The 122,060-nt window shown below is 39.1% G+C and overlaps 4 protein-coding genes across 8 annotated transcripts in view; 3 read left to right on the top strand and 1 right to left on the bottom strand.

Moving 5' to 3' along the window:
* Positions 1–5,459: 5,459 nt before the first annotated feature.
* On the top strand, positions 5,460–41,243 carry RUNDC3B (RUN domain containing 3B). Its single transcript, XM_042817142.1, has 10 exons — positions 5,460–5,575; positions 12,498–12,631; positions 13,657–13,742; positions 17,291–17,380; positions 19,427–19,507; positions 20,422–20,587; positions 23,583–23,740; positions 36,022–36,168; positions 36,534–36,649; positions 38,668–41,243. Exons 2-10 carry the CDS (start codon positions 12,602–12,604, stop codon positions 38,811–38,813), a joined length of 1,020 nt encoding a protein of 339 aa, XP_042673076.1. The 5' UTR covers positions 5,460–5,575; positions 12,498–12,601; the 3' UTR covers positions 38,814–41,243.
* A 1,163-nt stretch (positions 41,244–42,406) lies between these two features.
* SLC25A40 (solute carrier family 25 member 40) lies at positions 42,407–56,506 on the bottom strand. The gene is made up of 11 exons (XM_042816897.1): positions 56,502–56,506; positions 55,296–55,414; positions 53,177–53,236; positions 51,879–51,985; positions 50,400–50,467; positions 49,841–49,965; positions 48,714–48,887; positions 45,814–45,923; positions 45,458–45,539; positions 43,170–43,250; positions 42,407–42,556 (listed from the first exon to the last, which is right to left on the bottom strand). Exons 1-11 carry the CDS (start codon positions 56,504–56,506, stop codon positions 42,441–42,443), a joined length of 1,047 nt encoding a protein of 348 aa, XP_042672831.1. The 3' UTR covers positions 42,407–42,440.
* Positions 56,507–57,338: 832 nt separating this feature from the next.
* DBF4 (DBF4 zinc finger) lies at positions 57,339–72,031 on the top strand. Of its 3 annotated transcripts, none has more exons than XM_042817384.1 (12): positions 57,339–57,462; positions 59,922–60,097; positions 62,136–62,330; positions 63,165–63,215; positions 63,803–63,872; positions 64,020–64,096; positions 64,493–64,523; positions 64,756–64,798; positions 66,209–66,340; positions 68,740–68,854; positions 70,023–70,147; positions 70,878–72,031. In XM_042817384.1, exons 1-12 carry the CDS (start codon positions 57,417–57,419, stop codon positions 71,974–71,976), a joined length of 2,160 nt encoding a protein of 719 aa, XP_042673318.1. In that variant the 5' UTR covers positions 57,339–57,416; the 3' UTR covers positions 71,977–72,031. The 3 variants fall into 3 exon arrangements, with proteins under 3 accessions (XP_042673318.1, XP_042673319.1, XP_042673317.1); XM_042817385.1 differs by having other exon boundaries at positions 59,919–60,097; positions 70,914–72,031; XM_042817383.1 differs by having other exon boundaries at positions 59,919–60,097.
* Positions 72,032–94,689: 22,658 nt separating this feature from the next.
* The window catches only part of ADAM22 (ADAM metallopeptidase domain 22), a 115,247-nt gene continuing 87,876 nt past the window's right edge, over positions 94,690–122,060 (top strand). For 2 of the 3 annotated variants that reach the window (XR_006168538.1, XM_042817167.1), the window contains exon 1: positions 94,690–94,762. Coding sequence is in view for 1 of the 3 variants with exons in the window: in XM_042817167.1 (XP_042673101.1) it covers position 94,762 (1 nt within the window). In the remaining 2 variants the exon portion in view is untranslated. The remainder of the gene's footprint in view (positions 94,763–122,060) is intronic. The other variant, XM_042817168.1, reaches the window with a different exon arrangement.

Here is a 122,060-nt window from a genome sequence, read left to right as displayed (position 1 = left end):
CGCGGCGTCGGGGCCGCCTTCGGATGGGCGTCTGCGCCAGGGCGGCTGTCGCCGGCTCGGAATCTCCGTTCTGACTCAGGGCCTCCAGCGGCTGTCGCCGGGGCCGGGGGCTGCAGGCTCCCGGCGGGGCCGCACCTGCCGCGCAGGACCGAGCCGAGCCGTGCCGTGCCTCGGGGAGGGAGGCTGGGCTGGGCCGTCCGGTGAGGTGAAGGCTGGGCGTCTCGCTGTCCGCCCCCACCTGCCGGCCGGGCTCCGAACCCTCGGAATGGGAGCGGGGATTCCCGCCTCGGGGCGAGCGGCCGTCGCGCGGCGCCGTAGCGCAGAGGGGTTTTGTCCCCCGAAATCTGCCTCGGGAGATCCGCGGGACGCGCGAGACCGACTGCGCTAAAGAGTTTCTTTTAACCTAATAGCGCTGAGCTCATCCGCGCTTAGCGGCGCATCCTGCGGCTCCCCTGTAAGCGCTCTGCTTCTGGCGGGGCTGAAACACGGCGTTTCCAAGCGCGCGGTGCTGCCCCGTTACATCACGGCAAACTGAAACGCACAAACGCGCTGATAGCGATGATGCCGTCCCATCTGTTTCAGTTGGTAGATTTTTAAGGCATCGAGCAAGCCTGAGTATTTTCTGGGGAAAGTTTTCTGTAGTCTTACGTGAGCTATAGTGAAAGTTCTCACAATTTTTAAGCGTACCCAAGAAGCCGACTTTTTAGTGTGGGCAGATAGTGACGGGACAGGGGAGAGCAGCTTTGAATTAAAAGAGAGGAGATGCAGGTTAGTTGTTAAGGAGGAATTTTTCACTCAGAGGGCGGTGAGGCACTGGCACTGCTGCCCAGAGCTGTGGGTGCTCCATCCCTGGAGCGCTCAGGCTTGGATGGGCTCTGGGCCGCTGAGCTGATGCAAGGCAGCTCTGCCCGTGGCACTAAGTGAGGTTTGAGGTCCCTCTCAGTCCAAGCCATTCTGTGGTTCTGTGATCCAGCAGATCGTTGTATGTCTTCACAACTGAATACTGCAACGTTGTCTGTTGCTATACAGGCATTGTCAACCCACAGGCTTGGGAAAGCAAGTTTAGTCGAGTAATAGTGCAGTTGTGCAGGATGTACTCAATTGTTTTTAAGGGAGTATTCTGTATTCTGCAGATCTTGCCACTTTGTGCTCCCTCCTTGTTTAAGAGAGACTCTCAGGCTGTGCTGTTACATTTCATTATTCAGTTCATTTCTTCCATGTATTTGTCATGGTGTGACATACTTAAAGAAGTTTAGTGAACAGAGTTTGCTCAAGCACATGAAGTGGTGAAGTACTGCAGAAAACACAATTGACATAGTTATTATTTTCAGTAAAACAGTGAAATTTTGCTATATCTTCTCAAATCCTGAAGATGATCATTTGTCAGGACAGCTTAAGATTTGAATAAGATGATGAGAAGGAAGCATTTTTTATTATGAAATGCATGCATTTGTTTCTATTCTTCCGTCAGTTTAAATGAAAATGTTTCCAATATTTCTTGTCTTGTCTTCCTGTAGTTATTACACATTTGCTATTATTGGAAAGTGCTATTTTTTTAATAGGAATGTTCAAATCAATATTTAAAGTGCCAATAGTCCTTTCCAATCCAAAACTTCTGGCAATAAGATAGTCCTGGTAAAAATTGCTCTGATGAATTGGTTCAATTATGTTTGGATGATACTGCTTGCTACCTGGTGAAAGTGAAAGATTACAAGGAAGGCGTTCATTTGAATTACTGTCTGGTAACAGTCTCTAACAATTTAATGAGCTCTTTTGTCAGAGCCACAATTTAGCAGATTTCTATTTAATTTATTAAATATTCAATTATTTATTAATTTATTAAAGCAGGTTTTAAGGCTTTTAGTCTTTTCTTACAGCAATGATATCTGAGTATTCATGCCATTGTGGGTAGTTTCTTACATTTACAGTTTTGGAAGGAACAGATGGTTTTTAGTAAAGTGTTGGGTGGTAGTATAGCCCCGGGAAGTAATGATAGCTTCTCCAAACTAATGTTTGAGAAACTAATTGTATGAGAAAATAGGGGGTTGTGCTTTTGTAACTGCGCAGTGGTGATTTAAATTGCAATGATTTCTGGTTTTTTTGTTTGTTTGTTGGAGTAAGTAATATACAGTTCTAAAATCCGTCCCTCTCCCTATGTTTTGTCTCTGAACTTCTATGCCTTACATATTCCAAAGTAGAGCTGGGATTTGGAGGTCATTCATTTTTGTTTTCGTCTGTTCCTCCTTCAGATTCACAAATCAAAGATTCATATGAAAACAGAACCACCAGAAAATGGAAGACTTTTAGCATAAATACAGAGTTCTGATGCAGAATTGAACAACTGGCAGGAAAAAGGTTTCTGAAATGATGATTCTGCTGATACGTGAAAGAGCTGTTGCATTTCACTGACATTGACCCTTAAATGAACTGTCAGATTTTACATACAATCAGTATTCTACAAGATAAGGGATGTTCATTTATCATCCTGGGGACTTTCCTACTTTAGTAGTCTATGTTCTTATAATATTTTACGCTGACATATTTTACACTGATTCCAGATTACAAACAAATTAAATTTGAAGAGATCCATCCATTCATCTGAAAACTGAAAGGATCAGAATCCTCCGAATAAAAAGTAACATTCATGCAGCAGTTAAATTTTTACCCTCCTTCCTTTTCTTACCAGAAGCTTCTTGCTGCTTCATATGTCTTTAACAGTGCTTTTTATGTTTGAATATAGTCAGAAAAGGTTCGGTGTTGGTTTGGAGTTGTCCAAGGAATTTGATACGTGGTGGAGGAACCTACTCCCCAAACATTTCTGTAAATTGTTTGTAATCAAGAGTGCTTCAGAAGCTCTGCTTAAGGCTGGAGAATGCTGCTGTTTCTGTGTGTTTCTTTGGCTCAAACAGGACTGCCTTTGTGACAGAAATGAATAGGGAGGGATCTGAAAACATTATAGAGATCACTTAGAAGTAATGGCATTGGAATCTCTCTAATAGTAATTACTGAATGGAATGAGAGGGAAGGGAGAGATAATACAAAATTAAATGAAAACCAATAGGAGTCAAAACCCTGTTGTTGCAGGGAAGCAATAGTTTTGGGGAATAAATCATTCCTCTACCACTGCAGCTCTCCAAAGTAGTTCATCGTAGAGCACTGTAAGTTTGTTTTCAAGTCGCTTTAGCTTTTCATACATGTTTGGAACAGGTTCTGTTACTCTCTGCAGTGTGTGTAGCCTGTTGTTCCAGAGTGCAGTGCCATTGTAGTAGCCCAGTAGAAGGGAGCATGGAGTAGGGAGCAACAAAGGAAAACAAGAACAGTGCTTATCCTGAACCTTTGATTCTGTTGAGTTTACGTGCACGTTGTTTCTTAATAGCTCACGTGTACCTCGTATTTGACCTTTTCTTTCTTGCCCATTAGTCCCCTAGTAGTTCTAGATAACAGAGCAAAAAAGCGTGGGCTTTCTTTTGAGGAACTGCACACTGGAAATAACATGTGAGACGTTAATGACTGAGTTAAATTACCCCTAGAACGTTTCCAATTGCTCAATTTTTGCCTACTTGCACTGTTGCTGCCCTGATCTGTAGAAATGAGGTGTCCACACTTACACTCCCTGGCAGCTCTCTCAAAAGCCAATTTCAGCCAAACTTGCTCCAGCTGTAAAGCTTGTTTAAGGTTTTAATGAAAGTGTAGAACAGAGAGATGAAAATTAATACTTCTAAAGAGAGGTGGTGGCAGTAATACAAGCATTTAAAAAGATAGCCGTTGATGATCAGCTGTTGGACCCTTGTTTCTAATCAGTCCCTAGTTGTGGTACAGCTTTGAGAAAACAATCATTACTGCCCTTTGAGTAATGAATAGCAGTGGCACTTACTAGATATAGATTTACTCATGGGAGTGCTTGTCTCTCACCTACTTAAAACTGGTTGAAGAAGTGGAGGAGTTCAAAACTGAGTCATAACTTGGCACAGCAGGAACTTCCTCCCCCATGCTCTTCCCTCCTGATTCCTGCCCTGCCAAAGCCACTGCAGCTACAGCAGAAGCCTGCAGGAAGGATAGGATGAAGAGTCTTTATTCACAAGTTTATGTATTATAGGGTAACTGAAACAAAACTCTTGGATTATGTATATGCAAATTCAGTTTGAGCAAAATTAGGGACTGTGTCATATTGAAAATAGGCATCAAGAAGCTGTGCTCTCTGCACTGGGGTTACAGGGAAGTTGCTTTTACAGTAGAAAGCATTTGAAGACAGTACAACTGGCTGAGGGAGCCTCATTCCTGCCCTATATGCTGCTTCTGTGCCTGTGCCATAGTCAGTACTGAGGTGCTGTGAACCATGTCCGTGGTGAGTGTATCCATATTTTAGAGTTACTCCACTGCTCTCAAGTATTAAAAGTGCAGTCCAGAGTAGCTGTGCCAAGCTGTAGGTGTGGTACAGCTATCAGGTGTGCTCAGGCACAGGACTGGGGATGAGCAGAGCGAGAATTTCCTGAGCTGGAACCATCAAAATCCAGGTGTGGTGAAATGAAGTCCTCAGGCTCCAGTATGGCTCCATTAGTACAGACACGTGTTGTTGCAGAAAGCAACGATAGACACCTCAACAATGCATTACTTTCAAAGTCGAGGACATGTGAAACTTGCCTTGAAGCTGAAAACTGAAGAACAAGGAGCAGAAAGATAAAGCCAATTATAATAAAATGGAGATGGCGAGAGAAAAGCATGTTGTTGTCATGTTTCTAGTGGTTTAAATTGTCCTCTTTTGAATAGGAATTAAGATGTGTAAGTGTGGATGTAACTATTAGTGAATGTTAGCTGTATTTAGTTGCTTTTTTTTTTTTTTTTTGACAATGGCTTGGTACAGCCTTTCCAATTTCTAATATTACATCATTTAAATTGATAGCTTTTGTGACTTAACAATGGATTAATGTGATGCTGAGAAGAAATTACCAGCTTTCACAGGGAAATCAACCTGTGCAAGTTAATGTACAGAGACAGCTGCAGAACAATGCACTGTTTTATAATATGTTTGGATTATTCTTGCTTAGGATAAAATTCAAGTGTTCTCAGAATAAAGCTTATGATTCTTGTGCATGGATTTTAGGAATGAAAGGGCTATTGAGGGAAGTGTCAAGTAAATTGGTGTTGAATGCCTTTAATTGCTGCTTTTTCTCCAGCTTCTCTAAAATATTTCAGCTAGTTATTTTCTTGTCCTCTCACATTTACCTACAAAGTATTTTATGTTTTCTTTTCTTTTCTTGTCATTTTTAAGGCTTTATGCCAAAGACAAGTGGTGATGATTGTATTTCCATGCTATTTCTTGGTGGGTTGCTTTAACTGAACTTCGAAACCAAGGTAGTTTTCTGGGTTTTTGTTCATTTGTTTTGTACAAACTACAGTCCCAGTACTGAGGACCAGCAATTATGGACATTGTTTCTGACTGTACTTTGCTTTTGCTCTAGGTTTTCAGTCAAGACCTTGATTGACCGTTCCTGCTTTGAGACGATAGATGACTCTTCTCCTGAATTTAATAATTTTGCAGCCATTCTGGAACAGATTCTAAGTCATCGACTGAAAGGTAGGTTAATAAAGTATTACTTTGGTGATGTTGGTGTGAGAGTTCATTTGTCAGTCATAGAAGCTCCTCAGTGCTGAATGGAATTGCTGGCTTTGTGTGCCTGTCCCATTGCTGTTGTCTTTCTAATGGTCTACATTGCTGCAGAGAAGTCAAGAAACAGTTTTTATCATGTGTTTCTGTTGTTTGTGTTGAAAGCCTTCTCGGCTGGTAATTAAGAAACTGGATGTTGCCATGGTACTGAGCTCTGCTTTCCTGCTTTATGATAAGGCTGTGTTCTGGGACTCACAGACAACTGTAGTGTTTTTTGCTTTTAGGTATAGCAGGCTGTTCTGTGGTGCTGCTTCCTTGTCTTTCTCCCTTCCTTCCTTTTGTTCTCTGCTTTTCCATACACTGTGTTTAGGTCATTTCCCCTTCCCCCTGCAGCAAAGCTGTTTTTTTTACTGCTGACATGTAAATGTAATGGATCTGGATTAAATTGCATTTGAGAAAGGTCAGTTGTCGATTCTCCTCTGGTATTGGAGTCAGATGTTCCAATTCAAGAAAGTGTCTGTTTGCATTTTCTGAGTGTTCTAGAGGAAGCTGCTTCACAGAAAGGACAGAGTGTTCCTTAGTAATAGCAGCCACTAGGAAGAGACTTCAGAAGCTTCTCCACATTTCTCAGTTCTGTATACAGTTCCTGAAATTATTTCAGGATTATAAAGGACATTATCTAAATATAGATGTGTAATATGACAATCCACTCCTTTTCATTCTTCTGGGTTTTTTTGATATTCATAAGTTTTGTGAACAATGTTATGTGTAGGCTGACATTTGAGTAGCACAATTACTGCCTGCTGTCATTCTGTCAGAGGAGGGAAGAAATCACACCGTGGGGTAGGAACATAGTGTTTGTCACACAGTGACAAAGATTATTGGAGTGATTATGGATATTTAACAACTTGACACTTGACTGCCCCCTCCCAACCTAACCTCAGTGGTATTTGAGTGAAAACTATTACAAAATTTGTTTATATATTTATTTATCCCAATACTTGTTTGCTTCACAGCTTATTATATATGTACGTACAGGCAGTACAGAGAAGCCTTGACAACTGGCACATGGGTTACAGGCAAATGGAATTTGTAAATAAAATAATATTTCAAATGAAGAAAATAAAAAACAGCATTGTTTCAGTTTCAGTCTTCCCCTTGTGATTGCAAGGGAAATTTACGGAGTTAAATTTAGGAAAAGAGGCAGCAACTGGTGTATCATGTTGCAAGTGGGGAATATTTTGTTATTAAGCTAGATACTGCCAGTAATTATTTTCCTCTTTAAAAACTTGAAGGGGAAATTGACATAAAAGTACCATGACATTTCAAGTGTTAAGAGTGTTTAATATTACACAACACAGGGCTTGAAAGAAATTGCACATTATTGATGGAAATGACTAATATGATTTGCACGCATGCTTTGTGTCAGTGGAAGCACACTAAAAGCAGGCTGATGATTGCAGTGGGTTGCATAAAATGTTTTAAGGCAGGCAGAACATACATGATATATTTGTCTATGGTAGCATAAATGGCTCCATTCTGTCAGGGTTGTTAGGGTAATCCAGTGGCAGTATCATTAAATAAATGGTCCAGATTTGAGAGTTTGTAGACATTAACTTCCATAAAGCCTTGGTAAATAACAATTCTTATCTTCCATCAGAAGTAGTGGGTGAGGGAGTACATCTAGGGAGCACCAGGTACACCACACATACAGCATTACACAGCACAGGGACAATTACATCTCCACTTTAAAGAGCAGAAGGCAGTCTATGGCTTTCAATTCCTACAAGACAATTAATGCTTACCCAAACACCTTCTTCTGTTCCTTGGGATAATTAAAAACAGGTTGAGAGCTTAGACTGCTTTTTCTAACAGCTGCCTATTCCTGACTGCTGCTTTCATCCTTTGCGCACACATAACTGCAAGGTAGAACAGAGGTGGCCAACTTTTTGAGCATTACTCACTATGTTACCTTGTATGAAATTTTTTTGGTGTCATATGCCCTAAGTCCTTTATACCTCATGAACAGATAGCTGCATTCAGTCAGCATTCACCTCTCTGCTGGGCGAGCTGCTGTAGTTATGCCAGTCTCGTTTAATTACTAAATAAACACCCACGTCTAAGTCACTTAGGTTAAAAAAGAGTGTTTATGGGGGAAATTCATTGCTTTTCTGCCTGTTTGAATATGTTGCTCATGTTGCTACAGTTGGCACTTTTAGCAGAAGAGCCAGGAGGCTGAGGGTTTGGAAATGATTTAGCAGAGGGCTGTTAGAGTTAGGGCAGTATGGTCAGGTTGCAGTTGGTCTTGATGATCTTGAAGGTCTTTTCCAACCTGAGCAATTCTGTGATTACTATTTCATTAATTACTATGAATGCAGAGCAGATCCAACATCTGAATTGTAAAGCTTATGTATTTCCTGTCTTTGAAATAAGCTTTGTTGAATGTCTTCTGGCAAGGTATGATGCTAATTACTGGGCAGAGCAATTGGAGATCTTCAAGGGGCAGGAGAGAAGGATTAACAGAAAGAGGACAAGCGACTAATTACTCTTCTATTCCTTCTCAGGATTAAGAATTCACATGGTTTCATAATACAGCAGAGTAGTAGGTGGATGCACAGCATGTTCCAATGTCTGTGATCTGAACAAGAGCTATAGTTCTGAATGGAGATCTCACAAATTTGTATGCAAATGTGTGTGTATCTGATCATCACTAAAGCAAGGCGGGTGATTTCAGGAATTGCTTTCTTCCTAGGAGTTGTTCAGAAATTTTTCTTTCCTAATCTTCTGGTATTGTGGAGATTTAGCCATATCTTTCAGCTGTCTTGGTGGCTTCTTCTATTCACTGCTCTCATAGATTGAATTTTCAGGTGTTTGTGTTCGTGTCCTTTTTGTCAGGTCAGTTGAGTAAATATAGTTAGTGCAGATGTGGTAGGAGCATAAAAAAATGGTGCAGTAGCCCTACCTGGGATTTGATCACAGATATATCCTAGCTGATTGAAAACCTGAATCCAATTCAAGGTGATATGTTGGCTTTGCTAAATCAAAATGCTGTATGTTTTTCTGTGTTTTTCTACCACTTTAGTTTTCAACTGAGTTAGCAAGGAACTACCAACACAATTGCAGGTTTTTACAGCCATCCTCTCTGACATATTTTTGAAAACTGTTGTCACAGGTATATATTTGTTGACTCCCTGTTTCTATTTAAATATCCTTTCAACAAATGTGTTTGTGTCCTAACTTCTAACCAGAATGCATGCCTAGAAGTAATTTCAGTATATAACCAAGGTTCTGTTGCTGACATGAAATACAGTGCATCTTGCTTGTGTGCTTGTAATTTTTTGTGTGTCGTAGCTACTGTGAGCTTGTCATCTGTACACTTATGTTGCAGTCAATACCATAATGTCACAAAAAGGTAGGTTCTACTGTGCTGTTTTGACACTTGCACAACTCCATGTCTTTTATCCTGTAATACATTGAGAAGATAAATACATCACAATTTTCTGCCAGAATTATCCATAGCTCTTATTTCTGTCTCTTTGTTCTATGCTGTTCCTAGCATGTAGTGACTGGATTTTATTGTGTTTTTTTTTTTCCTTGTAGAAAACTCCCAGTGACTGGTAAGCCCCTAGGGTGGTCAGTGCTGATTGAGTGGAAAGAAAGATGTATTAGTTCTTTCTTTTCTCATTATACAAAACATTTGACAAAATATGTTGTCTGCAGTCTGATGCCAGTAATGGTAACCAGCCATGCAAAGTGATGTCGTTGGTCAATGTTATTTAGTTTTGACATTATCTTCTTCACAGTAAGGTGTGAACTGTTGAAAAAAATATTTCTGAAACAGTGGCAGACTTTTCTAAGTCTTCAGTGCACACTTTATCCCTTCCTATATGTTTTTGTTGGGTTTTTTTTTGTTTTTTTTTTTTTAGTTTTAGGTCAAAAAAGTCACTAATTGCCAACTGCTATTTCACAGGGTTTCTTTTTTAAGCAATGAATATCAATATAATTTGTATTAAAATTCAATGAATTCTAGTAATATCTTAAAAGCATAAGCAAAAAGTTAAAATGGGAGGGGTATGAATTATGTCTGTAGAAGAGAACTTGTGCTTGTAGGCACAGGTCTCAGGAGAGGAAGCATGATTCTATAAGATGCATCTTGCTGTGCCTCTCATCCTGGGAGAGACGGGTCTCTACATAGAAGAGGTAAGGAGGTGGTTATATAACAGGGGTGAAAAGGTTACGTTAAGGAAGTAGTGAAGTCACTGCTGTCATTAAAAAGATGAATTCCAGGCTGAGATGGCCCTTTATTTGATAATGTTATGCTGACATGTTCTAAGAATAATAGCTTTTGTTACTAGGTTTAACATTTACATGCACATGGTGACCCTGTTACTGCTTTTGGCTATAAAGAAATAGAAAGTTCTTTGGGCATTTTGTGGTTCAGCTAATTCTACTTTCTTCTGCATAGAGAAGAATCTGAAGTGATGTGTATTTGTCTTGGTGGACTTGGTTTGTAAACTACTGTAAATTCTTAATGATTCATTCTGGAGGCCTAAAATAAAAGTACGTACCATGAAAATTCTTCAAAGGAGCAACAAGTCATTTGCAAACTAAACTAAACTAAAGTTTGGAGAAAATCTACTTGTAGCTTAGAGCATCCTAATCATTACTGCTTTGCAACTGCGGAACTTTGTTTTCCAGGTCTGAAGTTGGACTGTGAGTGAGTAGAAACGGCTTTGGGCTCTGCAGGAAACTTACTCTTTCCTTACAAACTTCAGCAGAAATCAAATTGTACACTAAAAACTTGCTTTTCTTTAAAATAGTGTTGATTGCTAGAGTGTAGGCAAGTTGTGAGCTAACAGGGGTAAACTAGAAGTCCCTGGTTAATGAAAGGTCCTGCTCCTGCTGTGAGTTTCAAGTGAAGGCTGTTCCTTCTGAAGTCAAAAAGTTACACTCTTGGTAAAGCTGCTTGTGAGACCACAGCTCTCTGTTATGCCAAAATATATTGTAATTGTGACCAGCTTGCTTTGCTGATCAGTGTAAGCTGAATAAATGCTGGTAGGTATTTCTGTTGTAGAGTAGTATGGTTTTTTGACCTCGGAAAACTATAGGGCAAAGCTGGTTTTTTTTGCAGAATATATTCTGTGCAGTGTGGAAAAGATCGTAGAAGTTATTGTGTGATATGCTTGCCTTTGTTAGCTGGGACTGGAACTACTGTCATGAAGACACCTTTACACTTAAGTTGCATTCAGTTTTGCAGGTACTATCCTCAGGGCAGAAATGTTTCTAATGTGATAAAGAATATAAAAAATATGAGTAGCTTTTGGTGATGTTAAAATGATGTTGAATTCCTGTTTCTGTCCACGGCACATGATGTTTCAGCAAAAACAGTAAGTTCATAGAAGCAGTTACCTTGTGAATACTGTCTTATTTTAGTCCTTAGAGCTGATAAAATCTGAATATGCTGTAGCTGGAGCACATTGGGATTTTGTTTTTCTTTTAGCACGTTGAGTTTCTTTATACTAGTTTATTCTTGGTATGTTTGTGGTTGTTTTTTTATGTGCTTTAACAAGCCTTGTACTTAGTAAGTGTGGCAAAGTGAGCAGATGGGTCACACAGTTAAGTTGTATGTGTCCTCTAGTGAGGAAAAAAAGCAAAACCTTGAATTTCTTAGAATTGCTGAGGTCAATCTTTGACACTTCTCTGGCTGTGCTTGGAGCTGAACTACGTTGTACTGGGTTCAATGTTCTGTACTATCTGTACTAGGTACAGATGTTCTTGGCACTGTATTTTGGCATTTTATTTTTAGTATGTATGATTTGCAGTGTCAGTTAGGTACTGTGCAAAAAAGTGTACTATTCTTTCTTGAAGTCTGAGCTTTGTAACCTGCAAAAGAATTAGCAGTCTTTCTGAGAAATTAGTAAAGCTTCAGGAAAATACAACTCAAGATGTGAAATATAATTAGCCTAAAAATAAGAGCTTATTTTATACAAATAAGTTTTTGCATGTATCACAGATTGGCCTGGGTTGAAAAGGACCGCGATGATCATGTAGTTTCAACCTCCCTGCTATGTGCAGGGTCACCAACCACCAGACCAAGCTGCCCAGAACCACTTCCACATGCCAATGTGCAATAATGCCAGTCACTGGAGGGCATTTTTGTTTGCAGTTGTGTGCTGTTAAGTTTCAGTGTTACCTCTGAAATGTATTTTGCATGCAGCAGATTTCAAATGGTAACACTTTCCAAGCAGTAAATAATAATGGCAATAATAATAATAAAGAGCTTTGGTTACCACTCCAGAAGAGATATTGACTTGCTCAGTTCATTTTTGTCAGCCTCCCAAGGTGTACTGTGTGTGTCCTCTAAGCAAAGGAAATTGTGACTGCTAAACTTTTTTGATTGTTCATCTTTTCTCCTGCACTGAAAGCACGTTATGAAACAATTCCAAATTGACTCCTAAGATAAGGGTAACAGTACCACAGCAAAGGCTGCTCTTTTTGCATGCATATCTATGCATGCGTATGAAGAACAAAACTCAGTTTTCTTTTTCATCATGGTTTTAAGTCACAAAGGTGTGTGCTTTGCTGTGAGTAAACTGTCCCGTGTATTACCATAGAGTCCTGATGAGAAAGAAAAGGACCAAATACAGGCACATAGGCAAAAGCCTCACGCTTACATCTCACACTGGTTTTCATTGAGAGTAAGCTGCATGGTGCAAGTTCCTTTTGTCACCTGTACAGCCAGCTTTCAGGAATTAGTGGGCTTGCAAGCATAAAATGCTGTCTTTGCAGGGTGTGCATAGGAAACACAGGGAAGTATCTGAATTATGCTCCTCTCAAGCAAGCGGGGAAGAAGGTTCATAAATCTTCACATGTTTTTGTATTTTGATTTAAGGTCAGATCACCTGGTTTGGTTATGAAAGTACTCGTAGTTTTTGGGACTACATTCGGGTGGCTTGCCGAAAAGTCTCTCACAATTCCATCTGCAGTATTGAGAACATGGAGAATGTCGGTTCTTCTAGAGCTAAGGTAGGGAAGAAAAAAGTCAGTTTGACTGCAGTATTTCTCTTCCTTCTGTATAAAATGTAGCTCACACTTCTATACCAAGGAAAAAACACAGCAACATACGATTAAACTTGCCCTGTGATATTTCTCTGTATTTGAAATAATTCATTTTTTGACATACAGTACCTAGTAAATATTTATTTTGCTTTTAAAGCAAAAACAATTTAAAAAAATTACCCCAAAAACTTAGATCTGAATGCTTCTTTTTAAATTTGTGTTATTCATTAGGATAAGTCTCAAATCCTCTATTTGTTAGGTATGCTGCATCATAAAGTGATTGCCTTCGTGTTTTCTAGCTTGTTTAATTTTTGGAAAATGCATTAGGATGAGAGAAATTAAATTCACCACAGATAGGTTAAAATTGTAGAAATGTCATTTTTTCTAACCTTATTATCTTTTCTTTTTGTTTATAGTTCATGCACTCGTTTCTAGATACTTTCTAGACATCCTAAAATATAGCAGTTGTATTGCTTGCATTTACGACTTATTTTAAAGATATTTCTGAATTCCAAAATCTTCAGAGCGTGGAGTACTTTAAGTACTATATTTAAGTTCTATAAGCAATAAGATGCAAAGCTACTTTTTCAATTATGCTTATGCATTAATTTAACTTTCATTTGTTCTCTGGAAAACTCCATGACACATAGTAATAAGAAGCCAATTAGTGCAACTAGTACAGATAGGAGTGTTACATTTTTAAAGATGCACATGGGAAGAATTTTGGATGTCCATACTGAAAAAGCTGGAGATGTGTTGACACAAATTTTAAGTCCAAATTTTGGAAGACTTTGTTTCACAAAGTTTACTTACAAGAATTTATGTTTTGTTTTCATTATTACAGTAATGAAGTACAAGAAATTTTCTTTAGTGGTAATTTTGATAATCAGGATCAAGTCATCCATGTAATTCAATTTTATTCAGTTTCAGATGTAAAGTTAAGTGTTTCAGTCTGCAATGTTTAAATATTTGATATCTGCTTTTTCTTGCAGGGTCGAGCCTGGATCAGAGTAGCACTTATGGAAAAACACTTGTCTGAATATATTTCCACTGCACTGAGAGACTTCAAAACAACCAGGTCTGTAAGACTTTTATTTCTATAATATTTTAGTGATTGTTGCTGAGGTGTGAGACTCAAATTTGGAAGTGAATGCTGCACTTAATTTGTATTGGTTGAAGAGATGTAACCTAGTGAAAGACATCTGGAGTTAGTATCAATTTCTAAGATTTTTAGCATGGCTAAAACTGCAAAATTGCTATTGCAAAAATCCCTTAGTGACTGTAAAAGGTGGAAATTTGTTGTAATTCTTGAAAGGTTAAAGAGAAGAAAACCTCTCAAAAGAAGGAACTCGTTTTGAAATTGTAGCCTGATAGCAATAGATCATCCAACCCCCCCTTCCATGGGCTGGATCACAACGCACTAGATCAGGGTGCTCAGAAGTCACATCCAGCCTGGCCTTGAGCACCTTCAGGGATGGGGAAGCCACAGCTTCTGCAGGCAACCTGTACAGTACTAACCACCTTTGTAGTAAAGAATTTCTTTCTTATCTATCCTCTTTAAGTTTAAAACCATTACCATTTTTCTTACCACCCACTGTCTGTATACTGTGGTAGAGTCCCTATACATCTTTCCTTGGCCCCCCTGTATGCATTGGAAGGCATTAGTATGATCTCCACAGGGCCTTCTTTCATCTAGGCTAAGCAACCCCAACCCTTAGCCTGTCTTCACAGCAGCATTCATGCACATGGGTGTATTTCTGAACCCACTCTAACAGGTTTCTCTTGTGCTGGAGGCCTCTCTGCTGGGTGCTGTACTGAGTGCCAGGTGGGGTCTCACAGGAGTGAAAGAGAGGGGAGAGATCACCTCTCTCACCCTGCTAGTCACTCTTCTTTTGATGCAGCCCAGGGTATGGTTGGATTTCTGGACTTCAGGTGCGTGTGCTCATGTTAAGTTTTTCATCCATTCATCTCTCTCGATCCACTTCTCCCAGTCTGTACTGATGTTTGGGATTGCCCTGACCCAGGTGCAGATCCTTGCACTTGAAGGTATATAAAATGAATGTAATTCATTTCAAAAATAAGTATTGATGTCAGAAAGACTCAATATATTAAAAATACATTTTTTAGACTTCTGGGAACTTGGAGAAAGAAGGAAGGGAATTCCAGGAAGCTTTTGAGAAGTACAGAACAGAAATAATAGTCAGACATGGCTAGAATTCTTGATGTAATATGAAAACAGGTTTTTGTTGTACCACTTGATAATAAAAGCTGTTACAGATAAGAATATGCTTTGTGACGGAAATTATTTTCACCATTCTGGACTGGTTCTAGGTAGTGTGTCAACTTACTATCCTGTAACAGCGACATCTTATTGATTCGTGATAAGAACATCTAAGTATGAGTCTGCGTGAGTTGTGAAACCTTATGTTGAACTCAAAAAGTTCTAGACATAGTGAAAAGAATACGTACTCTGTAAGAACTTCTGTTCATTTGGAATATTATTTCTGTTTAAAATATTTTTCCACGGATCTCAGTTTATTTTCCCAATATTAAGATGACCTTGAAACACAGTTTGGTAAACATACTGTTTTACTGAAATTTCCAGTCCTATCATCTTTATTTTATCCATGTTTGCTTGTGTTTGCAGTAGACAAGAAGCTGATAAAGCAAAAATTTCTGGTAAAGAAATTAACTTACAGTGCATCAAACAGAAGAGTCACTTGGGTTTTTGAGAGGTAGATGAGAAGGAAGAGGAGGGTCAGAACATATATAGTTAAGTAGTATGTTTGTACCTGCTTGATAATGCAGTTTGTTTGCTAGGAGATAACAGCAGTCTTATTTTATTAGCTGTTGTATTAGTTTCAAATTGCTGTATTTGATGTTTTATAATTGGATTTTCTTTTAGTGCTATAGAGTTAGGAATCAATTTCTTGTGCTGCAAACGTAATATATGCAGTTTTTGTTTTGAAATAGTATTTAAAATATGTTTATTAGAATTAATAGTTACACTTTGAAATCTTGGTGCTGTGGACATTAGATTCACCAACAGTAATGGGTGCATTCTCTTTCCCATGTGGTAATTTGGATAACTGTTAAGTGGCTTGATTATTTTTTTTTTGATGGTGCTTTGCCAACTTATTTACATTTTTAAATGATGCATTGTGCTTGTGCTGTGTATTCAGTGTATATGTATATGTGTGTATATATATGTTCATATATATGAACTCTGGGTGTATTTCACATATGTATGTGGAATACTGCATCTGTCATCTTGCCAGCTCTTAGATCTTGCTGTTTTGTTTAGGTGGATGACTTTAGGCCTAGTGCTTTAATGAAACAGTTCATTATTAATGCTGGGTCTGTATGTTACACTTGGTAGGGGCTTGGATTAAGCACGAGCTCGCAATTATTCTAAAAAATTGGCCAATGCAGTCTTATGTTAAAGCACACAGTCTTTCTTGTTGTATTCTGTCAGTTACAGCACTGAGCAAAGATCAGGGAATTTTCTGAGGAGACTTTAGCTTTGGCTAGATAACTGTAGCTGATTTCAGAAATGAAAAAGTGAACATCTTACTATTTTAATTATGCTATGCATCTTTTTTGCTTGAATGCTTCCCAGGCACCATTTTACAAGCTGCTGTTCACAGTACAGATTGTTACCTGGCAGTGATTTTGGAAGTAACAGTTAAAAGGTTTACTTGTACTAGGAGTGTTGTTTCTTGTTTGCAAATAAACTTATTTTGAAGTCCGTCTAGCTCAGTATTCTGCCTCGATAGGCTGCTGCTTTAGCCTTCTGTTATCTTGCCTGAAGTCAAGGGTTAGGGAGCAGAATCTACATCATAGGGGTGCTGGTTCCAAGACTAAGGTTATCATCCCAGAGGATGTCTCTCAGATTTCTTGCTTCCACTGTGGAGCATGCAGAGTCTTGCACATCTCCTTTCCGTACTACAAAGGAATGTTAGAAGTGCATACTTATTGCAGTGTTCATTTAGTATGGAGTCCAAACAGACTTCGGTGCTGAGATCCAAAATGTCTTTTCTGGTTGTCTGGTTTGTCAAGTTGCCATACAGCCAACTTGAGATCTCTCTGAATCATCTGGATGCTTCTGCTTTGCTCAACAGACTGCATTTAGTCTTTTTAGCGTTTACAAATTCTTATCACAAAGCCATTCATGGCAACAGTGGGCCCTATTTAGCTGTCCTGTGGAACATTTCAGTCTGGAAGTAGCTTCTTTGGTAGCTGGGAGAAGAAAGATAGTGTAACTAGAACTTCTATTTTCTTGTTACCATGGAATAATTTGTTTTTTGAATGTACACAAAGCAATTTCATCCTTTCAACAGAAAAATACACGGTATTGTCATTTTCTTTGCATTTTGTCCATCCTCTTCTACTGCTTTTTAGGGTTAATGTTATAAATTCATCTTCTGTCTGAAGTTTTAGACTACGGTGTTCTGCATTGTGCAGTCTGCTGGTTTGCTTTATTTGAAATGAAGTACGAGTGCCCCTGGGGTTCACATGGATTGTTTTTATTTAAACTGGATTTCTCAATTTTCTGTTAACTGTGAAAACAATCATTATTTGAAAAAAAGTAGTGTTAATGGAGGTAATTTTTTTCTTTTCTTGAAGGAGATTTTATGAGGATGGAGCAATAGTTCTTGGTGAAGAAGCAAATATGCTTGCTGGTATGCTGCTGGGACTCAATGCAATTGATTTCAGGTATTGTATTTGCATGCTGCTTACTACAGTGCTCCCAGAAAGTGATTACACGTTATGGAAAACGTTTAAGTTCAGCTGATAAGTATGAGAGACAAAGCTGAGGAGGAGGATCATGAATGGCTCTTCTGGATAACAACAAAATTATGCCATAGTTAATACAGAATGATTATGTGGTATCTCTTTCAAAATCCTGAAAGCAATCAGAAGTGTAATTGCAGAAGATAGAAGTGGCCATAAAGCTTGATGTAGAGAATGAGAAAAAAAAAGTGGCTTTTTTATAGAAAAATAAGGGCTTTCTTTTCTTGTGGCAGTGAGCTTTTACTTCAGTTGTCTGCAGACTAGAAAGTGGATGCAAGGCATGAGGGACAAGGAGGGAAAGTAAAGATCTTACTGGCTGAACTAACTCATACTGGAATCAGATAAGTGGCAATACCACTGAGGATGGGGAAAGGATGTCTGGTTGGGGTTTAAAAAAAAAAAACAGCAGCAAAAACCCACAAAACAAAACTAAAATGGGGTGTGCGTTTTAAAAAGCAGGATAGTTTCTCTTGCCAGCATTTAGTCATTGGTTTGGATTAACTGTGTGATCACCATATGTTGTGGGGGAACGGAAGTATGCTGCAGTATGATAAGGGAGCTAGCTTTGCATACAGCAAATTGAAATCTTACCAGATTTCATTCATTCAGTTTTACACTATGTAAAATAAAAATGCTTCTATATTCTACGCTTGGAAGGAGGATAGCGATATATGAATAAGCAGTGTAGCAAGAGGGGATCAACAGTATGTAAATCTTGCCATAAATTATAATGAATTGACTTTGTTTGGCTCCCATGACCCTCAGTGGCTTGTAGTATCTCTATGTGATCTAGGTTGTATGAATGCATGCACTCTTCCTTTATCCTCTGATTTCTAGTATGAACAGATTTTGCATGTATCTCTTAATATCATTCAGAGTAATGACTTATTCCCATTGGAGGCATTAAATTTTGTCACTGCAGCTCTTAAGGACCAAGAAATCTTCTGGGAAAAATAGGAACGTGGACCTCCAGGAGCGTTTACTATACCACATTATTCATAATATTGTGACTTAAATGGCTGAGAGTCTGTAGCCATTCTTTGCTTGTTGTATTTGGATTACTTTTTTCAGTTCAAACACTCTTAAAAATGTTAACTGACTTATCTCTGTGGAACTGGGTTGAGAGACGTAAGAGGTTGCCTGGAGAAGATGTAGTTGTAGCCAGTTTGAATGGGGCAGCCATTTGAATTTTGGGCAGCCTCATCCAGTGAAACCACCTACCTACCCATGGCAGAGGGGTTGGAACTAGCTGAGAGCTTAATTCCCTTCCAAACTAAGCCATTCTGTGGTTCTGTGAGCGATAAAAAATGCTTTGGAAGTAGAGCTGGGGAAACCCAGATGATAACAACTATTTTGTGATAATAAAATCCGATTCCAGTACTGTCTTTTAAATCCAGTGTGAAAAGAATATGTAAGATTCATATGTATATAAGATCTTTATAAAGCTACAGCTGCTCGAGAACATTTTGTGAATGTTAGTTTCATTAGTGTTCATCATCTTAGAGCAGCCCAACACCACAAAGTAATCAAAAGGAGATGGTCTGAACTATTTTTGAGAACTGATTTTTTACTTAAAAGTAGCAGGGTGATTATGTAAGCATTCTGCAGAGACTTTGAGTTTAAATACGGGCAATTTCAAACTCATCGACAGCTCTTCTGATGTTGTAGTTTCGGCTAACTTTCCTTACATTGTTATTCCCTCGCAATCCACCTGTATTTTTAGAATAAAAGTAAAGACTTAAAAATCAGTGTCTGTACTGCTTGCCCTGATCTGTGTCCTAATTCTGAGAGGTTTTTTTGTCTTTTTTTTTGTTATCCTATAGTATTAAACAATCTATTTTGGCTGGGTAGGTTGAATGCTATAGGCCTTAAGAAGAAAAAAATCAGATTACGCATAGGTAAGATTCATCTTTCATTGTCATACAATTTTCTTGATATAATCTTACCATTGTTTCTCTGTTTTATCAGTTTTTGTCTGAAGGGTAAGGGATTGGATGGCACCTTTCCAGCTGTCATAGATTACACGCCCTACCTGAAGTTCATCGAAAGGTACTCTTGATCTCTACATTGTTTTTTCAATTAACAAAGTGAAAGTTTTATGCCATACTGGTCTTCGTGATTTTCATTTTGCATTCAGAATCCTATTCCTATCTAAATATAAGCTTGTATCCTCGTTTACTTTCGGAAAAAAAAAAATCCAAAATGCATGTAAACAGTGAATGACTTCTATGTTTTTATAGGATAAATAATTTGATAAAATACTGTAATCCTATGAAGTCTTAAGATTTTTGAGTAGAAGGAATTAGACTACTAAAAAAACCTAGTAAATATCTGTTAATGTACTGAAAAGCATAGTTATGAAGGAAGGTTTCAGATGGGTATTGGGATAAATTAAAATGTTCATCTTTGAGACAGATGTCTGAATTCTGTGGCACGTGTTGATTCTGGATGATGGGGAGATTTTAACACTGAAGCTGCATGCTATTGAGGGATATTCTTACGTTCTGTGAAATAACTGGCGCATGGTTTTCACAGTAACCACAACTCATTTAAATTTATCATTTTAAACATAACCACTTACGTATTTTCTGCATTTTTACTTTTAGTACAGTTTGTGTTCAGATACTACTCTTTGCCCTGAAATCATGGGCAAAGGTTAAGTCATCGCTTCCTTAGGTAGCATATTGTATTACATTAATCCTTTATATTCCAGGAGAGTATCCTGCATACATTTGTCTGACTTACCTAAGACACCAGTCTGAGACTCAACTAATAAGTAAATTTTGTAAAGCATTCAGTTGACTTTACAAATAAAGGTTAAAACAGAAGTTGTGCTTGGTTTTTCCCCATTGTTAGTGGTTTACAGAGCTTCAGATATCTTTAGCAACTATGGTGTTTTAATTTCAAGTTGAATTTGCATTTTAACATAGGTTTTCACTTGGCTAATAAGTATGATTCTTTAGTTCTGACAGCATCAGCAGTGATGAAGAAGAGCTGAGAACACTGGGCAGTAGTGGCAGTGAAGGCAGTACTCCAGAGAACATTGGTTCTGTCATCGTGGATGAACACAGTTGGTACAACAAATGCAAAAGGGTAGAACAGAAGTACCGCCTCGCGTTGGAACAGAAGGTTAGAGATTCGTTTTCTGTGGGGGAAATGGAGCCAAATCTGATCACCAAACAACTGGTAACATAGCCATTTAAGCAAAGGCTGAAAAATAATGTTAAATATTATTTAGCTCCTTGTAGGTGGTCTTAAGTGTATTATCATTGCTCAGCAGTTTGAGGGAAGGGAGGTCTGGGGAGAGGGAAGAAAAGAGTAACAATTCAGGGACCAGCTTCTAACGTAGAGGCTTTGGCGGCTTCTTTCTCCAGTCTTACAGGTAATGTATCTCAGTAAGTGTTGTGAGTTTGAAGTGAACTTGATTGCTCGCGGGGTTTCCCTCTTCTTTAGAAGTTCACCATATATGTTTATTAATGCTCATCATATCCTAGCTGAAGACTTTTATTATGGTAATAACCTTAAACAGTTAGTTCAATGGTAAACAAAATGGTTGGCAAAGTAATCTGTCCCAGAATGAAATGCATAATTATCTTCTCAGTAATACTGAGATAAATTTTCAAATGTTTGTAGTTTTAAGACCTGCTTCAAGCTGCAATGAGAAAGGAAAGAAAGTGTTCTGTATTTGATTTGAGTAGCTTATGTGACATACTGAGTGTTGCTACAGAAAGCAAAGGTAGGTTCTCCCTCCATCCCTCAGAAAACTCATAAGTTATAGGTGAAGTGGAATTGCAGTTATGGACACACTTTCTCAGTATGGTTAGCATTTCAGTACATTTAAAAAGCAAAATGTCTGTTGGTGGATTATAGTAGCATATTGAAATTATAGATACAAATGGTGTATTAGCTAACAGCATAAAGGAGAATAATTCATCGTCAACAAAGAAATAGTAGAAAGGAAAAGAAAGAGAAAAGTAAAATAAAAATTGAAAGAGAAGACAATGTTAAACAGATGGTTAATGTTTTTAAATAACTTTGTGGTTTTAGTATATTTTTTTCTTAGTGTCACAATTTGGTTTTCTTCAAACACTCAACACAGTAAATATATGAAATCTGAAACTATATAGGGATGCCTGGAGGTGTAATTATTTCCATTAGTTTAGGGAATTACAAAATTGCTTCTCTGCCTTTCTAGTTTCTATTGTTCTGGAGAGGAAAAAAAAGAAAAGGAAAGAAGAGGATCAGAAGATATCTAGAATGAATCTTTTAGCAAATGAGAACTCAGTATGTTAACTGTGGTAATCTCTGATCAAAGTCAGGGAATATGCATGGCTAATGTGCTTAATAAAGTAACTATTTCAAAGGCCAGATCCCAGCTCCAATTCAGTCACATACGTATTTAAATTATGTTTGGCCATGGTCTTGGCCTGGGGCAGCTAGCATTCTCACACATAAATTCGGGTCACCACTTGTGAACTGGTGTTTGCCAGTGATCATTCCCAACAAACAGTCTGACTTCAGACATGGTCATTTGGAACTTGAGTTTTAGTATAGCTGTAGCCATACTGACACAGTGTGCCTGAGAAGGAATGCTGCATATGTTCAGATTATTAGGATAAATGTAGCTATGGATTGCTTAAGGTCAGTGCTAATACAAAATGGGCAGAATTAGAGTTGGGTTACTATAATGCATGTGAGAGAACCTAGTTAAAGTTTTTCTGAGTAAAAGTGAGTAAGTCAGAGTTAGTGTGAGATGGTAGATGTGGGCTGTACATCTACCAGGCTGTACAGGCAGAACAAAAACAAATTAAAACGCTGGTGCACTTACACTCTGTAATACTCTCTTGGCCAACCTGTATCAGCTGAAGAACTTTCTGAAGCTGGTATGGTTTGTTTAATAACCTGGGATGTATCGAGTATCCCCTTGATCCCACACAAGCTTTTAGCATTAAAACTTCTTTTCTTTTGGCAGGGTGCTCTGCATGTCTACCATCTGTTGTGTGAAAAGCCACCTCCTTTTCCATCTATTGATTTTGGCTTAGTAGCTTCATTTGATGGTGTGTAGCTCTTGTATTTCAAAAAAATGAACAGTCAGTTCCTTCCTGCCCTCTCCATGCCAACCTGGAAATAGGATGAGTTTGTCTTTTCCAAGTTGTCTTTTGTCCAGATTAATGAGTCATAGCTAACACATTCGTTAATTATGTGGAAAGTCTCCCTTCCTTATTTTGGAATGGTATTAGCTGTTCCCATTTGTGTAGTAAGCTCATAAATTCTTCATAAATTCTTTGTGTGCTGTGTACTGGACTTTTATATACTTTCACTGGTGGGGTGACACATCTCAGGTCATTATTGATGCAGGTATTTACTGTTAATGTTATTGTGTTACTGATGCTTCACATCTAAAATCTTCATTAAATGTTTGTTTGACATTTCTGCAAGGCAGGGAACTTAAGTATGTCCTAGTGTACTTGTAAATACATTCAAAGCACTACTTACTTGGAGTATGACTAGAACTGCCCCAAATCTTTCCTATTACCAGCTGGAAAACTGATATAAATGCATGTTGCACCTATACATATCCAATATTCCTAGAAGTGACCTTTGCCAGTTTTCCTACCTTATGCTTTCATGCAGATGAGTCTTCACTTTGATTACTTTCTTCTCTGTTATTTTAACATACAGTCTGACATTGCAGCTTTCCCAAGAATGAGGCTTTCAGAGCAACTGGATTTTCTATAATAATTTGGGATCCCTTTCATTAAAAGTACAGCTTTACGGATAAAGTGTAGATATTCTTTTTTCTCTTCTTTTTTTTTTTTTTGTTGAGTCCTGATTTTTTTCTTGTGCTAGTGATGGCTCTATGCATTTTTCATGCATATGCAAGTTTCATGTTTGTGGCATTACTGTCTTACTGATTCACCCACCATTCTTGAAACATGGGTAAGAACTTGATTCTCTCAGTATTGAGTAAGAAATGTCCTACGAATCTTAGGTCAATTTACTGATCAGAGTAAAATTTATACAGTTCTGTTTATTTATTTTAAACCAGAAAAACATGAACATACATAAGGAAAACTTCTCTGCTTGAATGTTCTTTAAAGCTTTCTAACACTTTTATTTCCAGGGTTATCTTGAGGAGCTGGTACGACTCAGAGAAAACCAGCTATCTGAATCTGTCTCACAGAATAAACTGCTCCTACAAAGAATTGAAGATATGGATCTAGCCCATAAAATGGAGAAGGAACAGCTGGAATATATCATTATGGAACTGCAAGACCAGTTGTAAGTTAGTATAATGGGAAAACATTGTGAAAGCAGAATTAGTAAATGTATTTAATTCAAATTTAAGTATACAGTAGGAAGAACTTCTGATCCTGTGGAAATGAGTCAAACTTAAAGAAATTAATGTATCTCAGCTTTTATTTTTCTTTTGACAATTCTTATACTCAGAAATGCCTCCCTTGAAAAAATGTGTTTGTGTAAGTCTGAATAACTGTGAACTTTTTTCTGCAAATCTAAAATTGATTAGACTAAACTTTCTTACATTTTTGACACATTTTTCTGAAATGTTCTTCATATTTCATTAATTCCAGCTTTTTGGCTACTCTTCGAAAAAAATGACATTATTAGAAATAACTTCCTTTTGAGTATTGGTTTTAAAAAGTTAAGCAGGGAACAGGGAGGCAGGAGAGGGCAAAGAACTACTTATTTTCTTTCTTTATATGGGTTCTATTTTATCTGAGTAGGTCTTGCACACGGTAGAAGTTCATCTGGTAATCCTAAAAATATTCTTAATTGATGAGTTACTCGCATTTAATGCAATGCAAAAGACTCAAATAACAAAACAAGTCTTAAAACGTTTTAATAGTAAAGGTAACTCTTAATATGTTAAGTGTTCAAGTGTCTTGCACCCCTTAGGTAGTACATCCTGACAGCCCTGTCTTGTTTCTGATAGTTGACAACTCACAGTACACTTCTTTGACCTGCCTGAGTACGTCTGAGCGTCAGGCAGAAGTGTTACTGGGAGGGAGAAGTGAGCTCACTTCAACCCACTTTATTTGGAAGTTTTGAATGCTTCTTTTTAGCTGGGCTGTGTGCAATTGGACTGTTGTATAGACATCAATCTTTGGGCTTTAATTTTGGTTGCTGGCTTTTGTATGTAAAGGCTTAAATTGTGGAGCAGCTTCTGTTGTATCTTGACAGTGTGTTGTTGTATAGCTGTTTTGAGATGCTGTAGTCAGGAGCCTGGACTACACTGGATATCTGGGGGGCAGCTTTTTTGCATTGTTATCACCGTGAGTGTTGAGTGCCTGTCAGATGAACCCTTCTTAAAGTGTGTTAGGAACTGATGGCTCCTTATGTGGGAGAGGAAAGGGGGAAGGAACAGTAGCTGGTTTCTAATGGTGAAAAACAGTCCTAATTAACATCTTGTAATTGTTCTTCTATACTTGTGTTTTGTTTGCTTTATGTTTTATTTTATTCTATTCTTGACCAAGGATGAAGTGCTGACCTTGCAGCAAAGTATCTTCTTTCGCTAATGTATCTGGACTAATGCATGAGTTTTAGCCAGTTGTTTTTTATGGTCAGGCTGTTTTAGAACAGCACTGATGGAATTTCATTCCTAGTCTTTTGCTCTCCTACCATTTGTAGCCTTTTGAAGTCATGAATGTATTCTGTAGTCTCTGGATTCTTTACCAGCAGCCTAGAGCAAGTTTGGGATTGTGATTCTGTCGGAGGCACATAACATTAATGTTTGTAAAACGTTGGGGATCTGATTTAGGATTGTTTTCTGTGTAATTGAATTTATTGTAAATAAACATTCTATATTTTCTTTTTAATGTCGCTATTCTATTCCACTGGCTGTTGTTAAAGTAGAAAATTCTACTATGGATTTTTTCTTGAGCATTTATTGATATTTCCAAACTGCTGTTTTAAAGGCATGCAAGTCAGAATGTTTTACATATATTTTCAACAAACTAATGGATTTGGGCAGCCTCTGAGGTTCTGTTTATGTCTGCTTCTGAAAAATAAAAGGAAGGGGGAACTTTCTTGGCAGCGTGGGTTCTTATTGTTGCTGACCTGGAAATGAGATGATGCTGGTGGTCAGCAAGGCCTCGGCTTATAAATTAAATTACCTACAGAAAAGCTTTTCCATATTTATGCTTAATAAGGGAAAGTGGAATATATATGGGAAGGGGAGACTGAAACAGCTTAGAAATCATTTCTGTCTCAACAGCCACTATGAGAAAATTAAGAATACTGAAAACTGTAGAACATTGACATTGACTCAGAAGTTTGAGGATTCAAACTACAAAAAACAAATTTTAATCTAATTAAAAGCTACTTTATGATGATTTTTGGAAAACAGTGAATCTGAAAATTTCTCTTGTTATTCATGGGAGGAAACAAAAAAAGTATCTCACTTAACCAGATTTCTTAACAATATGCCCAGCCATCCAGGGATTGACTATCTCCCTTGGCTGGCAGTTGTTTGATGGCAAATCAGGTTAGAACAGTGGAGCTGCATTAGGCCACCTGATTGTCAGTCAGACCTGTTTAAATAAATCTATACCTGATCAAGAACAGCTTCATCTTTTACCACGCTCTCTGCAGATTAAGAGATTGCCAAGTGATTGTCAACTGGAATAAGGGCAGTGAGGTATATATATATTCTGGCTTTCATTTGCTTTCTTGAGAAATGTTTGCTGTTGCTGTTGCAGTAAGGGGGATTAATTTTATGATACTGTCACTTCTAAAAGTTTCCAAAGCATGGGACAAATGTGATTTTGAAGATATCAACTGTCAAATGTAAATACGCATTTCTAGCTGTGGTTTGGGATTCATTAGAGCTTAATTTGGTTGTACCTGTGACCCAGCTGCCTCTTAGTGCCGAAGTTGCAATCTGTACTTCTGCATCACACTGTTGGGTTGGTTTGCTGTTCATTTAATGGCCCAGTAAACAGTACTCTGTTTGCACATGGTGATTGCTTATATCGATTTGAAACAACCCCATTCTGCCATTACCTGGCACTTCTTGCAGTTCATCATTAGAAAACAGTGCTTTTGGCTCTGGTCTTCTATAAAAATAGTGTCTTTTTTTACAATTGAGGTGGAGCAGTTCTTAAAGCCAGTGCTTAAAAGTAACAACTCACAGGAGGACAGCCAAGAGAAGCCTCTGAGCAATGGAATGTGTAACTGAAGAAAACATTTTTATTTTCCTAACATTCAAAATGCAGTGGCAGAGAGATTGATTCATCAGGAAATTGGATTCTGGAATAATCAAAATTGCAAAGGAGACCATTTCTTCATCCTCTGATATCCTGTGAAGAAGTCTTGGATGCATCTTGGAGCAGTGATCTCCAGACTTGTTTGGATTGCACACCCCATCAGTCACAGGACTGACTGGGCAATTCTGGAACTGTTTGCACACAGCAACCTTTCTTCTAGCTTACACTCTACCTTTATCTGCAGCAAGATTTCCCAGCTGATCTGTGCTACTTTATAGGTTTAAGTTGATTCTGTATCTGAAGTTGATATTTATACGTCAAGCATTGATGTGTAATTACAAAAGGGATTTCATCAATTTACTGAACAGTGACTCATCTCCTGGATAGTGACTCATCAGTGTTATAAAAGCTAATCACTTTAACAAAGAAAATCTTTTAAAATAGAATCCTAAGAAAAACAGAAAGCATTATATATGAAGGCAAAAACCTCAACTTAAAGGATGTATTTCTTTTTCTTCTACGGTGATTTTTGTTCAAATGATGAGAGATTTGTGTAATGTTTACTAACATGGATTTTCTCATAATAGATTTATCAGGTGTTCAGGCTGCTGTGCCTGGTGTAAGACCCCTTTTCAGTATTTGTTAATTTACACATACTGAAAACGTATTCCTCAGTTTGCACTGAGTTACTCTTTTTTTTTTTTTTTATTTGGCTTTGTTTCTTCCAGTACCACTGTCTTGTTCAAGTGCTTTGTAGAGAGAACAACACTGAAGGAAACTCTTTTGTGGTGATTGTTGTTCTGTCTTTGATTATGGCACAAATAAGAAATTAAATTGTAGGGTCACTCACATTTTATATTATGCAATTACACAGACAAACTTAATATGTTTTAGCAGATCTTAAAGTTAGTTGTCCTTAATTTTTCTAGCTGTTACTTAGGAATTATTCAGTCTTTCAAGGCCCAGATAATGTCTGTACTCCATTTGTAATATTTTAATATACTAGACTATAATATAGATCCAGCAATGCAGGTCTTACCTGGATGATAATATATGTATCTATGTAAGATAGTAAACCACAGTTTAGTTGCAATCCTGAAAGGCTATTTGTAACAGTGAAAGCCTTTAATTACAGTGAATACTCTGTACCCTTCTGTGGTACACAGCCTACCACACTGCTGTTTTCCAAGCATTAACTTGTAGAGTACTCTTAACCATTTCCAAAGACAATTAATGCCCCGTATAGTTGAAAACTTGCTTATGATGGTTGTGTCTGTGCTTTTCATCAGTTGGTCAACATTGTTTGTGTTGGAGAGCATCAGGAAAGCTGCCACAAGTATTTGGCCCAGGGCAGGGATGGGAGGGTCACGTGTGAAGGCACGAGGCTGTAGAGATGTGGGCTCTACCTCTGCTGTCAAGACCAAAGCAGATGGAAGCTTGTCCAAGGAAATAGAAGCAGAAGAGTCTGAGCAAAGGTTTGGAAATTTAACCTGTGGCTTGCGTCCCCTTGTGAGTAGAACTTAAAACATGCTGTGCCTGGCTCTGTAATCCTCCCTGAAAAGCTAAATCTTCTTGAGAAATAGGAAAGCCTGACTCTTCTTTAGGACTCTTACCTTCATTTTTAGATAGTCCTCTTGTAAAGCTTTTTTGCTTTATGAGAAACTGATTTCCTCAACTTTGTAAGTACAGTAAATCCAATTTGTTACAGCTCCTTTCTCACTGAAAGGAACTGGGAGATCAGAATTTAATGTTTGATCTCCTTGCTGACTTTCTTTCCTAGAATATCAAAGTTGAGTGCTAATCCTTTGCTTTTAACCTTCCACGAGTCCTTACCATCAGACCATAGTTCCTGTTACCCGCTTCCATGTGTAGTGCATCCCGTATGTTGTCTGTCTCCCGCAGGTTTGCAGCATCACTTCTCAAACCTCAGTATTGCAGTCTGCTGTTTTCAGATCCTCGTTTACTCAGCTCGTACTCTTTTTTAAAATAACTTCTTTGAAACATAGCTTACAAAAAAAATATTTCGTATTTCAACAGATGATGCAACTCTTATTTTTGCAGCGTGTTTTGGTTTGGTTTTGTAGAATTCTTTGTTTTAAAGTTTGGTGCGTTATTGTACGCCTGCTCCACTTCACAAAGGTGCGGGTAGGGAGCAGGCAGGTCCTGTTTGGAGTGAGGTGGGAACCAGAAGACAGGGAGTTTCCTTTTGGCTTGAAAGTGTAGGTAGGAAAAGGTCAGCTGGGTGTGGTGCACGGGCAGACTCCTGCAATTCACAGCATAGAGAGGAGACAAAGCAAAGAACAGAGTCACAGCCAAGCCTCGGAGGACAGAGGATGTGCTATTCTTAGTGCCCAGAGGGATTGCGTGGGGCTCTTGCGCAGCAGGAAGCCAGAAGTTTCTGGGTTGATAGCAACTCTGCAAGATACAGAAGATAGAGTGGGCTTTATTTTCAAATCTCCATATTTTAACATCTGATTCTGAACTTCTGGGTTTGAAAAAGATTTATATTAAAATACTTAAAAAAATTGAAGGCTTTTTATATTATTGGTATCGTTAAGCTTTGTTGGTTTATTTGTAGCAAATGCTGAGTGATTCCAAAGTGAAAAATATCCATTTTAGTAAGGATAGCCTCCTATGGCTGCACTTCTGTGGGTAAAGGCATTGTAATTAAAGTGGCGTGGCAGGAAAGCTGTAAGTTAGCAAGGCATTTGCACTTCACACATTCCAAATTCCTGAATTTTTACCCAGTGTAGAATTCTAAGTTTGTGAGCAGGGGGAAGTAAGGCCTTCCAAATTATTAATGAATAGTGTTGAACCTTTCAGGGTCACAGGGCAATTCTTTTGCTACAGATCCATATTCCTGGTAGGAGAGCATATTGTGCAGATTGTGGATTTTTTTTTTCTTTGTTAATGTTACCTGAACTGTAGCCGGTAATGCTGCAGAAGAACCTGTACAAGAAATATCAATCTTTTCATCTTTTAATTCCCTTCCAAATACAACTCCAAAGAATTATCCAAACTAGGGGTCTAGAGTACATGAATGTGAGACTTTGATTTTATAAAAGGCTTCAAATAATTTGATACTCGCAGTGTGCACAAACAGCATAGGTAGCATCAGCTAAAAACAGGCTAAACCAATTTAATGTGTAACCATTAGTCCTTAAGTATGATAACAGGGACTGAATTTGATCTCTGTGTGCTTTACCCATTTATATAAATAATCTTGCATTACTGTTTGCTTCTGAGATTCCAATTTTTCTTGCTTCATTTCTTAGCCCTCATTCATTTCCTAGAGGTTTGCTTCTAAAAACTGATAGGAAAAGTTAGTATTTTATAGTGCTTGTGCATTGCTGTGTAATTGCTGTGGACTTTGAAACTCCATCATGCTGTTGTTTTGGTTGTGGGTTTGTTTGTAGCTTGGTAGCCATTCGAGTACCTACCAGGAAGATCATGCTGGATTTGTTGTTAATATTATTTAGTTTTATTTTGTTTAAAAATTACATACATTGAAAGCAAGTCAATATCCATATATTTGCTTGTTTCCTTTTCACAGATGAAAGGAATTCATCTGTGGATAGGTAGTTTGTCTTTATGTAACTGATGTGGAAAAATATATCCCTACAGTTCACTGAACAGCAAATTCCATTTGAGAGGTTATTTACAAAAGGCAAATTTTATGATCTGTCGAAAAAATAGCTGTTTTCTAGGAGTCCTCCATTTCACAACACAGAAACGAGCTGGTAGTTGAAGAATGGAATTAAAAGCTCTCCTGAACTTTTTCAATAGTTTGGTTGCAATTCAAGTTCAGTACTTTTTTTTTTTTTTGCTTTCTGTCAGACAGTTGCTTGGGTTGTGCCTGTCCTCCTCCTCCAAAGGAGTCAGGCTGGGTTATTTGTGCCAGGACAGCTGTGGTGTTTCTACGAGCACACTCAAACTGAGGCACTGTTGTGTGTTTCGATCCATTCCAGATGATGTCTGGACTCTGAAATAACATTTCTGCTGTAATTAGAGTAGAGGTCAAGAGCCAAGCTCAGGTAGTTCTCAATGTAAGTTTGTCAGAGGAGGCACTCCGAGGGTCAAGGAGATCAAAAGCTCTATGAAATCGCTGACAGTAATTTTATTACTGGAGGATATATTTCAAGATCACAAGGAGATGAGAAAGGACTAAAAAGATTGGTGAAGAAGCATCGAGGGGATCTCTGCTGCGGCACAACTAGTACTGTTGCTGTTAACACACAAAGATCTGTTGGCCAGTCAGAAGCAGGAAGAGAACTGGTGTGGTAGGACATGCCTGCTTTTTTTTCCACTGCAGCGGCTGCCATTAGAAAGTCTGCTGGGAACTAGCTGCTCTGGAGGCAGATTTGGGGAGTACTGTGTTCTGTGCACAGGGCACACACCTAGGAGAGTTGATATTTTGCAGCATCAAAATCCACTGGTAAGTAACTCATTTTCATACCTGCTGATCTAATTTCTCAAAGTCCAACGACATACCAGTCCAGACATCTCGCTGTCATGCTGCAGTACTGACAGTTTGAGAGTTCCCTTTTATTTTAGAGTTGCTCTTACAGATTTTGGTTATGTTCATGTATGCTATCAATTTGAGTTTGCATTCCATGTTTCCTGTCCTAAATAGAAGTTTTAAAGCTTGTTCTTTCTTATTCAAATGCTTTTATTTTTTAAGCTTTTATTTTCACTTTTACTTTTCACTACTCAGGTAGTTCTTGAACTGGAGCATTCATCTGATATAATTCCCTTTCTTAGGGAATTAGTCTGTTTCGTTTATTTCCTGTCTTCATCTGCTGGTAGGAGGGCAAATTGCCAACTGGACTGGCATTTTCTGGATTTGGAGAAATTAAACTTGCAGGTAAGAAATTACTGGTTTTTCTTAGGTATAACTGAAAACAGAACTGAGTTGTTTATTAAACAAAAAAAAATCTATTTAATAAATAAATCTATTTAATAAATTTACAGTGAGGTGAATCCAAATTTGATGATCCAGGGAAAATCTTGCTGAAATGAGTCAGAAATTCTAGTTGGTGACCACGATGAGTCTTTTCTATATTACCTTGATTTACACTTGAGATTATTTCTTATTTGTGTTTAAATTACCAGGGGTAATACTGGTACAGATAGAAAGAAATCAAAGGTAAACACCTTTCTGTATCATTTCCATTTTGCACGTAGTCCTCTTCTCCCCCCTATGAATAGACAAATCAGGTTTTGTTTTAAGCTGCAGAGGTGTTAGATGTGTTAAGTGAGGGGGGTCATTTCGTATCTTCTGGAGGAGCTGCCAAAAGCAATGTTAGTGCAGGCAGAACCTTTGTGGCTTTAGCTGATGAATTAAATGCATTTTAAATGTTTCTTTCAAAAAGAAACCCAAAAAGCTCTACCAACAGAAACAAACCTGACCATAGTGAGTGATCCATTCTCTCAGCTCCTGCGTGTTCTGATTTTATCAGAACAGCAGAACAGGTGGCATACAGTGGAGCATGGGTGTAGATGAACTGTAATTTGTTGACTGCATTTTATTATTGCATGCGTACCACAGATAATGATATTCTGCACATCCTTAGGAAATCATTTCAGAACTGTAAGTTATGAAATAAACATTTCAAGATAATCAAAGTTGAGTAAATCAGTGAGTAAATATTCTGGAGAGCACCTTACTAAGGCACAACGTGTGAATGCTGTTGGAGGAGATGTTCATCAGGAGATTTCACTGATACCTTTTCCCTACTCCTTAAACAAATAAAAAGTCAAAAGCACATAGGGGTGTTCGCTTCTCTAAGTAGAGAAGATGCCAGTCAGTGGATGGAGGAAAATAAGTTCACAAGCATTCACAGACGATAATTTTTTCATGGCCAAACTAGCTGATGTACCATAAATCAGTTTAAGCCCTCTGCTCTCTTAATAAATTCTCACGCATTCCCTCCCTACTGTACACCAAACTTTCTGCACTCCGTGGTCTCATCATGTCCATCCTCTGTTCAGCCATATCTCCCGTGCTGCCTTTCATTCGTTCAGACAGTCGTGCGATCTGTTACTGATATGCACTGGAACAACTTCGTGGCTGAGCTGATTGTATTTAGAAGCCATTGTTCATCACTTCTTTTTGACTTTCAATTTTTCAATTTCCGGTCTGACGAAAAGGGGCTTAACAGCTTGTTATAGATGCTTGTTTGCTTGTTTGCTTGCTTACTCTAAAAATTAGTCCTATTTCCGTCTCTTTTAATGTCTTTAAAACCCTTCTGTTTCCTTGTTCTTTTCCTCTTCCCTTTTTTGAACTTACCTACTTGTACTTCTCTGTTTAAATATCTTATCCAAACCATATCTTAAGTCATCACAGCTACAAAGTCACTAACAATAGAAGAGTATTTTATTGAATTTTAAGATTGAATTTTGTTTAAAATCAGATCTGTATATTCAATCTTCACTATTATTCTTATAATATTTTATGGATTTTGTTCCATGTAAGTGATGCTTATGAGTTATGATAAAATATTTCTTACAAAACCTCTGCTTGGAAACTTGCTTTCTTAGTCTACAGGCATTCAAGCCACTCTGGTTTTCAGCTGGTGTGGGAGGTTAGCAACAGCTGGTGCTCCTTACCAGTGGCTCATTCTGTGCAGCAGAGGTGGCAGGGTAAAAGTTGCTGTACATACACAGTCCCAGTTCAGTGTCTTTTACTGCATTTACCTGCTTTCACTAGCATTCTATATAGAATATCAATCAGCATCATTGTGTTTGTGAACTTTTGTTGCCTGTTTGCCACAGATTTGAAGTATTTCCCTGTCAAGATCCAAGGAGTTCCTTTGTGTGTGTGTGCAAATAACAGAAAATACTAAGTCTGCACTTTATTCTTGAATGTTTTGTGAAATATATAAATTTCACTGATATTCCTATGAAATGTTTATTCTGATTTTTCCTCAGAAGGCTTTTATACACCAAACTTATGTTGCTATACTGTCAGATGTACAAGTTTCAATAACAATATCCTTTTTACTGCCCAGCTGTTCAGTCAGCACGCAGAGGAAAGCTCCCAGTCTTCATTGCAGTCATGGTGATTATTAAGAAAAGCTCTACTTCAGCCACTGAAGTATTGCAGCCCAGAGCTGATCAGCACTAGTTATAGTGCTTGCTTTTGGAGAAACAGTGCTGCTGTAGACATTCAGTCTGCATTGCATAAATTGTCTTTTGAGGCCTTTTCCAGAATGGCTCATTTTACCCATACGTAGGGTAGGGCAGTGCTCAGTGCTGTTGTGTCATTTTTCACTTTGAGCATTTTGGCATTTGCATGCTTGTTTCCACTAAAACTTGATCGGATTTCCTTCCTTTTTAACTTGTGTGGTAAACACTTTTGTGTCCATTTCTTCTCCTTTTTGAAAGCCTGTGTGATATCTCGTGATGGCTAAGCTTTAAGATAATGTAAGCTGTGCATTTTAATGCTTTGACTCTTACAAGTCTGGTTAATATGTGTGAATTGTAGGTGCCTTTCTTTATCTTTGGAGAACAACTGTTTGCAGGCTATTAACAAGGCTTTGCTGCAGCTAAATCTTACTGTGCTTTAAAAACGACTGTGAGAAGACAGACATCTAAATAACTTACAAGGTTGAAAGAATGGATGGGCTCTACTGGCACCTGCTATGAATTATTTCTCTTACTACTTATTGCCTTATTGCTTTTTTGTGAAAGCTAAATACTGTGGTGAGGCTGATTTTGTATATTCAAAATTATTTTTACATGTAAAATAATGTAACAAGAGAAGAGAGAGTTCTGTATCCAACTCGCTGCCTATTTCCCTGCCATGCAGAAAGGGTGAAATTACTGTAGCATGAAGGTTTGTGGGACAAGCCCCAGTATAGAAGCCCATGTAAAATACAGAAGCTCCGCTATTACCAACTTGCCTGCACATGTGTGCTTTGTTCTCCTTGCTCAGCATGTTCATTTATTCAGAACTTAACGCTGCTGCTGAGTTGTGTGGTAATAACACAGAGGAGTTGCCCGGATGGGAATTCACAAGTACATGTTGCATGTGTATGAGTTCTGTTAGTTACTGTGTGTGTAGTTGTTAATATAAACAGGGTGTCTTCCACTGAAAAGTCAGCAAGTGCTTCTGGGTGAGGAGGTCGTATAGACAGACCAGCTAGCAAACCTCGTCATCACTTGATTTGCTTTCCTCAAATCTTGTTTTTAGGGGTATTTTGGCTCTTTGTGTAGGATGATGTCTCCTTACCGAATGATGTTCATGTCTATAAACAGTTCAAATACCACAAGAGTAAAAGCTCCATTGTAAAAATAAATATACTGATAGTAATACTCATGAATCCATTCAGTGTACACGTATGATCAACAGATCTTCAACTTGCTGTGCAGCTTGGTATTTCAGATACAACATCATATTTGGCTTTCAACTGAGTGCACTCAGTATGGAGATACTGTTACACAGGTTGTGTACTTTAGGGCACGGATACTCAAAGGTTGTTAAGCAGCTTTGTACTGTTGCCTGGTAATTTCCCAGTTTGGAGATTTGTGGGTAAATAAGCAATATTACTTGTGTTTCTGAAGTTATGCTACTACACAAGCATAGCTTGGAGGTTGCCTTATGCTACTGGAAAAAGGCTGGCATTGTCTTGAAGCCTGAAGAACTGTGTACTTTCCTTATTTCTGCATGATTTTTAGCGGGTGATTTCTGATGTTAGTGTACTGGCTGCCTCATTTCCAAAACTTCAGGAAACTAATCTGCTTCATTTGAATAAGAGGCAAAACTAATTTGAATTGTAAGGTACTTCTGTTAATGCCTTTTCAGTAATTTAGAAACAAAGTTCACTAAAAGCTGTAAGGTGGCACAAAGCAGAAATATTACATGTTGTATTTTACCTGGAAGCTTGTAACAAAGTCAGTATGTCTGGTGTTCTCTTCATTCTGCAGAAATATTTATTTGGGAGTGGGGAGAAGGCAGGTTGCATTTCAAATGCCCTAAAAATTGGAGTAAAGAACACAAAGTTCTGATCGTTGGGCTGCAAAGTAGAGTCATAGAACGGGAAGGAATGGAGGGACCCTATAAATCATCTATTCCAGTCATCCTGCCGTGGGCGGAAAAAGTTGGTCTGTTAATTATCATCTTCCCGGCAGAAAGCATTTTTAAAATGCTACTGCTTTCTTTTAACACTATTTAATACTTTTATTTAATACTGTTTTAATATTATTTAATCTTTTTCTGTTACTAAGTTGCTTCTGAAAACTGCAATCTGTCATTTTATTTTTTATTTTTTAAGTAGAACCTTGACTTGGGCATTTAGTAGGTATGCTGAGATTTACTGTTTTCTATGTTTGCAGGACTGTGCTAAAGAATAATGACTTGAGATCAAGACAAGAATTGACTACTCACCTCACCAATCAGTGGCCTTCCCCAGGAGCTCTGGATGTCAATGCTGTTGCCTTGGACACTCTACTCTATAGGAAGCACAGTCAGCAATGGGATGAGTAAGCTGAATGGTTTGACTTACCTTCAAAGAAACAGAGAAACTGAAAATGATACGTTTCCCTTAGCATACTTTTAAGCATATCCTACAGGAATAGCAAGTTACGATGCACAAGGATCAGCTAGCATAAAAATTGTTTCTCTCACAATAAAAATTTCCTTCCTTTGAATTAATTATAAAAAAAAAAAAAAAAAACACAAAGAAAAAACCCCTTGCTTTAGAGAATAAAGTGTTTTAGAAAACACAGAAGAGTTATTAAGAAAAGAATGATTTTTTTTTTTGTTATTTACTAAAAAACTTCTAAAGAAATATTTCTGTTGAGATCATTAGGTGTGTTGATATTAAAAATTATTATTTATTTTACAGGAAAAGTTTTCAAAGTTTGGACCAACTTTCAGCAGACGTCAGCCTTTCTCAAACCTCTCTGGATCCAGGTCACTCACAGGACGGAAAGCAGGATGGAATAAACTTGTTAAACGAAGGTATGAGATGCATCTTCGGTCTGGGACATTGGACTGCATATTTTCTCCATTATTATGCAATTTTTTTCAGTTTCTCTAAGGGCCATTGTTAACTTCCAAATAAGTTTGCATTTATCAAGTCTGTTCCTTGACTCCCAATAATTATAGGACTTTGTGCTGTATTGAAGGCCAAGCTTCAAATGTGTTTCTTCTCCATCACAGAACCTGAGAAAGGCGTCTTCCTCCTATAGCTAAATGAAATATTTAAAGTTACTTTTTCCCTTTTCTGGATTATCCCAGTGGTGATCCCATTCTGCTCCTCTTTCGAAAGAGAAAACTTAACGTGCTGTGGGCAGTGCTAATATAGAAATGCAATACACTGTCCCCTTCAAAATCTGTGTGTATACAAAGTTTACCTGCTCCATCTAGTGGGCAATTGTGAAAAGCGGAGAAATGCTTGGAGAAGTTGTGGAACAGCAGTATTTCGGGCACAGAAGTGAAATTGATGTAAGAAATTTCCTGTATCTCACAAGATACCAAATTCATGCAGACGTTTACTTGTTCATAACTTCAAAATTCTTGACTTTAAAAATACTAAGAATGCAAACTTTAGAACTTTTTAAAAACAGTGAGCAGAATTAAAGTCTAAATGTGCCAAGTAGTGTAGAAAAATAGAAGCAGCATGTCTGTTATGAAGAGCGTTCTTCTGCTGATTCACTTCCAACAGCTGAGTGTGGGGTTTTTGTTTTGTTTTCAGTGTTAATCTTTTGAAGTTTATACTTTCTTTTCCATCAATTAAGATGTAGTGACAACACAAGTATTGTCTTAAGTTTTGATTGCAGGACTCTGTCTTCAAAGGAGGCATGACGACCTACTTCTAAATGAGTGAGGTCCATCAGCACCAAAGCTTTAATATGGTTCTGTAAGACATGATATCTTACCAGCAGGATTGCATGCCCCCTGTGTACATCTCAGAGTGGCAATCTTTCATGTTACTGTTGAACAAATTGTGTAGTCAGGTTTTATTTTCACATGAAGAGTTCAAGAACCATACCTAGAAAGTGTGAAGCTGTTCTTGGTTTATGTCCTCAAATAAATTAGAATTCTTAAAATGTAATTTTAATGAGGATTTTTCTAAAAATGAAGACTTCCTAAGGAGTTATCTGGTTCATTCTTTAGGAAGGCTCTTTGGTCAATTGAGAAAAGCTCAGTAGAAGAGGGATCTAAAATCCGTTGGAAACTGCTAGTGAGAGCTGTATGCGATGCAAGTGAACCATGTCTGTTTGTTTGTTTTCCAAAATTGCTTGAGGCAAGGTATCCTTTGTTATTTTTCTTGCATCCTTCTTTACAAAAATGAAGTGTTTCTGTCAGGAAAAAGTCGCAGAGTTTTAATAAGTGCTGCTTTTTAGACGTGATTTAGAAAAATTGGTCAGGTGAAGTCTTATGCCTCTGACCCTTTTAAGCTGCTTTTAAACTTAGTTTAGGGTGATCTATTTTATTCTGCAGGTGATCCAGAAAGATGAAACAGGGAGATATATTGGTAATCAGTTTCTTTATAACATTATTTATTAGCTGAATTGGCACAAAATAACATGCCTCAAGTTACCAAGAGTTTAAATAAATAAATAAAACCAAACGTTTACTTTCAAAGCAATGCGTTCTGATTCCAGTTAGTTCTAATCCTATTCAATTCTATTCAGAATTAGCACTGGGTATTGATGATGCATTAGTGAAATCATTTCCATTTAGTGTACTCAACTAAAGGCAGTGCTTGAATCAGTGTCTTCTGAGCCTCTCTTTGTGGGAGGCTGACTACAGCCCAGTCAGTGATGCAGAGGTAGGAATCTCTATTCCACATCAGTGGGGAAGGTTGGAATTAATGATGTCTGAGTGCATTTGTGAGGTATGTATGTGCTGAAGCAGTAACATATAATTCATACTAACTTAAACGAAACTTTTTTTTTTTATTCCTTCATTTTTTCGTGTTCAGATCATCTTTAGTTGTGATGATTGGCTTAATTCTTGTTTTTTTTTAACAGGAAAGGAGGACACTCCGTCACTGCTTGGTCTTTGTGGTTCTCTTACTTCAGTGGCAAGCTATAAATCTCTCACAAGTCTGAAATCAAGTGAATATCTTGCAAGTCCCACAACAGAGATGACAAGTCCAGGCTTAACACCATCTTGAGATGCACGCAAGCAGGAAGGACTTTATGTTGTATGCATTTGGTTTATGTTCCACAATATGACTTCCAATGAAGACTGCTAGTTCAAAGGCAAAAATAAGCTGCTTTATTTTTTCTTCTCGTGGTTACCTGTTTAATTCTCCAAGTTTTCATTCCAGCTTTTCTTCCCCCCGAGGGCTTTTTCAAATTTCCTGCTTTAGTCCTGAATTGTTTAACTCTTGGTCAGGTACAGGACACGCATTCTGACGCTTCTGACTGATTTTTGAAATGAAGCACTTGGAAATCAGTCTCCTACTTAACTGCCACAACCTTTGTTTCTCCTTGCAGTGGTTATCAGCCTGGCTCTACTATAGCCTGGTGCTTCTCTTCAGTGCTCTAAATATCAACTTTTGCAGAAGAGACAGGAAAACTTAAAGCCAGTCTTTGTAGGCAAATAAATATTTTACTTAAAAATCCATATTTTCATCTGTGTGTGTTACATAGGACCTCAAATAGCGTATTTAACCTGTCAAGAGCTCTTCTCAAGTTGATTCAGTGTTAGATTTTGCATTCCTATTAGCATCATGGCAGTAATGAGACAGCTGAATCACACTGAAGAACCACACTGAAGCACTCTTAGTAATTCTTGAAGTTGCATGACAGTAACAAATGTAAGTTGATCATCTAAGTCAAGCATACTTAGCAAATTGTAAATATTGAGGAAGCTTGCCAAATTTCAAGCTTTTGAGTGACCTGGCTTACAGATAATTTAATATTATATGAGAAATTTCTTGGCTTATTGGTCTTACTGGAAAAAGAGGGACTGAGGAAGATGGGGTTAGCTCCTTGCAAAGTTTGGCTCGTATTTATTGGCAAGATTACAGTTACAGTTGGTTTGCCTCTTGTAATGGTACCTTGGCACTACTACAACAGTCTGGTCATTGTAAGGTGGGCTGGAAAGAAAGAGCATTCACTCTCACCTTTACAAAAATCACTGAAAACATTCAGCTAAGCAGAGTGAAAAAGGGGAAACAAAGGCAATGTAATGACAGTATTCTCATGCTAAGGGTTGTTCTCATTTCTGTAGTAGTGCAGTAGGTATTTTCCTTGATTAGGTAATACAGCAGAACTTACTTAGGTCAGTTTTCTCAAATTATTTGCCATTGATTTAAATTACTGATACAAACAGCCTGTAACATTTTTTTAAATGAAACTAACTTTCCAGATTAGTCTACAGTTTCAAAGTTTGCAAACTAATTTTTTGAATTGCAAACTATATTCTTAATTCTTTGTAAGATATAATGGATCCTTTATCTAAGAATTTTGCTAATCAAGGTAATGCTTCTCAATATGATTAGTAACTTTTTAAACAAATCTTAAGTGCATGTAAGTATGTTGTATTTATAAGTGCTAGGGAAAATGCTTTTTTTGTGCCAAAGAAGTTTCATAAATTGTTTACATGATAGTTGCAATACAAGACGGATTTTCAATTGCTTACTCTCAGATGTTTACAGTACGTCACTACACTGTGTGGTTTTAGTTGGTTTGCCTCTTGTAATGGTACCTTGGCACTACCACAATAATCTTCTCGTTGTAGGGTGGGCTTGAAAGAAAAAGAATTCACTCTCACCTTTACTAAAACCACTGACAGCATGAGCCTCACTCTTAGAGAGGCTGAAGTCTCTGTAACTTGAGGCACTGCTGGATTTTGCTGCGTGTGGTTCAAGATGTATCTGCTGAGCTCTAGCCCATGGTGCAGGAGGTTACTGTGTCCATGGAGAAAACAAGGGTGGAGGCCATTCCTACAGGAAATTTTACAGCGGCTTAGCAAAATCCTACAGGCCTTATTTTTTTTTAATCCCTCATGAAACCATTCAATTAATTTCTCTGTAACGAACTCAGAATATCACATCCTTTCACACACTGTCAGAATGTCCATTCCTTCTTGTAACTGTTTTTGGTTGTTACACTTAAGTACCTGTTCTCTCCTGGTAGTTGAGTAACATTAAATACTGATTTATAAGTTAAAGAGTGCATGTCTGCTGTGAATACTATACAAGGGAATCCAGATTCCAAAGTTAACATCCTCCATCGAGGTGTAGTGATTTAATCAGTCTTGTTTGCTGTTAAATGCTTCTCCCACTTCATCAGTGTTTTGGAGGGGACTATGATCATGATCTTCAGTCATGTTAGCTGATGGCTCTTTTCTTGGAGCTACTGGTGTGAAATTCACGTGTCATTTAACTGAAGTCTTTTATGTAGTCTGACACTGCTGTGAGTTTCTGGGTGTCATTTTGTGCATGGGAAATCGCTGTGTGTCTTTCTCAGTTTTAAACATTAATCATTTTTCAGAAAAAAAAAAACCACACTGAAAAAAATGCCCAAACTGTATGTTTTGTTGCCTTGACGTTCCATGAATGTTGCATGTAAATTAAACATTTTGTATCATCGTTCATCACTAGTTTTTGTCTCTGTTTTAATCGAACAAAAGGTAAAATAACAGCATTTGGCAAATCACAGTATTAGTGAATTTGCAGCAAATTCTTTCTCAGACAACAGAGAGATGTTGTTACTGTATCCCATGTGCGGCACAAAATCTGCTGTTACGGCTTTTTGTCTTTTGGCTCTCTTGGCTCTTTTGACTATAGAAGCTCAAAATAAGGTGTAAACTTACTTTTATAATCACAACAGGGGGAACAGTGTCAAATGTCTACCATGGCAAGAGGTTCTGCCTGCACCATACGCTGTAAACTTCTTGCCTAATGTCTCTCCCCACAACTAAGGCGTTTTCAGAGTGTGTGCTGAGTTTTTACCAAGGTGAAACACACACTGGGACGCCTTCAGAGTAGAATAAGACTTTGCTGTCTATGCAAACTATGCATGGGAAATGCTCCCTGGAAGGGAGCCTGCCTCTGTCTTGGAGCTTTTCTGGGATCTACAAGGTGTTATGGGGGGGTCACAAACGTGTGAATGCTCTGGAATGTTCCTCCAGCACACTAGCACAGCTGGTTTCAGTGCCTAGGTGTGCTTCCCAGTAAGAGCATGCACTAAAAATACTATCTTGAACTAAAAAGCCACTGCAGCACTTGGCAGTGGATTCGTGATGTTCTCTGGGATTCTAACAGCCGCTATGTTTTTTCCAGCTTGACCTGAAACACTTCTTGTTATAAATAAACCTGAAAATCAAAAGTATCCATTTGCACAAATTATGGAGCTGCAAATAAACATTCATGCAATTGAAAAGGTATTAAGCAAGCTTAAGCAAATCCTTATTGAATTTACTCTCTGTCAGCTTCCTTATGGAGATGTCTCTTCCTTTGGGCTACCTACAGTATTGTCTAAACATTACTTTAAACATCCAACAAAATATTTAGTCAGACTGAAGATTAAGAGTGGCAATGGTTATTCTTTGTCATTTTGGCCAGGCTTATTTTTTTCCTTTTTAATCATCACTGAGGAACAGTCTAAGTGCCTTTTTTTTTTTTTCCCCTTTGTAGCAGCAAGAGAGAACTCTCAAAATTTTCAGTAACCATTTCAAGGCCGTGTATTTTTCTTAAGGGGGAAAAAATAGCCAATTTCTCCTTTGTGAAATAGTGAAAAAATGAAGTTTCTCCATGTGTTTCGACTTCATGCAATTGGATGAAGGAGTCTTAAGGATGCTGGTTTGTCTTTTCATTTAAATGTCTGAAGAAAGCCTTCCCATATTCATATGTGCTGATCATTATGGCACAAGAAGGAGCAACTTTAAACAGCCGTGGAGTAATACCTGCCCAGAAAAGAAAGGAAAGCATTCATTCTCATCTGTTTTCACATTGAATCACTCTAGAGCCATTAAATGGTCATATTATATTGATTCCAGACTATAACACTGTAGCATTGGGATGTTCTTTGTGTCCACGTTTCTCAAAAATAGCAGTGTTACTGATGAGAGACGTTACCACTGTAAGGACATTATGCCCTCACATCTGTCATCTGTGCAGGCTGCCTGACTGAAGCACCTCCTGTTTCTGCCTGCTTGTCTTCCCACAGAGGTGGAGCAGCCCGACCTGCAGGCTGCTGTGCTCCAGGCCAGCAGAGGTGGCTATGGGGGCAGGCTGGGCCCTCCCTGCAGCATCAGTGCAGAGCTGCTGGCATAGGAGGAGCAGAGACTAGTGGCCTCTCAGCTGGGATGAGACATTCAAGAAGACAGGGACACGATTCCCTCTGCATGTGTGCACGTCTGTTACTTTGTCTGTTTCTTTACAATCTGTTCTGTGACAGTGACTGTGTGTGTTCACAAAGATGGAAATACATAATTTGTGCATGCTAATATCTAACAATGGCTTGTTAATAATCAAAAACTTTAGTGTGATTTTTTAGAAAGATGTCAAAAGATTTACCAGCAAATAATCCAGCAATCCCTTTTTGAGCAACAATTTTCCTCATAACTGCCCAGGTAGACGCACAGTCCCTCTGTGGATCTCAACACAGTACAACAGAACAGTGAATTAAACAGTACAGACAATGCCACAGGAAAAAAAAAAATATTAAAGATCAAATGTTGCTTTGGATGCAATGATAAGCTTCAATTTATCTTAACTTATAATTTAGGTATGTATATATGAAGTTATTTATATAGAATGTTAAATTCATGCAGTATGTAAATTAATATTGAAATTAAAATAGCATGACATAGAAAAAGATCACAGTAATGCCTGGAGTAAATTCTACAGAGACAATATTTGCTACTGGAGTAACTGACATAACTGAAAATATTGCATAGCTTTCACATGAGCTTATCTCACTGCAGGTCACTTTATACATGCAGCTAAAAGATCGTTTTCAAAAGTGAACTTGTGTTTTATGGTAAGGTGGATCTAAAGGTAAGTTTTGAGAACTGATATAATGAGTCATAAGAATGAGTGTAATAATTAAGGTAGGACACTTTGCAGATGTTACAAAAGCTTGAAAAGTCTAAGTTGATGAAAACCATCTCACACCCCCAAACCATATATGTTTGAGAAATGGTGGATCTATGAGATGTAGGCTGCAGGCCCTGGTAGAGATGATTCAGATACCGCGAGCAACTGCACCAAGAAGCCATCTGCATTGCAGACATGTGCAACTGCTTCAAACAGGAGTTTTTTGTGGTACTTCACTCTGCACGTGCTGTTTTCCTTGATCTGTAATATGGAAGAAGCCAAGATCTTATTTTTTAGATAAAATTTCATAACATGCATTTATGAGGAACATCCTACAGCATCTGGAAGCTGTGAAGTATTTTGGCAATAGTAGAGAAACTGTAGATGCGTTGTCAGGATCCAGCTCTGACAACAGCTGCATTTGGAAAGAATGCAACCAATACCAGTTAGAGATTAGCATACTGAAATTTAAAACATGTATCTAATTCGTATCAGCCAAATAAATATTAGGCAGCTAGCTGTGATTCAAAGAGGTGTTCAAAGAGCAACGAATTCCTACATTCATCAGTGCAAGGGAAGAATCGAAACACAGTAACAATTTGTATTTGACTTTATAAATCTCAAGCAGTTCCGCAGAAGAAACATAAATGTCTTTTAAGAATTACACCAGAAAAAAGATATTTTACCTAAGAGAATGAAACCTTATGCCAAAATGCAATCAGTGTGTTTTCATGATATCTTTCTGGACAAGTGCCTTTAAATGAGCTTCTAAACAGAACCTCATTTCTGGTTACTCCATCTTTCTACTCTTATTTCATCTTAAAGCCATGATCTAACTTGTGTTCAGGTTAATAGAAGTCCCTCACTGATTCCCAGGTAATGGAAAGCTACATTTTCACATACAACTTGAATTGCTCTAAAAACGTAGTGGCGCTCTACTGAACAGAAAACAAAAAGAAGAAATCCCTTTGTCCTTTAAAATTGATGGGGTAATTACGGACATGCCCTCAAAAATCATTTCTTTGAAATCACACACCAAAAAAAATGGTTAAAAATACATAATCTGAGCAAAGAAAGCACTTTTTCTGTAGCTTAAACTCTAGCAAAAAACCAATATTGTTATTAAATAAAATGTGTTAAGAGTTACATGGCTGTTTTTATTTTCTAGTATCAACTGCTAGTGAATGTGCAAACATTTTTTCACGTGATTTTCATCAACTGAAAAGACTTTTTCAATAGAACCCAGTTCACATGCATGTTTTAAAAGAGCTGAAATATTTCCCCATTCACATAGGAACGTCTGTAAGTTGGCAGTCAGTCTGCCTTACTGTAATAGTTCTGGATTTTCTGTTGGTAATTTACATCACATATTACTATGAGTTGTACTTTCCTCACACCTTTTCCCTCTGTGTCATTTATGAGATACTGCTTTATCCTAGGAGATAAGTATTATTGTACAAAGTGTTTCAATGTGGAAAAGACAAAAATGCTTAGTGATATCATAGAGAAACTGAAGAGATGAATATTTGAAGTGCCTATCAAAAATCCATGTACCTAAGCATTATGTCTTTTGGGTTCTGTTTTTTAAATTGCGGCTAGAAGAATCAGCTTCACTGCATTTATTAAACATGTGGATTATTATTAAACAGTTCTGCAGGAATTGCTGAGCAAACCAATCTTAAGGGAATTCTGAGTGTTCAACAGCGGACGTGGTTAGCAGACAGGCTAAAAACAGCTGTTTAACAATGTCGTGACCTGCAACTTACTTTGTAAAGTCTCACTCTCCCACATTTCAGTCTGCATCTGTGTTTTCACTACGTCAAATGGCAGAGTCACGACAGCTGCAATCTATTAGGAAAAATCAAGCCACAGTTCTACTGTTAGATTACCAACAAGTAAAAAGTCATTTTTTTACATTAAGCTGCACACAACTTAAAATTAGTTTAGTTATTCCAAGCACGTGATCATCTTGTAGGTCCTTTCCAACCCTGAGATGCTATGGTTCTATCATTCTATGATCATTTCTGAGAGAATCATGTAAAGCCACTTCACTTGTAAGTAGATAAATAGTTGGTTAGTGACGATAATAAGAGTAGCAGTAGAAACAAAAATGTGTACTTACACAGCCCGATGCTGCTCCTGCAGTAAAAGCAATCAAAAAGGTTGGTTCATGTGCACCTGCACTCTTGCACATCATCTTCTTGAAACGTTCATAATTATACCAGTACACTGCTGTGGTCATAAAAAGCAAATCCAAAAGAAACAAACCTTGTACTACAACACATTTGTATTTCGGTTCAACTTTTTTATCAGTGACAGATGTTAAGAACTCTACAGCAGTAATAGAATCACAGACAAACCAAATTTGAAAGGAAACCAGAATTGTTCTCTTTGACAGTCTATCCAGTTCACCTTATCTCCATACACATATTCCAAATTTCATACGATACAAATTAGCCAAATCATTTTGTCATCCCCATAAAATATCTCCTATCTTAAGACAATCTAACATAAACATTACAAAACTCATAGAACAGAGTATTTTAATGTGATATTCTATAAATCAAAATTGAAGTTTCTAATTATTTTCCATGTTTTCAGGGATATTTCATATATTTCATAAACCTTGGTAAAAACAAAAATGCGCTTCATAGAAGATGAAAGGTTCCTCAAGCCTGTCACATATTCTTTTGGACCATACTATATAACATTTAATTCTGACACAACCAAGAAGTATGGCTTTGCTCTCTGGAATTACTGAGGAAAGACTTGCCTTCCACAGTCCTCGCAGAGGCTTTCTGAGGAAAAACTTTCAGAAGTAACATCTATTTTTGTTCTCTTCTGCTGCAATAAGCTGCACTCTTTCTACTTTAATAAATTTTAGTTAGAATGCAGAAGTTACTGAGCTGAGTTACGGAGTGCTTCCTTGTGCAGTTGGTGGAATACATACTGCAAATGAGAGGTGTGCACCCTAAAAGATAGCTGTGACTCATTCAGCACTGAGTTCTGCATCGTGTGGCGGTGGAGAAATATCAAAGTATTTTCTTGCTGTGGAAACCAAGCTTCCAGTAGTTTGCAAAAGTAAATTAGGCTGTATCTCAGAGATTGGGAAAACTTACTATTGAAATACATGTAACCCTAATTTAGTATAGATTATCTAAATCCAAACTTAGAGCATGTGCAAGACTCTGTTCCCTCCGTACATTTCACATGTATGTTCTCTGCAACACTGCTTGATAACTCAACCGCTACTGTTAATCCAGCTCTTGTGCTTCTATCAGACACTCACACCTTGAGTTTTGTGCAAGTCAGCTTGCTGTCCAAGGAACACTGTGGAAGCTATCATTCACACTTGGGTTAACACAGTGGGACTCTATGCTGTGCTGCTAACACTGTCATTCTGTGCTACTTGAGAGCTCTCACGGAGCAGCTGCTTTCTTAATACAAACTGTTGCACTGACTTTAATTCCTCTAGAGAAAGCTAACTGCAGCGAAGGTGAGGACTGCTGTAAAAATACCAGAACCCACGATGCTGTTGGTGTATCATTCAAAGAGAAGGTAATAAAGGAGCACATCTTAACTGCAGAGAGAGTATTTATAAGGAAAAATATTCAGAAAACACATTGTGAAACATTAATCAAGATTAAATATTCATCATTTATATCATCAGCTTCGAGGCTTGGATACAAGAATGTGAAAAGAGCACATGCATCACCTTGGTTCCCTCCCCTTTGTGCACTCTCATGCCAAACTGATCATTCCACTCTGTTGAAAGCATCAGAGGGAAAGACAACTGGCTCCTGCCATGTCTCTACAAACATCAGTAGCAGAGCAAGAGTTTCTACTTGTAATCAGATAATAAGAATGAGAAGAAGAATTTTAGAATCCTTTTTGAAGCTCTAAGAGAAAAATGCATTTGGCAGACAGAGAAAATGAGTGAATTGCAAATAAATATTGGACAGGAAGCCCTTCAAGCAAAGGATGGATTTTGAATACTGTTCTCTTAAAGTGTTTGTTCACACGTTCAGAAGCCTTCCTTATCATGTAATGTGAAATTAAGTCTCATCAAGGAACAGCATATCCTTAAGAAGGAAATGCAGCATAAGTACTTTGTTTAAATATCTGCCAGTAGCAAAGCAAAAGAAAAAGAGTATTATTCATACTGAAAACAAAACACCTGAAATAGTAGTTATGTAAGTTAGCAGAACTAAGTGCAGCTCTAAGCTAAATATCTGAAAATGGGTTTGAAGCATTTCTCTGGACCAACACAAGGTGTTTAAAGGTGTGATTCCTGATTCCATCCAAAGGACAGAGACAGCTTTGAGAACAACTACTGCCCAGTTATTCCCAAGTGCCCTGACAATGAAGGGCCTCAAAGAGACATGGGTTTTAACCACTGGCATTACTAAGTTGGAAAGCTGTCCTTCAGCGCTCTTGTCCAATTATTTCCAAATGCAGAGACAGCAGAGCTTTAACAAAATGGGAGAACACGTGATCTCCTTTGTCCCAGTTATCTTGCAGTATAGCACTGGGTCAGACTTTTCCTGTAGACTTTCAGCTTTGAAGCTGCACTGCCAAGTGGTGCTCTAGTTTCATCTTTTCTGAACAGTTACACAAACTCATTCATCTTGCTAGCAAAAATGCCTGAAGACACTCCCTACTGTGTTGCCCTGTCTTTGTACATTTTTTCAAGATCAAGCATCAGAACACAAATACAGAATGTCCCTCTATAAGGAAATAGCCAGCATACCTATCGTAGAGAACATTTCCTACAAAAGCCTTAAAAACACACATTATGTAAGATGAAACAGTCTGAACACAGGGAAAGGGAAAAGTAACACTGAACACAATCTGGCATCCATAAACAAAATTACAGACAAACACTCAAAAGAGAAAAAGTAAATCTATTCTTAAAGCTAATCATTTTTGTAAAATAACATAAAAATACAAAAAACTGTGCAAAAGAATCATGAAAAAAACCTATCTTACACGATGCAGACTTTTATCTGAAATAAACCCCACCTGAGAAAGGCACATCTCTCAGAACACTAGAGCTCCAGCCTCTCCACAGGGAAAGCCACCCTTCTCTGGCCACTTTACTCCTGATGCTCAAGTGCAGTTGCTTGTAGGACAAGGTGTGATACTGCATTCTAGTTCTGATCAGCTCCAATGGACTCACTACAGTAACTGAACCAACTGAAAATGAGAAAAATGTGGGGTTTTTAAAAAATCAAGATTTACAAGTAACATTTCCTGAACATTAGAAGTTAAGTCTCACGTTGCCTTATATATTTAATGGAAAGAAAGAATGTCTTGGGTTGGAAGGGACCTTAAGGACATGTAGTTCCACTTCCCAAGCCATGACCATGGACACCTTTCCTACATCAGGCTGCCCAGGATCCCATCCAACCTGGCCTTGAATGCTTCCCGGGATGGGGCATCCACAGCCTCTCTAGACAACTTGTTCCAGTGCTTCCCCATTCTCATGGTGAAGATTTTCTTCCTAATATCTAACCTAAATCTACCTTCTTTTAGTTTAAAGCCATTACTCCTCCCTGTCCTACGACTACACTCCCTGATAAGAGTCCCCCACCAGGTTTCTTGCTGCCCCCTTTTAAGTCCTGAAATGCCACAATGAAGTCTCCGCAGACCCTCTTCTTTTTCAGATTGAACAAGCTCAGCTCCCCCAGCTTTTCTTCACAAGAGAGGTGCTCCAACCTTCTCATCAGCTCCATGGCCTCCTCTGGACACAGTCAACAGCTCAACATCTTTCTTGTGCTGGGATCTCAGGCCTGGACACAGTACTCTGGGTGGGACTCCACAAGGGCAGACCAGAGGTGGTGAATCACCTCCTTCAATCACTGGCCACAGTGATTGCATCTTTTGATGCAGCCCAGGATAATGTGACAGCCAAAATAAATCACATCAGTCCAAGTAAGAGAGTTATATTACTGAAGAAATGGTGGGAAAATGTAGGATTCCTTCCAATGCCCAGCTCCACATAACATTACCCATTTTTAAAGCCACAACAAATTTGCTGAAAAAAGAGAAGAATGAGGGGGGAGAGAGAGGAGAGGAAAAGCAGAAGAAATGAAAACAGAATACAGATGTTGCATTTCATTTTTTTCTCTAAACATGAGACAACTTACATCTGCTTAAGGAACCTGCAACAAGTGGAATGTGGTCATTGTCCTCTCCTAGTCTAGACCTCAGAGCTTCACTCAGTTTTTCATAGCAGGTAAAATAGATTATTGTGGTAGGAAGGGCCATTATTCTAAAATATAAAAGAGGGAATCTGAATTAGTGCAAGGAAAGCAGGAGAATGAAGTCAGCCATCTTGTATGGACATTTTGCTTAAGTAAGGAAACTGTGTTGGATCTTGCAGGTTACTAGTAACAATCTAGACCAGCAAATATCACAGACTAACATTCTCAAACAATTAACACAGATCCTGTGATTTGCTGATGCTACCAATGGGGAAGTTACAGTACACAGGATACGTCTTCTAAAGGCAAAATGAAAAGTTAGATGTCCCTGCTTATATAGTGAGAATATACCAAAAAGGTTGCAATGAGAAATAGCAAGTTCTGGTGGGAAAGATACCACCTCCAAAATGTTTCTGATCAAGCTGATGACACCATTATCTGTAACTTCAGATGTAGCAAATTTTTTAAAATCACTTATTTGTTTAAAAATGAAATTACTTACAGTGTTGGGGAAAGTCCACTCCAAAGGGATTTAATTCCCTCTATTTGAATAATTTTCACAAAAGCATCCTAAAAATATAACCAGGCAAAGAGCAATAATTAGCTGCAAAGCTTTTCTTTAGGAGTGTGTTTCTAAAACAGCTTATGATTCTAAGATTGCAATTTTGTAACTGCTTATGATAGCCATCAAATTCAATGATACAAGTAGTTCATCTGAGATGAGCAGGAATATTTGTGCTTGAAATTAACTATTTTCTTCCATTAGTAAGTTTTTCTTGGTAACTGACAGCCCTGTGAATAAGTTATCTTCAGAACAAATACAGCGGCCACAGCAGCCAATCTTCCCCAAAACTAATGACTAAAATATTTGTTTAGTAAAGAACAAAGTTTCTAGGCATGAAATAGCAGTTCACTCTTGGTTCTTTGATACATTCTTTTCCTGACAAGATATTAGCAAATTGTATATCATATATGATATATTTGGAAGCTCACAACTTATCACAGCTGTCCATACATTTCCCAGGCCACTGACAGCAGAGGAACACTGAGCCTTGGTGGCCATTGAATTGAAAACATCTTCAAGAGATAAATTCCCTAATATTAGGGAACTTATTTTTCTTAATCTTTTGGGAGGAAGAGGCTGAAATTTGACAGATTAGAATAAGGACAAGATCAGGCTTTACTACAGGGCCTCAGAAGATACTGAACCCGACAGGTTACAAAAAGGGCTGGCACTAACATTTTGTTTTCTTCAAGCTTCTTTTGTATTTGTTAGTTCTGGATGTGTTCATAACGCTGAATCAAGAAATCTACAGTCCAGGAAGGTACAAATCAATGACAGGAGAAAGGATGCAACAAAATCCAGTGTCTGAGCAGCAAATGCATGTATTTTACTAATGGTCTGGGCAAACATATCAGAACATTTGAATGGTTCTAGCATGGGCAAACTACCTCGTCTACTACATTTTTCTCTACTGCACTGTTTTATGAAAGGCAATCTGATGACATGATAGTTATTCTTCTTCATGAATTATCTTGTTATTGCAGAAATGGGCACGGCACGATGTCAGTTAGAAAACTAAGAGATTTCCTAAAAATTATATGGTAAAGTTAATTGAAATATTCAGACAAGTTATTAATTTCAATAAAATTTGGTCATGGTAAAAGGAGCTACTTCATGAACACTTCATTCTTCTCAAATAATGAATTCTGAAAAATCCTTGATCACATGTGTAATATAATAGCAGTCCAACAAGTAGCTGTGCAGCTGCCCTCTTACTCATTTTACCACAGGAATTTGCATTTTCAGCTAGAAAGAAGGCATCATTAACCACTACCTAAACTACACTGTGTAACCACATGAATACCCTCTCAAACAACAGCAAAAACTTAAATAAATAGATAAATCTTTAAAATGTGCAGTATGCCATTTAAAAATGTTTAAAATGTACACTTTCATGTAAATATGAAATGTCCTTACCAAAGTCCCTTTGAAATGCCCTTTTCTCTTATAGCATGCCTTGCCATCTCCATTCTCACAAGCACACGTATGATCCATCTGGCCATTGGAGTATACAAAGCATTTTCCTAATAAACAGTGTATAGAAGTATAATTAATGTGTTTTGAAATGATTGTTTTTACTCTGCAGCAATTGGATATAGTGGTGAGACAGATTTATCTCTGGTTAGAAAAATAGAGACAAAGTAGCTTTGCAAAGTCAATATCAACAGAGCAGGTGGAAGGAAAAAGAAAACAAAGCTGTCCCTCGCAGTGCCAGAGGAAAGGAAATTGCCCTCACGGGCTCAGGGAGACAAACTGTGTAGCAGTGCCACCTGCTGAAGAATAAAAGACAACGACACAAGTCCTGAGTGTCACCTTTGTGCTTTCTGAACATCCTTCTGACTTTCAAATCTCTTGCTGAGCTTTCCCTGCATCCGTGTTATGGATGGAGCTACTACATCTTAGGCAAATCTATATTCGCACTTGATCATCTAATTTTTATTTCTTCTACATCATGTACTTTGAATCTGCTAGATAAAATTCTGCTGCCAGTACAAAAACATACTGAGTCCCACATTACATTTTCACACTTTTGAAGAGTTTACAATTTACTGAAGTACCAACCACAAGCATTTTCCTTTTTTTAATTTATGGCAACTGTTACTGCAAATACTTATCTCCACATACAAGAAACTTCTACAGCAGCCATCTCTTTTTCTTTTAAATCTCCTCTATTAATGACAACCAAATAGTCAAGTCTTTGAGCACAGAATGTATTAATCTATTTAGAACCCAGCTGACAAGACTTAGATAAAACTTTTACTACTCATTTTCGAAAGTTTTTGGATTCTGGAGGAGAGGGACTTTGATATAACACAGTGATCACATAAGCCCCTTATCAAAATATTTAGTAATGTATTAATAGCTTTTTTTTTTTTTTACTCAATTGAGTAATATTTGTACATTCTTCCATACTGAGAAAGAGATCATACAGCCTACTTTACATTAAATTGATTCACAAGATTTTTTTTCCATTGTATCTATTCAGTAGCACATCTTTTCTGTAGCAATTTTAGTATGTGTACATATATATATATATATATATTTTTTTTTTTTATATATATATATTTTTTTTTTTCCCAGCTCACTGACTGAGGAAACAAACTTAGCTACTGAGAAACAAAGAAAGCCATTGCGCTGCTCAGCGCTGTGACAATTACCTGCTAAGTGTGACAGCAAAGAGCAAAGTGCGCCCTCAACTGCAGAACATTGCTTACCTTTGGGGAACGGATTGCTTTGGGCTTGCAGTCGAGTTTTGACAACATCAAGAGGAGTTACTAAAATGAAGCAAAGTAGTCATTTAGAAACACATCATAACCTGAAAATGTAGAAGTGTGCACATAAATTCATCAGGAACTTTTACAACTTGTTTATCGGGGATGGGGGATAGGGAAGAAGAATGAGAACTATTTTACAATGTAATCAGCCAGAGGGGGAAAGCAAGCAAACAATCACCACCACCCAAACCAGCCCAACCTATGCATCCCCTATATGTCATTTCTAACTTACCAACAGTTGAACAAAGAACTGCTTGGGATAAACAAAGCTCACAAAAAACCACATTGTGCCAACTTGTATGAAATTGTTAAAAGCTGTGCTACTCCACTCTGGCTGCTAACTTTTTATAAATGGCAAACCAGAGAACTTCAGATTTTGTCCTCAAGCATGTAAAAAACCACAGCATTTTCTATGCATTTATTCTTTTTCATTAAACGAATCTACATAGTGATGTTCAAAACAAAACAAACAAACAAACTTTAAATTTATGATGTACTTTCCTTCTTTCCTCTGTGTAGAGCAGATTTAAAACTTCAGAGTTGTTGAGAAGTAAATGTAGGGTTAGGGAACATTTTTTTGCTTCCATCCAGCACTTGAGCACAACAGTCCTAGACATGCTGAACACTGCAGTTGTTTGTCAGCTGGACCACTCTCCAACCTCTGCTGATGGCACTGACTCAGGGCTTCAATCACTTACCGACACACAGCAGCTAGTGCCATGCGAGACTCCAAGGTATCCAAAATATCTGCACAGTGGACAGATATGACACAGAACCTACAATTTCATTAAGCAGCAGCTGGTGACTAGGTCAAATCACCCAGAATGTGCACATGACATGCTTGTGCCCAGGCAAATATTTACTCCTTAGCTCTCTGCTGATGTCCGTCTGCTGACCAGTACACTCTGCTCACCTTTCTGTATCTAAATGCAGGGATCTCGATGGGACTGCAGCTCATTTCAGTTATATAAAATTTGGCTTTTATTATCATTTAGCCAATTGCACATAACTCTTCCTAGTCTCCCAGGTACCACTTCAGAATGGAAAAGGTCTCCTTATACCTATACTCCTAAGACCTTGAATACCTTAAACTAGAACCTTATGCACAAAATTCGAAATACATCTTGGGAATTCTAGAGGTCCGATCTAGCTTTGCCTACTACTTTATCTAATATCACAGGACACATTGTGTAATGACAGAATGAATAGACTGAATTTGGTAAGAACCTAATTCATAAAAGTCTGGAAGGTTTTGGGGGAAGGAGTCATGCTTAGAAAATTGTAAGTTTCTCTACAGCTTAGTCAGTGTTAAAAGTCAGAACCAAAGGCTAGCTTAAGGCAAAAAGTAACAGAAATACGAATAAGCTTGATGAGCTCCAAGAGATATGAAGTACTGAATCCAACCAACCAGTGCCTCCTTAGGTGCACATGGGAAAGGAGTTCATGAGCTAGAGTACTGAATAAAAGTAAAAGCTCAATTTCACAGATTATCTGCAAGTTTGAAAGACCTTACAAAAAAAACTATCCTTAAAATTGCTTAAGGAAACGGTAAAATGCTCTGACAGAGTACAACAGCATAACAATTAAAACGATGTTACTACTGCAGTGGTAACATGAAGAGGACATCTCACAGCGTACAGCCTTGCAGGGTTTGTATCTTGAACTGCAGACTTTCATTTAAAATTTATTTTTAAGTGGCAGAAAGGATGAAAAGTCATTTTTATTGTTTCTTTTTAATTTTTATTTATTTGTTTATTTATTTATTTATTTATTTGTAGTTTGTTCGTTTTTCCAGAAAGCAAGCAGTGAAAACAGACAAAGGAAAAAAAATTAAAATTACTCTTATTTTCAAAAATAGTTAAAGGTTATCAGGGAGGGTAAAGATTTCAATTAACCACCATATTTGATATAATTAAAAAAAAAAAACAAAACACATACTTAAAGAACATATTAGCAGAAGTTTACAAACCACATATATGCAGTCAGCACGCTCCATTAAACCAAAGAGCAATCACTTTGCAAAGATTTTCTCTGTAGCAAGCTTAATAGTTTGCCTTACCAAACAATGATGTAATTATAGCTCCGCAGCAAGAGGACACTGCCTGCTGAATAGTGGTTGTTTTGCTGAAATTACTATTACTCATCTCAGCCATCGCTTTATCCTCGGAGAAGAAAAATCTATTGAGGAACAGAAGAAGTATATTGCAAGACTGGGCTTACAACTTGCAGAAAAATCAAGTAAAAAATATTTTTAATTTTTACTAATGCATTACATATAAGCAGCAGTAATGTAAGAAAATGTAATATAGGGAACTCAGGTTTTTGGTTTTGTGGGGTTTTGTTTGAAATTAAGTTTTCTAAATAACAGGAGAACTTTCTAAACTTTTTAACATAAGGTACCTGATACTTTACAAACCACATTAAATATGTAACATACCTTACATTTTTGTGGCAATAAAGGCCTTAGGAGCATGTCAATGGTCTGTACAAAGGTAAATGCCCTGCCTGCAGCCCACACACTGCAGCAGAGCAGAGCACTTCGTCCAGACCCCCCTCTTGCTTCTGTCGTTCCTATGAGAAAATCCAGAGAGGTCTCCTGGTGAATCCAAATCACAGCCTGTTGGTAATGGCTTCCTGAGCAATCTCCTTAAACAACAAGCAGTGACTGACCGGCACTAATGCTGCCAGTAAATATTAATTCCTTTAACAAATCCTGCAGTGCAGTTTCACAGGCAAGGACTCAATACCTTAGAAATGTAAGCACAGACTCTAGAAATAAGGAGCTAATATAAATCTAGGCAGAAAAAGAAAACAAAAAGAAAACCAAACAAAAAGCCAAACGAGCCCATTTTCAGGACACAAAATCCCCAAATGACATCCTGCGTTGAAGAGGATTCACAAGGATCACTGAGCCCAGCTTCTGGCTCCACACAGGACCACCTGAAAAACAAATCCGATGGCTTGAGGGCCATACCTTTGAAAATGCACACAGATTTAGTAAGTGCAGTTGTGACTTTATTAGTTTGTATTGATCTAAGCTTTGTATTTGATCCATAGGACAGGCTGGAAAGTTGGATGAAGAGGAACCCAATGAGGTTCAATGCTGGTATGTGCAGAGTCCTACAGCTGGGAGGAATAACCTTATCCTTCTGTACAAGTTAGGGGCTGACCTCCTGGAGAGGAGCTCGCAGAGAAAGACCTGGGTGTCCTGGTGGACAACAGGTTGGCCATGAGCCAGCAGTGTGCTTTTGTGGCCAATGCCAACGGCATGCTAGAATGCATTAAAAAGAGTGCAGCCAACAGGGTGATCCTCCCCTTCTTCTGTGCTCTGGTGAGGCCACACCAGGAGTACTGTGTCCCATTCTGAGCTGCTCAGTCCAGGGAACTTCTGGAGCAGCAGGCTGCAAAGATGAGTGGGAGCATCTCCCTAATGAGGAAACGCTGAGAGACATGGGACTGTTCAGCACGGAGATGAGAAGGCTGAGGGGGATCTTATCACTGTTTATAAATACCTAAAGTGGAGGGAGTCGAATGGATGGGGCCGGGCTCTTTCTAGTGGTGCCTAGTGTCAGTACAATGGCAATGGGCCGGATGATCTACAGAAGTCCCTTCCAACCCTTAAGACTCCGTGATTCTGTGAATGTTTTGCTACGTTCCCCGAATTTAAAACGAAAGACGAGGCAACTGAGCAACGCGCACCAGGACTCGCCCCCACAACCCGCCATACTGATGTGTCCCTCCACACATTTAGGACCCTGCGGGGCAGAGGCGCTCCCCCTGCCGCCGCCACGCCCTCAGCACGGCGCGGACAGCCGCAGCGCGTCTTCCCGTGTGAGAACGGCACTGAAGTGAGGCGGCACCCCTACGCAAGCTTCCCGCCCTCGCGCGGCCTCTTTCCCCCTCCCGCCACGCCGCGTTCCCCTCACCCCGCCTGGCGGCGCCTTCCGGGCCTCCCTCCCGCCGGGGCGGGGCTCGCGCGCGGCGGACCGTTGGTAGCGCGCGGGCCGGGGCGGGAGCCCGTGGGCCGCGGAGCGCCAAGGCTCTGCCCTGTCCTGCCGGGAGACGGAAGGGAGGGGGCGGCGGGGGCCGGCGGGGGCCGGCGGCTGAGGGAAGCGTAACGGCGGTGCCGCGCCCGCGTGTCTCCCGGCGGGAGGAGAGGAGGATGTGAGGCCGCGGGAAGATGAAACCCGGCGCCGCGGAGGTCACCGACAAAGGAGCGCGTCCCCGTAAGTGGCGGGGCCGGATCTGCTGCCGGCGGGTGGGCCTGCGGCCGGCTTCGTTATTACGGCAGGGTAGCGCGCCGGCACTCCCTCCCGGCGATTTTGCCCTTTCGCTTCGCCCGGCGTCGGGAATCGATCGTTAAAAGCCGAATTGAAGAGGGACGCGAGCCGGCTGCCGTCAGGCCCTGCCCCGCGCGGCCCCTCCATGGCCAGCGCAGTGCCGCCATCCGTGGCTGCGAGGGGCGGGCGGCTGAGCGGGGAGCGCTGCTGGCGCGGTGCTGCTAACGAACTGTTGCTAACTGCGGGCCTTGAGTTAGCCTAGCGAGTTCGGTGCGCGTTTTTCAGTGGTGGCCGCAGTAATTTTTGAGGTGCCCTGTGTGCCGGCTGTAACGCGGTGTTTGATCCCTTCAGAATTTCTCTTGCCCGTCTGCTTATTTGTGGCTCAAGACTTCATCCTTTTCTCTTCAGCTTCCAAACGAGTTACGTTGTCTAAAGCCTCCACGTTTCTTATTTGTCTGCTTCTCCTGCTTTCTCAGTTTCTACCGAATTAACTGCTCTTTTTTCTTTGCTTCTATGTGTTCATAACCACTGCTGGGAGAATACAGCGGCAGTGGTGGCTTTGCTCCCCCCTGTTAAGGTAGTTTCAGCGAAGGAGAGAATGGGTGGCAGAGGGACTGTTTTGACTCTAGAAGAAGCCTGCTCAGTTCCTGAGGCAGCCCTCTGCCCTTTCTGAGCTTCTCCAAAGGAGAATAACCAGGAGCTGACCCGCAGTCACTGAGGAGACGAGCGGTTTAAAATCACCAATATGCCAGGCTTGGATGATTGAGCCTCCATCATAGGTTGTAAAAGGACTCCTGGAATGGATGCGAGTAGGAATGGTTGCTCACACTTGAGTGCGCTGAGGATTCTACGAGGTGTTCCTCCTCTTCAGAGTTCCATGCCTCTATTGATTGTGTCCTCTGGTACATACTGTGTCATTTTCTTTTTATTTTCTATCTAACTGCTGGTTTGGGGTTTATGCTCCATAGTTCTTGTACTGGAATAAACTATTCAGCCATTATCTCTGCTTTTTTTAATTTTATTTATCGTATTTCCCCTAAATCACTTATTTTGCCCACTGACCACCTTATCTGTGAGATAATTCCACATGCTTTTGATCATCTTTTTTAACGCTTTTTTCTCTTTCTTGGTTGTAGAGTACACACTCTACTCCTCATGCACATTCTTTCCTCTTAAAGCTGCACATGTTATTTAAGTGTGGGGATTCATGAATTTATATAGTGGTATAATAAAATTGCCCAATTAATTTTCTGTGTTTTTTTTTTTTTTACATTTTCTGGTAGATTTTTTGTTTTTACTTTTTTTTTTTTTGGTTGATAGTGTACATACGATGTTTTTCTTCTGAAATGAGACTTAACTCTTAACCAGACTGATCTATTTTAATTCTTTAAATTTCCTTATTTAAATGTCTGTTCTGACAGACTTAAGTGGATGGTTCGGAGTTGATCATCAGGTTTTTAATTCCAGTACCTGAAGGGGGCCTACTGGAAAGCTGCAGTGATTCTTTGTAAGGGCAGATAGCGACAGGACAAGGGAAAATGGCTTTAAACATGACGAGGGTAGATTTGGACTAGATATCAAGAAAAAAGTCTTTACTGTGAGGGTGGTGAGACACTGGCATGGATTGCTCAGCAAGGCTGCGGATGCCACTTCCCCGGAGGCATTCAAGGCCAGGCTGGATGGGGCTGTGAGCAACCTGGTGTAGAGGGAGGTGTTCCTGCCTACAGCAGGGGGTTGGAACTGGATGATCTTAAAGGTCCCTTCCAACTCAAGCCATTCTGTGATTCATTCTATGATTCAATTGCTCTATGTTGTCTCTTAGTTTAACATAAAAATTCACTAGGACAGAAAGAGTGGTTGTAACTACAGTGATTCTGGAACTTTAAGCAGACTTCCTGAGTCTCAGGTGGGTGCTGAAAAATGAGATGAATAGTACGATCTTCCTCTCCTATTTTTTCTGTTTCATGGGCTTTTGCCTTGTTTTTGTTCTGTTGCTTCTATATGAATCCCCTTTTTTCTTAGATGAAAAAGTGAGAATCCAGTCTTTTTCCTTTAAAATAGTGCTTTTGTGATAACTGGGGACTGTACCAGTAGTGTATGTACTGTGCTGTGGAGATGGAAAATGGTTAACAAAGTGGAGGAGAAAACTGGTGGTGTTGTATGGCAAATGAAATAAAAAAAATCCATCTTAGGACATGATTTAAAAAAAAAAAACAAAAAACAACAACAAAAAAAAACCCGACAAAAACCAAACTTTTAAGGGCTCTTTGTTATTTATGTCTTGTTTTTGACATGTTTAACATGTAGGACTTTATTAAATGTCTTATATTACATGGAAGTTTTCCTTCTTTCATTTTAAAAAGAGAACCCACATTTCATACAGTATAATTCTTTTTTGGCAGCAGATGAAATGCAAGCAAAAACAGAAAAGATAAAATCTTCTCTGAAGAGCGTGAAAAAGGAAGTAGGAAAACCAGAGAAACTGAAATATAAACCACTCACTGGAAAAGTGTTTTACCTCGATATTCCATCAAATGTGATCTCTGAAAAAATAGGGAAGGATCTTAAAGAACTGGGAGGGGTAAGTTAACGTTCAAATGAAACTGAAAGAAAATCTGCATCTGGAATGGCTGTTCTGTGTACTGTGCTACTGCGTTTTAATGTTACATTTATTTTAGGTGTGAAGGAGTTTCATTTTTTAATGTTACTTTAATGTTTAGTATAGATAATCAGCTTATCAAGAAGTTTTCGTGGGGTTTTTGTTTGTTTTTAGTGGAAGTTGTTCTGCTCTCTGTAGCAGAAGTTTTTATCATAGAGGTTTGTTTTCAGCTGATGTTTCATTTACTTGGATTTTTATGCAAGTGCCATAAGAATGATGAACCCGAGAGAGGTTAGAGGAAGTGTTCTGCATGTGTTTATGGAAAGTCGCATATTCTTTTAGCTTGGTGTGGTTTATTTGTTAAGATTGTCTTTTACTTGAATGATTTGATAGTTTGTATGCATTTAATCGAATCGTATATATGATAATTTCCCAAATTTTCTAATACATTTTATGTTTAGAGGCTACTTAAGGCTACTTATAAGGCTATTTGTGTTTAGAGGCTAGAAGTATAATGGGAGAGTGGTTTGACTTCTTTTTTTTTTTTTCCTCAAGTACAGGCTGAGGCTTATAAAGTCTGAGCTGGAATATTATCACCTAGCAGAGGGAGGAGATGTGCACCCCTCTTGGCATTCAGGGCAGGTTGTGGACAAAGAACTGAAGAAAGAGCTTTTGTGTGGTTGGTGGGCCCGAAAGGATGTAGAGAGGAACAAAAAGTTTTGAGAGATTGCAGCAGAACATCAACTCCTCAATATCGTGGTTGAAATGTGAGCTAAATAGAGGAGCGGAGTTAGGATACAGGACCAAAGTGGCATGAGATGAGGTGTCAAAAACAAACAAAACCCAACACCCCGCATTGACATTGGTTTTCTTTTTCTTTTCTTTTATATCTTTAAAGGCATTTCTTCTTTAAAAGGTACCCTGGAGCTCTTTAAACAAAAAGCTTTGAGTAGCTAATTCCACTTACATTCTGGGATTTTAAACTTAATGTTTTGAAGTACTCATCCTTCTACAATGAGCAAACAGCTGTGAAAGCCCCGTTTTTAAGAGCAATACCTCAGCCCATTCTGGTGGCATTATCACAAGAATGGCTGATAAGGCTTGGGTGTGGTGAGGAGCAGCAGCAGGAAATTGAAATGCTCTGTAATGTCAGCAGTCAGCTGAGAGGATCAGCTCTAGCGCTGGATCAGACTGCCTGGAGAGGTGCTGGGGTTTCCTCTTGAAGATGCTCAAAGCCAGCAAGAAAATTTTGGTGGTTAAAGTTGTGTACTACTTTCATAGTCAGGTTTTTACACTTTCAGCCTTATTGTTTGACCTCAGTAAGGCATTTCAGTAAATGCTTTCTGCACAGAGTATGCTAATGAAGATTGTTTGCATTGAAATCATAAATTCTGATGGGGGAAATACAGCATTTTCGTACTCACTAAAACAAAATGTATTACTCTGTTCAAGCTTCTATGCTTCTGAGAGGCGTTATGAACTCTGTAGGTGTGAAATGGGGTAACCATTGTTCACAATAGTTTCATTTTTCTGTGGGTTCTGAAATTCATTGTTTTATCTCCTTGCAAACTGTAAATTATGTTTGCTTATGCATCTGTGAGCTCAGTTTAGCTGAACACTTCATAACTTCTGTTAAGTTACATAAAATGTGGTTTCCTTTGAATTATTCTGTAATTTCTCAGTGCACTGAGTTCTGTTTGGAAAGTATTACAGCTCAATACATCAAGCAATGGTAATAATCAAAACCAATCAAAAAAAACAATTTCATTTTAGGTTAGAAAATCAGAAGTGAAACTGTAAAGCTTTTGGCTGGTAAGATCTTACTGCAGTTCAGTCGTCATCGTTATAAATATATATATATATATATATATATATTTAAATATCTTCCTGATGATTCTGTTTTCTGAGTGTAAAAGTAGATTTGTTTAGAAGTTTTGTCTCTTCAGTGCACACAAAGCAAGAAGGGAATTACTAATCTATTGTCCTGAAGTAACAGTTTGCTTTATTTCTTTTTATTTAGCGAGTGGAGAGTTTTCTTAGCAAAGATATCAGCTATCTGGTGTCCAGTAAAAAGGAGGCAAAATTTGCACCAACTCTCAGTCAGATTTCTCCAGTTCCTAGCCCAGAATCTGTATGTAATGGAGGGAATGGTACATCTCATCCCAGCAACCGAAAAGATCGACAGGATGGAAGTTCATTTAAGGCAGCAGATGCAGTAAGTTTCTCTAATAATAATGCTGCAAAACAAATACAACCTGGGAGATGCACTATCAGAATTTTTCTCCTGTCTTCTTTCCTCATGTTGTTAATGCAAATACCCCCAGAAGTAGTCTTTGGTAGTTCAATGAAATAATTACGGTTGAACATTGTGTATCAGGTTGTGTTTTTTTTGTTTTTTTTGTTTTAATTCTTAGGTGCTTGTATTAATTTCAACAGTTTGTTTCTGAGTTTCTGCAGATTTACCTGAAGTCTGTTCCATTGGCAAGTTTAGTACCCTCACTATCCTGACTTGATACTTTAGAAACTTAGGTGTGGGGCGGTTCATGTGTTGGTCTTCATTGCACTGGGTGGCTGAGGTCACCTCTTCTTGACAGTAACCTGGATAGGTGAAGGCATGTTCATTACAAATGTACAGAATATAGTACAAAAGGAGCTCCTGATGGTAGAAAAGGCAGCGATAATTATGGCTGAGGCTGTAGTTACATTCATGGCTGGTAGCTAAATTTAGCAGATGTTCAATGGATGAAACCTCATCTTTTGGTGTATCCCACAGGCTGCTCATTCACACCATCTTTCTTGATCCAGCACTTGACATTGCTTCAGCCATTCAATGAACCTGCTTTGGTTGAAAACTAATTTTCTTTTTTCCCCTCAGAATGTATGAACCCCAAAACCACCTTGTGTGGAAAATGCAAATCCATGAAAAATAACTATAAAATAAACAAAAGGAGACGATTGAAGACTTTTGATAGTAACAATAATTTGCCTTACCTTCTACTTTCTGAAACGAAATCTGACTTGCTATGAATGTATTTCTATTCCAATATAGGTACGTTTGAGCAGAGGAAAATCCTTAGCTGAAAAAGCAATCAGAGAGCAGGTAAGCTGGGTAATCCATACATTTGTACTTTTGAATTTTGATCCTGAAATTCTGGGAAACAAGCACTAGTAAGAATGATGGTGGTCTGAGACAGAGGTGTCTCATGGGGCGCTCAGGCAGAAATTGGGGATTGTTCTAAGCAAAGCACGTGTCAGATTGTGTTTTCTGGATACTTCCTGAAGAACTGAAAGTCTTATGATCAGTATTATATTTTATCGAGATTGTAATTGTAGCTGGCATTTGAAAAGTGCTTGTGAAGTTGACGTGAATGTACAAATTCATTGTCTTCAAGTAGTAGATACTATAACATACGACAGTAGAGAATTGCTTTTGGCTTTGTGAGACGTTAACTGCAATCCTTTGATAGCCAAGTGTTGTGATGTGGAGATGGAGAAGTCAATTGAGGATAGCTGTAATATTTCGGCAGGAAGTACATAAACAGTCTACAGCTGGATCTCAGCTTTTGTAAGATAGCTCTTATTATAAGATGTAATAAATATAAATATACTACATTTTATTTGATCTGCAGCTCAAAATGAGAATTTCTTTTTCTTTCTTTTTCTTTCTTTTTTTTTTTTCTTAAACAGGAATTAATCCCCTCTGGTAGCATGCTGTCCAATGCTTTGAGCTGGGGAGTGAAAGTACTTCATATTGATGGTAAATATCTTTGTTTGGTGAAGCATAACTTGAACTAATAACACTGATTTCTTTAAACTTTTTGGAGTTCAAAATATTAAAAATGATAACTTAAAACAAGCAAAGATAAATTCAGCTGAAATATAAATACAACTTTCTCTTTGCCAGATGTTAAGCATTATATTGAACAAAAGAAGAAAGATCTGTACCTAATCAAAAGCACAGGCAGTTCTTTTAAAGATGTGGTAAGTGGGTTTTTGCCATTTGTGAAAGTTAATTTGATTAAATGAAAAAAGGTAGGCATATTAAATATGGCCTACTGTGGTGCATACAGATTTTATTTTAATCAAATCTTACTCCTGTTCTGTTTTTCACTGACTAGTATGTTTTATGAATTAATTTTAAGACCGTAACCTCAGTGACATCATTCATTTTTGCAGTCTATAAATAAAAGCTGCTTTAGGAAACAGGACTGTATTTATTTCCTGGTGAGCTTGATTTCTACATAATTTATCACAACTGTGTATCACAAGTTATGATTGTCATAGGGAGACTCTCATGACTTAAAATCAAGTCTTAAGATAAAATGTGAAATAAAATTCCTGTGAATATTATACTTTTCCTCCTTTATTTTCCAACAGGGAAAACAAGTTACCACTCAAAAGTCAAAAAGTAAGTATTTGAATATGTGTAGAGGTTTTGCTGAACTTTGAGTGCTTATAAATAGAAAGTATAAAACTGTCTTCTAACTTGTAAGCCTAAGAAAATTTCCTGAAACTCAGGAGTTTGTAAAGCATGTACATAATGAGTTGTAAAATAATGCCTGTCTGTCCAAGAACTTGAAAACTTGCTAAATGAAGCAGAGTATTTCTCTTTTAATTTCCTTTTTTCCTCCTGTGAGCAGGTAGGCTGAAAAACCCATTTGTGAAGGTGGAAGATAGAAGTCGGTGAGTGTTCTGTGTGCTTTCAGTGTAGTTCTCAAACTGAGAAATTCAGAAACATGTTGTACGTCCTGATGGGCTTGCTGACTTTAAAGCCAGACGGTTCCATCTCTGTGTGGTCTGGATAGGTATCAGTGTTTAGTCTTTGGATGAAGTGAAGGAGGAATGAGGATGGTGGGGAGTGTTTGGGATGGGTAGTAGTGATGAAAAGTTAATGTGTAGCAATTTGTAGGTCACGAGAGGGGGATCAGGAGAGATTTGGTTTATTTTGTTCTTTGAGCCGGATGAATTGAAAGGAGGAAGCCTTGAAACTTTAAACTTTGACATCTTGCCTGTTTTTTCTTAGATTCAGTTCATGTAGCCCAAAAGGTAATAAAGCTTTCTATATTAAATATTAGTAGTCCTAACTCTTCACGTTCGTCTTGGGAGACAGTAAGAAAAGTCATTATACCATAAAACATTCCTTGAAATCAGGCTGAATTTACAGTTCAGTGATTTATTACTTAAAAAACAAACAAAAACAAAAAAGTAACACAACTGTTAATCTAATTTCACTACTGTTGTAGCATAAGATCTGATGCTTCCAGACTTGGCAATTTTTGTATTTTTCTGAGCTTGTAACTGATAGGATCTGGTTGTGTAACTCCTCAATGAGGAAAGAGGTTGTCAGAAGTTGGGAGAAAAATGAATTAAAACAACATGAGTGGGAATTTTGAATCTAGTCTTACTAGTGAGCTGGTAAGAGTAGGTGTGATAGATATGAGAGTAGTGGGCAGAGTAGGACAAACGCATTTTCAAGCACAAAATACACGTGCTTGAACGTGTGAATTTTATATTGGACTCTGAACACTGCAGCTAAATGATTATGTGAATTTTGTCGTAACCTTTTTCAAACACTTTTAATACATGCAAGTGCTGGTGTGCTTGCTAGTTCTGTTATCTTTCTATTTATGTTTCTGTGCAGGAAAACTACTTCCATGAAAACTTAATGTTCAGTTTTAACATATTTTCAATGATAAATTGGAAGCCTTTCAAAAAGAGAGAATTGATAAAATGAAAAAAAAAAAAAAAATTTGAGGTAGGAACTGCTATTTCTCAGGAGCGCGGATCTACTTCATCCAAATTGTTAATTGCATTGGTTGTGCAGATCTGCTCAACCTCCTGCACTACAGCCAACGTCGCTATGGAGTGTGCTTGACAGCTCTGAAAACTCAAGGCAGACTCTTTATTTTGAGGTGGTATTGAGGAAGGAAGGAATTACTTTCCCTAGGTTATTTATCTGCTTAGCATTTTTTCTGTACATTACATGTGGAAGAGAAGCTCGTTTTCAAAGACCTTTTAACCTATTTATAGTTTGAAATGTAAACTGTTTGGTTGTTCTGATGCTTCTAATGCACCTGTTTTATCTTAATGCAGCTCCTACCGACCGTTTTATCTGCAGTTACCGAGTTTTCCAGCTCTTAACTACTGCGTTCCAAAGCCTTGTAGTCCATTTGAGGTCGATAAGAAGCATCCTTCTGGTCCAAAACAAACTCAGTCTAAGCAAAGGTTTGTTGATTACTCATTGTTGAGGTATATACAGAGGAGAGAGAGATCCTCTAAAATAATTGTAAAGTAATGATTTTCTAAAAAGAATTCTTTTGCTTCTTATTTCTGTGATACTTAATACTAATTTCCGCATCTTGACTGTTGCATTTGCTACGCTGTAACTGTTGCTGTCTGTCTTTCTGTACCCTCTTTATCCTATCTTTAGTCCTTTTTTTGGACACACGGATGCATACATCCAAAAATGCAGCGCTCTCCTATCATTGTGGGTCAGCATAAGATATTTTTTTCCTTTCTACCACTGGTTTCTTCTTTGTCCACGTCTTGGATTCCATCCAGTAAGTATTTTATAGGCAGTAAATTTCTTAAGGCTTCCCGTGATGTTTGTCAGTAAAAAGCTGAAAAGAAGGCAGTTAATTGTTAGAAGTGATATTCAGTTATAGTTCAAAATCATCATTGCCAAGGAGCATATCTGCCTTATATGCACAATTAGATTTATAGAAATTAGACATTGCAAATGTTGCTTCATTGCTTCAGAGATGAAAAATGGATACTTACTGCAGTTAGTTTATCTTTCAGCAAGTGTTTATGTGATATGGGTTGACATTCGGGCTCTGGGTGCTCCAGTTGATGTTAGAACATTTGATAAATCAACTTCATGATTTGAAACAACTTTCAAATGTTGATTTTTGTTTTACTGAGGGAATTTGGTGTCCTTAACTTCATTTTTCTAGCATGTGTGGAGACTATAAATGTTTGACTTCGAGAAATGATTCATAGCAGAGACTAAAATATTTAGATGAGAGGCAGCTTTGATTTACTTGAAACTTTCTGTGTCTGGTAACTTTTGCTGCTGTTCTGTCCTTTGGATCTAAAACTTATTTAGGTTTGACACTTGTTTTCTCTATGAATAGGTTCTGTGTTGTCTGTATTTTGTCCAGTCTAAGCTATTATTAGACTTCTGGAGCTTTTCAGGTGATGTTACAATGATAAATGAACATAGCAACATAGTAGTGCAGTAACCTTTGCAATAAGGAGGGTATTTCTGATGCTGTCTCTTCAAAGGGGCCTTAGGATAGCCTGTTCTCTTTAAACCACTTTCTAAAATGAAGATTACAATAGTCTTTTCATGTGTATAGATTAAGAAATACAAGGCATTAGTTTTAAACTTCAGGAATTGGGCTCAAGGTAATATTTCTCATTAATCTTTTAATCTGGCACATGACAGAGATGTTTAGGTGGAGTTTTATTTATTTCATAGCCAGCAGGTGAAGGTGGTGACTGTCTTTTTTTTTTTTTTTTTTTTTTAAGAAGAAAAAGGTGAGAATGCCTGCTTGTTTTATCTTTATCTGAAAGAGTAGGATGTTGAAGATGATGTCAATTTCACTTGCTTTACATGCAGAAGCATTGCAGTCATTCACACTTCAGATAATAAATTCTGTCTCTTATCTTGTGGCTTGCAACCCTTAGTGGCTCTTAGTGATTTTGCATTTTTAAGGGAAGAGGTGAAAAGGCTACTGCAGTATTAAAAGTGGACTCTGGAATCTGAACAAATGCTTGATTGGTCTTTATATAAAACATCTATGCAGATTCTTGGTGGAGTCTGACAGTATGACTCTTTGTCTAGGCAGGGAGGTGGCACTATTCTCTTGAAGTAAAATGAAAGTAGGAACTGATGATTTTGCTTTACTGTAGGGTAGCTTAGTAGTGAATGGCAACAAGCAGTAGCTCTGTCCAGATGAGGACTCTGAAGGTCATGGAACAGATATTGAAAACCTCTTTGTGGTTTAATCTTCTGGAAGAACTTATGGTTCATTTCCTCGTATTTCAAGGTACATTTCTTGTACCTTGAAAAAGAAGAGGAATCATACTTGATCAACATGTTCAAAAGCTGCATGTAACCAATAAATAGGACAATTCTTTACCTTTTATCAAAGAACGAAAGATCATTTATTATACCATATTTTTTCTGCATCAAAAATATTGACAGAAGATGAAATGCTAGAAGACTTTTTTTTCCCCCCTAGTTTTGATTTTATCAGCTATGCAAAGAAATTTCAACAAATCCTTTGATTTGACAAATGAGATTTGTTTTATAAGTTCAGCATTGCTTAATCTGAGTCAATGATAGTAGGAAATCTTACGAATCTGAATGTTTTGTTCTCATGTATAGTTCCATTGGGTATGCCTGTTTTGTTGCAGTCATTTATTTATTGATTTTTGAGTGCATTAATTTCTATTCTACTTTTCCTAAGCATTTACTAGGGTGGTTTAAGTACTCTGAGAAGAAATGAAGATGTTCTCTTAAATGATGTGAATGAAAATGAACATTTTGTAGGAGGCATGTATAGAACTCACCTCGTATGCAACAGTCATTAATTTGATTTTGTTTCTGCTAACAGAAAAGATATAAACAGTGACAAGGACTGCAGAACTCCTGTTCAGCTTCATCAGAAGGACAAAAAAAGGAGAGGATATTGTGAATGCTGTGGGAAGAAATATGAAGATCTACAAACTGTATGTGTGAAATATGAAATGCATTGTTTTCAAGCAGTCTTAAAACAGAATTGGCAATGATTTCTATTTGCTGTTTTAATTCTTTTTTTTTTTTTTTTTAATTTAAAATGGCTGAGTGTATTTTCTAAATAGCAGCAATTTTTTTCCTTTGTCTGTTTCAATTCTTTGCTTCTGGGTATGGTGGCTGAAAGCATTAATAGCTCTTGTCTCAGGGACACTGACTGTAAGATCACCTATTTAGTGAACAAAGGGAATATGTTTAATGTAGTTTTTCTGGATATTAGCAAGGCTGCTTATGCTATTCTTCATAATATTTTTGAATGTTTTGTCCAATTATGAGACAAACATGCATGCATTACACTGGGTGAAGAGCAGGCTCAAAGAATTGTAGTGGATGGGACTGCAGCTGGCTGGCAGGTGAGGTGCTGGTTGGCAATTGGCTCTGTGCACCAGCTGTGTGCCCCAGCAGCAGGGAGAGTAAACTGCACTTTGGGATGTGTTAAACACTGCATAGCCAGATGCCAAAAGTGATTATTCTCATATATCTAATACTAATGAGGCTTCACCTGGAAAACTTTGTGCAGTTCCCCACAGTTTAAAAAGGCTATTAAGACCCAAAGAGGGGCAACAAAGCTGGTTAAAAGAGCTAGATGCAATGAGGAGGATGCTAAGTTTGTGAAGCTTGGAGAAAAGGAGGTTGAGGAATGACCTTATTACTGCCTTCAGCTTCCTGGAGATGAGAGGTAGAGAAAAGTCAAGCACCTCTCTCCCTGGTATCTAGTGATAGAATGTGTAGCAGTGGCTCAAAGGTGTCATGGGGAGTGTTCAGAGTTGACATTAGGGGAAAAACAAAACATTATTTATTTAGTTTTTTAACCAAAAGTGCAATTGGGCACTTGAACAGGCTTCTCAGGGAGGTGGTTGATGCCTTGTGTCTGTCTGTGATTAAGTGGCGTTTGGATAATGCTCTTAATGATATTCTTTAACTTTGGGTTAGCCTTGGTGTAGTCTGAGAGTTGGACTCAATGATCTTTGTAAATCCCTTCAAAATGGAACTATTCTATTCTAGCAACAATAAATTATCAGTATGTACTTAGTGCTCCATATTGGTTCGTATATTCATATTTGTAGCATTACTTTTATTTCATGATTATCTTTTTAATTCCAGCATCTTGAAAGCGAACAGCACCAGAAATTTGCACAAAGCACACAGTATCAAGTTGTTGATGATATAATCTCCAAGTTTGTTTATGAGTTTGTTGAATACAGGGATGATGAAAAAAACATGAAAAGGTAAGTTGCATGTCTTTAATTTTCAAACATTTGTGAGTTAAGACATTAAATATGAAGATGCTTCAGTTATGAAATTCTGAACCTAATATGGAACAAGTTCATGTTTTTGAATCTGATAATCATCACTGCAACTTGCAGTAGTTCCAGAAAAAAAAAGGAAGAAGTGGTACATATGGTATCGCAGGAATATGAGGCTAAAGAGACTTTCCAGGAGTTGTTCCATCTATCTGCAACCTTCTGAAATGCAAGTTGTCAACTATTCTAAAATATAGCTGATGGAAGGACAGCAGTGTCTGGATGTCTTGCTCTAAAAGCTTTTTGATGTTCTTAGTAGCCTAAGATAAACAAGTAATAACCTCCTCGGTCAATCTTTAACAAGGAGATCCAGATTTGTCTACGATCTATAATATTATCTTGAGGGGAAAAAAAACATAATTGTGCTAAGCTTGTGTCTATATGCAATAGAATATTCACAGGTATTTGTCATTGCATCATATTCATTAACTTTTGTTCTCAGTAGCGTTGTGATTGAGACTTACTGAAATGCTGGACTGCTTACCTGTATTCATGAGCTGTGGAAATCAATAGTAAAAGATTGAACTCAAATACAAAGTACTACGTTCCAGCAGAAATGTTTCTACCCTTCCTTTCCTTTGAAAAAAATTGCTTTGTCAGTTTAGTTGCTTTTCTAGATGTTTGCATAATGAATTATGTTACTTTCTTTCAACAGTTTGATTGTTAATCATCCTGAACAATTTAATTGTAGGATAAAATGTAGTACAGGATATTTTTCTCCTATTATTGGAAAGATAACACGACCAGATGAGCTGAAAGAACGGCTGAAAAAGCAACGCGTTTCATTGAGAACTTACTCGTGGAAAGATACTACAATGCAGGCACTCAAACTGGATCGTCAGCCTGCAGAAATACAACCAAATTCCATGTTGGTGCCTCCCCCTATTTCTGCATCTCTGTGTTCAATTCTTTACTGTCATCTGTCTCAACCTCCAGAAGTAAAAAGTAAATTCAGAAATAATGGTGGAAACACAAGAACTAATTGCTTCTGTGCCACAAAGCTAGGACAGTCCGTGATGTCGCCAAATTTCATACAGCCACTTCCTCAGAAAGATGGTAAATCATACATGGAGAACTTGTGTCAAGATTATGAGCCGTTCAGTAAAGATGTACTTGAACCAGAAGTAAATAAAAAGAATTTACAGCGTTTTCAAGAAGGTGTGTGTACTTTATGTTCTCATGCTCAAGTTACAGGTCTTAGTGAAAAAGACAAAAACTTAGCACAGCCTAAACGAAAATTGAATCCTGCAGTAGTTCTACCCGCAAAATGTTTGAAAAAGATGGATGCCAGTCCTACATTTGTCGAGAAACATCGTGATTTATGTGATAATCATCAACAGATGCAGCACAATGTAGTTCTGGAGGCTGAGGTATCCGAGTCTGCTATAAACAAAGAACTTAATGAATTGGCTGCCAATGCTGCACACTGCTCACCATCTGGAAAGCTGCACAGGAAAGTAAAGCTTTGCTTAGGAAGAAATAGAAGAGAAAACCGGAAGCAGAATATAGAGTTATGTGTGAAGTATGCAGATGGACTGTCTGTCCCCAGAGAGCAAAGGGATTGCAGCTCACCTGTGCAGGCCCTACTGGAATTGTTTCAGACAAGTGAAATAAAGTCTGAATTTAGAGGCTTTTCAGTTTACACTGATCATGAAGATTCGACTGGCACAGAAGATGTATGGGAAGGGCAGAACACAAATGCTGTTAGTTTGTTATTTTCCTCTTCATCCTCTTCCCCGTTTATTGGATTTTAATGCTGCTTTATTTAATACAGTGTTTTTCAAATAAATTTGCAGATTTAAGATTTTATTCATGGAAATATTCTTTTGTTATGTACAGATGAATTAATTTTTAAGGTTTTTTAATGCAAAAACTTCTATATGTGTATATGTGAATAAAACTTGCTAAGAGTTTTCTTTTTCTTAAAGCTGCTGCTTTATTACAGCTAGTAAAGGTGACCACAGGATTTTGGGTGACCACAGGTTTTTTGCTGGCCAAAATCAGTGAGCATTATGTAGCTGCTTTTGGATGGTGTATTTTCTAAAATCATTGACTGGGCACACTGAACACAGTACATTCTAAATAACCACATTATAAATTATTGGATGGTTCACTGTAAATAATAAGACAGTCCGTTACTTGTGGGCCTCTCATGATTTGTGGAGGTTTGTTTGTTTCTCATATTCCTTCTGTTACTACTTTACAAGGGAATGCAAAAAAAAAAAATAAAAAAAAAAGTGAGGGAGGGAAGTCACTTGCTTTACAAAAATCTCTTCTGTTGTTTTAGGTAGGGAGTTTATGCAGTCACAAAGAAATAACATCAAGAAAGCATGCACTGAGTTCTTCAGCTGCTCTGCCATAATTTATTTTTAGATTAAAACTAGATGTAGTGTGTATTTCAGCCAATGAGAAGCAGTAGATGTATGACTTTAAAAAAAAAAAAAAAAAACCTCAAAACAAGCAAATAAGTTGATGAACAGCTTGGGCCCTTAGTTTGATTTTGCTTTCTGAGTAGGCAGCCTATCTGACTAGCCTGGTTGGAGGCAGAATGAAGGACATGAGTGGGAGCTGGAATGGCTTTTTTAATACTCTGAATCTTTACCAAACCTGATCTCTTTCAGCAGTTCCATGTTTGTAAATCAGTGCAAGGCATGAGTATTGAATTCAAGTAGGGGTAATTGTGAAACTTCATTAATAAATGTAGGTACCTCATGGTGTTACAAGCTAAGAGCTAAACTAGCGGAAATTACTCATTATTTTTTGCATGTAAGTGTAAACAAATAATTCATCTCCTACCCATTTAACACTGTCACTCTGTTAGTGTTCTTATGATTAAACTGTGTTCTATGGTTGTTTACAGTAGTTTGCCCTTTGGTAGGTGATGTTTGCAATGAGGGGTGGGTAAAGATTCTTGGTGTATAGGGAGGAGTGCAATTGCGTGTGATTTCCCATGTGTTTGTCTTTCCAAGTATTCTCCTCCCAAATTTAAAAGTATTAATACCATTTGAAAGAACTGAAAAGGGGCAGCTAGGTATTAGGATGTTTATTTGTCTCTGACTTCCGAGTCTGTAGAAAAACACGTATTTACAGGATGTGTGGCAGGGATTCTGAGAAGTGTCAAACTGCCACAAGTACAGTTAAGTTGCTAGAATATAGGTATAGCATTAGAAATGCACTTTATCTGGAAGTAAATATTTGTAGTAATTGCACATATAACAATGGTTTGAATTCCTTCTTAATAGCTAAACAAATTTCTAATGATTTCATTTTTGGATTATCTGTTGTGCTTGTCAGTGAATCTGATAGGCTGCTATTGTAGCTTTTATATTCCATGTGAAAACAACTGTCAGTATTCTAATTGCTTCTCTTCTTTTTGTGATGATTACAGAAACTCAATGCAATGTTCCCATGCTGTCTGCAGTGTACACCTACGTGCAGAGTACAGGAATAAAAAATTCTTGCGAAGTACACATCTTTACTGTTACAAAGAAGTGAAAGCTTTATCATTCAGGTGGAATAGTTGCTGCTTCATTTTAAAGTCTGACTGATGTAAACCCCCTGAATTTTTACATTAGAAAAGTGCTCTTGCTTAAGTGGTGGCCTTGTGGCCCAGTGACCTTCACTGTTTTGTCTTCATTGCACTATTTTAGCAGAGTTTGTTAGGGTAATCTTTGATGTGCTAAAATAGAAGGTGTGTACACTTGCAGAGTTACTAAAAGCCATGCATACAATGTACTGGTTTCAGCATAAGGGCACGTTGTAACTGATCTGTTCATATCTACTTTTTCACTTCATTACTGTAGGAGAGAGAAAAATCTTTAATTGAAGACTTAAAATAGAAACAGTAGCTGCAGATGGCAAACTTAGCTAAAAATTAACATGAAAAGAAATACAAGTGATGACACTTCTAGAAATAAGGCACTGCGAGAGGTACATTGTTTTACTTTGGTTGTGTGTACATTAGGTCTGGTTTGGTGTCTGCAGTGGATGCCCACTGCCTGTGACTTTTCTCCCTGCTATGCATTTATTTGGAACAGAAATATTTCTCTTCTGGTAAATTGTGTGGCTGAGAGGACAGTTCCCAAGGACCTGGATTGCATCTGTGTGTGCTTGTATGTGCATGTGCATATAGTTAATGACGTAGGGATTAACGACTAAAACCATACACCTATGTAGCATTCTGCGGTAATTTTTGAGTTTCATACTCCCAGGCAAGCCCTTAGAAGGCCATGTCCTTAAAAGATGCTCAGAAACATGCTGTAGTGATTCTGTTTCTTCCTCATTTTCTTGGTATTAAATTTGTTGTTCTTTCTGTTCAAAATGACCATACATTTTTCTTCAGTGCTATTTTAACATCTTAAACAAGATGTGGGGCTTTCTGCCTGGCCTAACAGTTGATGAAGCATCTTGCTGCTCTTGACCATGCATGACAAAGTCATCTCCCGCACGTTCTTGCTGTTCTTTGGCTGTGCTGATGAAACTTGTGGCTGCAGTGCTGCAGAATTTGCAGAAGAAGGCCCTACCTGAAGGCCATTCTTTTGCAGGTCCGCGTTCCATCTTGTTACTCCTTGAAGATCCTGCTGCTACCTGTAGAAGAACAGTAACATCTCTTGCTGGACAAAACTGCAGAGTGCTTGGAACAAAGTGACAGCCAAGTGTCTGGTAAACTGGTCTTCATTTTCTAGACTTTAAGTTGCAAACCATGCTGCTGGGAAAATGGAAAGCACCAGCTTACTTTCCTTACATCACCTGAGTGTCACTTTGTTGTGCTCCTGTCTGCTCACCATTCTGAGCAATCCTGACTGTCATATCTGCCACTGTCTTTGGACCTCCCAGTGTCCTCACTGGGAGTGGCTGGTTAAAGCATGCGCTAGATTTCAGTTGCAGTCTCTTAATTTCAGAAGACAAAAGTTGTCTGTGGGAGGAGGAATGTTAAACTTTTCATAGCATTATGCAGCTGTAATGTTCTCTAGTTGGAGTCCATGTTGTTTTTCCATCATGTCTATTTGTGTGCTGTTGGATAATGCTCCATTGTGTATTCCTCAAAGCCAGAAATTTAGATTTTATCAGAATTCTAAAAATACAAAGCAATTTCTGTAGGGTTTTTTGTATCTTAAATTGCTGAGAGTACTTTAGAAGTTACTGTAGTTTCCTCAAAACTTTAGGCAGTTTAAGTCATGATTGCAAAGTCATTAATTCTTACTGCAGTCATTTACAGCAAAGCTTAAGCATTACTACTGGGAGGTAATTTTCAAAAACAGACCAAATAAATTACAAACTTGGTGTCAGCAGGGCTGTTTAGTCATGTATCATTCTTATTTGCTGCGGTAATAACACTTAGATGTTTAATTTAATTATTCTATGGCATAGAATTAATTATGGCTCACAGACAGTCTTTGGATTATCTATGGCAAACCAGAAGCTGAATTTCTACTCATAAATCACTTTCTTGGTTTTTTTCCCCCGTGATCCTTTGAAATATTGGTGCACATTTTTCAAGCCTCATTCTTCTTCAGCTGTGGTTTAAAGTCTCATCGAACGTGCTCCTTATGTTTGGCAAGTGGGGAAGACATTGCAATATAGGGTAGAGCTATTACTGCTCATTTTAAAACGTTGACCTGAGTTTTCACTGTAATAGAATTCTACAGAATGTTCACTGACAAGGCAGTGACAGCTGGAAAGTTGGCTTTCATTTGCAGATGGCCGCTTCTGTGCTGAGAGGACAAGTGTAGGCAATCCAGCATGAGCTTGCAGTGTGAAGGTGGCTGTGCAAGCTGTGCAAGCCCAGGGAGATCCCAGTGTGAAAAGAAGAGGTATTCAGCAGTGTTCTCTACCTGATTTCCCAATTCCCAGGGAGTTACTGTAAAAAGATCAATAAACAATGGTTTTTACCCAGAGAAGCTGTGGGTGCCCCGTCCCTGGGAGGTGTTCAAGGCTGCATTGGATGGGGCCCTGGCAGCCTCATCTGATGGGTGGCACCAGCCCAGGGCAGGGGGTTGGGACTGCATGGGCTTTAACTCAAGCCCAGCCTGGCCAAAGCTCCCCGGGCACTGTTGGTGTAGCAAGGGCTGGTGCTGCCCTGGGCACCCCTTGTATGTATTTGCAGTGGTTCTCTGCGCAAAGGTAGTATCAAGATAAAAATGATGTATGTGATGTGGCAATCCAAGAATGGAATCTGACTGCTCCATGGATCTGTGTGCTTGCATTCAGGGGAGACCTTATTGCTCTGTACACTGACCTTAAGGAGGTTGTAGTGAGGTGGGGGTTGGCCACTTCTACCAGGTAGCAGTTAGGACAAGAGGTAGCAGCCTTAAGTTATGACGGGAGGTTCAGGTTGGATATCAAGAAGAAATCATTCTCAGAAAGAGTGGAACAGGATGCCCAGAGAGGTGGTGGAGTCACTGTTCCTAGAGGTGTTTAGGGAAAATGTAGACGTGCTTATGAACACAGGCAGTATTGGTGGTAGGTGGACAGTTGGGCTAGATGATCTTAGAAGTTTTCTTCTGACCTTAATGATTCTGTGATTCTATGCATGCTGCATGTGTGATACATACCCCATGTTGTGAGTCCTCACAAAGCTACCACCTAAGGGGCTGTTGTATAGGTACCGGTGGGGACTGTTTGATTTTATAAGCAACTAGAGGGTGGTTGGCTGCAGCCCCAGATGTAAGGATTTGTAACTTCTGAAAAAAAAAAAGATGAAAACACTGTCTTATAACACTGCTTTTTATCTCTATAAATAGCTCTTGATTTCTTGTCCCACCTTACCCTCAGTCCTCTAGGTGCCTTGCAGGAGGAATGTGTTCATTGTGTGCTGTTTGAACAGTAAGGACCCAATGGACAAGTTGAGGTGACGCTGTCTTTCTTGCACAGTCCAGATGCAATTAAAATGCCCTGAAAATGCTTTGCTCCCATCTTCAGTTTGGCGGGCCCTTGGTTTATCTGCTTGTTTATAGGGGGAAAACACAGAGAAGGTGGATTTCTTTCTTCCACGCGGTAATTGCTTCCTTTAACACGACGAGCTGTGGCAGTAAGCAGCCGGGCCCGGGATGCTGACGTTCCGCGGGTGCCTCAGCACTGCGCGGGCCGAGAGCCGAGGGAGGAGCGGGTGCGGCGGGGGTGCGGAACGCTGCACTGCGCTGGGGCGCGGGAGAGCGAGGTGCGACGCGAAGCGAGGGGCCCTGCTCTGAAATCCTGTTAAACTCTGACGGGGGAGGGAACGGGAATTTAAAAAGGGAGGAAAAAAGGTCATGCAGAGGGAGAAAGGTTTGCTCTGGAAAGGTGCAACTGCGGGCTGAGCCTGGCTGGAGGCAGCGGCCGATGAGGGAGAGAGGAGGCGCGGGACGAGGAGCGGCGGGCGCGTGACGCCGGGGGGCTTCCACTGCCGGCCGCGGGCGGGGGCTCCCGGCCGCGGAGCTCCCCTCGCGCGCTCTGCCGCCGCCGCCTACATTTCCCAGTACTTCCCTCTGCCGAGCGGGCTGCGGGAGCCGCGCCGGCTGTCGCCATCCTCGCGGGGGGCTCGGCGCGGAGCGGGGCGGAGCTCGGCAGCTCCGGCCCCGCGGCAGCCGCGGCCCCGCAGCCCCCACCCCCCCGCCCGCTCCGGTGCAGGCGCGGAGCCGGCGGCGCAGGGCGGCGGCAGACGCGGCGCGGAGCGGGCAGCGCCATGCGGGCTGCCGCCTGCCTCCTCTCGCTGGCGCTCTGCGCCCTGCCCGCCGCCTCAGGTGAGCGCCGGGGCTGGGGGGATGCGGGCCGAGGGCCGCCGCGGAGCTCCCACGGCGGCCTCGCGCTGACGGGTGCCTCTCCCCTGCCCTGCAGGCGTCGGGCCGGCGGCGGGGCGGCGGGGCGAGAGCCGCTTCGCGGAGCGGGAGAGCATCAGGCCGCTGCGGTTGGTGTCCGGAGAGGGCGGCGGCGGGGCGCGGCGGCCGGCGCTGAGCACGCGGGTGCGGAGCGGAGCGGCGCGGAGTCAGGTAGGCGCCGGGAGGGCCGGTTGGCACCGCTCGGTTCCCCCAACGCGCGTTCCGTCGGCGGGGAAGAACGCGCGTCGCCGGGCGCTGCTCGGGGCGCGCTTTCCCGCGGACCGCTCGTCCTCTCCGCGGCGGCGCCCGAACGGGTTAAAACGGTCCCCGAGCCTCCGGTTTCCATCTCCCGGCCGTCAGCTCGAGGCGGGCAGAGCCCAGCGGGCTCCTCAGCGCGGCTGCGGCGCGGGGCCGGGGGGCGCGGGGCGCTGTGCGGGCAGCGGCCGGAGCTGCGAGGGGGGCGGCTGGGATCGGCGGCGAGAAGTTAACGGGGGGATTCGGCCTGCGCGTCCAATCGCTATGGCTTTTATTAATATTAATACGGTGATTTTAGTCCCGATGTCTCAGCGTTGGGCTGGAGGTGGTACGTGAATGTTACATCTAATGGGAAAAGATGCTGTGTGTGCTGTCGCTGAGAGCGTGACAAACCTGTGCACTCGGGGTGGTTGCTGAGATCCAAGTGAGCCGCAGGCCTCTGCCTGCCATGTGCCTATGAGCTGCTGTCAATTTCAGGCATCAGATAGCTGGAAAATGGCCTCAGATTTTTTTTTGTAGTCCTTAATGTATAATAAGCACTGACAACTTTTTTTTTGTTTTCTTTTTTTTTCCTTTGCATACATGTGGTTGAATAATAAATGTTCTCTTTATAGCATATCTATTTGCTTTTGAATGTCACGGAATCTATGTAAAGATCCTTCAGATACGAAGGCCGTATTTACATTATAATAAAATAGGCTTTTATAACTTCCAAGCTGCATGCTCTGTTTGAAAAAAAAATCTGGCATGTTAGAGCTCTTTGGAGACTCACAGGCATTCACCTGCTTGGTGCTGTGTGGCACTGCTGGTTGAGGTGGCTGTGCTGCATTTGGACTGTGCTGCATTAGGAGTCACGTTCTCGCAGAACCAAAGGGTTGGTTTAAGGGCTTTGTTTTCATGGGCGTCTCAAACTTCATTCACCAAACCTTCTACTCTTAGCAATTTTTTAGGTCACCCATGTTTTGTTGTCAGTAGTCAGTGTCAGTTCTGCTCCTCCCAGCAGAAAGTAGATCTGGTGTGATAGAAAGGGTTAAACACGTTCATTTCACTGCAGTCTTCTCACTAAACTGAAGCTGTATGTGTGAAACTCTGCACACAAGCACAGCTTTTCCTGTCAATGGAGAAATTTTCCTTTACTGCTGAGAATACTGTCTGCCTCTCCATGTCTTCTGGTGGTTGTGACCCCCCCCCCCTTCCCTCCCCCAAAGGATGCAGCTGGCAATTCCAATGAGGAATCTGGCCAAGCTGAGTGGAGCCGGACTGCTCTTCTGTGCCTCTTGCACAGGGCACAGTTACATCTTAATTACAGGATGTGCATTCCTTGCCCAGAGATCTGAGTCAGCTTGGCAGAACAGGCAGCAGCATGGCTGCATTCACCTAACACGGCTGCATTCACCTAACATGGCTCCATAGGAGCTGCCTTTGGGACTGTGAGCGTGCAGCTGCAGCACTCACCCTAGTAGTTAATATCTTGACTCTAAAGTCTGGCATCCCATAAAAAACAGCTTACCTCTGTCAGAGTGCATCTCAAAGCTACAGACTGTTAACTTCTGCTTTTGGGAGGCTGGTACAAGCCACAGAAAGTGTAAAGGTGTGGGTTCTGCTAGCATGTGAACAGATACCCAAGTGCACTCTGCTCTGTCAGCAGCTCAGATCAGTGACACAGAGGTGCTCTCAATCAATAACATTTTATTATATCTTAGTTGTTTTGTGTTTAAATAGCCTTTGACTGCCTCCAAACCCTGTTCTACCTATTACTAGTTGTCTTTGGATAGATGTGTATCGCAGTTAGAACATTTGGTCTCAAAGTGTAGCTTAAAGCATAACCTAATGACCTTGTGGGTTGGTTTAGGAATTGTGTGTCTTGGAGGGGGCCAAAACATTCAGGAAGAACCTGGGATGGCAAAGAACAAGCAGCCATATGTAGAAAAGCACAGATACCTGAATGGGATGGTGCAGAGCACTGGGCAGCAAGGCTGTGGCTGAGGACTTGATGTAAAACAATGTAATTGTATTACGAATTGGATAAAGATAAAAGGAAAGAGAGAGATTAGTGAAGCTGGAGAGAAGGGAGTTGCATTAAATCGGATTGGATCCCTTTAATTCCTGGATGAAAGCTTTAGCCTCAGAAAGGGCAGAAGTTGTACAAGAGGGCTGCCAGCCTGAGTCCAGGATTGCACAAAGGGAAATTAAGATGGAAGCTCAGGGGCAAGCAGCAGCATGGGGGTGAGAGGAAGGAATGGAAGGCAATAATGACGGAGAAGTAATGGATCTCTAGTAATCTGTGGGTTTTTTTTCAACATTTGTTGAGAATTTTCTTTAGCAACTTCCTTTGTTTTGTTTGTTTGGGGTTTTCTGATCCATTGCCATCACTATAACTATGGAGTGACTGCTCAACACACATGCTTTACTATTATTCAGAAAAATGGCATGTGTGTGTATTCAACCTAGAAACCCAGAATGAAATTGCTTAAGAAAAAAATCAGCATACTCAGTCTGAGCTGGACTTCAGAGCACAGCACAAGGGAAGCATTGTAGGCTACAACACATTCATGTCAGTAACATTTTAAAGCACAATGTTTGGTGAGCATTGAAGCATTCACCTGCTTTTGGGTTTTTGCTTTTAATTCTACCATGGAATAGTCAGTACAATATCCATTGCTTTCCCTGTTCCTCAAAGGGGGGCTTATTAGCAGCTGCACAGCATTTCATCTAAAGAGTAATCAAGATAAGATATATCTGAGAGTGTGTGAATATTGATATTGTCATTACTGCTCTCCAGGATCGTAGCAAGGGACACTTAATTCACTGTTGTGTAAATAAACCTATTAGAAAATGAACATCTTATGGGCATTCTGTAAAGGATTCTTAACTAGGATTCTTGTCTTTTAAGATCAAGAATGTTCATGTTATTGAAAGTGTAAGGAGCCTTTTGACTGCGTATCTTCTGCCATATTTTGGTAGGGTTTAGTTGTACAAGTTTCTTAATACTTTCATTTAACCCATAGCATGCAGGCATATTCTTCATAAGTCGTGGGAGTAAGCAAACATTTCTTCCCAGTGCCTGCATTTCTTCTTCCACCAGTAAAGAAGAGAAAAAAGAGCACAAAGTCTGCTGTTATAAACACAAGTTTGTACTCAACACCAGCGCTATACTTAGAGGACTGTTCTCTGTGGATCAAATGGTTGTGAAGATGAGATTCATTTGAGCTTAGTGTCAGAACTCTACAGGTTCTTCAGCCAACAGATGCCTTCCCTCAACTGTAAGATCTTAGCAGTTATCTGTCTCAATTCTGGAGATCACAGCCTCCCTGATAGTGCCCCAGTGGTGCTGTGGGAGGTCTCTGAATGTCCCTTGCAACGAGCAGTACACCGATGAACTACACCTGAATTTAACTGGAACACTGGTTTTGTGACTGATCCTTGTCTCCTGCTGTCCTGACCTGGTATTTCCATTGCATATGGGATGTAGTACTGACCACTTCACAGAGAATAAGGTTGTTTCCAGCGTTTGGAGAAGGGAATGAGATTGACCGGCATGCTTGCTCAATGCCAGTGGGGAAGGGTCTGATTCTCCTTGCAGACAACTTTGTGGTTATGGCAGTGGGTCTGCACACAGTCTGAGGGACTGCACTGCTCATCTCAGGGCTGTCATTGCAGGTATCTGTTCTTGAAGAAATCTGGGAGATTTGCAGTTATTTTTGATGAGAACAAGGTCCTGACTCTCTGACCCACTATGGGCAAAGATTAACTCATCTTTGCTGGCTAGACAAAACATTAGAAGTATGACAACTTCTCTTTCTTTCACAGTATGACAACTTCTGTTTCTTAACCAGTTTTTCACTTGCTTGTGTACCATTATGGTACACTGAATTTCTTAGGAATGAGTAAAAGTGCTGATGTGGTTGTGGGGAGCCTGGTATGAGGGCCCCAGGATGTGTCTCCAGGTAGGGCTAAGTGTTTGTGCTCCCGAGTGATTGGGTAGTTTGCAGCAAGGTGTTTATTTGTCTTACGCTGTCTGTGTTCCTGGATTGTTTGAGACCAAGGCACACAATTCCACAAATTGATCAGGAAGCACAGCTAACAGATTTCTTAAATGACTTCTTATGCTCATAATCAATTGCAGAGAAGCTCTGCTGTGACATCCCAAGCTTGCGTGGCTTTGCTTGTTCTTTGAATTTAAATCATCCATCAGTTACTCAGGGGCTGCCCAGTTTTTGCTTTTGCATTCCCTGACTTGTTGGACTTTCCTCTAGCCTCAGACCAGCATATCCCTATTCTTTGCAGGTGCTCTGTAATTGCTAGTTCTATTTGAAACATTTTGCTTTCTGTTCTGGTGCTGTCGACTTCTGATGATATTAAAATTTCCTGTGTTTGGTAGCTCAAACAATTAGTAATCTGTGGTTAAAAATGTGTTCTGACTGCTGAGGGGTTTATAAAACAGCTCTGGATTTTGGGACTGCTGGATTGATGACTGATGAAAAAAGAAGCATCATGAGAAATTGCTCAATTCTGAGAATTATTTTCTGCCCACTTAGTCAAGTGATTGCTGTCTCTTGGAGAAACTTAGGCACAATTTTCAGTCAACCTATCACAAAATCAAAGGGGGAGGAGGATAAACTGGGATGGAGGCTGTAGTGAGCAAAAAGAACATGCATTTGGTTCACTGCCAGGTCTGGTTTTCTTCCTGCCTCTTTGCTTCTTCTCTCTCTTTCCTTAAGGTTTATAAGGCATTTGGAAAAATGCATGAAATATTTTCTAGTATTTAGCATGTGCAGTTCTGTGGTATTTGTGTAAGGATAAGATTCTCCATCAACCTGACAATAATCTGTGTCCATGAATATGTGAATGGCAGTTAAAAGACCAAACCTCATGATGCAGGTCCTGCCTTTGTGAAGAAGAAATGCTGTAGGCAGTTTTTGCTATAGACTGTCGCATGCTGCAAGGACATTCGGAATGCCCTTTGGTTTCTGTAGTAGGAGGGACTTTCAGTTCTGACTTTTTATAAAATACATCTGCTCATATCATGTGTGTTGATAATTTATAGGCAAAGAATATTACGGATTTCTGATTCATCCTTCTTTACAAGCTCATTTCAGGAAAATCCTTACTTGATAATGAGATTTGTTATGACATTGAATAAATATGCCCAAAAAATCATCCAGAAAAATACTTCTGTTAGCTGCTACTTCTATGTTCATTTTGTAGAAAAATCATATCAAGACTCAGATTTTGAAGGGTGATTGAAAAACACAGGTGTCCTAATTTTGGAAAAAAGGCTGCATGGGAAATAGTTGTTCTGTGGTGTCTTCTTTCTCATATAATAGCAGAGCTGAGAAGACACATTCCAAAAGCTATTTTCTTAATCTCATGAAACAGCTTATATACAGTCTTTAGGGATCCTAAAGGCTCAGATAGAGCAATGCTTATAGAAATCCTTATAGAAACTACCTTTCCCACCATTAGCTTGATGCCATGATCAATGTAATAGCTACACATCTAAGATCTGAGTCTGACAGAGCAGCTCTTTCCAGCTCTGCTGATCAATTTCTATATCTACTCCCAATCTGTGCTGGTGCACCTGAGTGCAGGACCAGATTGAATTTTCTTTCTACTACATTTTCACTTGAAGATACCTGTTTTAGAGTTCTCATGGCTAGTGCTATAGCGTAGTCATGCTGCTGAAGCATGTGTTGCATTCCAAACAGTGTCAGGATAAATACTGCTAAGGTTTACCCAAACTATGGAGGAAGTATGAGGGCTGCTCCAAAAGTAATGCCTCCTATCTTATTACACCAGCCCACAGTATCAAAGGGGGATGTTGGTGGGTGGTATGGCAGTAGAGGTTGAACCTTCCTATTATATTTTGTTGCTGTGTGGCAGATGACAGCAGAGAGGCAGTCTGACAAAATGGTATCTGTCATGGTGTATATGAAGCAAAGGGGTGTCATTAAATTCCTACATGCAGAGAAAAAATGTACTGAACATTTATGAGAGACCAAACAGTGGATGTCAGCACAGTGAAACAGTGGGTGATGTGTTTTACCAGTGGTGACAGTGACATGAAAGACAAGCCAAGTCCCAGATGGCCATGAACAGCTGTCATACCATGAAATGAAGAATGTCTTGATCAGCTCATCTGTGTGAATCAGCTAATGGTGGTTACTATATTGAAAAACAATGTTTTGTAGCTGAGAATTTTCTCTATCAAATAGTGTTATTGTGCACTTTGTGGCCGCTGTAGTTCCTGTGGAAATAAATAGGAGGCATTACTTTTGGAGCAACCTATGTACAGATGAAGTTAGCATTTGCTCTAAAATTTTTGCCACAAGCGCATTCAGGATGTACCTATACTGCTGTTCTGGTAGGTGTCCTGTTATGTTTGCTACTTCAGATCCCAGTAATTCTCTACCAGTCTTTAAGTCACTCAAGACCAACAGCTTCCCTTAGGATTCTGCCTGTTAAAACATTGTTGCAGTTCCCCTGTTAAACGCCACTTAAGGTTCAGCTAAACTCCCTAAAACCCTCAAAAGCTTTATAAGGTTAATCTTTCTCAAATATAAGTCCTTATGTCCCTCTGGCTGGTGCTGCCTTAGTGTTCTTCCGTCTCAGATCAGCTCTGATGGGGTTTGCAGTCCTTCCACTCCCTGCAGCCCATTCCTGCCAGGTTTCTCTCTTTGGAAGGTGGGAACCTTCATCCTCGACTCCCATGGATTTGAACTGATAGCTGCTTCTCCTTCTTAGTGGGCTGCTGTCCTCCTCAGGGGAAGGAGCTCACAGGACTGCCAGGTGATCTGGCTGCCCAGGCCTGTGTTTGCTCCCTGGACCTAGATGTGAAGGGTGAAGCCTATTAGTAAAAGAGGGCCAAGCCCACTCCTCTTATACACAAGCTTGTGGGATCTTCCTACTCCAAATCACACAGACAGAATCAAGAATTGTAGGCATTGAGAGAAATCAACTGGCCTCTCATTTTTCTACTGACATGGTTCAGGCTTTTGGTCCATAAATATCCTCTTCCAGTGTTGCATTTCCTAGTAACCATTTAGTTTTATGTGTGCCAGATGTTAACCAAAGCAGCTGCATTTTGCATTTCCAGAAATGACCGTGTAAGGGAAGGTTAATGTTTCTTCCCAAAATTTTATTGAGTGAGCACTGAGTAGTGAAGGTTGCTGAAGGGCTGCACGGGAGTATTGACTGAGAATGTGGATGGGGTGGGCTCTGCCAACCTGTGCACCTCCACGAGGGGAGTGGTTGGTTGGGTATGTTCAGATGTCACAAGTCTTTAACTTGACAAATACTATGTAGAAAACAAAATAAGTGACAAATGATGCAAATACATTTTACCATTGGGTCAGCAAGAGTCCAACTTGAAACCTGGACTCAGTTGAAGTTCAGAGCACAGCATTGCTGCTGCCTGTTTGCCATTAGGCAGTGAAAATGTGACCTGCTGTCATTTCTCTACCCACACATGTGGATGAGGCTCACTGTGAGGGGGGGCAATTGGGATTTGTCTATAAAGCTGGTTTGTTGGTTGCTGTCATCTTTACGGAATTTGCATAACAAATTTACTCTATTCTCCCTCTTTCTCTCTCTTTTTTTTTTTTCATAACTTTTGTAATTGAAATGAATGTGCCCAGACCAGAAAACTGTAGCAAGTCAACACGCTTTAGAAAAATCATGTTCCAAGGTGTAATATTAATACAAGGTTTAGAAAAAGAATCGCGTGGCTTTTAATGCTTTTAATGTTGCCTTGATGCTGTAAGTGGAACATATGTGAGTGTGGAGGTTAGAGCCCTCTGACATCGAGCTCAAAATTTCCCAGAAAATTGTAGGATATAGAAACATGTTATGTTACAGGAAGGTCTCCTCAGAGTATTCTGGTCCCTGAAATTCTGTGGGAATGAAAAAATCCACTGGCTCTTTCAGAAAATGTATACAGTAAAAATGTTAATTCATTGTGACCTCTTAGGCTTTATCAAGAAGAAAATGAGTTTTGAATTATGTACTTTTCTTGCACTTCGCAACTTTAAACAGGACTTTGATACTTGAATGTAGAATGTGAGTCATATTGAAAAAGAATTATCTGTGGAGTTGAGCAATGTATTGGCATGCCTAGGGTCTGCAAGTTTAGTCAAGCCCGTTGTGCTGACAAAATGTTAGTAAACTTTCTGCTGTTGCTGGAGAACTGTTTATGGGAAAAATTTGTTAGCTGTGTTGGTAAGCATGAGGTGTCAAACAGCGCTTGTTATGCACAGTGGAAAGAGATAATCCTCTGGTAATCTTTCCTCAGTTTACACACTAAGTATTAGACAGTTGACAATGTTTGGAATATGTGACTATTGCTGAATAAAAAGTGTTACTTGCTGATACTTGGTGTACAAAGGAGCAAAGTTAGCCTGCACTCCTTCATTATTTTTGAATGCTTTTTTTGTGTAATGCATAAGCAGCATTAAAGATTTCTCTGGTAGGGGAACTCTGTTCCCTCGTTTCTGAAGTCTACAAGAGTTGCTAAAAATGGTATATTTCTCTAAACATTATCGATTCATTCTAGAATTTGGAAAATGTGCAGCTAGAAATGATCTCAAAGCACCAACAGAGCTCCAGTGAAGGAAAAGTCTAAATTCCTTCACTCTTGAGGGTTTGTATATTCATTGAACTTGCCTTCTTGCCTAAATGGTGCCCTTGAGACAATAAAGTCCTTTCTATAGCTGAATGACACAGTGACCAGATGGTTCATCCTCAACTGCTGCCTTCAGCGCCTGCGTTGCCTTCGCTGCCATGTATTCCCTCTCCCTGCAGATTCATTGTGCTTTATTTGTTTGCTGCAGCTGTGCATGAGGAGCTGCTCATCTGAGGTCTTTCCACTTGAAACTGCCAGATGTCCTCAAGGGTTGGATCTTGTTAGGAAGTTTCATGTAAGAAAAATTTTCCATGTCTGAGTCTTTTCCCTCATATTTCTTCATAAGGACGTAGGTTCACCATGTAGTTACACAATTGGGTCCTGAAGCATCTTCCTGTATTGCTCTTCGCTGTGTGTCTGACTCTGAAACCTACAATTGCTGCAGGAAGCAATGAAAAATGTGGAGTCCATATATCACAGATTAGTCGTTTTCTCTCCTTCCCAGTCTGGGTTTAGAAATGTGGTCTTCCATGGTCATCAAAGTTTTAATACAAATTATGACAGGAGAACATTTTGATCTTTATGAGGTTTTGTTGATGACTTTACTTTGTTTCCTACTTGCAATCCATCACTTTATTAGTCACCCTTATAACAATCTATTTTACCATACTTTTCCTAGCCATTAATCTTTCATGAAGAACCTTGTCAAGTGTGTTTTAAAAACGAGAGGTTGATCAGTCACTGGTTTTATGCTTTTCCCCAGCATTGCACATTGATTGTGACTTTCATACATGAATCTTTGTTGCTTCCGTTTAAGAAAAAGAAAAATAAAAGAGTACCTTTTCCCAAATGTTATTCCTTTCACTAGGATATGGACTTTCACAACAGCAATTACAGTAATTAGTTTCATAGGAAATCCAAAATTATAACTAAAATTTTCTTAAAATCAAAGGAGCATAATCAGCAAACATAGTGGATATATGATCCAGTTCCATGTGTTTTTTTTTTTTTTTCCTCTGGGGCTTGAAACAAATGTTAGATTGCTTCTTGGGAAGCAGCACCTTGCCCACTTAGTTCCTTAAACTTGTCCTTTCGGATCTGTGAGATCAAAAGGCAATTCACGCTAAATTTGCTCGCAATGACAGCCTGATAGTTTTCCTGTCTTCATTCCTCCATCGCTTAACCTTGGGTGAATTTCTGAGGAAGATGAAATGGGGACAAGGAAGGACAGCAAGGAAGAGAAGTTTTCAGGGGAAAATAAGGAGGTTTTTTTGGTAAGTCAGCTTGTTTGTAACTGTTCAGAGATGCTCATAGTTCTGGTGTACTGTGCAGAGGTGTAGGGTGAGATGTGTGAGCAGGTAGAGCTGAGTCCAGCAGGCTCGGCACCACACATCTGTAGGACTTCTGATGGATCGCTGCTGCTGCCCAGATGTTGGATGTGCAGCAGTGATATCTACGTGATAGATTGCACAGCTATTTGTTCAACCCTGATTCTTCCTGCTGCTGCTCCCTTCATGTCTCGCTGGGGACTCTTATTTTACTGCTCTGAGTACGTGCAGACAGCCTCTGGTTTCAAAACTGCAAGTAAATAATAAAAGAGATTTTTTTTTTACTACCGAGAAGAATCACTACTGGCATTTTAGAGGCACAAGTAGTCCCTGCTTCTTATTTCATTGATACTAAGGTGTTTATGTGGAGAAAAGCTATTTTAGGTCATGTTTATGGCTTCGTCAGGACCTTCATCTGACAGGGGCTGGCAGAGCTCCACTGCAGGGAACCGGGCGATGGCACCGCGCTCCGGCTGGCTGCGTTAATCCCACTCTGCCTCTCCTGTGTTTGGCATGGACACCAAATGTGTGATCAGCAATGAATACGGACCTCCAAAAGCCTTTTCTTATTTCTGGCTTTTCCTCAGAAATGTATCAGTTGTACCCCAAAGAGGCAGCTGTAAGAGGCATTTGATCAAATCATGCATAAAATGACTTCATTTTTTTGAAGAAAGCCTCATAGATATCTAGATTTATGCTATGGAGAAAAGAGAGAGCTTGCATAAAGAATGACAATGATTAAGACAGCAGATAAGTGCCTGTAAATAGTCTGAGAATGCTGAAGAAAGTAAATCAGAAATTTTGCACTTTTTAATATGCTGTGATGTGTGAGTTTTTGATAAAAATAACATTTTTAAATGGTAAATGGCAGTAGGGGAAGTCTGAGGAAGTAATGTTACATTTGTTTTTGCTGTTTTTCAAAAGTGATTCCTTGGGTCTGAGATTTCTTTAGTTAGACCTGGGCTTCTACCTCAGCTTTGTCTCTTAGTAAAGTTTTCTTTTTTCTTGCCTCCTAAGACAAGCAGAAAAGTAAGTTTTAGAAGAAACTACTAATTTTACATACACCTGCAATATACTACGTAGCTGGATCTATCACAACACAGCTGAGACTGAAACGTATCTATTCGATGTGTGTGTGTGTGCTAATTAGTCCCAGATGACATAAATTTGATGATTGTTTTCAAAATCATTATTGTTTATTTTTAGGTAAATGTACAATAAAACATTAATATGTTTTTTTGCCAAATGTCATTAACATGTTTCTTTTGATTTCACATGGGCTTACCTCTGTCCTCACAGAATGTAAGAGGCAGACATTTCGTGCAAATTTAAAGGGTTGGTAACAAGCTGCGATTTTTGTCCTCCTACTAAATAGAGGGGGCAAATTAGATGAATATCTAGGGAAGCTATAATTTTGTAAATAGCGTCTGCTGCAAACCCTCATTGTTCTTACAGGCTCTGAAGCAAGGTTTTAACTTCTCTCTTTCCACAACATTCTGTATAGCTTTCTTGATTCTCTTGATGCTTTTCTTTTGAGTGTACAATTTGATCACAATCTTTTAATTACAAACCACAATGTTATATCAATAGTAGTGAATACAAAATTCCTTACATCAAAGAGTGAGCATAAAATTGCATTGGGTTTTCTCGTATATATATATTTTTTAAATAGAGAAGACATTCTTCTCTCTTGGTAGAAATTCTTGTTATCTCTTCCAGCAAAACTTAGGAAAAGCATCTAAGAGCTTTATGCAGGATAATTCAGAAGGAAAAAAGATGCATTATTAGGAAGTTCACACTTCAGTCACAGTGTATTTTTAATTCTCTTTTTCTTTATTTTAATGAGGAAAAATGTTAGTCATTATGTTGGCATGCCAATTCCAACATCCAACTAATTATAGTGAACATGAGAACATTTCTAAAACGTCTCCTTTCAAAATTCTTGTTAATGTGATTGTTAAGAAAATGTGTAGCTTGTAAACCTTTCACTGCTGATCGAAACATTTGCTCAGTTTGAAATCAGTCTTCTGAATGCTTTGTATTGAGGGTTAACTTCAGAATAGTGCAACGAGTCTCACCAGTGAGCTGCAGTCCTGTGCTTTGGTTGCAGTTTATGTACATGTATTCCCCCCTGGAGGTGCTCAGGGCCGGTTTGCGAGGAAGGCTGGTTCTGGAGGGACTATGTGGGAATTGTCATTATTTTGTTGTGTTTCTTTAGAACGCTCATGCACAGCACTGATTGCCCAACTCCTTTATTACTGCTGTGCTCCCTAAAGCACAGATCATGAGATTTAGTATAATCACATCCCTCTTGTTTTGGCAGTAAGATTTGTGTACCACTTTTGTTTTTCTAGAGGTCAAGTCTTAATATTTGTTTTAGATAAAATATCTTTGCATTAATGGTTTGGAATAGTCCTTTCCACTCCACTGACTTTTGACTCCTTTCAGACCTTCATTGAAATGCTTAAACTTTGTGATCTTTGACAAAGCCAGCTCCCACGCAGTTGCATTCGATGCATCAGATGCTTAGTATTTTTATAAGGGGAGCCTGTGGAGTAGTACACCTTATGTAGCACTTCAAATTCCATCTGAAGATACTCTTTTGGGAGTCGGTTTTGATATTTCCTTTCTTTGGTTGCATGACATTAAAATTTCAGAACTTTTTGATTGTTTTAAGGCACAGGCACTGTGCTCTCCCATTGCACTACTGGAGCCTTCTTCCCTGGCTCTTGTTCATGTTCTGCACTGAGTGCATCTCTCCTGGTCTCCAGGAGCTCCCTTGTAATGACTCGATTTTCAGGCACCGATGTGTCATAGCCACGGCTGCTAAAAAAGCCTCAGAGTTTTCTGAGAAAGTTCTGTGGTTTGAGAACAGGATGATGTAATTGATTGTCTTGCTTCAGTGGTTCAGAGGAGCCTTTGAAGGTGTCTTTCTTATTACTTCTGCTCAAACGAAATGTCAGAGATGCACCCTGATTTTCTTTCTATGGATTCTTTTACTTTTCATTTTCTATGAACCTGGCGTCCCTTCCAGCTGGCCATTTTACCATTTGCTGAGCAGGCGTATTGATGTACTTAAAGATACTGTAGAGCCAAGATTAAAAAATCATTTATATTTTTCGTGGCTCTTTACCAGATATTCGGTAGAACAGTTATCCTAAAAAGTGTTCTGTCTATTACTGTTAAGGTGCAGATTTTTGCTATGCTGAATGAGATCTGTTAGCTGTCATTGAAGAGGGGGATCTGTCTTCCTCTGTGCTCGCTGGCTGCATGTCCCCTCCAGCTCCTTCCCATCGCATCTGGGCATGCTGTGGCTTTGTATTTTATTTGGATCAGCTTATTTGTCCGGCAGAAAACTGATCCACTCCAAGTTACAATTAATTTTCTGACACTGATCTGAATTTGGGCAGTCACACAGCTGGCAAGGGGGAGCAGGGAGGAGGCAGGACTGCATGCAGAACCGCAGCTGAGATTGAAGGATTCTTTGCATCTGTAAAGACTGCCATTTCTGAAAAGGGCTGAATTTGTCTCAGGATCAAAAATGTGCATCTTTGCATCTCAGTTGGTATGAAATACACTTGAGATACACTTGACTGTGTGTTAGTGTAAACTTAATGGTGAGTTTCATGGGTTTGCACCACTTGCTTTGGGGGTAGCAACATCTGTTTAAAGTTTTTCATTCTAATTTATTAATAGGCACTTTCTCCCATAAATCTGCATTAAGAACTTCTATCAGACAGTAAGTGTGGTCCAGGGTCACCTCTGAAGTACATTAGGCTTGCAATTGCATGTCTGATAGACCTGTCCAGGGGAAGAAACTTCCCAGAACAAATCAATATGATGCAATATACCTAGTAGTATAAAAACAAAGAAGGAAACAAACCTCAAACAAACAGTAATAAAAAATCACCAAACACCCCAAATCCCCAGGCATCTTTGTTCTTAGAGTTATATTCTTATATGAAACTAGCATAGATGAGTATGCTTTTTGTCACAAAGGCTACATGTGCTATGTACAGATTTAAATTATGCTTTTTATATTCTTCAGTATCAGCATTTGGTGATATAGAAGATTTAGTTATAGTGCATACATATATCAGAATGATGGCAAATGTAGCTAACAAATAATAAAGTTAGCAAATAATAAAGTTCTTTACATTTAATAAAGCAGCAATGAAAAGTAAGCAGCTGTGCTGGTGTTATTCCTATGATCATAAGGTGGTTGTTACTGAGCAAGTAGGTAAATGAAGGTTATCTAGGGTTAGCAAACATGCTGCAGTGGAACATTTGAATGACTAAACCAGCATTGGCCCACACTGTGTTTTGCAGTCCTTGGCCTGTCATGTCCTGTTTTGTGAGCAGCAGCCTCATCATTCAAATCTAGCAAGAGGAGGAGTTTCAAAACCATTTTCAAAGCAAACTCTGCTGCCTGAGAGTTGGAAGAGAGATGCCAATGCTAACAAGATAATTTGTTGACAGTTCTTTTAGTTGTGGCTGTGGTTGAGCTAACTATGGGCTGGCTGCCTCTGGGTGGGATCAGCAAAGCAGTGGTCCTGTGGTGCCTCTACATGGGAGGGTGTCCATGTTGCCATGGGTACTGTGCCTCACAATCATCTGGGAGTAGCTTAATTCCAATTAAGGGATTCAGAAACTGGTGATATGAAGAAATTTCCTTCTTTTCCTTCTTTCTTTTTATTTTTTACTATACATCTAGAAAGTAGATTTTTAATATTGATGGTAATTCATCACTGAAATATTTTGCTTGGATAAGATAAAGTGTATGACACATTCACTTACTTGGTCAAAGATTATACATTTTTTCAAAAGAGGTGCTCTTAGATCATTCAAGAACTACAAGAACTGCTCAGTAAAGTTCCATGGCATGTGATACAAAGAAGGTTAGATAGAATGGGGATAGCTGAAATTATATGTGACAGAATTGTATCTACTAAGAGGTCTTCCAAGAAGCTTTACAGTTTAATACTGCATCCTTCTAAACCACAGTTTAAATACCTGAAATTTTTCATGTATGCACATTCACTATAGTGGCACAGTGAGGCGTTCTTGTAGAGCATTTGCAGCCTAGGTATCCTCTATTGAGAAAAACTTTTGTGACTTTTTTTTTAAAGAGATCAACTGTTTGCAAATACTTATTCACTGTTGTTACTTTTTTTTTTTAATCGCTAGAACTTTGCTTCTACAATAACAAGAAAATTTGGCTATAGGGCAATTCAAAAATATCATTAAAAAATAATGATTCCCTCAGTTTCCCATGTCTGTTACTGTTCCTTTCCAGACAAACTGGTATTCTCAACTCTTCTGGATTTAATGCCTATTGAAAGCCTGCCAGTAGTTTTAGAGAGAGTGAATTTGATGATTCATATTATCCCATCCTGTCCTGTGTTTCCCAGACTTTTCAATAAATCATTTGTTGCAGTTGTACTGTCCTGTGTTGTACTTCTTTGAGAAGTGTGGTATAGAGTTGTAAGTGGTCGTTCAGTGCTTCTTTTAGATCCCTCAGTCTACATGCTTCAAATCTTAATGGGTAGATTTCAATGGAAAGAAAGTAAAGAACAAATTGAAACTGCTCCAACATGTCTGAAAGTAGCTTTTCTTACTAATTAGTTAAATAACATCGCTGTTCAGTTTCTTGGGAGTTTTAAGGTCTGGAAACAAGCGTTGCATTTCCATCGGATAACTCAGTGTTTTCTTTCACTGGTACTGGAATAAATATATTTCTTGAAGATTGCGATTTACAAAGTATTCCTGTATTTGTTTGGTATGGGAGTGAATAGAAGCAATTAATTCAGGGAAATGCATTGCAAAGAGAGAGAGGAATAAAGGAAGAGATGTTTCCCTAGCACCAAGTTTTGTTTGGTTGGAGTTTTGGGAACCTTTTGGTTCAGATGGGCTTCAGGGGAGTGAGTCACAGCTTTACAAAAAATACAGTTAATCAGAGTTTATCTCACTGCTATCACCTTACTACATGAGCTTTACTGGGAACTTATCTGAAATATCAGCTTCTTCTGGATAACATTGGTGAGACTGGTGCACACAGCCTGGCCTGAACAAACTGGGCATGTCTCAGCTCATCACTATGGGTCAGAGCCAGACTGATCAATGAGGAGTACATCATCCAGAGGAAATTTCCCGTTTGTATTTGTTCAGGGTTTTGCCTGAGGTGGAAGTTGGAAGGGAAGAGTTATTTCCTACAGTGTTGGTGTGTTAATGTGGAGGGCACATAATTATGGCAGAGCTGGTTGCGTTGTTGGGAATTCTTGAACAAACCTCAAAGTTCAGCCAAAAAGCAGTTATTCACTCTGGTAGATACTGTGTCTATTTCAGTGTAGTTTTCTTTGGTTGGTATTGTTGCTTTGTAAATATAATTACTTTCTGTATTCAGACACTTGTATGGTATATTGTGTTGTAGCTGAATACCAATTCCTCTCTCTTCCGTTTTGCAGTCTACCCACATTGCTCGAGCCAGCTTCCAGGTTGATGCTTTTGGGTCATCCTTCATCCTGGACGTAACGCTAAACCAGTAAGTAATGACTGTATCTTTCTCTGTGGTCACTGAGGACCTGGTTCCAGTGAAATATCAGTGTTCTATAGAGGCTTTTGAGGCACAAATGCTATATTTAGGTATTGAGTTAATTTATAGCAACATACTTTAAGTTTTTCCATTATTTCCTCAAGTACCATATTAGAGTTTGAGTTTCTACTGTTACTACGTACTATTGCAATGTAACTAATGTTTGAGTTGTGTAATTTCATTTACAATCTTTCAGTTTATCATAAAGGCAAATTACTGTACTCATGCACAACCTCAGTGGGTATTAAAACACAGAGTTGCTGAAAACTGTTAGCATTTTAATAACCAAGTGTAAAGTATTGGAGACACAGCAATAATGCTCAGAAAGGAACGAGACGGGTGGTAGTGAAGGAAGTTTCCTCAGATGTGTTTACAGTTTTTTGGGAACAGAGAGGCATTATAAGACAGTGACACACTGTGAACTTGAGATGACGAGGAAAGATTGGACAATAGTAAGCTTAAAAAGAAATCTGGTATTTAGCTCTGGATAACAAGTTTTCAAAGTAGCCTTTTAGCACAGCTGTTTTAAAATTGCTTTACTTTTCTCCTCCAAAATGAAAAGAGAATAAATGGTATATTAAATAAAAATGCTTGGTTAAGTAATTCAGCTCCTAGTAATTGCACATAAAGTTGTGTGGTTCAGTGTTAGAGGCAAACTGCTCAGTTCCTCTACTAAAGAGATGAAGTATTCATGTTGCAATGGAAGCCACTTTCTATTTTCTTTTTTTTTCCTTATTTTTTTTCACTTGTAAACACATTTTAAACAGTGGCAGTCACTTCACATGTGCTAACAAGTTAAAATCCACATGTGAATCTTTGCTGGCTGCAGAGGGAAGAGATGTTGCACTCCTACAAGGGAAGGGAAAGAGGCTGATTTAGAAGGATGATTTTTACAACAAATACATTTTAACAGGACATTCTTGCTCTAGAAATCCTTTGAGAAGAACTGAGTTCACAACACTGAAGTGTTTGTTTGAAATAATGATTTTTAATGCAGTATTTGGTGTTCTCTGTTTTACACTGCTGACAGTAGGTTGCACAAACTTGTTTTTATTTTGGGTGGCAGGTTAGTGTTCACAGTTTCTAAAAGCTCAGAATTCTCCTTGCCATACACATATGAGGTAATTGTAATAAGAATAAATACATTTTCTAGTAGTATATTAAAAGACCATTTTGGGATGTGATTTCTATAAACTTCAGTAGTTCCCTTTGGGTGGATTTTTAGTTTTCACACATGTAAGTATGCACATACATAAGCACACAAGTTGCAGAACCCAGCTTTATTAAAATATGAACTTTGCATGAGAAGCAAGGCTTTTTTTAATGTGAGAAAAGTCCTTTCACAAAATGAAAACAGGAAGGCTACAAGGTAGTTAAGATGTTTGGCTTCTATCATGATATTAAGTCAACTTTTAAACTGCTTCTGAAATAGCATTTGCAGATCATCAAATAAACAGAAGGCCAAGAATACCAAAACAACATTTAAATGTATTCTTAATTAATATTCCTGTGGACAAATTTGTTTTATTCAGAAGGTGTATGTATATATTTTCTCTTGTAATTCTTACTCTTCCAATTATATTCTGTGTGCATTTTCTAAGGGCCCTCCGAGAAAGATAGAATTTTGTTTGAGGAATGTCTTTTACGTTTGGCTCATGAAAGCTTTATAACTGAGAAGTAGTTGAGTGCTCAAACGGTCTTAGGTTCAAGATTTCAGTTTTTCTCTTGAAAAATTATTGTCTTAACTAAACCTCTGATAATATCAAAACCACATGGAAGCTGTGCTAAAATTTTCTCATATGCTTAATATCCTCTTGAGAAAAAAAAAAAAAAAAAAAAAAAAAAAAAAAAAAAAAAAAGAGGATGAAAGTGTTTGGCCACTCCTGGATGCGAGTAAGAGGAAGGAAAAACAATTTTCCAATGGGCATTACATTATGGCAGTCTAATATAACACTGACGTCTGCATGCTTTCTTCTTGCTCGTTTTGTATCTCAACATGTTTACGTTGCACTGAAATGTGTATTTGGTCACATTGCATAGAAACATTACTTTCATTAGTAATAAAATATGCTACATTATTACTGTTGAAAGATGATAATTACAGTATATTGTCCATTTTTTCACTGATGGTATTTTTTCCACGTGTATTGTCACACTTTCCTCTCTTTTTCCCCCGAGTTGTTATAGTATCTCTATAATAAGCTTTTTTCAAGATTGCGTTTCTTTTTCAACTTTTTTGCCTTTTCAACCAGCTGAAGTATTTACAAAGAAGCTTTCAGATTGGATCAGCTGTATACTTAAGAGGTTCAATCCCTTATGCAAAGGTTAGGAACGCATTAGTTGCACCATGTTTTTATGAATCCATTGCACTGGTATCTTTATGTGTTCAGAATTGCATCTAATGGAGCTGTTTTCTGTGACTGTCTTTGTTAGCGTGTTCAGCCTCCTCAACCTGTGTTGGCCAGTGCTGCTTTCAGGCTTCCCTACTTTCACACATGACTGGATCTGACTCTCAACAGAATTAAGCATGGCCCGCATAGCAACTGAGTGGGCTTATTTATTTTTTTTATTAATTCCTTCTCCTGAAGTTTTTAATGTCCCAGTAGTATCTGTGGCTCAACAAATAGCCATTTCTTTTTTTTTGTGCAGAATTCTTCTTCGTGTTAATGTAGCCATGTGAGCATTTCACTCTTGTCTTGGAATGTAATTATGCAATTACAGAGCAGAGCTCACCAGGAAATGGGATGTTTCTGAGAGCCTCTTTGAGGTGCCTGGTGCTATGTAACTCTTGAATCTGAAGAGACCTGAACAGGGGCATGGCCACCTATGTACAGGGTGGCAGTGAGTGAATGGCAGAACAGCCCAAAGCAAGCTGTAATCATGGGGTTTGACTGAGAAGGAGCATGCTTCAGGTTTGCCCATCAGAAGAGCCACAGTGCATGTGTTTGTCAGGATTGTGGACAGTTCCTGCCTGGCAGAGGGTGCCCACCTCAGGTCTGCTTTCTGGTGACCACATCATGCAAAAAAAGAAGGCTGTAGTCCTTTCCTGATGCAGCATTCTCCTTCATCTGAGGGCCTCTGTGTCTTCTGCACCCTCAACAAGTTTGCCGATGACACCAAGCTGAGTGGGGTGGCTGACACATTAGAAGGAAGAGATGCGATCCACAGGGACTTTATCAAGCTCCAAAGGTGAGCCTGTGTGAACCTAATGAGGTTGAGCAAAGCAGAGTGCAAAGTTTTGCACTTGGGCCAAAGTAATCCCAGATGTATATACAGACTGGGGAAGGACGAAAAACTGAACATGAGCCAGCAGTGCGGTCTTGCAGCTTGGAAGGCCAGTGGTATTCTGGGCTCCATCAGAAGAGGGGTGGCCAGGGAGGATTGTCCCTCTGTACTCTGTCCCCCTCGTGAGGCCCCATCTGGAGTACTGCATTCAGATCTGGGGCCCCCAATGCAGGAAAGATGTGGAGCTGTTAAGGAGGGTCCAGAGGAGGGCAACAAAGATTGTCAGAGGGCTGGAGCACTGTTCCTTTGAAAAGAGGCTGAGGGAGCTGGGCTTGTTCAGCCTGGAGAAGAGAAGACTGTGAGGAGACCTCATTGCAGCCTACCAGTATTTCAAAAGGGATTATAAAAAAAGAGGGGAATCAATTTTTTGCAAGGGTAGACAGTAAGGGTCAAGAGGGAATGGATTTAAGTTCAAGGAGAGAAGGTTTAGATTGGATGTCAGGGGGAAGTTCTTCACAGAGAGAGTGGTGGGGATGCAGGAACAAGCTGCCCAGAGAGGCTGTGGATACCCCATTCCTGGAGGTGTTCAAGACCAGGTTGGATGGGGCCCTGGGTACCCTGGTCTAGTGCCAGATCTGGAGGTTGATGGCCCTGCCTGTGGCAGGGGGGATGGAACTTTATGATACTTGTGGTCCTTTCCAACCCAAGCCATTTTATGATTCTGTCACAGAGATGGACAGAGCTCATTTTCTTGAGCCTGAGTTGTGGTCACTTAGGAGGCTTGGGATGAACACCAGGTGTTCTGCTGAGGGGACCTCTGGCTTTCAGAATGTGGCTTGAAGCTTCCAGCTGCCCACATGCTCATTGTGCTACAAGGAGAGGAGCCCTTTTTTTTTGTTGTTGTGGGAGTGTGAAAACACTGAGAGTGTGAGGTTCTCAGGTTAATGGTGATCCATGAGCTAGTGGAAATGAATCCATGAAGAAGTAGACTTGGGAAGATGGGCCTGGTGACATCACCCTCTGTAGGGAGTGAATGTGCTTTTGTTAGTCCTGGCATCCCAGAGAGGTACCAACTGTGCAGGTAAGTCCGTAGTCGTGGTAATCAGTGACATCCATAAGGCTGACAGATCTCAAATGAGGTGAATTTTCCAGAACCTGTGATCATTCTATTTATGTGGAAAAAGCCTTTTTCTTCCGGCTTACCAAAATATAGGAAAAATCAAAGGTCCTTCACAAAATGCTGGTCTTCAGTTATTTCTGGTTAATGATACTGGAAGATTCCTGACACTCCAGGAATTAATTATTTTGTTTTGCCACTGAGCAGTTTTAGGGATTTCTGCTGAGAAGGATATAGACATTCCTCATTCCTTCTGGGGAATTTTTATTAGAAATGTCTCTTAACTGGAGTTTTGTAAACCTTACAGAATCAGATCATAAACTTCATCAAAAAATCCCTCAAACAGAAGCAAAGTAAAAGGCAGCTTGACAGACAACTGCCAGCTTTTTCGTAAGACAAAATGCTGAAACCTCGCCTGTAATTTCTCTTGGCAAATGGTCATTAACACTAATATCAATGTGTCATGTAAGCTGTAAATGAAAAGCATATTCCTAAATTTGCTGTAAATCATAAACATTTGGCTATGTGGCATTCAAAAGGATTAACTTTCTGACATGATTTAAAAATGCAGTTGCACTGTTTCTGGTTCTTATGTTTCTGGTTTTCCCACGAGTCCTGTGCTTCTCCGATCACCTGTAGTTCTTAGCATGAATGCAGGTAACTGTTGGGGTACCTGGTTGTGATAGGTGGTGGCCAGATCAAACATCAGGAAGTGCAGATCTTCCTTTATGCTGTTTTGGATCTCCCTAAAGTCTAGCCCAAACCTGTTAGTTATTTTAATGAATGCCTTTGCTGCACAGTTCCAGCTGTGCTCACTGTCTGCTGGAATTTATTGGGATCTAGAGAATTTAAACTATCTTCACTTTATTTATTTGTGCCCTATGTGTGCCAGCTGAGGAGTCCCACTTCGGTATGATTCCATTCTGCTAATTGACTCTTATTTAAAATGATTCCTTTTTGCACCATACAAAAGTGCCCTGAAAATGTAATGTCCAGTGCCAATTTACAGGCAGCACTATGTAGACTATATAGTCTATATATATATATATAGACTATATAGCACTATAGAGGATCAAGTCTGAATGAGGCTTTGGCTGATATTCTGCAGTATTTTTGGGATTTTGTTTGACTTGTGATTCAAGGGAATTTTATCATGTGCTGTATGAACAGAACCCCAGCTGTCCAAGTGGGACTGTTCTTTAACAATCCCATTTTGAAAAGTCATTTGTCTTTCCCTTGGTTTGTGGTGGAAAAATTAGTACAGTCATAATTACAAGCCAGACTAAGGAACACTTCCTCCCTGACCTTGTTGCTTAATTCCAAATGTTGACTTTGTTCCTTGTGGGGCAGTTATTCTGCACTTCAATTTGTGTTAGTGTGTTTCACTAATGCATGTTTTGTATAAATTGTTTTTCAGTGGTTTATAATTTTTTTTTCCTTATCTTTAATGAGAAATGTCATTTCTACAGTGATATTTTCTACATTTTCTTTGGGCTAAAAGATAAGGAAAGATAAGACAAAACTCAAAGCACATTCTCAGGCTAGAGAGAACTGATGATCTTACTTTAGGATTTCTGCCTTTGTGGTTTTTGTTTGTTTGTTTTACCCCAAGTTTGCTTCAAAGTATTGTAGGAATGAAAAATTTGTCAAAATAGTTGTATGAATAGTTCATTACCCTCAGTGATAAAAGTTTTAACATTATCTAGACTGAAAGAGCCCTGTAGCATTGAATTTTCCTCCTGGCTTGGTCAAAAAAAAAAAAAAGGCATATCAGCCTTTTTTTTTGCTACGGTTGAGTATAATCTGGGCTTCTGGATCTTTGAGAGAAAAACATCTTTTAATTCAATTTCTGTGACTCTTGACTCTGACCTCTCCAGTTTATCAGTATCTTTACCGAAACTCAGTACTATATTTTATCAGTGTCACATAAAAAGGTAGCACAACCTTCTCGTTTCTAATTGATACACCTTTATTTTCATATAGTATACACACAGATTGTTTTTAGTTCTACATCAGAGTGGGAAAATTGCACAGATTTTCCCAATTCTTTTTCTTTCTCTTTTCCTTTTTTTCTTTTCCAACTTCCTCCTTCAAAACTTAGACTGCATTGTTTAGTAGTTATGGGTTCTACTCTTTCATGTTACTATATCAGCATTTTTACTATTATTGAATTCATAATCCTGTATAAGAAAATGGATGTTCTTTACTGTAGTGACAAATTCTCAGGTTACGTTGATGAGAAAAAATTTCCACAAACATAGATTGAGTATCAGTAATTTTACTGCCTCCATTTAATTTGTTCTATGTAATGTTCCATGGTGCTTAAGAGTTCTTTTGGAAAAGGTACATTTCTTCTGATAACTCTTTTGCTATTAATATGTTAAAATAGTTTAACATATTTCAGTTATAATTATTTCCCAATTACTGCCAAAAGATTTAATTTTTTCCCTCAGCCTCTACCCCTGCTTTGAGGTGTATGTAGGGTATGTGAGTCCACTATTAATTTGCCTCTTCAGAGCTACCCCAAAAGAAACTGTGGTTAGAAATGGGACAAGAGTTTTTCCTTGGGTGGATCTGGGATAGTCAGAGTCTCTGGCAATGACACAAGGTGCCATTCTGTGAAGCAACCTGCAGTTTAAAAAAAAAATTTCTATTTTGTTTTTCTTTTATTTCTTTCTATTGGAGGAGCAGTACGGTGACCATTTCGTTTTAGAGTCAGGCTTCAAATATTTTCTTGGATGTTAATGCAAAACCACGATGCAACTCTCAGGGAATGGAGGAAGGGAGAGAATAGTGTACACACGTACCAAGATGTGTATACATACAGAGCATTTTCATGTGTGTCGTGTTGATGAGATGCAGTGCCTCTAGTTCAGTGATTTACTCAGTCAGCATGATGTTGCTGACAGCAGTGCTCTGAGATCAATCTCTGAAATGTATATGGATGTCTCCATTGGCCTTGTGGAAGTGTGAACATGTCCCCAGTATTTTTTGTAGCTAGTGAACATTATTCTTGAAAAGCTAGCTTTCTACGGAGAAAAATTTTTGAGGTGATGATTTTAGTGGGCCACCAGTCAATGATATGCATCCATCTTTTAGAGCAATTTAGATTTAGTACCAGCGGTTGGTGAAAGCTGCCGGAACCAACACTGATTTGTTACTGCCTTCAGTTGGATTGGGAGTTGGAAAGTTTAACTGATGACTGTAAAACACTTGCAAGTGTTTACCTGGCGTCCTGGATAATATGAAAACACAAAAATGTAATTTGTTGCAGTCCTCTATTGCTTACAAGTGCATCACTGTAACGCAGTTTTGAGCACCTGCAAGAGAACTCCCTGATGTTTCTGAAATCCCACTTAAAGCTCAATGATCTGTGACTTATAAGAAAAACAACATTTAAAAACATTTCTATGTGTACACAAAATCTATGCATCTCCTCTTAGGTACTTTCCAAACTCCTTAAAAAAGTTTCTGAAGAGGTTATTTCTTTTCCTCTTGATGTAATAAAGAGTATTTTACTGCTTTAAAGTAATTGCATATACCAAAAGAGATATTTATTGGTTTATAGTAGGTCATTAAAGCATATGGGATTATCAGCACTGAGTAAACTATCTTTCCATGGTGTGAATGTTTTTTACACAAAAAATAATTACAGAAAATATATGAATCTGTATTACTGTGTATTTGTGAGTGCATGTGTGTAGGAAGAAAGTGATTAATTATTCTGGAAAGCAATTACAATATTACTATAAAGTTTTTCTTTCTTCATGCTTCTTAGATTGCCAGATAATTTAGGAGCTGTGTACTTGGCACACACCTGTACGCAGATAGCTCATATGGACAGATCAGTTGTGGTAATATCTTCTTTAAAGTAAAATGGCTTAAGCTATAGAAAGAATTGGTTAAGCCTATGGATTTATCTTCTAAATGTCGGGTATATCTCCAAGTGACAGTAATTTTATCGGTCAAACAACCTCTTGCTGTTATGAAATCTTGTAAAGAAAAATATATTTTTATTTTGGATTTAGCCCTTACAAAGTGACTTTGATTTTCAAAGTATTTCTGGATTTAATGTTGAAATGGAATCATGCTTGTATTAGTTTGGACACCAGGTTTTTTACTTAAATGTTTGAATTACTTATACATTACTACCACTACTGTAAATATTAAAGCCCCAAACACTGACCTTTTCAGCTGTTCTTACTTTTTTGCTTCTGTTTTAACAGCTGGAATAAGATTTGTGTTTACAAGAGCAAATCTGTTATTCCCACAGCCACAACTTGGTCTCATAAATGCTATTATCTTTTATTTATGTCATTTAGATTCTCAGACCACTGTGGCTCCAGTGCTAGTCCTGTCCTATGAATCGTCATGCATGCCTTACTAGTCAGAGTAAGACACATGGAGGTGATTGTAAATAGGAAAATGCAGGAATTGCAATGTGAGTAGCAGATACTGTCTATGCTGTCATTTATGGTATCTCGTCTGTGAGTCAGCAGCCTTCCTGCTGATATAGTTCCCTTCATATGCCTCTGCTTGTGTTGTCCAGCCCTCTGTCCTGCTTTTTTCTTTCTCCTTGAGAACTGCTTTGGCACTGTGACCTTTCGTGTGTGCATTGAGAATAGCTCCAGTAGAAACAGTGAAAGTGCCGCTGACCTTTTAGCTTGGGGCTCCAATAGCAGCCTCAGCTAAGCAGTGAAATGCATTGAAATCCCCATTTCTAGAAAAGGAATCAAGTAATGCAGAGAGCCAGGAATAAAGGAGAATGAAAATAGTAAAAATCATTAGGCTTTCCAGGGTGAGCTGGAGGACCTAAGGGGTGACTGAACATCTGTCAGTGTACGAAACCACAGTGTTCAGTTTTGCAAGATCCTTATGTAAGGAATAGGAAATTCAGCCCCCTTCCACTCAGGACAGCGGTTCTACTTAAGGAATGTGTTTTAATTCAGGGGCTGAATCAACTGGCAGTATTGGTAAGGTATTCTGTTATCATATGCTATGTCTTTCCTGGCCAATAATAAGGCTGGATTGGTGCACACAAGCACTACTGGCTGTCAGTACAGTTGTATTCTGTGGCTTTCTTTGCAGTTCTTGTTGCAGAGGTGAAACACTACCCATGATGTCTATGGACATTTGTTTCTGTGTGAGATTTGTATCACTTTTTTTGGTGTGTTTTGCTAGTAAGATCCAAGAGCAGCATGGTTGGGTTGACTTGCACCATGGCTGGAAGTGGGCTCCTTTTGGCATACTTAACTGGACAGTTAGTTTTTAATGTAACTGTTTTGATTTAGCTGGAGTCTGCTTGTGAGTAAAACCTCACATAGGGTTATGCTTTCTCAGTTAACATAGGAAGTTTGTTTCCTTGAAAAGAACAAACTGGACAAATTTAGCACTTTCGTTTGAAATGTTTTGTGAGCATCCCTGGAGGGGGACTGCGCGTGAGCTGCCGATGGGCACGTTGGAAATGTTTTGGATAGGTGAGAAGCTGACTGGTAAGCTTTCGCTTCTTGCAGATAACCCAGCAGTGTTCCTGCTCTGTTGATTGAGATAGGGGTTGACTTGACCATAATCTGGTTTCACTCATCTCAAACAGCTGCAATCTTCTGATACTGTCCAGGTGTTTGAATTGCACAGTCTGGGATTCTCTGTTACTGCCATGCTTCTGTAATGCCCCATCTTATGCCCTTACCTTTTTCAGCTTTAAGGTAATCAAATGTTCCGTTTCAATAGTCTTCTGATTTGAAGAGAACTCAGCATGTCTCTAAAATTCTTCAAACACTTAATTGCATTCTATTTAGTGAAATAGTAGCAGATGAATCAAGCAATGAAATATACCATACTTATAATGTTCATTAAGCAGGGCATTACAATTTTGGTTTTACAGGAATACAGAGCAATTTGCATTGCATGAATATATTAAGAAGTTGTTTAATGGAATGTACCATCAGACAAACCCGATAGAAACACTGAACATTTGTACTGTTTTACAGTACATTATTGGAAAAGTTTTATTTATTTAAATTCATTTTCAACTTCTTATCGAATGCTTTAACCAAGGAGTATGGAATTGGTTGTAGTGCTGTATAATACAAATAGATTTGTATAGGCCAGAAAAGATCCCTTTATTAATTGGTCGAAGGACTGGTTGCATGATAATAATGGTATTTCTTTTCTTTTTTTTTTTAAGTCAAATTTTTGGACAGTATTTATCAAGTGTCCTCATTCTGTTCCATTTACTTTATTTCTTCCATCCCAAAGGAAATAAAATGCTGTCATTTGGTGTGATAAACAGTGAGATGAAGGAAGAGAATCAGTCTTCACTTTTATTAAAGATGACCTACAAAGAGATATTTCTTCTAAATTGGGCTTCTACCCTTTTTTGAGATGTAAAAGGTGAATCGAAAGATTTCTTTTGCTCTTTTCTCCTTTCTCTAAAGAAGTAAAAGCACTTAAAATCCAGCTTCTTAATAGCCAAGTTAATGTTTATTCGGTGATGCCAGTGTCATATCAGCTTTCCTTTCTGGAGACTACTGGGAGGGGATAGAAATATGTAACTGGTTTGGGGTAAGTGGAAAACCTGGAGGAGAGTGTCTCATGGGATTCCTTAGGTTCTTCAGCCAGTTCTAAAGTGTCTTTGCTGTGACTTGCCAGATTCAGCGGAAGTTGTTTTTGGAAAAGAACATGCAGTTCTCCACAATAGGTGTTCTGTATGTCTGGTCTCTAGCTGATGTACACACATACATATCTATATGGTATAGAGAGGACTGGTCATTTTTAGGCAAAGATAATATTCTTCGCTGCATTTAAAATGTGCACGTTTGAAACCAGTTAGGTTTCTTTTAGCTGAAGAAGGGACTGCAGGTTTGTTTTTTTTAATGCTGTAAGGAAAGATTTACAGAAGCTATAGCAAAGAGGTTGCCGTACCTTTCTCACCTCTTGACATAACTTTATGTGTTTATGTGAAACTTCTTTTCAGTAACACTCTTGATCCTTCTTAGATCATTTATATAATTCATATCCACTCATCCCTTAAAATAAGAGCCCTCCCGAGGACATACTGAAGACTGGCTTGAATATCAAGGTTGTGAGATTTCCTTCAGAAGAGCAAAATGAAAATATTCATGTCTGAAGGGCATAACAGATGCTAAGCCTCTGGTTATGTGTTATCAAATGTACCATACTGATAGTTCTGAGACTCTAAATTGTTGTAAAGATTACTTAATATTTATTTCAAAAGAAAAAAATAATAATCTCCCTTTTGAAGATTTTGATTTTTGAAGGTCTTTCTGAAGATTGTGTATTTTTGGTATCAGCTCTCCTGCCTAAGCCAGACAGCCAAAAAAGTGCATCTCAAGCGTTGTCCCTCTGCAAAGCAGCTCAGTTACAGCAGACATGATGCTCTTCATGGCACCATTCAGCTTCCTCTTCACAGAGTCAGCCTTGATGGCGGCAGGAAATCATAATCGTCTCTCAGCTTATTGTTGCACCTGTAATGAATCACACTTTCCATTTGGTCTGTCAAATTCAGATAGTCAGTGAAGTTACAATGAGAGAAAAGAAAAAACTGAGCTTGATGTGATGTTACTGTGGTGGGAGTTACTCATGCTTTCAGAGCGAAGAAAAAAGAAAATCAGATGTATTTTCAGATGCATTTTCACCTCCTAAAGAGAGAGCTATTTCTAAATGGCATTGAGGGGACAAGGAGTTTTCCATTATGTTGTCATGTGCTTTAGTATCACTCCGTTTTTACTTAATTGTAAGAAACAGATTTCTCCCTCTGACTTCAGAGAAAGGAATCCAGCTGAAGGCATCAGGTTATCAGTGCATTTCTTCCCATGCAGAAATACTGGCCACATCGGTCACAAGGGAGGCTTCATAGAAATTAGCCATGGAATAAATTAGGTTTATTGTAGTTTATTTTGGTAAATTGCATGTCAGTAAGTAGAAATTGCAAGCCAAGAAATTGCTGAGAAACTGCAAAAACAATCTGAATATGATACTGGAAAGAAGCTGCCAAAACTAGCTAGAGAGATAATAGAAATAGATTTCCAGTGTTAATGAAATATGGTGGCCAGAGTTTTTAATTCATATATTCACAGCCTTTGCTTTGATACAAAGTGAGAAGGTTTCTTTTGTCTTACTCATTTTGCTAGAGCTGTTAAACCTTATATTACAATGTATTTTCTGGGTGAGCTTGCTGATCCTTAGCCTGTACTTATTCATAATCATTCTTTGATCTTTTGGTATAAGAGGATGTATTTCTCTTTAGTGCTTTGCCAAAAAATCACTGCTAATGGATTTCTGGTGTGCTAGAAATTTTGCAGTAAGAACAGATATAACAGTGTTCTGATGGCCTGCAAGTCTGTGATGTGTGGCTGCTGGAATTAGGCAGCTACGCTGTGCTTGTCCTTTGTTCTTCCCTTTGCTCTCTCCTTAAATAGAATGTAGAAACACGAAAGAATGCAGTTCCTCACTTCTTATTGAATGTGCTTATTTTCCATGTTTGGTGGCATGACCAAGGTTATTTTACAGCTGTGAATCTGACATACCAGGAGCAGAAACTAATGACTTTCTGCCATTCCCTTGTTGTCCAGGTTCATGCATGTGTTTTTGGAGGATCTGAGCTGTGAAAGTCACTCCAGTTCACCTGCATTTGCAATCCTGCTTCATCCTAACAGCAGAAACAAATCCCTTCAGGCCCAAACATACAGATCTGCTGCCTGATGCTATTTCTGCGTTTACTTATGTATAGTTGGGCTAGAAAGGAGTGGATTAGATCTCAGGGGGGTTGCAAAGAGCACATCACTAATGTCCTGGAGACCTCCTTTGTACTGACTACCAGTGGGTGACTTGTACACTGGGAATTGAGATATTGCCTGTAACAGTGGTGGAAACAGGGAGGAGTAAAGCATATGTTCTTGTAACTTTATTTAATCATTAAACTGCTTAATTTTTCTCAGGTTTATATTTCAAAATTTAATCGACATTTTCAAAGCGTGTTTCAAAAATCGTAGTTCTATTATGTGTATATACTAGAATCACAGAATCATAGAATGGCTTGAGTTGCAAGGCACTGATAATAAATTTTCCGATAAGCTGGAGCACAAATATCCCAATTCCTGTTCATGTTGTCTGAATGGTGTGTAATAGCTCAAGACCTTTAAAAACAGATTTCACTGAGACACTATTGTTATTTTTTTCTAAGTGATGTTAATTTTTAAAATATAACTTTTTTTTTCTTTTTTTTTTTTTTTCTCTGTAAATGTATTCGGTCTCTTATTCCTGGATGGACTCGTTGGGAAAACATGATAACAAGAATTTGTCATCAACTCTGAGAAGTCTTCATCATCTTCTTCCTTCTTTAAAATCTCATATAAACAGTCATTGAAACAGATATCGTGTAAGGATGAGCAAAGGTGAAAACTTCACATCTCCTTAAGCTGTAACGCAAGTTTATTTTGAAGGAGTCCAAGCACTCTTGGTTTCTGTTGAGTTTTTGGACTTTGTATAGAAAATGTCTCCAATCAAAGAAAAAAAAATAGGGCAATCTTTAGATAGTTTATTGACATATTTATCTCTGAATAATTGAGATAGCCTTCACATTGGTCCATTCTGTAGAACTGATGGATTAGACCAGAATTGTTCCACTACTAGTTAACTGTGTAATTCAACTGGAAATAGGTAGAGAATGTCAGAGAATTGAAACAAACATGTATTTTCTGAAAGCTCTTCACAGGTAGCACAGGTAGTAGTAACTTCAGTAACTTCTCTATCCTTTTCTTTCTTTACTTAGACATACACCCACACATGTATGTATACAGAGGTTTATTTCTGCTTTTTCTCTCTCCATACAAGACTGAGTAATTCTTGTGTTGCTCCTGCTCATAGCATGGTATGGTATGACTGTTTACAACAGAATTGTCTAGACATTGTCAGAGTGTGCAGACTTAAGAGTGATATAGGTGATGCATATTTTGGACTTGGCTTCTGATATGGGGGATGTACTGAAATACCTACAGCCTAGCAGATTTCTTTCAAGTTTTCTTCTTAACACTTCTGTCCCATCTTCTTCCCCAGATAAACAGATTATGTAAAGGAGGCATTCTGGCACTTGAAGAGTGGGATCTTAACTACTATTTCTTTTGCAGATAAATTCTAAAGGGTAGCCTTTTTTTTTTTTTTTTTTTTTTTTTTTTTTTAAGCTGATACTCTGCTTTTATTTTGATTTCAGTTCTTGTACCTTGATAATCATGCCGATAATTCCCAAGAGCAACTAACATTTCTCTTGAAAACAAACATGAGAAAAACAAGGCAATTACTGCTTGGCCCTTGCCAAGCCTATCATAAGAAAATATTTGGCTTTAACTACTCTGGTTTAATATAATCTGACTGAGATTTTTATTTTTTTATTTTTTTATTTTTTTTATTTCTTTCTGCATCTCTTTCTGTCATGGAGAAATTAAAGCAGTAGCATACGACAACATGCTGACACTTGACATTACCAGCAGGAACAAGAAAAGTATTCAAACTGACCATCAACAATGTGGATGTTTTAATATAATTTTTTTTGTCATATTGAAAGCAGCCTTAAACTGTTTTCAGAACCATTTGTGTGTCATGTAAATCAATGAATGGATCTAATCCCTTCACCTCTTGTTGCTGATGATATCAATTTCTTCCTACACACCCAGAGCGATGAAGGACCACCACGGTGCTACCTAACTGACAGCATGGGACACAGGAGAATGACTGGGGAATGGGCAAGTCATGCGTAGTTCTCCATACCATTTACCCACAAGTCCTTCAGTATTTCTACACACAAATCTATTGTGATTTCAGACAGCTTGCATGGAGGTATTAATACTTGTGTTGCGTCAGCTGTGTCACTCCAGCATTTAAAAGGAGAAGATGCTAATGGGGTTGCACATGGGGATTGAGTGTATCTCAACAAGTTTGCTGTAGACACAAGCTGAATGATGCAGTGACACAATAGAAGGAAGAGATGCCATCCAGACAGACCAGGACAGACTTGAAAAGTGAGCATGTGAGAGCCTGATGAGGTTTAATAAGGTCGAGTGCAAGGTGTTGCTTTTGGATCAAGGCAATTCCAGATACAGGTACACACTGGTAGAAGAACTCATTAAGAGCAGCTCTATAGAGAAAGGTCTTGATGGACGAAAAGCTGGACATGAGCCAGCAGTGTGCTCTTCCATCCCAGAAGGCCAATTGTATCCAGGGCTGCAGTACAAGAGGGGTGGCAGCAGGGTGAGGGAGGTGGTTGTTTCCATCTACTCTGCCCTTGTAAGGCTGCATCTGGAGTGCTGTGTCCGTGCCTGGGACCCCCAGTACAGTAAGGATGCAAAGTGGTCTGGAAGAGGTACAAGAAGATGATCAGAGGGCTGGAGAACCTCTTCTGTGAAGAAAGGTTGTGTGAGTTGGGCTTGTTTAGCTTGGAGAAGATTCCAACAAAACCTCATTGTGGCCTTCCAGTCAGTATTTGAAGAGAGCTTCCAGGCAGGAGGGGGACCAACTTTTTGCAGTCTGATAGTGACAGGACAAGGAGGAATGGCTTTAAACTTAAAGAGAGAAGATCTGGGTTAGATGTTAAGAAGTTTTTTATTCAGAGGGCCTAGGTACTGGCAATGCTGCCCAGATTGCTGTGGATGCCCTGTTCCTGGAGCCATTCAAGGCTGGGTTGGCTGGGGCCCTGGGCAGCCTGAGTTACTGAGAGGCAATCCTGCCCATGCCAGGGGGTTGGATCTGAATGGGCTTTAAGGTCCTGTTCAATCTAAGCCATTCAGTGATTCTGTGAAATTATGCTTCTGCACTTGGAGAACTGCTGGCTTTCAGTTTTGCTTTATCCAGACCTAATAACTGATTTTTATTTATTTATTTTGTATTTTCCTTGTTTAGATTTGTGTATAGCATAAAATAAATGTTAGATGTCAAATTCTGCCCTTGGATGAGCATTAGTAGTTCTGGTTCACTTCAGTAAGAGCTGCAGGCAAAGATCCTAAAAAAAGAACTTGGCTTTGTATCTAAAATCCTTTTTTGCTGCATCCTATATTCCAGGAATGTGTACCTCCCTCTTTTCAAAGTGCAGCAGTAACCAGCTTTGCTAACCAGTCTCTTTCAGTTGTCCTTGGAAAGCCAAACAGGAGGAGCTAAATATTTTATGGGGCTGAGAGGCCAATGTTTGAGACCTCAGTCCGTGCTTTCTCAGCTACCACCTAACCAAAGCATTTATGATTTCGTAAGAGTGCGTAGAAAATTAACACCCTCACTGGCAGTAGAGTGATCTTAAACACAAGCCATCTGTAGAAACTGTTACATCTATGCTTACTGGAGTAGTGTTAATAGTGTGATAGTTCAAATGCTCTTTGTAATTTTTAAGCAGCATTTTTATGCATTGTTAGTGTATTGAAAACGTGTAGCCATATTTTCCCTGGAGTTCTGAATGTCACTAACAATCACTGCTGTAGATCACTACTTGTATGGAAGGGAGGAGGCATAATACTGAGATGGGAGAGGCAATTCCCAGCTCTTCATAGCAGAGCAGAAGGGAAGAATCCTTTCCCCTCCTTAGACCATATGGCAAACAATTTTCCAACCCACTACAAAGGAGCCAAGAGACAAGGGAATTTAAATCAGGCAGCCAAGGAGTAGGCCTGAGAAGGGAAAATCAATATACAGGGAGACCACCTGGGGAAGCTGAAAGCTGCATTAGGTATTTCCCGGCAGATTCTGATAATGATTTCATGCTGCTGTAGAGTGGGATTGCCTGCTTGCTGGTAAACTGGGTACTCTGCTATCATTAAAATGAAACTTGAGAAAGAAATGTTTCTGTGTTTTCAAAGTTGCATTTCTCCAGGTAATGTGAAGGAGAATTCCCAGTACCTGATCAGGACTTGGGCCAAATTCTCCACCCCAGCTGGAGACTCTGTGCAGTTGGCTGCAGAATTTGCCTTTCAGTCACGGTGGTTGTTTAATACGCACAGCAAATACAAAGCTTTCCAAAAGCCCAGTGTTTGGAGCATTATACTGGGATGGGAGAAACCTGATTTGATGTTCCTTCTGTAAATCATCCTCTGTAGGGATTTTTAGAACAGGTCTATTAGCTGTCTTGTTTTCTTAGGTGTCCATCAGTGATTTTAGGTTTACTGTGGGAGATGGTATTATGTAGATGTGAACATAATATGAAGAAATGCTTCAGTGATCAGTGGTGGCTCTTCAGGGATAAGGCTACTGGCAGTGTCAATCTGAAGAACAAGGAGGATTCACTGGTAGAGTGACTAAGAAAAGTTGCATGAAATTAGTGAACAGGCAAACTTCTATTTATGAATTGCTGTTTTTTTTTTCTTTCTTCCTTCCCTTTTCATTACAGCTTACCACAGCTAAGCACTGAGATATAATTTTCATTATTCAAACTCTCACCTTGATTTAGTAGTTTACAAATAAGTGGCCACATTCCCAATTTATTTAATTGATGGACAATAATGAGATTATTTTAATGTAATATCAGAGCTGGTTTTAGTGGTGTTTGTGAATGTCACAGTTTTATTCCACTGACCCTTGGTATAATCTTCAATGAGATGTTAAGGATTATCTAATGACAATTTTTCATGACAATATTTGTATATTACAAAGTGTTTTCAAATAGATGATTTTTGGGTTAAGGATCCATAGAAGCCCTGCTTATTTCAAGCAGGATGGAAAAGAATCATCCATTTACCCTCAAGTAAAGCAAACGTTCTCCCTTAATACTAATTTAATGTCATTTTTATAAATAAAAGTATATTTAGAATTTTTTTAAAAAGTTTAAGAAGCTTTTAAATAAAAAAACCTACAGAATTTAAATATGAAAAATAGCATTAAAATAATGGCTTACATTTATTTGCAGTGTTATCTTAGCATGTTTTATAAGAATACTCTTTTTCTGTTATCTCTAAACAAGAATGTTGTTTCTCAGAACTCAGAACAAAGTAACTTTTAATGTTCCTTTTTAGTATCTTCACTGCAGGGATTATTATCAACAGTACCTTTTTCAACTTCAGCAATCTAAAACTCAATCTGCAAGTAACGTGGTGTCTGCTGCACTAAAGGGTTATGGGACTCTGTAGAGACATTACTCCCATACCAATCTGCTAAACTGCTGCAGATCATATTTCTGTACTCAAAAAGTGGAGATTTCATGGTGACCCTAAAGGTATATTTATACACAAACATTCCTTTTTTTCTACTCTTCTGTGCCCTTAGCCACTGTTAAGTTTAGAAACCCCAACATTCCTTCCCTGCATACTCTTGCATTAGCTTCTGCTGCCTCCCACAACCTGTGGGCTGCTTTTGTACCAAAGGGGATGATGCTATAACAAGGCAATGATTTAAATAACGAATCACCCATCACTACAAGCAATAGCCTCTATGCTTGAAAGCTGGTGTTAGTCTCTTCTAAGTACATAAACATCATCATTATGTTAGCAGCAGCCCCAGCAGTGTGATCCTCACCATCCTCTCAAGTTATTATTTGGCAGTTATTTGTTATATACCTTTGTTTTTGCTGGTGTTTCTGAGTTATCCATTAGGATGAAATTGAATCTAAGTTTTGGGATCCCCAGCATGAGCTGCCCTTTCCTTTCATGACGTTTGCCAACATTTTCCCTCTTCAACTCCTTTCCCTCTTGTGTAATAGAAGCTACTGCTGCCAAAGTAAATGTGGCTGGTCCTACCCAAAATGGGCTGCTCTGGAGTTCTCCTCCAACACAGGACCTGGCATGTGAATTCACTGGCTTATAAAACATTCTTATGTTCTGGGTTTCAACTTTGTATCTATGTTTTGCATCAGACATGGGCAACATCACTGTTTGTTGGGTGCTTACTTGTGTGGATGCATTTCTAACACTGGGTTATGTAGCTTATCCAGCTTTATGACACTGAGTGGGTAAGCTTTGCACTCAACATATTTTATATAAGATGATTTTCAATCTTTTTTTTTTCTTTTCTGATGGACACTCAGACACAGATTGACACAGAGAAAATGAAACTGCATGGACATATCCAGCCTCTTTGCCTGTTTCATATCAGCAAAGCCACTAGCACCAAGTTATGTAAAACCCAACTTGCTTGTCCCAGGCTGATATGTTGGTATTGTATTTTCACTGTCCTCTCTTTTAACTTTCAGAAATGCATCCCAGACGTAGGTCTCTGCGGTAGGTCTTTCCTGTGGCACTAAACCCTTAGCGCTTTTACCATGAGTTACAGCTACAAATGCAGGGCTGAGAATTTATTGATTCTTAACGGTCAAATTGTCTTTTAACATCCAGTCCTTTAACAGCTCATTCCAAATAATAACTTGGCTAAAAGTGATACACAGAAATGATGTCACATCTACCACTGTCTCTGAGTTAATGTTGGTTCATCCATGGTCACCACATGTCCTCATTTAGTGTCCGAGTTTCTTTATCAGGAATTTGATATTAGTAGTGACAGTTTCTTTCTCAACAGTGCTGGATCCATTTGAGGTTAGTATTATTCACCACCTGGTCACTGGTCAGCTTGCTGTTAGAGCTAAAACAAGTTAAAACGAGCTTGAGGCCAGGCATAGCTGGGCATGCAGGGAGGCTTTGCAGGCTGCTGGCTACACAGGACCTGTGGCCTCTTGCTAGCAATGGCCATGCGCTGCCTTATTGCCTGTGCAGGTACTGTGTGTTGGTCTGTCCCTGGAGAAGGACTACCTGTCTCATGCTGAATTTTGAGGTAGGTAGAACACCAGCTATGTTTTTAACTGAGTAACTCTCCTCTTTTTTTTTTTTTTCCTTTTCTCTTTCTTCCTTGGGAACAAAGATTTACAGGTGCTGTGTAATACAGTGCCTAAAATCAGTACTTAGCTAAAGTCTGGAAATATGGTTAGGACTAGAATCAAGCCAGTGCTAGCTTTTCTTGCAGGGTGAAACAGAGCCTTCTAGGTCTGATGTGTATAGTCTTTACATAAGGATTTGCTTTTTCCTTGTGTTGGAGGTTAGTGCTGCTGTCAACCTGCAGGAGGTTGCTAGGTCCTTCCAGACCTGTGCTCTCCTGGACTTCAAGTTACAGATGAAATCAGGAGTTAGGTTCACTGCTGATTCTAGATTGGCCTTAAACACTTCTGATTTCTTCCTGATGTTATGGCATTTAATATATTAAAGAGTGTACGGTACTCACCTATGTGGAATGTGAATGCAAAACATGGTGGCTGAATACAGAATCTCCAAAAGCAAAGCCTTTAGCTGTGTGTATCTGAGGACCTATAGCAGCAGTAATTTGCTGTTTGAGAGACTAGTAATGTGCACCCTCAGGAATGAGCTATCTTCAGCTGCTTTGATGGTGAAAATGGGTGGGCATATGTCAAAGGCAGCTACTAAATTGAAATGAAAACGGGAGAAAGCTGTAATGTCTTGCATGCTGAAACAATCTGTGAGGGAAGCACTGTGGCTTTCAGCTTACTGCTTTTCCCATTTTCCCTTGGCGGGTTAGAGCTATTTTTAAACTCAGTATCTTTTAAATAATGCATAAGTTAACAATAGAGACTTATAGTACTGGGAAAAAAACACAAATGAGTTTAAAACAACTCAGAAAATCCTACCCTGACTGCTTCCAGGAGGATCTCTGAGACAAACAGTACGTGTGTCTGTTCAGTTTCCAGGCATCTTCTGCAAAATTCCATTTTTAGAGGAAATCTCCTGTCTTTGATCTCGGATCTTTCATTTACAAAGTGCCTTCCCAATCAAAACAACTGAATAAATACTATGATGAGAGAAGTACACCAATCTGTGGGCCGTATGTTTTGACATAGCATAGCCTGGTCTGGTTGTACTTTAGCATCTTTTTGTCAGGAAAGCCCTTCTCTGAGAACTGTGTGCATGAATGGTTTGACTGAACAGTGCTAGTGTTGCTTGCTGTGCGTTTTCAAGCAGCATCAGATGAACAGTCTATGTGTTCAATGGCTATCGCATACATGGGGAGCTTAGGTACCATGGTTGATGTAAGTATGTGAAAACAAATAAGACCTGAAGCACTGAACAGTTGCCCAGGAAAGATGGTAGCAGGGTTAGTTAAGCCTGTTTGCAATGGCTACGCTTTGTCTGTGTGGATGGCACGCATCCATGATGTAGGAAGAAGGGAAAGCAGTGGCTGGGAATGTCATCAGTCGTTACTGCCAGAGCAATTTATCTGGCCCTGATTGTTCTGAGAAAAAGGATTGCGGGGACTGAGCTGCTGGGCAGATTAATTATCCTGGCAGCTCACAGAATTTGTAACCTCTGTGGTCATGAGGACAGTGTAAGCAACTGAAGCCTCCGCTTTTGTGTGAGCCATGCTAGCAGGCAGACAAGAGCAGAACTGATTTCAGTTCCTCTTACTTGTTTACCTCAAGTGGTCCTGCATCTGCACTGGAGGAGCCAGGCTGGTGTGCCCAGCGGGGGCACGCACAGGGAGCTTACAGATACTGAAATTAAAGACATTGAAATTAAGAATGTAGCAGATGCTCTGGGTCAGCTGCTCTTCTCATATCGTCCATCTAGATCTGCTTTTGCTAATGAGATCTCTAACTGAAGCAAAGGGAGAACATCTGCTTTCAGTGATCTTTTTGCCTTTATTTCCTAAAATGTGAACTCTAATGATCGTAAGGAGGAAAGGAGAGAGAAGCACAGAGTATTTAGGGAGCCAGTATCAATCAAGTAATTTTATTCCTTTTCACTTGTGTCAAACGCTTTTATACCATCATGTAGGCAGTAATAAATATTCATGTGGGTGGAAAGATAGCACTTTTTTTTTTTTCAAGTACATTTGGAAATAATTTTCACTTTGGTTGTCTGAAAAATTGCAGTTCTTTGCTGGTTTTCAGATGCATTATTTTAATACTGTCCAAGTTATTCTGGGTGAAACAGCTAATTGGAACTGTTTTACAGTCGTAAGATTTCTCTCTTTTTTTTTTCTCTTCTATTTTTTTTTTTCTCCTATCTTTCTTTGAATTTCAGCAATCTGATATAGAAGATGTTTGCTGTTGATTGTCTTTGAAAGAGACAAGTTATTAATTTATGTCTGTTATTGAGGCGTTAATGAGTTACAGGGTAAACCTGAAACCTGAGAAATAGAAGGTCTACCAGTATGTTAGTCACAGCCCAATAATTGATGAAAGTGAAAAAAGAAAACCCATTGACCTGATTACCACTACCGGGAGTACTTTTCAGAATAATATTTGTAATACCTTCTTATGTGAATGCATTGAATTTTTAACTGGATTTTTGGATGGATGATTGATAGCAGTGAAAATTTGTGGTATCTGGTGAATTTTTGAAGTGATGTGTGTAGCACATGAATTTTTACAGGATTATTGGTCATGGCATCGAGGGGAGACCTCTGAATTTTAGGATGAATCTGGGGAGAGTTGCAGAACTCTCCAGTATTTGATGTATAAGGGTTGTATGTGAGCCAGGTACAGTGCCCTTTGTAGATATGAAGATTCCTTGCAGAGAAGGGATTGATCTGACTTCATCCTACAAACTATGTTTTTGTAGGACTGCATGTCCTACAAAACTCCTTTGGGTGTTTATCTGCATATACCACTCCATGTGCTCTTCAAATAGTGAGCATAGATGGGTAGTGTATTTTATAATCCCACAGGGTGCACGTGTGTCTTGTCTTTCCTCCTGTTGCAAGCCTGAGGACATAAAAGGTGGTGCATGCTTCCTGCTGTGCCTCTCATTTAGCTTTGGCAGATGACCATGATTTTGGATTCCCATATGGTCTGCAGCTGCTCCCAGTGTCTCTTCTCTCCCTCCCCTCCACTCTCCCTCTTCTTGTGTTGAAGTCTTTTTCCGTCTTCCAGCTTTTTGCTGCTGATGAGGTGATGCATGATGTTATGCTGGTCTCCATCATGTAGCCTGCGTGCAGAAGTGACACAGCACTTCAGTTTTTCCAGGTTGCCTGTCTTCAAGTGGAGCATTAATGGTTGTTTAGGTGAACTGCATCTCAAGGTCAAGTGTAATTTGTAAGATTTTTATTCACTTTCTGACCCACAAAGATGCTTTAGACTGGACTCTAAGTTAACCCTGAGAACAAATCCTTGCCCTCACTGTCTAGTTTCTGAGTGCAGGACCATGCACTAAAACTCTGCAGGAGTGCATCCCTTCAGGCTCAGAGGGTGCATCTGTGGGGATGTTTCCCAAGAAAGAAAACTGTCCCCAGGATCATCAGAAAGGCTTTCTTCCCTTTTTGTTGCTTCCCATTCTCTGTGACCTTCGAGGCTCATGGCAGCAGAGTCTGTTTTCAGGAAGCTTCTCTCTCAGGGCATGGTCTGAAGTTGATGTAGATGGAAAATGTGCATTTCAGCAGACAGCACCGTGGATGACTTTATGACCATGCTTGAGCCGGTGCCTCAGCCTTAATTAATCTGCTAGGAATGACTTAGCATGGCATCTTACACCTACTGACTCTGGCTTTTTCAGTGGTACTGCCTTGCTTTGATTGATGAGTTGGGAGAAATTATTTCATACAGCCTTCCTGTATATACGTAGACATACTTTAAAAAGTTATTTTTTCTAATGTAGGTTAAAACAAAACCTGCTGTTGGCGTGTTTATTGTTTTAAATGGAAAGCCCTCTAGTCCTTGAAGATCTCAGAGGTGCAAATCCACCTCAGAGCCCCTGCCAGCTCTGGTCAGGTCATGGCAGAAATCTGCTTCCATCTGTAAGACAAATGTTTAGAAGTCTCAGCAGTTTCCGTTGAAATTCTGTCTCATTGGTTGTGGAGCTATGTGAACTGTGCTGTGAACTTCTAAAGTAGGATGCCTAGTGATAACCTGTGTTCTCATCAAAACTAAAATAAATAATGATGTAATAATGTTAGGATGGTTTTCCAAAATCTTACCCAGCTTATCAGCTTTTCTGGAAAAAAAACAAAACAAACGAAATAACAAAAAAACCAAACCAACAAAAATGTTTAGGATTTGTTTTGGCCATAGTATCATTTTTCTTGGGTAATAACGGAAAGGAAAACAAAAACATGTAGTAAAGTACTTTAAGGGTTTTGGAAGTCTTGCCTTAAAAATAACAAATCATAATTTAGAACATTTTAATTACTTTTAATGTAGCAAATTAATATACCTGTGTGCTCCCTGAAAAACATTACATTCTGCGTTTCATTCATTATCTGGTGTGCTCTTGCTACACAGTCACTGACTTTTCTTCAGTCATAACGTAGGGATCTTCCCTGCACATCTCTGAAAAACTTCAGTTTGAAACAAGAGTGTTATTGTGCTTTTGGAAGTGATGTTTTACAAGTCTGGGATAGTAACTTATAATTTTTTTCCATGTCCTTTTATAAACCCCTATCAATAGTTCTGCTAAAATACGCATTTGTATCCTGGGTAAATCACTTGGGCTCAGCTGGCCAAGTAGCAAAGAATAATTGCTTATTTTGAATTGTTTTCCTATTCTTTAACAAGTTGCTCATTCAGGCAAGATGAATAAGATTCTATTTTGGTGTGTTTCTCTTATTTAAGTATCTTTGAAGATTAAAAAAGGAATTGCTTGGGGAACAAAATCCATTTGGAAAAAAATGTTAATATGCTTACTTGTTTAACTAAGGGGTTTGGTATTTTTATGTTGAATTACTGCTAGTGAACAGAAACTGTAGTGATAAAGGGTAAAGCATGTGTGTGTGCAGGTTATGGTCTGCGTATGGCATGACAAGGATGGTAAGAAAGCGTTCATCCTATGGTCCTTTTTATGTTTAAAATACATTGGGAAAATAAATGGAAGGATTCCAGGGATACAAATTATTATACTTAGAAATGCATAATCACAGCAACATAGGTGGGCAAATGCCTTTAAATATTTGAACTGTGTTAAGGTAGAGGAGAGGGAGTGTGGTGACCGGGCAGCCTAGGAAGCTTCCTTCGGCTTTGAGGCATTTGAGTGGTGATGGGAAGAGGAGGACAGAGGAGGCCGAGTGCAAACCACTTTTCAAAAGTTCCTTGCTTTTGAAACTTTGTCCGTCTGCATCTCTTGTCACCGTCCTGAGGTGACAGTGTGATAGTGTAAACAGTACCTAGTCCTTCCCCTGTTCTTTCTGTGTGAGGGCTGGGGTTCTGCCATGCTGCTGAAGGAGTGGTTCCTGTGCTCTTCTGCACACCAGTTCTTTCAAGTAGCAAATCCCAGTCTACATTTTCATAATAAATGTCACCTTCTTTGTTTCATTTTCTGTGAATGAGAATAAAGCACACGTGATTTAAGTGTGCTCACCTATCCATGCTCACAGGCACATTCTTGTAATCTGAAATTAAGCTGACATGTATGGTTGTCTCAGCTTAGAGGATTTGCTTCATTCAGGGACTGAGTGCCCTCAACTGCTGCTCATTTAAATGGGAATTGGGAGCCTTCGTTTTAGTGTAGTTAAGATTGCAAGAACTGAAGTATCAACTTTATAAGTCTGAACGCTGGCGCAGTCCCATTTATAAGAAGTGTGTTTTCTAGCAGCTTGCAGTAGCTAGAATACCACTTCTTCAGTTTCTGCTATTCAGTTACCTTATTTTAAGTTGAAAACATTTCCTCTCTTCACCTTGCCCTTAGTGTGTGCTTTCTGCTGATATTATATATTAATTCTGCGAATGCATTATTTAACTACAGAGCGTTTTAGGCTGCAGGCTGTTAAAAAACAAAGTAATGTATCAAAGGCTGCTTGAGTTATGGGAAAATGCATTTAATCTTATTTTCATTTTGCTTAAGTATATATTATTTTTCTACTATCTCAAGATATGGATTAAGTCTTTACAGATAATGTATCATTGCATTTCAGGAGTTTTCTAGTGCTTGTGATGCTAAATTGAGTTGTGTTTAATGTGATTTAAAACCAAGTGTTTCAATACAAAATATGAAAACATTTGGATAGTTTCTGTTATTCCTGACTTCCACAGTGAAAAGCTGTAGGGTGTATTGTATCTACATGAAAAGAGCTTTGCATATGCTGCAACTTTAGGAAAACGATACAGACATTAGAAGAGTTGGAATCCATCCGTTCTGTAGTGTCACTCATCTGCTTTTTGGGTGGAACCATGTATTCCATGTATTGTTTGGTGGCCCTGCTAGGCAGGGGGGTTGGAACTACATGATCCTTGAGGTCCCTTCCAACCCGGGTGATTCTGTGATTCTGTGATTCCTACAAAGTGAGTTCCTATTAAACTTGGGTGTCTTTCTAGGATTCCCATCTACATAGTTGTTCTCTTGTTTTCAATGTTTTCATGCTTATTTATTTTTCTCTTTAACTCCCTATCTCAAATGCTTGATCTGTATTCTGTTGTTTCAACAGGACCAGAGTGATTTTTAAAAGTGCTATGTATTGATACCCTCTGCTTTTTTAATAAGTTTTGGCTCAAAAGTTGTCATGCGTGGGTTCTGGGGAGAAAATGTCAATCTGGGAGGCAAGAGAAAAGTTAACTGACAGTAGGTCCAGGAGGCCTGCTTTGATTTAAAGCGAGGCCTGTTATATCTCAGATAAAGAGACATTTTCCAGTTAGTCTCCTCTTTGCTTCCTTTGGTCCAATGAATCCATTGTACAGCAAAGTGGAAATGATGGAATTGTTGATGCCAACCCAGAATAGTCTGAAGAGCAGCGATGAGTGCACACTTATTATAGAAACAAGCACATCGGGGCCGTGAATTGGAATATGAAGGGCTATGTGAGTCTTCCTCTGTGTGTTTTGAAAATAAGTGCTTCATCTGTTACATTTCTGATCAAAGTTTCAATTTGGAAAAGTTATGGGACTTTAAAGAATAATATATTTGTTGAAAAATTCCTGTCCAGCATTAAGAAAGATCAAATTAGTAAGGCATCTCAGATGTCTCAGATGTCTTGTTAAATGCTTTTGTGATC

The sequence above is a fragment of the Centrocercus urophasianus genome, unplaced genomic scaffold, assembly GCF_019232065.1.
Source record: "Centrocercus urophasianus isolate 14NV4802_14NV808 unplaced genomic scaffold, USGS_Curo_1.0 seq_16, whole genome shotgun sequence".
Lineage (NCBI taxonomy): Eukaryota > Metazoa > Chordata > Aves > Galliformes > Phasianidae > Centrocercus > Centrocercus urophasianus.
The sequence above is the reverse complement of the archived record's forward strand: the minus strand, read 5'-3'. Positions and strand labels throughout refer to the sequence as shown.

What these genes read in the sequence shown, in the direction of transcription:
- DBF4 (XM_042817383.1), top strand. Translation starts at nt 57,417, where the DNA reads ATGAAACCCGGCGCCGCGGAGGTCACCGACAAAGGAGCGCGTCCCC. An exon ending in CGACAAAGGAGCGCGTCCCC is followed by an intron (nt 57,463 to 59,918) that starts GTAAGTGGCGGG and finishes CTTTTTTGGCAG; the next exon opens with CAGATGAAATGCAAGCAAAA. An exon ending in TACCACTCAAAAGTCAAAAA is followed by an intron (nt 64,524 to 64,755) that starts GTAAGTATTTGA and finishes TCCTGTGAGCAG; the next exon opens with GTAGGCTGAAAAACCCATTT.
- RUNDC3B (XM_042817142.1), top strand. Translation starts at nt 12,602, where the DNA reads ATGGAGAATGTCGGTTCTTCTAGAGCTAAG. An exon ending in TACCTGAAGTTCATCGAAAG is followed by an intron (nt 19,508 to 20,421) that starts GTACTCTTGATC and finishes ATGATTCTTTAG; the next exon opens with TTCTGACAGCATCAGCAGTG. An exon ending in ATGGAACTGCAAGACCAGTT is followed by an intron (nt 23,741 to 36,021) that starts GTAAGTTAGTAT and finishes CTATGTTTGCAG; the next exon opens with GACTGTGCTAAAGAATAATG.
- SLC25A40 (XM_042816897.1), bottom strand. An exon ending in TATAATTACATCATTGTTTG is followed by an intron (nt 53,237 to 55,295) that starts GTAAGGCAAACT and finishes GCTTCATTTTAG; the next exon opens with TAACTCCTCTTGATGTTGTC. An exon ending in GGAGAGTGAGACTTTACAAA is followed by an intron (nt 43,251 to 45,457) that starts GTAAGTTGCAGG and finishes TACTGTGTTGAG; the next exon opens with ATCCACAGAGGGACTGTGCG.